We start from the raw sequence: 144,179 nt of genomic DNA, 5'->3' as shown, positions 1-144,179 counted from the left end.
GCGCTAGCCCAACAACATGAGGTTAGCATCCGCCTCATAAGTCAAAGGAATGCATTGAAGCAATCAACACCACTAAAAAGAAATGCAGCCTGACGGAGGTGTCGTTAAAATGTGGAAGAACGCTGCTGTGATGACAGAGCTCAACACAGCAGGAAACAACGGCCGATAACTCCGAAGCGGAGGTACTGTTTTAGATATGGAACTAGGAGGCTTCCGTGAATTAAAACTACAAGAAGTTATTGCAAGCAGTGGCGGCCATTTAAAGGTATCCAGGTTCTTAATTAACATAAAAATATTCGAAATTTTAGACATTTTGCAACAGCGGCTTGTGGTTGATACTATAGATGAGAGAAGTGCCCAGGGCGTGCGAACATTGGCAGAAGCCGTATCGCTGGCGTCGAGATACTTCTGTTGAAGGGTTGAAATGCGGGAAAGTTGGTACATTGTAAATAAAAAAAAGAAACAGTAACAAAAGACGAGGGACAAGAGGAGTGTACACGCCACAACGACTGGTAAAAAAGCGAATTCTTTCCCGAGTAAGCGCACCGAGGTTGTGCTAATACAATCATGGCCTGACAAACCGATATGATACGCTTCGAAGATTTCTCGCTGTTTTTTTTCCTTGTATTACCAAGAATCGTGACATTGCTGAACAAAGGATAGCAGCCACATTCATTGCAATGCCGAGGCAAGTTTGCACCGCCATCGGACCCCAGGGAGGAGTGGTGCTCACGCAACCGGTCATTGCTACACCGACCCGTTTGGCCGACGTATACTCTCTCGCATGGGAGGGGGAACTTGTACACCACCTGTGCGACACACGCCGTGGAACGGTTCTCGTGCTGCGTTGTGCAAACGTGGTTCCGTGGGAAAGGAACCACGTTTAACAAAATATTTGTTAAATTTGGCGCAGGTGATGAAGGTTATGTTGCATGCAGTAACTGAGTGTCAGTATATGCGACAAATAGTATACCAAGACAGAGCAGACCTTTTTTGTACGACTGAGGCGTTTATTTTGTCTGCGTTCATTCTGCGCCCTCTCTTGAGTCCTTATATTACTGTCGACGTTGACGGATGATCGTTTCCATCCCGCATGTCATGTTCAAATTTGCCCCTGAAAAGAAATGCAACACAATACACATGTCATATACCAGCGAATGTGTACGACTTCGATTATTCTACTTTTGTTACCTGACACAAGGATATGAAGTGTTAGAATAGTACCTTTTGTGACATCCCTGTCTTTTGCTTGTACGTCAATGGAATAAACCTTGTAAAGTTCTTTATGTAGTGAACGCCGAACCTTTTCAGAGCCGTCCTGAATACTTGTGATACTTTTACTATACTGCGCTTTTTCGTACTGCTCAGACCATATCTGCGATTGTTGCTACTCAAAATTCATAAACACGGAAACACGGCATAAGTGCCTTTTTTTCAGCAATAATGTTTTGAACTGTTATTTCCCGAAGGTAAATAACGAGCCCGAGTACTGTAATAGCAGCGAAGGTAACAGGGAATTTTCTAAAACAACTATTAAGGGCGTTTTCTTAACTCTTAAAGCGTGAGGCCCCAAACAGCTTTTGTATAAAGAGTGGAAAAGAGGCATAGACTGGAAAGGGCAATTCGAACGATGTTCTTTAGCATACATAGAAGTGTTTAGACAATTAGTGGCTTAATGAAATACTTCGCCCTATAACGAGCATAACATGTGTTATTCTCGCCTTACAAATGAAAATAATTACGGCGAAAGAAATACTTTTTCTACAGTGCTTGCTGTATCTTCTTATTATTGCCAGCAGATTACGAAGGCTATATCACTTCAGCCATGCTTGATGCATTTCAAGCTGCTTCGTTTATCTGTTATTACGCTGTCAATACCTGAAAGATGCTAAACGAAAAAAATGCGCAGTGCTGCTGTAGAATGTTATTTTGTAATTTAAGCTCTTTAAACCATGCATTGTCAGTGGCTCTCGCATGGAGATGATGATCCAGCTCTTTTCATTGCAGGCGGTGTGAACTGGAGTGCGATGAAAATGTAAAAGCTAGGTAAAGAACGGCTCATGACATAATAAAGATATACAGAAAAAAATATTTATTTTTCAGCACAAGGGAGGGACGAGAGACAAACATACTTGATAGTAATATAATTCAAATGTTGAAAAGATTTAGATTTGGATACTCTTCGATATCGGTTGACTTAATTTGCATGCTAAAATGTTGCTTCTTCTATCCAACAAGAAGCTCGCATATTCAAGCTTAGAGATAACGGGTGATTTTCTTCACAGTATTTCTCAAGATGAAGGTACCTGCGGAATACTCTGACACAAACCGCCTTTTATATAACATTTCACCTTTTCATCTCAGGTCCTTCAATAGTTAAGATGATCTTTTGTGTGAAAAAAAATTGAAGTCATTTTTGAGTCCGTTCATTGAAGATGACTACCACGCCTCTCTCACGCAAAAAGATTCGCAAGCTACACCCCATCCCATACAGTGCGTTTGATGTACTTTGGCAATCTTGAATGGAATTGCATCCTATTAATCTGCATTTTCGAACCATTCCCTGTAAATCTGTCCCCTACGCAGGCTGTTCTAATGCGACACGGTCTTGTGCGCTAGGACACAAGAATTCGTCTTCAGAGCTGTGTTCACTGCACTCTGTATGGGTGCAGTAAAGACACAAAGCAACTGTGAACAGGTATCGACCACTACGACTCTCAGCCCACAGTTCAGAATCTGCACAGAAAATGGCTATCAATCGCAGTTATAAGTGTTTGAGGTGACGTGCTCTGCGCAAAACACATGCAACTCTTCTCCCATTGCTGGTCTCAGAAAAAAAAAAAACGAAAGATAGATCTTTTTGTTATCAAACCGTATTGAGCGGCGAGTTGCTATGAGGCATCCTCTTCCAATCTGTCTTTTCTGTCGCTATGCGGCAGAGTTCGTTATGTTGTGGCGTACCTTGATGCCTTTCTGTTTATTCCTCAATCCCTTCGGCGTCTTCCTATTTGGGATGAAACTCCTCGTTTTCCGTAGTAGTACTTCGATACTTTTCTCACGCTTTGCATTATGTGCGCGCGAAAATAATAAAACTTTGGAGAACTTACAATAATCGTCTGAATGGCAAAGTTCGATGTAAACGAAGGTATATCGTAGTTGGCGCAACCAGGATCTCCTACCAACAACTCCATCTTTCCGTAGCCGGTGGTGAGGAAGAAAACATTCTGCTTCCTATAGACTCGGATGTAGTCCCAGACATCAGAACTTGGCGCAGGAATGAAGCCATAGGTGCCCGGAGCCAGCACGCCTATTCTGCGCGACGAAGAAGATAAAAGTGTAAAGCTCACTAAGGATAGCGAAAAAACACCAGTGAAGTAAAAAAAAAAATTGGGGAACAATTAATTTCTCCTTAAGTCTTTGCCCTGAAGTGGGCATAGTCAGGCCGATGATGATGAAGACCGTCGCGCGGGGGCCTCTGGCACACCCTTTCGCAGACATCGATATGCTTGCTGCCCTCGCATAGTGGATTATTATATATCATCGTCCATATTAATTGGCGACGCTGATTGGTGATCATGATTATGGAAGTGTTCCAGTAATTAGTTAGCGTACTGTGCGGTGTGAGATACTCGTACAATGCCCTCATTTATCCCGCCGAACTAACGTTCTTGAGTAGTGTAGGGGCAGCGTGTCTGGCCCCCTACCCAAACGACAGCGGTTGGACTCCACTCCACTACCTATTTTCTTTTCAGCACAATTACTCTTTTACGCCACTACTCTCCCGACCCATTAGTATTTTCCACCTAATGGGACCTTTAAAGCTATCGCTTTAAAATTGGCGCCCCTGCTTATTGTGGTCGTTGTTCTGTATTACGACAACGCCGCCATAGATATGTTGGCCACGACTATGATATTTCTATTCTGATTCATAACATGACTCCATTATTTCAGTGCTGACAGAGGCCTTGCACTGAACACTTCCATCACAGCCGGGTCTTAGAAATGTTGATGTTGTGTAACCGCAGTGCTGGCCTAATGGCATGGGTATCCGCACGGTATTCTGGACAGGCGATTCTTGATCTCCAGTGCTACCGGCTGCCCGCCGGTATTCCAATGAGTACAAGCGTTGCCCTGGCCTAGAGCTAGATTTCTTTCGTAGTTAGTTTTTTTTGCGTTTTACGCCCTAATTTTTCATCTTTGAGCTCATTTGACCCTCATATTCATTTCTACTTTGACTAAGGCCTCAGCAAGCACAGTACCCGATTAAATGGAGACAGATGGGAGAGGCCTTTCTCCTGAAGTGGACGCAGTCAGGCCGATGATGATAATGGCAACAGCCTGTCTTGACTCTATTCGATGTAGGCTTTCTTACATTTCGATGTTTGCTTTGAATTTAATTTTTCGGACGAACAAACATTTAGGGGTACACGCTTGGGAAAATGGGCCTTTTCCTAGCCACGTGCACACTTTAGCTCATTAGCCATAGCGCTCTTTGGACGAACTGTCCTTGCGCTACGAAAAATATATCTGCATTGTTTATATTTCACTTCTCCTTGCCAGTGACTGAACCAGCCACTGGCTTATAGCCAGACGGGGCATTCATACTAAAATACTGCTGGTCCTCTTGCATTTATTGTGCTGACGGTAATGCTTTCTATGCTGATGGTAATGAAGAAATCCCCACTTACTTGAATCTGAATCCCTATCACTACAGCTTCACACTGCCTTGTTTCCACATCTTAAGTAGGTCGCAGGCTGCCCTCTGGCCGAAAATACGCTACACACCCGCGTTTGTCTGGCAACACTGCTAAAACGCATGACCACGAAATAAAAAAAAAATCATGAACACCGGTGCTGCAGTTGTCGCGGTTTATTTGAATGTCAAGGCCTGATCAGGGGCCCTTAGGATGGCTGTTTTTCCTAGCTTATATATAATTTATATACCAGAGCATTCTTCGTATCTCTGCTGCAACTTTAACGGATAAATTGTTTAGCAACACTGAGTTTTGTTATTTCGCTTACACTACATTTATCTCATGCGTGATTTTAAAGAGTTCAAAAGAAACAGACCAGATTAAAGATCCAACGCCATACCTTTCTTAAATGTACATCATGTTATCAAGACTGCATCATTTCTGGCGTAAATATCTTCCCGTTGCACTGCCTCCCAGATGGCATCTATGTACCGGACCCCTCGTTGGGATGCGAAACGCAAATAAATTATTTAATATTTTATGGGGTAATATGAAACCCACTCCTAAATTTGGTAGGAACCATTTCATGCAGAATGTACACTAGGAACATGAAGCTCACGTTTCTCCAGCCTGGATAATTCCCCAGTACATCACAACAGGATCAAACCAGTCACGGGCGAAGGCGCGAATATACGGCGCCTGCAAAAAAATCATCAAAAGCTGCTACGTCCAGTGGCCGCTGCGTAGACTAATAAATTTCATTGACTAATACGTTTGAAAGGAAGGGTGAGTTGTGAAAGATACCAAAAATTAGCAGTGGTTTAGCTCTGGTTAAACCTGTAGGACTGCGAAAGCAACGAGAGGCGATGGAGGGCTCGCGGCAGCGGCGGCGGCCCCGGCCCCCCGGCACGCTAGCTATGCGCTACTACTGCGCATACGCAACTGGCGAGAGTGGCGGCGGCACCACGGAGTCACCCGCGCAGCGACGGCGGCGGCGCGCCAGCTGTACGCCGTGTGACGTCACTGCTCCTCGCGCATGCGCAGTATGGCCTTGCCTCAGCTCCGCAAAATGGCTCGGCGTCTCGCTTAGTGTTGCGAAAGCAACGCGACGCGAGAAAGGCAAAGAAAGGCTGGAATAATAGAGAGGAGTTCAAGCTCAGTTATTTTAATACCTGGAATGTCCACAGTGCGCAACTAATTGGTGCATGGATGAGTGCTTTGATGGCAGTGCCACTATTGTGTTACAGGGATGCTGGTTTCAGGTCTCCTAGTGCGAGAAGTACCAAATGATAAGTTGCGTAAGCCATCTGCAGGTGGCGCCGAGGAGGTTGTGCTTCACAATATTCGGGTAGAAGATGCCGTCACTCGTTTGGTCACACAAACTTCGTTCATTTCCGAATCTTATTTTTCCACTCCACTTGACCAGTATTGCCCAGCCTGGGAAATAGGAGCTGATAATCGCCATCTGCTTTGGGTCTACTCCAGCGACGAAACTTTCGAGAATCCGGCATCTAGCCGCCGCGGGTATTGCGTCGTACAGTTCTGCCTCCTAGGACGCTGGGCGGCAAGGACAGCATCATCCTTATCTTTTTACTTCCATAACATCTGCATACCTCTTTTTATAGATGTAACCGTATCTCTTCTTTCATTAGTAGACCCGTATAATTTGAGTACGTCAGCAACATGAGTGCGGCGTGTAATGCCTTGGCGAGTAATGCCTCCAACCCCCAAAAGCGCCGCCCACATCCCTTCCCCACCCGTAGCTAAATAAATAAAATTGCCCCAGAAGCGACGTATTTCAACAAGCTCATTCATTTATGACCATAAAAACATTAATATTTCTCCTGTGTCGTCTTACCTTCTGATCGAATATTTTTTTTAGAATAACAATAATTGCCAGTTGTCGCCTCTCCGGCCGTGACGAAAACAAGAGATTTTGGATGACACAACAAACGTGCGCCAGGCTTATAGAAATGCTTGATTTAGTGTAGGAGGTGTGGCCTGAAAACAAAAATGCCCAGCGTCTCTTCGTCTGACGATCTAGCGACTAGCGCCTAGAAATATTCTGCACCAGCTTGGGTGGCGAAACAAACGTTATTGTGCTTGGGTTGTGTGGTCAGTCAGCATCGCTGCCTGCAGTACCGCTTCTCTGTCGTCGTTATCTCCTTGCTATTATTGGAAGCGTGATATGAACGCCATTAAGGTAAAGAAAATAAAGGCATTTTTTTGCAGCTTATCAAAGGTCAATGCCTTTACAGGCGACACTCCACAATACGCCTTTACATGGACGTCCGGGAAGCACACATCGCTCGCGCTGAGAACGTCGCACATTGTGTCACAATGTCGACCATTTGGACGGGTATACGTTACTTGTTTATACCAGTTCAAGCCTTTTGAATGCCGAAGCATGGTGCTTCCTTGGTAATCAGGTGGTGCGTACGGCGGTGCGTAAAATTTCAGCCTGTCAGCCGCGCACTCCATTGACCAAAAACCCAATGTTGCCACACCAAAGCTGCCCGAACGTCCAACAACTGGGATGTGACCGCAGGCCAAGGGGCCTACACGAATACTGGCCTAATAACACTGAGATCATGTAGAACTATATATGCTCCACTACTAGACACATACACATGAAAAACGCAGACGCAAATTATTCACCGACCGACGTAGTCTGCTTGCCCACTATGTCGACGATACCACTTTAGGTACAACCCTTGTTAGGAAAGACTTATCAGCGGATCTGCCCACATTGGAACTGCTGCGGCCAACGAACACCGTCTAATTTGGGGCTGGCACTACCCTAGAAGTTTACAGCGTGCTCTCAGAAAAGCACTTTTCGAATGCTTGTATTTTTTCCTTATTTATAACCTTAATTCATTCGATTTGGGAAAATTTACAATTCTCTTAAATTTTCTCAACCCATCCCTCCCTCATGGAAGCTGGTAAGTTGCACTCAAAAAATGAATTAGCCTATATTAGAGTAAAATGAAAATAAGCTGGTCTCCAGCCCTTTTTCGTTTTAGGGGCAGGCATGCTGCCGATGTCCTGGGGTAGATTTCGATCACTAAGTATATCGAATGCTTACTCTTGGCAAAGAAGGCGTGTTTTCACTGCAAAGCATGGTCACTTGATGCAGTTAGCAATGGGAAGAGGCTTTTAAACGCGGCACCGCAGGTCTTGAGGTTAGCAAAAAGAGGAGATTGATAGTTTGGTTAAAATGTTCCTTACTGATAGACCTTTGCATGCTTTGAAGCGACAGTTAGTTTCCGTTGCCAATCTTTAATATTCCTTATTATTAGAGATGGAAATCTTCTCCAGTGCTTGGACACAATACCGTACCCCTAAAAAATCTCTGCCTCTCCCGTAAACGCGAGTGGAGTAAGCATGAAATGTTTACGGGCCTAATGTCATCTCGGTGGACACCCGAACCGCACCGTACAGGAAGGGAGGAACGCCACCACCCGTTCAGCGCGATGCCTTGCCATTTGAACGCAAGGTTTTTTGAGGAAAGGAAATGGCGCAGTAATTCTCTTCCATCTCGGTGGACACCCGAACCGCACCGTAAAGGAAGGGAGGAACGCCACCACCCGTTCGGCGCGATGCCTTGCCCTTTGAACGCAGCGCTTCTCCCCCGGGCCCCTGTGCGCCTTTGCTTCGATGCGCGAAGCCCCTAAGAGATCACGTCTGACAACGAAGTGTAACGTGGCATTTATGTGCTTTTTGCACGCGTTATTAGAAATCGGAAATTATAATTCCGTGCATTATCAAACCCACAGCTCCACTGATATCTTGATAAACATTGAGAAGGCACTGGCAGCAGTTATTTTTTGTCTCGTTTGGAGACCAACCGCCGCTTGCATGCCGGTCGCGTAGGAGGGCTTAGAGAGTCTCATTAAATCTCGTTAAGTCTCGTACGGTGCCCGGATGTTCTCGTTTCAGAGCCCGGATGACTGGAATTCAGTGCCCGGATGAGTGGATTTCAGTGCCCGGATGACTGGAATTCAGTGCCCGGATGAGTGGATTTCAGTGCCCGGATGATGGCTCTCGGTCTCGGCGTGACGTCACCACACTGCCGACAACGGGAGCTAAAAGCATTTCATGCTTAATAGAGTTCACTAGCAGCTTACTCCCTCAGTGCTACCGTATATGCTAATTAAAGCTTTAAGTGGACGGCCAGCAAGTGCCCTTCTCTTTCAACGTTAATGCAGACGTTTCACCAGCCATATTTTTATGTTGATTTAGTGTGTAGGTGTGTTGTAACTAAAATAAAAATAATACGTCCTGCTAGTTTACCAAAGCTTAGACTCGATGAAGTAAACGCAGTAGGCTAGGTTTCAATGCTTGCTCTATCAACAACACATCAAATATTAGCTTGCGAACAAAGAAAGCGAATATAATGCTTGTTTGTGAGTTCCCGACACAAGTGTGAAATGAAAAATAATACTCCCATGGGCACAGGGAATGACGGCATGTGGTCGTTATAGAGATGTAGGGATATGCGCTCGACGGTTCTGTTCATCAGGTACTCCGAGATTCGCACTCCTGGAAAAGAAGGAAATGTGTGAAATGAAGATCAAAAAGTCATTATCGCTGTTTCATCCGAGCGCCACGTAGAAGTCTTTGATCGCAACATGAAACCTTGGGTATTTTAGTGTAAACTCAGAATTAGGCGCTTTCAGAATGTCAACGAATAGAACTGATCGGTACCTTTTGTAATGACACTTTGTCTGCAGATGCGGTTAATAAAATGGTACAGAAAGCGAGAATGATGAAAGAAAAAATAGTGCGTAATATTCCTAGTGTTAATACGACTTTAATACCCCGCAGCGGGTAACACCTCCCAACTCGCAGACGGCCACAGACCAAGTAGACGCATTTTCTGCCCTCACCCATTCTTCCTGAGTGTTTCGCAAAGCGTTTATAGGTTAGCACAAGAAAGTTTATTGAAACCCAGTACATATAAAAGTGACGGTGCTTATTGTTTATGTTGTGCGTTCTCGAAACCTGCCTTGTTATGCCCGGGCAACTAAAATGAGTAGTAACAGTTCTTAAATTCCCGCATTTCGCTGCTACTGCCTCCTACATGGGACAAAGACTGAATGACTGGAAGACCTGTTGAAGCCATCAGCTGTCCAAAAATAAACGAAACGATTGAATTGATCAATCTATAAATACGATAAGCCGTCCCACGCACACTAATGTGCATAAAGTGAGTAAAACTGCGAGATTTAAGACTACCATGTTGCCGCCAGTTGTAGCCATGTACTTACCACTCCAAGAAAATGCTACCTCATTGACTACGTCATCAGCTACGAGGCACTGGGAAAAGAGAAGAGAAAGAGGAAGCAATTATGCGCATGAAATCTCGCGAAGCATTTTTACTTCGTCACACATTATCAGCAAGGGAAGAACCAATTCCAGCAGTTTCTATCTCGAAAAAGAAAGAAAAAATGGCGGCGCAGGAGGTACCCCGCCCCGTAGCGCATGGTGGCCGGAACTACATTCACTTTCAGATTCAAAGCCAGAACAGATATGGAAATTTTGAAGTGTTGCTTCGTAAATATTTGCGCAAGAATCAAGGTTACGAATCTGATAACTGTCTATTAGGAGCACGTTCATGCTAGTATCTGCGTGAACAATCCCATCGGCGCGTTTTCAAGGTAGGTCGACGTTATATCATGGCAGAGAAATGACGTCGTTTCTATTGCGTCTACAGATTTTACTTGAAGGCTTATTGCCGTCTAAACTTTATTATCGGTGTGGAAGAGTTACTTACAACAAAACAAAATATGCGCGCAGAACCACTTCCAAAACGTAATAGTTACATTAGATGACAACAGTTTTCCGGCAGCTCATAAAACACGTTTACGGGAACTAACTGATTTTACCATGGGCCAGAAGCTACTGACTGTTTCCCTTGTCTTCTTTTTTGTGCACAACTTACCTTTTACAAATTGCCAATTAAGATTGCATACGCCAAAATTTAGAGGCATTGTACACCACTTCCGAACTATCTAAAGTTGTTTGTAGCTGCTCTGCTGCTTGCTTTGTATGGGTTTACATTTGTTTATTTATTTATTTATTACATACTACCAGTCCTTTCCAGGACTCAGGTAGGAGTGGAAACATTACATTGTATAGTGACAGAAATACCAAGACAACCGGTACAAACAAACAAACCCGTAACAAAATATGCTTACTAAGTACTACACAAATGGTCATAAAGCAGAGACGAAAACTCATCACGAGATTCCACAGACACTACGTCATCAGGTAGCAGATTCCAGTCATGTGCGGTCAGCGGAAAGAAGGAATATATAAAGCAATCTTTAGCAGCACGGAATTCTTCGACATATCGAGTGTGTTTATTACGGGTTATGCGAGATGTGCACTCCTTTATATAGCATTGCTTATCAATACCAACAGTTTCATTCATAATGTTATAAAAGAGACACAGTCATTTATGTTTTCGTCGAACAGAAACTTTTGCTTCTTTAACTCGTTTCTGTCCCCACGTACCCTAATGCCCAATGTCCCGAATTCTATGCATTTAAATAAGTACATAAAATAAAGAAAGACTGAAACATCAGCGGTTCTCAATGAATAAGGGCTCTGTTGAGTTTGTTACCCCTTTTCTTCTATATCCTTTGTTCTATACCAGTGTGCAGAGTGTACTTTTGTTGCAGACGTGACGTCGGCAGTAAAGGTTTCCCGTCGGCAAAATACACTGAACCTTTATAGATTCTACTAATTGTTTTTTGAGGAAAGGAAATGGCGCTGTAACTGACTGATCTCGGTGGCACCCGAGCCGCGCCGTAAGGGAAGGAAGGAAGATGGAAGAGAAAGAAGAAATAGAGAGAAAGAGGTGCGGCAAGGGAGGGCTCTTCAGCGGCCATCTAGTACGTGCCTCCGCAACCTGCTCTCGACGCAATAAATGTTTTACAATCCAATCCAATCATTAGTTTCGACCACCTGGGCATTTTTAAAGTGAACTAAGTTCTTTTTGCCCTTGCTGATTGGCACACCCAACGCTACGACCAGATTATCATCAGGACTTTAGTGCCAGCGCTGCGGCAGATACAGACGGAAAAGAAGTAGAAAATATACTGTTGCCTAATATGCTGGCCTTGATTCTAGTAGTAAACAATCGACATTCGGCGTAGAATGTTTATTTTATGCCTACATGATGTCACTCGTGTAATGTATAGTGCAAGACAGGACTTGACTGGAACAAAGTTAAGATAAACATTTGGCGGGGTCATCCACGGATAGCACTTTCCTAGCTTTCTAATTGAAATGAATCTGAATTTTCGCTGTTATATAACATAGAAAGAACGCATTTTAACGCACTTACCTGAAATGCATCGTTACCGTCGTTATCCTTGTGTGCTCTGATCGCAAAAGAGAAGGTTTGGTCTGCTTGAAACTTTATGTCGTCTATTTTGTGAGAAGAGACAGATGTTACGTCGGTTGCCTTGGAACTGACTACGCTACGAACTTTTCCTGCGATGAGTTCCATAGAGGCAAACCCATTCGTGGTGCTAGAAATCGATATCTGGTATCTGCAAAAAGATTTGCAATTGAAGAGTTTACTTCTCTGCCGCAGCTTTCACTTCCCGTTCATCAAAAGAGATTGATAGTAATCGCTGACACACTGTAAGTATTGAGTACATGTGCATTTGTCTGGCAGTATATTAGAGTCCAGTACTTCTTTGCAGTGAATTGTATGATCAAAGTTGTCCGGCGAGTGATATGTACAGCAGTGTGTCTCTGTAGTACAGGTGAGCTTGACCCTTATTGTCATCGTATAGTCATCTCTTTTAGGGGGGAGAGGTATAGTGTGTTCATTATTGCTGCTTTTTGTGTGGGCTGCAAGGGTAGTAAGAGAGTCTCACTAGGACACCTGGCGGCTTCACAATGAAGAACTTCTGAACTACTTCCAGAGCTTAGAGGAATAGTAAACTTCACAGCTCTGAGGTAAGTGTGACCCAATGCAAAGCTTTTATAACTTTGGCCATTTCCTAGGATGAATACCTGATGCCATGATTTGCCATTGCTCCCGAGACAGCCGACGCCCGAGAACCCTACCCTCACATTACTACTTGCGGTAAGATGCCAACAGCGCTTAAACGATCGCAATGGCGGATGCATATACATAACATATTTTCATTGATTAGGTGGTTCACGGGAAGATTTTGTGTTGAAAAATACGAAGACTTCATGGTCTGCGACACCAAACACCTTTTGCACAAATATAAGTCACGTGCACTATACCGTGTCTTTTACGGCGACAACTGCCTCTGTAGTCTTAAGAATGGTGATCACGTGCGCCAGCTGGTGTGAATCAAACATATTGGTGCCAGGAAACAGGCGAGGTCATCAGAAGGAGGAGCATATGGCACAGCGTTGGATAGCGATAGTTGTATGAGGACTTACTGCAACCTAAATCGCTTACTTTCAACCAAGCCTCCAAAGAAATTGTTAAGGATGCCGGCCGCAGAATGGAGCTGACGACTACGAGCAGCTGTCGTGGGATTCGTGCGCGTGTATTTCAGATCAGGTGCTGCTTTGGAGCGGCGAGTTATGGATGTAATGAAACTATCGTAGCCTCTAAAGAAAACTGCTGTTCATGCCTTCCAAGGGCTAAAGGAAAAGAAGTGCTCTGGGCCATTTTAGTCGCGGCGGTCGTGGTGTTGGACAGTGAGTATATTCTTTCTGCTCGTATTCATTATCAACCACCAACAATGCAGTCTGAAGGAGAGGTGTTCTAAAGAAGGCGTCTAGCCATCAGATGCAAAGCAGGAATAGAATGTATTTAGTTTAACTTCTTGATGATGATGGATTTTTATGCGCAAGAACAAATGTTTGTGGCCAAGGAGTGCCATCGCACAAGGTTTTTCCGTCCGCTCAAGGCGGGGTCAGGGACCCATTTACCAAGCATTTAACCCTAAAGGAGCCGAGCACCAGGCCAGGTGAAAGGTTGTACCCATGCTATCACCCTTGGGAACGGCTGCACTGGGGATCGAACCCCGCTCCTCCCGCATGCGAGGCGGATGCTCAGACCACTAGGCCACCGCTGCGGTGCAGTTTAACGTCTTAAAGACAAAAGAACTGGAGTGTGTTTAGTGCCGTCGGGGTGGCAGAAACCCCGTTGAAAACTTTGTAACACGACGATTCATTGTGCGGGACTTGAGGTTACCGTATCCGAATTAGGAATGCGGTACGGTATTGCATGGTGCAGGAGTGAATACGCTTCGCTGACGCCCTTTTAAAGCTACTATTCTATTTAGTTTTTGTTGTTACTGCGCGACCTATACCGTTTACGGTTTATAAGTGGTCGCCTAGGGCAAACTTCAGTGAGTCTGGCGAGATTTTGGGAGAGCTCTAGACCTCAGCGGAGTTTGAGGCCTGCGATGGCAAATTGTTTATCGCTTCCACAGCGCTAGTGGTCCAATGATCCCTGCGTGCATTCTGGATACAACCATTTGAGACGGCCCCGTGACCGGGTGCGAGCGGCGTGCGTGGTCGCGAGAACGTCTCGGCGCGCACCGCATTGCCTGCCTTCTCCAGGCCATGGCCTGAAAGCGGGCAAGTGCCATATCCAAAGAGGCGCCATATTTAAGGTTCGGAAAGGGCGGCAGTCAGTCGCATTGGATCTGGTGACAGAGCCCGTAAATCGGGCCAGTTGGGCAGCCATGCCGCGCTGCTGCGGATGCTGGTGAACTACGTCCTTGCTGTGAGCGCTCTTCGCCGAAGACGGCAAGCATAAAAGAAAACAAAGCCACTGCCTGCGTTCCCGGCCTAGCTGCGGGAAACCATGAGGTGGCCGTACATGGCATTCTAACACTGTGGACCTCTCTGCGTATCAGCATCAAATTTCTGTGGTCATCGAAGCATATGGGTCCAAGAGGGTCAAGTGTGCGGATTTGTCAACATGATGCCATAATTCGTTGTGCTCGTTTAATTTTAAATGGAAGAAATAATGTGACGCCCTAGCAGACGAAGGCTATCACAAATTTATTACCGGTTGATTTATCTCTTCAAAACTCTGCGAGTGTTCTTGAACGTCCCCTACATTCTCATCGAGTGTCATACGATCCTAGAAACGAACCTTAATGGCTGACTCAAGGAAGTTTACTTTCTTAGCCCGCGTTGTGGCTTGTATTGTGTACTAGAATTAGTGTACCTAATTCTAGTACACTATAGTGGCTTGTAACCGTATGTGTTTTATAAGCTTTCTTCAGCCTTTAGTGGCAAGCCATCATAGCACCGCGTTGCAGTCGAGGACTACAGAGGTTATACAGGGGATGTAGGGTGCATAAAAGTTGCTTGCTATTTTAAATCTTTTCTTTAGCCAACTTGGTTTTCTTTCCTTTATTTTCAAATATATTCGTTACCGAATGTATCAGGAGTTGACATTTTAAAATAGACATAACTCTTGAAATGAAAGGCCCCCTACTGTACCAGTCATGACTCATCATGCTCTATACTATAGAGTATTGCGGAATTTGTTTTTGCTGTTTCCTATAAGTGGTCAAGTGGATTAGGTACGATCGCGAGAAGCCGCATTTACAGGAAAGAAAGACAGAGCGCACTACCGTCACCAAATAATGAGAAGTGCGTCTTGAAGTTAACTGCGTAAAGACCCAATATATGTCAGGCAGGCCTATTTAAACGCATACTACCTTGTCAAGGTGGTATGTCTTCGGGAATAATGAACGCGAAACAAACCTTATCGAGGATCATGGGCACGTAATTCACGAAATACCTCCTGATCAAAGACATGCGATATACCTCGAATGCGGAATATCAATAGGTGATTATGCATTAACTCGGCGAAGCTCGCAGTCCTTTAAGTGCTGCACTCATTTACTAAAATGGTTGAGCGAGTGTGTAGTACTCACGGTCCGTTGGGATCTGTGGCCTTCCCTAGTGTCCGGAACGTGAAACCGTCAAAGGCATCAAATGTGTCTGGGTACAATCGCGGCCGGTACCTTTCATGCTCAGTCTGCGAATATAAAGAAAACATGTGTTTCGAATGTCCTTAAATTCTGTCATTGCGTCGTGCACACCATTGCGCTTTAGGTGACAAAAACCTAACTAGTGTGGCTGGCAGGGTACAAATGATTGTTAAAAAACCAGTGCTATCGTTTAACAAAATATTTCAGCCATAATACAGATTTCTTGTCGTGAAAATAATTCTTTATTTGCCACTTAGCTGTCCGTTAGCTGCATGGAATACCCTCTATACACATGGATACCCGATGAGAAATATTGCGCTCATCTTGATAACTTTACAAAGCCCTTCCTTTACAAGCAGCATTGGCACCAAGGTCCAATAATTTGCCCGCCTTCTGCTAGGGGCCAATTGAGAACGGAGGTTTTAAGCTGCGCCATAATACCGTCATTTGTATGTATCATATACCGTGCTCGAAATTGGCGGAAACCAGCGACTTACACTGACATCCGATGTGTGGCTATACTGGGCTACAAATGTCCATATCAAAAGTTCAACTGACGGTCCCCATCAGTGTGCAGAAATTAGAAATTTCCCTACTTTTTGGCATCTCCTGCAGGGAGCGGGTATCAAAAGTGGCTCTGTGGAATAATGCCCTCCAAAAATAAATCGGTTAGACGGTCCAAGCAGCCGACATGGATCTAGCCAAACAGCATGACGCAGTCTATGATGCATGTTCACACACCTCCTTATCTGTCGAAAGATCAAGATAACAGCATTTCTTAAGGGTGACCACGAGGGTCAGGTACTTCGGGTACCCTCCTCTTACTGGTGCTTGATACACCGAAATGTTGACTTGAGATAGTAATCACTTTGAAGCAGTTCGTCATTGTCATAATCAGCCTGACTACGTCCCCTACAGAGCAAATGCCTCTCCCATATACCTACAACCAATTAAACACATCCTCTGCAAGCTATGGCCTCCTCGCCCCCTTGAACTCCCTAATCTCATCCGCCTGCATGACCCTTTGACGCCGCCTGCTACGCTTTCCCTGTCTTGGAACCCAATCCGTCACCCTGACGGGCCATCGGTTATCTTGATTTCGCGTTGCATGCCCTGGCCAAGCCTATTCCTTATTATTAAGTTCAACTAATATATGAATCACTTGCCTTTGTTCCCTCACCCACTCTGCCCTCTTCCTGCCTCTTAACGTTACACGTATCATTTTCCTTTCCATAGCTCGCTGCGTTGTCCTTAGTTTTTAGCTGAACCCTTTTCGTTATCCTCTATGTTTCAGCATATAGGTTGGTGCCGATACAAAAAAGGTTTTATATGGTTTCTTCTTGCCGCATATTGTTAAACTGTGCCCCATGACCTGAGAGCGCTAACGAAATGCACTCAACCCCATTTTAATTCTCATTGTAATTTCATTCTCATGGTCCGAATCGGCGCTCACTACCTTCCCTAAACAAATATTTGCTGACAACTTGCTAAATGGGTAGCCTACTGGGCATCGCCTGGTTGACCTCCCTGCTTTTCCGTCCATTTCTCTCTCTCTCTCTTTGCTGACAACTTTCAATACTTTGTCGCCTATCTTAAACTCTTGTACCCTTCCCAGACTATGGAATACTACATTATAGTTCTTCATACTAAGGTTTAAGCCTATTGTTCTGCTTTGACTGTCTTGGTCTTACATTATGATTTACATTTCGGCACCTGAGATACTGAACAGATTATAGAATACGGCCCCTGGTTCGTCTTTGTGAAATCACTTGCTAACCGCGGCAGGCTGTGCATGGGAAGAGCTCGGGAAGAGCTATCTGGGTCCCTCACAAGCACAGCGAGTGATTGCTGACCACGGCATCAACAGCTTCGAATGCATTGCCAGCACAGAACAGATATAGGTATGCCTGAGTTTTTTTTTTTTTTTTTGGGGGGGGGGGATACTGCAGAGATCAGTTTAGTATTCTTTGGCTAGATTAACCATTTTATTCTCTTGTTGTTTATTCTTCTCGTCATTCCTTGCATGTGAGCAGTACCCTTTGTTATTAATACTGATAATTCGGTCTTTTCTCTGAGGACGTACATGTGATTTTTTGTAGTAATTTCCTCTAGAACACTTTTAAGTTACTGCTCTAAAGCCATGCGATGTTGTTCATATTGTGCTTTCTTGTGTCCTTTAACTTAGGGTTATTAATAATATTTAACAGTTCTGATAAAATATGGGCTTAGGCGTTCTGATACTAAGGCGTCTTAATGAGGTCTTTTCTCTCTTGAGAGAGCTTACCAGCATAAAGTCTGGGTGCCTTGCCCTCTACTTACATCGCGCACTCCGGAATGATAACTGCCAGATTGTTATTAATCTCCATTATGATAATGTCACCGTCCTTCGTTAAAGCAGAATATCTGTTCCACAGCGAGATCCTGTACATTCCCTTCTGCCTCTAACTCAAAGATGTGCTTATTCCTAGTTTTCTTCACTTTCTCTTCAAATCTAGGGTAATTCGAGATCTCATCATCGTAAGGTCAACATATGTCAACCTGTCTTGAACCTATACATCCTGCGCTATGGCATCATGAGCACACAGTATTAAGCCTATTGCATTTTTTTTCTACCACATTTTGGGATCTTATAAGTCCACTTTTGGCTCTCTTGTTTTCAGGAAGAGGGTATTTATGATTCTTCCCTTGTATTCTTAGAAAGTCTGCTGTCGTGTCCCACTGCCTGGTCGCCTGCCTGCTTTTTGCCCACCTTGGTGTTGAAGTCTCCCATCAGGACAGTGTACTAGGTTTTGATGTACTCATTGCCGATTCCATGAATTCATCAAACTTTCGAGTATTTAGTCAGCATGACTGAATGTAGCACGTAGACTAGTAGAACCCTAAAATTGTGACTCTTATTAATCTTTTATTGCAATATCCCCCCCTCCCCCACCTCTTTGGTAACGATGTAGAATGCCTCTATTGCTACCGACATCCTTATTGATAAAGGATTCCGCATCTAGCTCTCGCCGCTCCGCTAGAACACAATCGCATAGCAATTGAATATCCTTAAACAACTGAGCATGCTTCTTCTGTCCTTACATCACTGATAACTGCAAAATCAAATTTATTACAATCTAGTCACGCGAACAGCGCCGCTAGGCTGTCCTATAAAGATGTTTTAGCGTTAAACATTGCCAAGCTGTTTGCAATTAAAGGCTGTCCGGAGCTAGAAATCCTTTAGCACTTTCCGTTCAGTCACAGGCCTGATTACTGCTTTAGGCAATTTCTGTGGAGTAGCTGGGGACTGAGCGCCGGTGGGTAATTGGTGCATTCATATGCGAGTACAGGGCGGTGGGCGAATACTACACCAGAGCGACTAATTCATGTTCTGCTGAAAGGGTACATCGGCGGTTCTGGCGCCGGGATCAGGCCGAACCACCATCCTCGTTTTACAGTTTCACCAGCACTCCGATTTCAGTTCTTTTTTTATCCGGTGGAACTTTGCGAACCGCTACGAAATTTAACCACGGTTCTATACCACGCAAGGCGAATGCCCTACGTCTGCATTATCACTCCACACATGTGAAGTGGTTACAGTGTTGCGGAGAGTTATACTTACATTGCACTCGAGGTGAAGGCCACCCCAGCTGCTCAAATTCTTTGCATTGAAGCTCATTTCACGGACGGGTTGCAGGGCGGCTCTTGGATGCATTGCCATTTTTTAGAAGTGTGCCTTTTTCTCTTCAACTAAAAACAAAGTAACTTCGGCAGTGAAATGCTTGTTCGCTGTGGATTTTAGGCTTTGTATGCAGACCTGCAAATCTGTCGAGCGAGAGCTGTTGAGCGGAGCTTCGAGTACTTTCTTTTCTATTGTTTGCGCCCGGGCTTCACTGACACTTAATGATTACCATCCAGAGCTCGTCACTCTTCTTCAAAGGCGAAGAAAGGCCTCAGGTGGAGTGCAGGTATCCTCCACTTTTGAAGGCAGGGGTTCATTGCGTTTATCGGCCACATAGGATAAACCGCGGGTGTGCGGTGTTAGCCGTGCCTCCAGCCATGATGTTTCTCAATATCACCGAAATGGAAAGCTGGCGCCACCGTCTATGCAAGTTTATTAAGGAGCACTTCTTACGTCGTGGGTATCCCGGAAGTATAGAGGCTAGAAGGTTTGACTAGTGTTGTGAGCAGGCGCCCTCGCCAGCCGCCGCGCTGAAATCTGTTTCGATGCTAGCGTAGGTGGCGCTGTTCGCGGCAGGCGAGTTAGGCGAGCCGAGAAGACCGATGCCGCCGCCGCAGCTCCCTGTGTCGCTCGTCGAGTGAAAGGGCCTCTTTCTCGTGCGTTTCTGCTTCGCTCACTTCGCCCCTGATTGCCTGGCATGTTTGTGCGCAGCGATTCAACAATGACAACGCATTTGATAAAATGCGTGTCTACTTAGCCTTCCAGCAGTTCAGTGATGAGGTTTTGAAAGGACTTTTTTTTTTTACAAGGATAAGCTAGACAAAATTTTCCGTATTTGTGAAGCCCATATGGAACGTTTGATATTTGTCATGACATCAAGGGTGCCCTCCAAAGGGCTTCGCCCAGAGTCAGCAAATGCGAGCTTTCTAGAAGAATTTCTAGCCTTTTTGAATGAATGGGAACGGCACGCCGCTCAGCACGGCGATGTATTTCTCAGTGCAGGGACTGCCCTCGTACTTCGTGTGACGCTGAAAAGCACACTGTCACTCGTGAATTATGCGACGTGTCATCACTATAAAATACAAATATCTCCTAACAGCCAATTTGAGCCAAGACAAATTGGAGAATTTATTTGGAATTGTAAGACAATCATGCTGGAATGACCACCCCTCTCCAGAGCAGTTTTTGCTTACAGTAAATAACCTTACAACAAAGTCGCCAAGGAATGGAAATTCCCCAGCTGAGGTCGTGAGTTCTCTTCTGCAGCAGGAAAGAAAAGGTGGCAGAGATAACAAGCCTCTCTTGGACGGGGTAAATCTCGCACATGCTTCAGCAGTGCTGCAAGAGCAGGACAGCATGTTTGACCATAATGGCTGCAGTGTAGAAAAGAAAAGCGACAGCCGACTCATTTTTTATATGTCGCTGGCTGCGTTGTCAGGAAATCACTGAAAATATTACTATATGCCCCGCGCATGTGCATCTGCCTTGACTATTTTGCCCCTACAGGCTGATAAAAATGAGAATGCCTCACTGACGAGGCAGGCTGACCATGGAGGTTTGTTGAACGCTTCAAAACGCATTGAAGTGTTAATAACTACACTAGAAAATGCATTCAGTGCCTTTTTCAACAGAAACGATCGAGCTGCATGCTGGTAGCATGATGTCTTTTTTACATTTTCTACAACGGCATGAACTCCAAGAAGTTGGCTGCAGCGAGCACTCCCGCACTCTTACAAGGGATGTGATTAAGTTATATGTATTGACGAGGTGGCATTTTTTACTAAGGTAATGAGCAAAGATAAGGCGTCCAATCGCGAGAAGCAAAATCTGCTCAAACTGAGGCGGTGCCAGTGAAACTGCATCAGTGAACTGTTCCTGTAAACAAACATTACGTTAATGTGTTCTGTTCCCTTATTTATGTGATTACATTATCGCATTTAGGGCTGTAACGACCATCCGCGAGTGGTGCCTTCCACACGTGAGGCCGGAATTTCGCTCGGTCGTTACACGAGACAAGCTCAATCTCTTGGATGACGAGCCTTTCTTGCTTTTGCGCATGTCGTGTTGTGCTCGTTCCTTTCCCTTCGTCGCTGTCTTCTTGCACAGTTTTTCTTTGTTCCTTTTTCCGCGAAAATGGGTCAACCAAAGCATAAAAAACCAAAAATATAACTGCTCGCGGCTTCAACACTCTGTGTCCACCTGAAGCAGTAGCTTCGAAAGTGGTTTGCTGAGAATACCGCTGCTGACCGACGCCGCATGCACCGCAGAACATATATCGACACTCGTATTATATTTTATGCTTTCGCTGGACGAATATCGCAGCCATTACAGCGAGATGCGCGCAGCGAAACGCGTTTCCCGGCATTGCTGCCGAGCGCGCGCGCAACACACCTGCTAGCGGCAGCGCCATCTGTGAGCCGTCATTTCAAACCATTTCCTCTCCGCTGGCGCGTTCACGACACTAGTCAAACCTTCTAGCCTCTATACCGGAAGACAGGGTTGCTTACTCGGCTTGGCTAGCGTTGGCTTGAGAACGTGGATTCCGCCTGTGAATTTGCAGCTGCTCTGCGATGCTCTCCTCTGCGTGTAGAGGGAATTAATTGAATAGTGCATTTTTTACTGTTTTCATGAATTAAACATAAGTATTAAGCTCATACGGAAACTTGTTAAGGCTGCATCCACATTTAAAGCCCCACAAGAGCCAAGCGAAATGCTAAACATAGTCTTTTCGACATTTCTGCGCCTCTGCATGATGGACGAAGTGCAGCACCGCCTGCTTTTCCTCTGGGTAATATTGAGAAACTGTACGCCTCCAGCAACAGGTTGATGATTTCACTTGTACTTTGCGTATACCAACGTCGTAAAGGATCATTTGTAGTAGTAATAATTTTAGCCTTTAATCTCGATGAAATCGCGAATTTATCATTCGCAAACTGCAGCGATGCTGAGGCTCGACGTGACGTCCGATGTGTCAAAAGGCTATAACGAGCCCAGCAGACAGCGGCAAATGTCATAGACGCACAACACAGGGCTCCGTTGGAATGCTTGAGAGAAGTGTATGCATATCTGTACACTACTATCGACGCTGATGCTAATGCCGCAGCCGCAGTTTCATCGAGAGATAAGAGCGCTCGTGGTGTTCGTCTCTCGTTTCTTGTGTTCTCGTCTTTTGCTGCGCTACAGTGTATTGGATCAAGTGGATCAGTCACGAGGAGTGTCGTAAAAGCAGATGCTACTTCATGCAAATGCAAATATGCACTTCACATTGAAAAGTAACTGTGCTGTGACGAAGATTTGGGAAACGGGGCCAGAAAAATTTAATCACAAATTTTAGCTTCGGACTCAACTCTGCATGCCATCCTGTGCTCTGGTTTATTTCAGATGTAGTCGACAATGTTCTCCTCCTCCATGAATCGGCTGCAGGCGGACAGGCTGCTTGCACACATTGCTGGAAATCTTTTGTACAGGTATTAGCCCTCAAGATTTGTGTCATTAGCTCCTGATTACCATCTTAGCTGCACATTCAATTTGATTGTTGATTTAAGCCAGGAGATCAGTAACTTGCATTAGTTCTTTGTCGCGCTCTGCTCTCCTCCAGTATGTTAAGTGTACCCCCTGTCGTTTTGTTTTCGATGTATCTTTGCTATCGTCGATGCAGTTTTAAACGATTGTGTTCACGACCATGTTTTTTTTGTTTGAAAAGTATGTATTTGAAGTGTCTGTACGTACACTTCAGGAAGGAGGCCAAAAGGCGTGGTGCCTGCCGAGGGCCTTCCTCCCTGGAGCCAGCAGATTGCATTCAGCATACACACACAAAAAATAAAAAAATAAACAAATACAATAAATGTAGCGGTTGCCATGACACTTGCTGGCATGTTAAAAGGAAAACAAAAACTGTACAACAATGTTAAGGTAGCTTCAAAGTTGTTCAGATACATGCTGTTGGGTTACAGGAAATTATAAAAAGGAAAAACTATATATAATCATGTTAACTGTTATCAATTTACAACATGTCCCAGGATGTACCGGTTAGTCATGTAGTCAACAGTGCAATAACTTTTCTCTTGTATATTTTTTGAGTTCTGCATTGATGGATGAGGTCATGAAAATTTCTGTTTTCATTCAAAAAGGCAGTTATTTGGTATCTGATTGTTTGGAATCGGTAATTTGTTGTTGCTTTTGGTGCTCTTATTGTCATGTGCCGAAGGGGATATGGGTTTTGTGGTAGTTCTGGTGTTGCAAAAAAGCTAGTTTCTACCTAATTGTGAGTGCCGGGCACGACGCAAGTATTGTGTACTCGCACTATTTACCCACGGACAATTCGCACAGAGACCCCGCAGAAACTCAATTCGTTGCGTACTTTATGTTAGAGACAATTTTCATCAATTTGATGCAAGGAGAAGGCGCTTCCTTCAAGTATACTCTCGCAGAAAGAGCTTGCTTACAGTATACTCTCATAAAAGCAGGATATAAAATTCATAGACCGAAACGTTTTTCTGGGTCCGGTCGGGTGTCCCCTCTTTTGTCCTCCGGGGTTGTGGTGTTGCAGTTGTGCATCTTGTCGCTGCCCGGACCAGTTTCGAAGAAACGGACCAGCGTCTTCATGAGCCGCAGGCGCCCGTACGCACCGCTCGTCGACAGGCTGGGGCACTCGTTGCTATGGTCGGTGTACTCGAGGCCGTACGCAGCCACGCCGTACATCAGCTGGATGTGCGCCTGCTTGCCCAAACAAAGCTGCAAACACGCGGCATAAGTTACACGAACTGATCACACTTAACGCTGCAAATGCAGGGGGAAAAATCCATACTACTCAGACTTCGCCCGCACGATTTAATAACAGGACTACTTTCTTTGCAACGCAAGTATCATCAAAATTTCCAGTACGACTTGCTCTGGGGGCTAATTAGCCGGAAAGGAGAGCGATATGTTTGATGAAACATTTACTGAACAGACATGTTTAAAGTCCTTCGCGCAAGCTTCTGTTTCCTTCAGAGCTTCTTCATCCTACGAAATACGAAACTGAAGTTTGAAAGCCGGCTGTTTGCGCGGCTAATTGCTAGAGGATGCGGAAGAAAAGCGTCGTTTTGGGCTGTCGCGGACCTTTCGTTACTGTATAATATTCCAATTTGTGCGCAGCGTTCAGCAGTTCGTCAGAGCGGAGAAGGTGGTGGGACTGTCACCTAGTCTTGAAATGTTTTTTCAATACCGAGTTTGTGGGGAGTTACGGAAATGGCACGACCACCCGACACTTCTTTACTTTGAGTATTTAATACCCATCATCATTATCACATTCGCAGTGGCTCCATCTGCCTGAACTCGATGAAAGACTACACCTTCGAGACAGACACGACATCTAAAGAGCATTTCACTTGCTCTCATACATGGTACACAACCTTAGGTTAGGTTCTTCTATTGAGCGCAATTGGTGGAAAGCGGTATTTTTTGTTTATCGTTATGACTGCTGTCATGATGCCATGTTTTGCCCTGAAACTGCAGAACAAAAGGTGTGCAAGTGCTTGTTTACAAAGAAACCTGTGGTCATTTATTCCCTGGAATCATAGTCGCCCAAAATACGTTTCAAAGTAGCAGAAACAAGAAAGCCTAATTGCATAAAACACTTCCCGAAAGATTTTGCACTGAGAGCCTAGAAGTGAAACAAGGCAGCATTACTTCAAATCATGGCGGTTTTTTATCAAAAGTTTTCATTCTGAATCCGTGTGGTAATCCTTCAGTCGTATTTACCTCCTTGTAAGATATTTCGAAAGGCTACATTAAATTGTTTTTAAATTTTTTTCATGTCGATGGTTAAACATTGTCTTCTGTTGGGTTTAATGACACATAAGCAGCTAAGGCTATCATGTGCCAAGCTCAAGCACTCAGTTAAACATTCAGATTCAAGATGAAAAAATCAGCAATACCTAAACCGAAGAATCCTGTATAAACAAACAACGGGATCTGTATGGCAAAAGTGCCGAAGTGACTTGTGCGAAAAAACGAAAAATCTTAACAAAGTGACTTAAACTAGTGCTTAAAATTGTTAAGAACGAAAACATAAGCTTGGTGGAAAAGATTGTAAGTTGATTTCAGGGTTTTATTTACAGATGAAGAGTCACTCACTGAGCTGCGACAGTCTTCTGGACAACATGAACCAGCTTTGTGTAAATATAATTCTCAAATAACGTAGGAACGTTTGAGTTTGCTAAGAAATTCCAAGAGTCGGCAGCTACGCCAGAATGTGATGCATTAGGTTGGACGTAAGGAGAAGAATCTCTGCCGAGACGAACGTCGACAGTGAGCTATCACAAAGGTAGCAGCATGTCGAGAGGAGATTGTAGCTATTGTTGAAATGAAACGCGCATCGCTCCTTACCATCGGCACGCAAATTTTCGTTATGCTATTTGTCCCCTTTGTTATTTGTCCCCTTTGTTATTTGTCCCCTTTGCATGTTTTGTAGAGGATTAGAGTGATTTTGAGATAATGACTCCACCCAAAGCACGAATCAGAATGATTTGGTGAAACATGTCAAAACGCAATTCGCCGGACATCGGAGTCCAAACTCCGGAGTCAGCAGCACCTTTATTCTCGAAAGTAGCTCATGATATTAGTAGTCGCGAAAGAAGAGCGTGCAAAAACCGATCGCGTTTAATTTGTTTCTTTCCCATAGTCGCCTTCAAAGACAACTCGCCCCAACTTCACTCTCAAAGAAAAAAAAAATGTGCGAAGAATCCGCAGAACACGTCGCAATAACTCGTTGTAGTCATTTCAGGAAAGAAAAGTCAGATATCTAAAATAATAAATTTTTGGTCGAATCCATCAACTCACATCATTTGATTGCAGTCTACCACTCGGGCACTATTAACTTGTTAACCACACAGCTGACCAAGAGCCTCTCGAGGGTTTCGACATTTTAACTAAACATTTAGAGAGACACTAAAGATCTAAAAAAAGAACGCAGTTTAAGACCTCACCTTTTCTGCCACGCTGTACTCAGTGTCATACACAATAGTCCACTTGTTTTTCTTGTCGAAACTCGACACGCCAAAATCGTATATGTTCGTTTTCAGATTGCGCAAGAAGATTCGTTTCTTGCAGAACTGCGAACATGAAAATGGAAGAGAGAAAAAAACATTAATGGGCTGCAATAACCAGAGAGTAAAGGACTTCAAGTTCGATTTCAGTACATTTCTGCTAGTTTTCTTTGGCATTATTCATCTCTCGCCGTCTCTTTAACGCGTCGTTTTCTTTTCTCTGTAAACATAATGACCTGGCGAAATCAACAGGCCTTAAATCTTAAGCTACCAAATGCACCGAAAAAAAAAAACAACCGCAAGCAAAAATACAAAAAGCCCGGGTTTCTATAAGGGATGCGTAATGTCGCATCCGATTCCCCGTGTGCGCGTGCCTCTTGCCGAAGGTGCTCATGCTGCAGAGTTATGCAAGAATACAAAGCCACACGACAGCTGGACACGGGATAATCGAGCAAGTCGACAAGCTCGCTTGTGTTGGAGATAATGACAAGAGTAGGCCATCGATTCAACGACAAGGTTAAAAGCGGGTATTACGTGCTGATGACGAGATTTTATGATGTGAGTGCCCATCTAAAGAGCGCCGAACATGCTTTCCCGACACCCAGTTAGCTATCACAGGAACGAGAACAGAGAACGAGAGTTCAGACAATGATTACTGAAAACTGTGAGTGACAAGCATTGTTTTTTGTTCTCTAAGCAGTTTTTCGTTTGATGCTTAACGACCAGTGTCATTTTAAACCATAATGCAGAAATAAAGCAAGTGCTTAGATGGACTTCTCTTTTTCATATCAAAGCTCACTCACATTGCATAACGATAGGTGAGCCGCGATACGACGCGTACGTCCAATCAACAGTGAGGTCTCTAGCGACGACTCAAGCAGAACTTGGGAGCCCATGACACCCCGAGTAAACACTACCAATTCCTCCCAGCTCTTTGATGTGCTTCCCGAGCGCCAACCGTACATAGCCTGGGAACGACGATGAATTTTATTCACTAAGTCACCCTTCAGCCCGAACTTCTTGCCATAAAACTCCTGCACGTTTCTCAGGATAGAGAAGCATCGGACAGTTCCATCTTAGATGGTATGCGCACGGAAGTGCATCAGTGTAGCAATGGCCTTACGTAATATGTCGAATATATCACAAAGGGATATGGTTCGATAAGAGAACACATACCGTAATTTCATTTCAATCTGTCATCTTGCATTTCAGTCCCATGTTTAAAACCACTGCCCAAAAGACGAACCTCATCAAAATCGCTTCAACATACCGTAGGTACAGTCCACAGGGGTTTGCTTTTAAGTTCTTTAGCGCGGCTATCTAGCATATCAAGCCGCGCAAAGCTTGGGAGAATTGAGGACGCGATGCCATTCCTCTTTCGAGACGTTACGGTCGCCGAGGGTGCATAGCGAGGCATGCTAGAAGATCTTTGGGCCGTATACTTTTGACGGGGGGTGTACGTGCAAGATATCCATGCTTACGTGGGTGTAATAGACCAAGTAGTCACCCTTATAAGATGTGCATTCCTTCCCGGGAAGGAATCCGCCGTATTCGGATGAGCCTTCGGGGTCCGGGTGTGCCGGCCTGTAGCGTCGACCAAAGAGCGCCACCGAGACAGCCAGCGCAGCTCTGTGGTGGTTGATCTCCTCAAGCATCGTCAGGGCGCTGAGCTGTGCCGAGAGAGCCGCCTTAATTTTAGTCACACGCAAACTGAAGGAAAAAATTACCTAAGCAAGTGGGGTTAGCTCACAAATGAGCGACGACTCCCATTGTGCTAAAAGAGCATTTATCACCCTTACGTTAAATAAGTGCGTTTCAGAGTGAGGCGTGCCAAACACCTCCCGAAAGTACAATCACTGTCTAGTACAAGTTGATGCTATAAAAGACTTCACTATGTTTAAATGAGTTTCAGATAAAAACCACACCCTGTTTGAAAGAGTCCCAGCTGAAAACTTACAAATTTTATTTGCATTGACTTGAGCGTTTGCTGTTTACTAGTTGCAGTTTACACCAGTTCATTTTGTACTATTATTCTGTTCATTCTTGCAGTTATTTTTTACCATTTGTTTGCAGCCACTCTTGTTTGTAATATAGTATAGGTATTGAAGTTGTGTGAAGCAAAAGATATGCCTGTATATGCGGTGATGCTCCAGCCATTGGGTAAATTTATATGATTTCTTGTAACACAAAGAAGGGATGGCACCGGTTTCTCTTTCAGCACTAATATAAGCGCTCATTTTAACGGTTGTAGGCATTCAGGGCGGCTACCGCTCACCGAGCCTTCGAATGGATATGAAAATTTCCATTTAAAAATAAAAATGCAATGACAACGTTATTCACTTTAGCCCTGATATCAAAGCTCGTTTCAAGCTTGGCACTATGTCTTGCTTTTTATACTAAACAAAATGACACACACACACACACACACACACACACACACACACACACACACACACACACACACACACACACACACACACACACACACACACACACACACACACACACACACACACGCGCACGCACGCACGCACACACACACACACACACACACATACGCACGCACGCACGCACGCACACACACACACAAACACACACACGCACACACACACGCACGCACGCACACGCACGCACACGCACACGCTTTCTCATGAAAACCTTTGCAGCCCAAAGCAGAGTAGTGTGTTCAGTGTTTTTAAGTGTACTAAAGAACAAACCCAGCGTTTTCCACTTTACAACACTTCGGCAATACTGTACAACTCCACTGAGTGCTGTTTCAAATTCTGCAATATGCAATGTATTATTTTAAAGCGCCGTCAAGTATTGCACAGTCACCGTTATATTTGATACTATCTCCTCTTATTAGCCGCTACGAACTGGCCTCCATGTTCTTTCTGCAGTTTGTTCTACGAAAACTTTGCACGGAATCACAAGTGGAACACCATCATGTAGAGACAACAGATGACCCGCCAGTGGCCGCTTCTTGCAGCTTTCAGTGTAGCCCCGCATGAGCCTTCTTTGGCTCAATATGGCCATGCTGCAGACAAAAGTATCAACTGGGTTTATGGGGGTTTAACGTCCCGAAGCACTCAGGCTATGAGGGACGCCGTAGTGAAGGGCTTCGGAAATTTCGACCACCTGGGGTTCTTTAGCCTTCACTGACATCGCACAGTACACGAGCCTCTAGAATTTCTCCTCCATCGAAATTCGGCCGCCGCGGTCGGGATCGAACCCGTGTCTTTCGGGTCAGCAGCCGAGCGTCGTAACCACTGAGCCACCGCGGCGGAAAAAAACTATAGGTACTACCTACAAGCGTGTGGCTATCTTCGGGAAGCCAAAGCACCTTGTAGTATAACAGTTTTTGTGAAGAAGAATCAATTAAGAAATGTTTTTAGTGTCAGACTTTGACTTATGTGGATATAAATTATCTGCATATTCTGTTTCCGAATATGATTCTAATATTTTCGGAAAAACTTTTTTTGTAGTTTTTTTAGCTCTCAAAATGTTCGTAAATTTGACACCTCTAAGCTATAAGTGAGACTTGTTAGTATTGTGTTGTATACTAATATTAGCTGTATTTAACCTTCGAGAAATGTTCCAAAGCTGAATTATTATTTCAGTGTTTTGTATTTTTGCAGGCCCCACCTGACTGCTTGTGTATTTTCCTACAGCAGAGAACGGCGTCGGGAGGACCATCCTGCAGTCTGTGCCGAACATTCGGTCGTCGAAGCCAATGTGTCCATGAGCGACGATAAGGTCCGGCGTATAAATTTCCCTGTGCAAACAGACCAGGCGAGAGACACACACTATACATACATACTCATACTATACACACTGAAGACTTGTGGTGCATAGTTAATTACGACAGGGTTTATCGTTGAGTATTAAATTATAAATGATGCCAAGAATCAGTAATGCGACTGACCTATTCTTTGGCGAATAATTGCGAAAGCTTTCGAAAGCGGATTTTGAGAAAGAATCCCCATCAAGAATATGCAAGCTCTTTTCGACAACAAGCTGACGGACAACAGGCGGAGGATCACTAGAATAAGGCTTTGCGAAGTTAACGGTACAGCGCCATGATGTTATTCACGCTCCTGGAGTGCCCAGACACTAATTCCTCTCTCCTGCGCTGCGTTGGAATTCTGAATTTTGGGCAACACACTTAAGTCGATAAATTTTCCGTACCAGAAGCTCGTCATGGCTTCACGGAGATTAGAGCCCTGTGCGTAAAAGCCAACGGCCAAATACGAAGCGTCTTCAGGTAAAGTGCGCTGCATTTGTAGCAGGGTGTGTAGACTCTGTAAAAAAAAAAAGAAACCTGTGAGGTTTGAATGTCATTTGAAGGTTTTTGATAACTTTTTGTCGTGACATGTTGTATTCGGCTTGTTGCGCTTTTTTCTTGACTGTACAGTTGAAACATGCCGTTGTTTACATTTATCCCACTTCGCTTGAAATGTAGTCTCTCTTTTTATCTATTGTCACGATACTAAAATAACTCCATGAGATTGCTCCACAAATAAATAAATAAATAAATAAATAAATAAATAAATAAAGAAATAAATAAATAAATAAATAAATAAATAAATAAATAAATAAATAAATAAATAAATAAATAAATAAATAAATAAATAAATAAATAAATAAATAAATGAATAAATAAATAAATAAATAAATAACGGTCTTCACTACACTTCATGAATCACGCATGTACAAAACGAAAAAAATCGAGCGGCTCTGCAGAAAGAACTTACGGCCAGAATCTCAAAGGCTTCGCGGAATTCCCCCGCGTCGAATCCGATGGAGTTGATGGATAAGAACCCGTAGTGGCGTAGGTTCCGCTTCCAGAGGTCCACGACTTTCGAGCGCCCCGCAGCCGTTACGAGGTGACGGGCCACTTCCCGTCTCTTGCTGAGGAGAGCAGTGAAATAATGATCGATAACTTAAAAATCGCCCTGTATGCGACTGGCAGTCAGCCGAATAGTCTATTGTTTTATGTTTTAAGTACATAACATCCACTATGTTACAAAAGAATTACTGATGAGATGTCATACTTGCATGTTTCTGATAAGTTCGAAGACTTCGCGCATTTGACATAAAGAGCGGGATAATTTTCTGCACGGCGACTCAACCGGCCTTGAAAAGATCTGGAGCTATTACATCCTGAAATACCACTTTTTCTGGTTTGCAAGGCTTCCTGTAGATCCCATTTTGTTGTGCATGAAATATCAGTTTCTTCAGTCGTTAGTTTCGTTCAGTATTTTAGCTACTTTAAAAGTTCTTATAGTATTTCCAGGCTGCTTTGCTTATGGCTTCACATCACGCGGAATACTGTTGAGGCACCAATCTTTCACGGCCTACAGCGCCATTCTTTGTGAACGCCTTCCAAAGCACGCCGCAGCAGGAGTTCATTGGGATATCGGTCACACACGCCGACGAGCCGGCCGCATGCTATATTAAACTGTGATAAAGGCCGCATGAGCTTTGATGAAATTGTTTACACCTTTGTTTTTGCGCATTCAAAAGTTGTGTATAGAGCGAATTCAAACCATATTCTATGGCATTTCACTGCTAATGAGAACGTAACCGTGTCAGAACCCGTACGGGAAATGCAAACATGCTTCGGTGTCTTGCAATTTCTTTGAACGTTATATATATTGACCCTCACAGAGACGATATTAATACAGAGGCCTCCGTTACAGCCTCTCGCAGCCCTTAAGTTGGTTCAAAACACTAAATCCGACATAGCCGGCTAAACCACACTTAAAAATTAGAAAATCGGAGAAAATGCTTCTGAAAGTTTAAACGCCTCCCAAACGAAAAACACCAGTAACCTCCTCAATCATTATTATTTTAACAGCGCAAAAAAGGGCACACACACAGGAAAGGACAGAAAGGAACGGACAGTAAGAGCGCCAACAGTTGGCGCTCTTACTGCCCGTTTCTTTCTGTCCTTTCCTGTGTGTGAGCCCTTTTTTGCGCTGTTAAATTATTGTAACATGAACAAAAAAGCTCCGCATCAAGTACATTTGAAATCAATCATCATGTCGTCTTGAACAGCAAATAGTCCCTGGAAGTGTTTTTTTTTTGGAACGCTTGTTTTCATACACCATTTACAGTCAGTCAGAGCCGCTTCAGTAACCGCACGGCAAGGGACAAATAATAAATGGTTATCAGTATTGGCTGCACACATTAGTGATAACCACAAAGATGGAGAGGATTTGAGGTAGGGAGTGATCAGTCTTCAGCATCACCGCAGCTGTGCAGCTGTAACTGTGTGATGGCTCATGGTTGGATGCGAATGAGTAATAACTACTTGAATGAAGTGCTTACCACTGGAATGCTTTCTAGTATCATTGAGTGGCAGGAGGTCAGATTTTCCTAATCTTCGTTCGCATTGTTGTGAAAACTAAAGAATGTGTTCTTATCCTTCGAGGTTCGCAAATCGTACAGGAAACACTTGCCTGAAGTCGAAGGATAGACCGTATTGTGTGGCGGAGTGTTTCAGAGCGTTATCCACGACGTGGTTCACGGCTGGCCTGAAGTTGGGGCTGGTCAACGTGTCCTTTGGATTGGCGTACAGGCCGTCGTAGAAGGTGAAGTCACATACACCATCCGCGGGCATGACCACCGACTTGTTCGTCGCAGTCCCAAAGACGCAGACCATTGGAAATCGTTTCATGGGTGGCTCTGCACGTTAGGAGTACGATATGCAACATAGAGCATGTGTACTTGGGAAACCTGATCTCTGCAAGGAATTATACTGATCCCAAAATTTGGCAGAAATCGTAAAGTGTATTTATGAGCCGTTCTCCTTGGTAAAAATCATCTACGAATGAGTTTTATTGCGAAAGCAATACTACTTGCACTTTCACGCCGTTGCGTGCCGCGGCCGGTGGCCACCATCGGGAAGCGGCGGTGACCACCACTGACCTTGATTTGACCTTGATTGCATTACATTGGATTAGATTTGGATTAGATGGGATTGGATTAGATTAGATTAGATTAGATTACATTGGATTGGATTGGATAGGATTGGAGTGGATTGGAGTGGATTGGATTGTAATGGTTGGTTGGTTGGTTGGTTTATGGGGTTAAACGTCCCAAAGCGACTAAGGCTATGAGAGACGCCGTAGTGGAGGGCTCCGGAAATTTCGACCACCTGGGGTTCTTTAACGTGCACTGACATCGCACAGTACACGGGCCTCGAATTTCTCCTCCAAAGAAATTCAACCGCTGCGGCCGGGATCGAACCCGCGTCTTTCGGGACAGCAGCCGAGCACCATAGCCACTGAGCCACCGCGGCGGCAGGATGGATTGGATTGGATTAGATTGGATTGGAGTCGATTGAATTGGATTGGAATGGATTGCATTGGATGGGATTGGATTGGATTTGATTGCATTGGATTGAATTGGATTGCATTGTATAACCGATGCATCACCACAAGTCTAACCAGAATATTATGCAAAAAAACCAGCGCGAACAAACGGGAACGAGACGAAGAAAACACAGGAACAAGCGCTGTTCAGCGCTTGTTCCTGTGTTTTCTTCGTCTCGTCCCCGTTTGTTCGCGCTGGTTTTTTTGCATAATGTATCACCAACTCGCCCGCTTAACTATCCTGTTGAATTTCATTTCTAACCAGAAGCACCACCACCAGCTACACTACCAGCTGTACCATGGCGTACGTATGGGTATTGCTTTCGCAATTACCGGGCTTAACCAAGCTAAGCCACACATTTTTTTTATTAGCAAATTGGGCAGAGTTGGTGGGTGTCCAGTGTCGGGCACCGTGCGCCGACACGAAAAGATTTACCCTCGGATCAAATAAATGGTTTATGTTCGCTAACTAACATTGACACTCCTTTGGGTGCAGTGCATTCCTTTAGGAAGACCATTGTTCGGCCCTGTAGGTACGGCATGTTACCACGCGTCCACCGCAAAGTATCACAAGGCAAGGCACGGAGGGCATACGAACACTCACGTGTATGTCACTTACGCTAGAATGATTTTTACGCCAGAGTACGTATCACATTTATTCTGGTGAAACACTCCGTAACTTTACTGCATTGCTAAAAAGGTTGGACCAATGGTAAGGTTCACATTAGTGGCCGAGCTGTTACGACGAGTCCGTCTTGGGTATCATTGATAGGGTGGCATGCTTTTCTTCCACGCTTTCTTGAACGTGGGAATATAAAATTACTTTTCTTTTAAGGCGAAAGCCTTTAATGGCTCATTTTGCTGTCCGTCCGTCCGGGTTATATCCAGCGCCTCGATGACAAGTGTCCACCGAGAGATGTGGGAGAGTTACTGCGTAATTTCCTTAGCTCAAATACAATTTTCATTTTCTTCATTACGGCCCCTCTTTTTTCAATCCCACTTCCTCCCTTTCTCTGAGGTGCGGTTCGGGTGTCCACCGAGATGACAGAACATTACTTCGCCTTTTTCCTGCCCCGCCGCGGTGGCTCAGTGGTTACGGCGCTCGGCTGCTGACCCGAAAGACGCGGGGTCGATCCCGGCCGTGGCGGCTGAATTTCAATGAAGGCAAAGTTCTAGAGGCCCGTGTGCTGTGCGATGTCAGTGCACGTTAAAGAGCCTCAGGTGGTCGACATTTCCGGAGCCCTTCACTACGGCGTCTCTCATAGCCTGAGTTGCCTTGGGACGTTAAACCCCAATAAACCGAACCAATAAACCGAGACATTTCCTTTCCTCAAAAGCGTTGCGTTCAAAGGTGTTCCCAACGGGCAAGACATCGCGCCGAATGGATGGTGGCGTTCCGTGGACTTCCTGGCAGCGCTGCAACACGCTCTCGCATTCCACTCCTAAGCGTAATTAATTAGCACTTAACTAGTATGTAGTGTTTATTCGGTAATTAGCCATTAATTAGTAATAAGTCATTACTTAGCAATTAGGCATTAATTATGTGCGACGTCATCAAATGGTGACTTCACCAGTGCCACAGAGGCAGTCAAAGTGGTGCGCAAAGAGCTTTCGCCTCTAAGCACTTTAGACAGTCAGAGTGCCCCTGATTTTTTTTTTCTAGAGTGCAGACTAAAAGGCAAATGGATGCCTGACAAAGTGTCCGCACCCTTCTTGCTCCCATTCGAGAGCACACGACATTCAGCGCATAAAATAGCCAAAAATGAAATGGAAATACAGAAAGGATTGGTTAACAGTGAACTGCAGTAATTACATATTGAACATTTATCTACAGTTGGAGAAATACTATGAGAGACAACAGAATAAAAAAAAAAAAACGAAAAGAGTGGTTATGCCTGGAGTGACAACAGATACATGGTACAGATACAGATACAGATACAATTTTTGAAAGCTTTCAATGATTTGCTTTCTTGAATAATGTTTACAGCAGGATGGTGATCGTTTAAAAAACTGGAAATTCTGTAGCTAAGTTTCTGGGCGCCGTAGTTCGTACGTATTTTTTCCTTATTATAACTTATGTGCCGTATGTTGTAGCTGTGTGGTTTCGTGAGATACTTATGACAAAAGGCGGCAGGATCAGAATGCATTTGTTGGTAAGTGGCTAACGCTATTTTTTTGTTTATAACATTCCACAGTGTAAGCAATTGGTGTTTCCTAAACAATAGGGCAGTGTGGCTAAGGTATGGTGCATTATCCATTAGTCGCAGAAATTTCTTTTGTAATAAGTATATGTTTTCTATGCTTGTTTTAGGTGCTGTGCCCCAAACAAGAAGACAATAGTGGAAACGCGAATGTACCAGTGTGTAGTATAGTTGTTTCTTTAGCCACATAGGCAAAGGGTCCTTTAATTTATACATGATACCAATGGACCTAGAGATACCTGTGCGAACTTTTTCAATGTGAGGGGATCAGTCGAGATGTTCGTGAAATATGACGCCAAGAAATTTATGAGATATTGCACGTTCAATAGATTCATCACGAAACTGAATCAGTATTTCTTGTTTAATGCACTTGTTACGTGCGCGGAATATAATGTACTTACCTTTTTTAGTGTTTAACTGCAGTTCGTTAGTGCGGAGCCATGTGGATAAATTTTGCAGCCATATATTGGTTTCTACTTGGAGGGCTTCCAGATCTTGTCCGCAGAAGAATATATTGATATCGTCAGCGTACAGTACTATTTCTGGTGTAGAGGGCACGTTAAATACATCATTTATATAAAGAAGAAATAACAGCGGCCCAAGGATTGATCCTTGAGGAACTCCATAATGTATCAGACCTAAGCTGGACTTTGCATTCGGAATGTTCGTGTACTGTTGACGATTTGAGAGGTAATTCTTTATTAATGTTAAAGTCGTTCCTCTAATGCCAAATTTATATAACTTGTACAACAATATCGGGTGCTTGATAGAATCGAATGCCTTTTTAAAGTCAAGAAAAACACCTATTGTATATATTTTCTGCTCGAAATTGTCTATTATCTTATCCTTAATTTTTATTAGCGCCATTTCAGTAGATTTTTCTTTCTGAAATCCATATTGCTGTTCTTCGATGATATCGTTTCGCTTGCAGAAGTTTAGTAGTCTGATGTTTATAACCTGTTCAACTACTTTCGAGAGGACTGGTAGTACCGAAATTGATCTATAGTTATTTATATCATTTCTATCGCCTCCCTCGTGTATGACGGAGACTTCTGCAATTTTTAATTTGTCTGGAAATATTCCGCTACTCAAAATCAGGTTGCATATATGAGTAAGTGCCTGACTAATCATATTACTAACGGATTTTATAGGTTGAACTTTAATATCATCAGCCCCACATGCACTTCTACTTTTTAAGTTTTGGATTACTGTGCAGATTTCCAATTCTGTAGTTGGAAACATGAACATTGAGCTTTCGATGTTGGATGTGAGATACGATGTAAAATCACAGTTACTTGCCTGATATTTACTTGAAGCCCCTGATATAAGAAAATGCTCATTAAGTTTGTCAGCAAGCGACGCCCCTGTGTAAGGCACACCATTTATAACGAGCTCAGAGATGCTGTCTCTTTCATTTTTGGACATTAGCTTGTTTACGGTATTCTATATCTGCTTAGGGTTGTTGCAGATATCAGTAAACTTATGTTCGTAATAACTGGTCCTGGCTTTTTAATATCAGGGCATAACTTGTTACGAACTCGTTTATACTCAGTCAGACTGTCTATATTTTTCGTTCTGATAACAGAGGCAAATAGTCTGTCACGATTTCTAATTCTTTTCAGAAGTTCAGCATTTATCTATGGTTTTCTGGCTTTTTTTACACTCTTTGAATTGCACTGTAGGAAAGGCTTGATTATAGAGCTCGGTAGCTGTTTTAATAAAAACGTAATATGCTGTAACGGGGTCAGACAGTTGAAAAACCTCTGCCCAACCTGTTTCTGCTACTAAGTTTCTAAATATTGCGGTCTTTGCTTCACTAATGATTCTATATGTAATCGGTGCACTGATTTTGGAATGACTCTGTGTTGTAAAGTATAGTTTAAATAAGATGAAAATAGGCAAATGGTCACTAAAATCAGCTATCAGTACACCTGCTTGCACATCATCCTTTTTGTAGCTTGTGGAGCACACATCTAGTAAAGTACGGCACATATCAGTCACTCTAGTTGGCATATGTATTACATTTTCACAACAAAACGAGAAAAGAAATATCAAGCATCCTTTGCTGATTAGATTCAGGCAATAAGAGATCGATATTGAAATCACCACAAATAACTACAGGCGACTTAAACTGCATGCACTGTTCTAACATATTTTCAAGAAATACTAAAAACATTGCCTGTGATCCAGAAGGCGGCCTGTATATAACGGCAAATATGGTACGAACAAATTTTAACATTACACACTCAAAGTGCTGACCTATGGCTTCAAAGGTTACACTTACCGTGTGTTTCAAAAGTTGCGCCTTTGCAGCCCGTTCTTTAAAAGCGGAGAACGAAAAGATACTGACAAGAGCGATTACTGCGGCGAGTGAGATAGAGCGGTTAGGTATAAGTTGCGTTAGCACTAATTGTGCTTCTAGGCGCCGCGGAGGCTCAGTGGTTACGGCGCTCAACGGTGGAGGTAGACAAAAAAAAAAACGCCGAAACGAACAGACTATAAAACACTAAGATACGCTTAATTAGTACGTAAACGCTCTCTAATACGTTCTATAACGTTTAAATGTTAGATAGCCTTTAAACACCGGCTCGTATTCCTCCTTTTCCACTCACTGTGCATAGGGAGCCTATTTTCAGCGCGTTCAGAAATAAATCAGCCGCCTTGCACTGTGCTGATATATTTTTACACTGACACAATATATACAGAGAAAAAACCTTTAATCAGTATATTTGTAGATTTATCCAAATGGACTAAGAGAAACAAAAAGGATACAAATGTATGAGGACTTCGTACTGAGTCCGTTGTCGCTAAGGTACGAGGTCTGTTAGAAAAGTATCCGACTTTATTTTTTTTTTTGCGAGCACCTGTTGGATATGAAACAAGCGCGCTTGCATCAGCCGCCCTTGAACCTTCGTGCGCATGCACAAATTTTTTCCCGCCTGCCGATAACGTCAGTCGCTGGGACGCAGCGTTTGAGTGAGGCAGTGCGCAGTGCTCTCGTCGGTTTTTTGTTGCAAGGAAAATGGCGGAGCGAGAGGAGCAGCGCTACTACCTCAAATTTTGCCAGAAACTTGGCGATAGCCAAGTGGAAACCATTAGAAATTTTCACACGGCTTTCGGTGACGATGCTATGAGCAGCACACAGATTAAGCAGTGGTGCAACTGGTTTAAAGACGGCCGCACATCTGTGGAGAGAGAGCCACTCTCCGGTCGGCCATCAACATGCCGAAATTACCAGGTAATTGCCGAAGTGAACGCTGTGGTGATGCGGGACTGTTGTATGACTATCCGAGAAATTGCGGAAGAGGTGGACATCAGCAATTTTTCTGCACATTCCATTATCACCGAAGATTTGGCCGTGGAGAGAGTTGCGGCGAAATTCGTGCCGAAGCTGCTGACAGTGGAGAAAAAGCAGCTTCATGTTGAAGTCTCACAGGAGATGCTGGATTCCACAAACAGTTACCATGACTTCACCGACGCCGTAATCACTAGTGACGGGTCTTGGGTGTACGGGTACGACCCGGAAACCAAATCCCAGTCGTCACAGAGGACGCATTCCACGTCACCAAGACCAAAGAAGGCCCGCCAAGTGCGCAGCAATGTCAAAGTGATGCTGACTGCTTTTTTGACTCCCTATGTGTGGCACACCACGAGTACGCACCCCACAGGATCAAAGAATGACTAAAGAGTACTAAAGGGATGTCCTCCATCGCCTACGTGGTGCTGTGCGGCGCAAGAGACCGGAATTGAGGTCAACAAGAAATTGGCGCATCCCTCGCGGCATTGCTCCTGCACATTCCTCGCATTTGATTCATACTTTTCTGGCGAAAAACCAGACTCCTGTAGTTCAACAGGCTCCTTACTCTCCTGATATGTCCCCCTACGACTTCTGGCTGTTTCCTAAAATCAAGAGGCCATTGAAAAGAGCGCGATTTCAGAAAAGAAAGGACATTATGGCTGCAACGACAGCAGAGCTAAGTTCCATTCCGAAAAGGGCCTTTTCGGAATACTTCCAACAATGGCAGCACCGCTGGGAGATGTATATGGAGTCCCAAGGAGACTACCTTGAAGGTGTTTAGGTTTCTTACGCTCCAGTTATGCCAGTTTTTTTTTCTTTGGCCAAAGGTCGGATACTTTTCTAACAGACCTCGTATACTCGCTTATTGAGCTACTATAACATTATACATCCCATAACATTTAGCTTTATTTTTATGCTGATGTTATTGAATAATTGTTCGCTATGCACTTTGCACATCATTTTTGCGCAGTAAGAGCCGCCGCGGTGGCTTAGTAGTTATGGGGCTCGGCTGCTGGTCCGAAAAATGCGGGTACGATCCCGGCCGCGGCGGTCGAATTTCTACGGAGGGGAAATTCTAGAGGCCCGTGTACTGTGCAGTGTCAGTGCATGATAAAGAAGCCCAGGTGGTCGAGATTTCCGGAGCCCTTCACTATGGCGTCCCTCATAGTCTGATTTGTTTTCGGACGTTAAAGCCACCCCCCCCCCCCTAGCATTATTTAAAAAGAATATCTGATTCCGTGGTACTTGTGTTTTCTACTTTCATTTTTGTAGTATTTATAAATGAATGTCTTTAGCGCGCTTAGTGAACTGTCATTATTTAATAACACCAAACTATAGTCTATTTGAAAACTTTTAGTTGCATAAATACCCTTGCTTTGCTACTACGCATTCCTTTTGTTACTTTTATACCTGTAAAGTGTTCCAAATCAACTTGCCGTTCTCTAGTGCCTAACTACGGTATTGTACAAGTGTGTATAGGATGTTCTTCCGGCCTTAAACTACTTGCGTTTTCGACTCAATTCTTTACCATCTCTAATGTTGAAATAAAAACCCGCCCACGCTGACATGACACTCCTTGTGACATGTGCACTAAACACTGAAACAATGTTCAGAAAGAGCGATTACACTTACGAGGTGGAAGAGGAGGGCGCGTGCTTGTAGTGGCTGGTGTTGAGGACGCTGTTGACTCTTCCGTTTCCTCTGGAACAACTGTCGTCACTGTAGTAATATCCGGCTCCGTCTCTGCAGTATAGCTGGCTGAAGTCCGCTTGGTAGTATCTGCAGGGTGAACGACAATTTGCTCGTCGCAATCCCCGGTGCATTCTCTCCTGACGTGGACACCAACCGCTGATTACAGGGTTTACATCACCGTCCAACTTACCGGATGGCACAGGAAGGCGCTTGGTTGTAGTGGCTGAGGTTGAGGGCAGCACGGGCGTCACAGTGAGCACTACCACCTCTGTCGACATTGAAGAGACATACGCCTTCGCCTCGGTAGCGTCGGTGGGTGGTGCTTCCTCTGCGGCACCTAAGGGACCAAAAGCAACGAGAGGGACGCAGTGCGCGAAATGTTATTGTTTTAATCGAATTTCAAAGCAATTCCCATATGAATAAAACGACAGGGCCTTGTCAAAAATACCACGAATATTTTATAGTTTTGTCGTAATGACATAGTCTGCGGTTTTTAACGCCAAAGTGTTAAAGGCCACGTTACCCGAAAAGTCTGGCATCAAAGTTGTCTGCGAAAAATCACAACTATGAGACTGGCAGGTGTTGCTCAGAGAGCAACCAGGAGGCAGGTGGGCCACCTAGGTCACGTGACCTTGTGGCGTCATCAGAAATTGCTGACAGGACTGTGAGAAAACTGCGCACTCTGACAGGTTGCAGTTAAAGTAATGATTGGTCGCTTGGGAAGAGCAACACGGGTCCCACATGCCCTACTGGTGGCAGTGCCTGTCATTGCAGGGAAGTGGCGCATCACTTAACCGCTGCACCACTTGGATAGGAGTGGTATGAGGAATCCTGAGACATCTATGTATGTTAAGCAAATAAATGCTGCAATCAAGGGCATTAACCGACTAAGTTATCGCGTCATGCGCTTAAGGCGGAGCTTGTGCCCTCTACACTTTGTGTCCTCTACACTCACCTGCGCCCTGATTCTGTATTGCTAGTACGACTGCTGAGGTTTGCACTTAGTTAAATGTTTTCCCGTAATTTATGAGCCCTATATATGAGGGTTCCTAATACTCTAGGTATTTTCCTATCATCCGATTGATAGTGTGAATACGGTCTCTTGTGAAGTGTTCTTTATGAAATCCTACCTCATCTTATTGATAGAAGTATAGGCTTTTCCCTACTCTATTAGCGATCACCTTAGTAAACACCTTGCAGGCAACGGACAGTAGCTGAGCAATGTGTACTTTTTTAAATCCTTGTTGTCTTCATTATTACGGATTAAGAAAATGTCAGCGTTCTGCCAAGCTTCTCGTACGCTCGAGGTCATAAGGCATTCCGTACATAGGGCGGCTATTTTTTCTAGTAAAAGTTCACCATCGTACTGGAACAGATCTGCTGTTACGTGATTCTCACCTCCTGATTTTCCACCTTGCTTGGTTCATAAGGCTTCCTTATTTCCTGTAACTAAATGCCGGGGAGTCCCATTGCTGTGCACTACTCCCTCTCTCATTAAAGTCCCGATTGCACTAGCTACTGGATACATTTGAGCAGTAGTCTTCGTCTACTTTAATACTCTTATCCATATTGCTAAATGTTTTTTTCGTTTTGCGTCTTGACGTATACATGTGATTTTGCGTCTGCCTAATTTTCTCTTCACCTCTTTTAGGCTACCTCCGCGCTGCAAGTTCGATTTTATCCATTGTAAACTTTCTTGTGTCGGTTACCATGCGCTTATTGTTTAGCTTTGATAGGGTGAATGTTTGGACGAGTTGGTTGCTCATGATGAAAAACTGTAGCGCTCGAGACGAGGACACAACGAAGACGACAATACATGCGCTAATTGTCGTCTGTATTGTCGCATGTATTGTCGTCTTCGTTGTGTCCTCGTCTCGAGCGCTACAGTTTTTCATCATGAGCTTTGATAGCTTAGCTAGTTTTATTCTCTCTGTAGGGCTAGAGGAATTTATGCTTTGGCGCTTCTTAACCAGGTCTTTCTTTCGTTTCCTGAGAGAGCTTGCCTGTCTAAACACTCTTGCGCCTCCTACTACACGCGCTTATTGACAGCTGTGAACTTTTCGCTTATTGCGTGAACATTAGGGTCGCAACCTTATGTTAAGGCCGAATATGTGTTCTACAGCGAGATCCTGAATACCTCTACTTTCTCGTTTACTGTTAATTCGTTGATGGGATTCCGTCTCACTTGTTTGTTCCTTCTTCATGTCTAGGCTAATTCAAGACCTTACCATTCTTTGGTCGCTACAAGGCACCTTTTCAAGTACTTCCACATCCTAAACTATGGCAGGTTGATCGCGTAGTATGAAGTGTGTGTCAATTTTAGTCTCACCACTGGAAATTTTCCGCGTCCACTTCCTGTTCTCTCGTTTGCGGAAGTTGTTCATAATCTGTAATTGTCTTTCTTTGCGAACTCTTCTAGGAACTCCCTCCTGCTAGTCCTAGAGCCTGTGTCGTTGACTGCCACTACCTGGAATTCAGCCTGCCTCATGCCTGCGTCGGCTTTGAAGTGGCCCAACAGTACAGTGTACTATGCTTTTACTTTGCTCCGCGCCTGCTCGTCGTCTTCATAGAAGCTCTCAACGACCTGCTCATCATGGCTGGGATTATGTATGGCGAAACGAAATTGTAGCAGCCAGCCTCTTTTCTTGAGTCCTTGGGCAGCCAATCGAGCCAACCCAACGAGTATGTGAAATGACGCGAATTTACCAATTGATTTTCTGATTCTAATGCCTGCGCTTGCTTTTGCATATTCTGAGCACAGAGAGGGGTCGGTTAGTCTAGGCATCACAGAGCGTGCATAATACTCGAAGCAATTCGTTGTGAACAAAACGGTCATGCAGGCATTAGGTAGCTTGCCTCGCTAAACTGTCTCAAACATTTCAGCTCTTCGCTCATGGAACAGCTTGCAGCTCGTGAAGTAACGTATATTTGTATGTTGCGAACTATCTCGGTCAACTGGCTCTGGTGTTGCCTCGTAAAAAACCCGTTTCTGACAGAGCGCCAGTCACGGCCGCCCACCCTTACTGGTACATCCTTGCTTGGCATCGAGCTAATTTTTCTGTCAGCCTCGCAAACTTTCTTTAAATACCAGAAATGTCCAGATCACACCGTAACTTGTGGCTGGCTCTTATATGTCCTCACTTATGGGAAGAAGACGATGATTAGTGAGCCGGCTGTCTGACACCGGTCCGTAATTTTCGGCTTTATTTTCTCACTTGAGAGGTTTTTCACTTTTTTGTGGCGTGTGTTCTCGACGTGCGACGACCTGGGGGTCCCTGGCCGCCGGCAAAAGCACGTCAAGCGGCCTCCTCGGCGCTGTGCGCCGTATCAACGCCGACACGGAACATCACCACCAGCTGAACTCCATGCTGCACTGATGGCAGCAGCGGCAGCGGCGGGTCCAGCGGCCCCTGTAGTTGCGGCTACAGAGCAGGGCCCGGCAAACAAGAGGCTGCGTGACGACCAAGCAAGCAACGAGCCTCTGACCGCTCATCCAGAGGACATGGACCAAGCATCGTTCACAGTTGTCTCGTACAAGAAAAAGAGAGCTACCGGTGTTCCTGTAGTCTTCAGGCCCACCGAGGAAGGAGGAAGCCTATGGAAAGCCAACCCCAACACTGTGGCTTCGGCGGTTGTAGAATCGGCACAAGAAAAAGTCCTCAGCCATCGCATTCACAAGGATGGAAGCCTGATGGTTACAGTATCAACGCTGCCCGCCGCCAACCGTCTGCTCACGGTAACTAAGCTGGCTGGAGTGGCCGTAGGGGCCCGAGTCCCATACTCTTACATGGCAAGCTATGGCAAAATACAAGATGTACCTGTCACCTACACAGACGAAGATCTGAAGGAATATCTACGTGACCAAGGTGTCCTTTCAGCAAGGAGGCTCACCGCCTACACTCCTGAGGATGGTGGAAAGATCAAAGAGGTACGCCGTCGCGCAGTTATACTGGAATTCGCAAAAGATGCGCCGCTACCAAAAAGAGTAACGCTTGGGTTCTGTAGTTACCCTATAACTGAATACGTCGGAGCAGCAACTCAGTGCTATAAATGTCAGAGGCATGGCCACATATCAAGACATTGTAACGGCCCCGTGCGCTGCAAAGTGTGTGCTGGCCCCCACTCGCACAAAGAATGCACTTCGAGAGCACAACCTAAATGCGCTAACTGCGGTGGCCCTCACCCTGCTTCCTACGGAGGGTGTTATAAAAAGAAAGCAGCCACAGTTGCTCGCACGGCAGAGCAAACACAAGGGAAACCCCCTAAGCGCCATGAACCACCACCTAACCCCGACGTGGTTTTCACGACTACGGCAGCTCTTTCCGAGAAGCAGTCAACACAGCGTGAGAAAGCACCTGACAAGACCTACGCTGATGCAGTAAAAAAGAAGCGTGGGAAGTCCGTTGGTTCTTCTCCTTCATCAAAGCTGCTGCAGCGCACTGCACAAGACCCGACAAACAGCGTCGCTCGCTCTGAGCCTAAGGCGCCACAACATGACAGGAAGATCAGCGACAAGCAGCAAACCGGAAACTCTGAACAAGATATCACAAGCCTACTCATTCCGATGCTGTTTGCAGCCATCAAGGCTCTTATCCGTGCAAACCCCTCGTCAGGAGGACTCCCAGAAGTAGAAGCTGTCCTTGCAATGGAGCCGTTGGTGTCGCTCTCCTACGCTCCGCAGGGGCGTAATACCACACTTCAGTAATCATGGCTTCCACAGCGAGAACTTCGCCGCAGCTGACAATCCACAACATCTTTCGTACATGCACCATTTTCCAGTGGAACGCTCGCGGGCTACGCTCTAAACTCTCAGATTTCCGACAGCTCGTGCGAGCGTACCGCTTCCCCTTCATAGTCATCTGTGAATCACGCGTCGAGGAAACTTTCCGACTCCACGGATACTATTTCCATCATTCACAACGACCAGATAACGTCAGCAGATTGCTGATAGGCTTTCGCAAGGATATCCCGGCCTCATCGGTTGATGTCCCGCCTCACAGCGACAATGAATACGTGTGCGCTGTCACAGTTATTGCCGGACAACAGTACACTCTGATTGGAGTATATCTTGAGCCAGGCACGCCATTTGATGCTATGAGACTTGATAACTTGATAGCAAGGACGCCCTCACCGCATATTATTTGCGGGGACTTCAATGCTCATAATGAAATTTGGGGCAGCTCACATACATGTGCCCGAGGTGCCAAGCTTGCAAAACTTCTCTCCAAGCATTCGGTTCAGCCATTAAATGATGGCAGCATCACCTACCTCCGAGGCCCGACGACTACCAGCAGCATCAACTTGACATTTGTCACAAGTTCATTCGCCCACAACTTTGGCTGGTGCACTGATTTGGAGACACGCGGAAGCGACCATTACCCAATCCTCATATCGGCTTTCCATGCGCAGAGGAACCCAAAGAAATTCCTTACAAAATCTACAGACTGGGACGCATACAAGGGCGCTGTAAGCAGAGGAATTACTGCGGCAACTCGCAATGCGGAATTAGCATCAACAATGGCGTATTGCCTGAGAGCGAGTACACAAATTACAACTAAAAATGATAGCCTACCTTCAAATGATGACACATTTCAAAGGCTCTGCGCTATACGCAGGCGAGCTGAAAGGAAAGCTCTGCGCACAAAAAGCCTCGATGACCTACGTGCATGCCGACGGGCACAACGTCACGTTCGACGCTATATGGATAAACTCAGTCGGCAAAAGTGGCGTGACTTTTGTTCTACGCTGGATGTGCGCCAACCAGTAACCAATATTTGGCGGATAGTTAGAGGTATGCGCACGCCACCCCAACAACTCCACCCCTTCGCTGCACTCTCCCTTCACGAACAAAAATCTATAAAAGAAGTCTCAGAAGAATACTGCAGGCTACTCTCGGCAGGGTCAGGGCATTCGACACTCTCCGCAAATGGTCAATCAGGCATCCCAAAGGCGGCAGTGCCAGCGTTAGACCTGCCTTTCACAATGGAAGAACTATCCACAGCTATCGCGGAGACAAATAGACACACGTCTCCGGGTCATGATGAAGTGACCTATGAAGCCATTGCAAAGCTACCCCACACCTCCCGTCTTCGACTCCTGGAGTATTACAATTCTTCCTGGATGACTGGTGAGGTCCCCACGGAATAGAAGCTGGCGAAAATTGTGCCTGTTTTGAAACCCTGTAAGCAGCCAACAAGCTACGCATCATTCCGGCCCATTGCCCTACTGAGCTGCGTAGGTAAGCTCATGGAGCGCATGATCTGCAAACGCATAACTTGGTTCCTAGAAAGCCGAAATGAGTTCCCCCAAGAAATGAACGGGTTCCGTCAAAACAGGTCTGCGACTGACAATATCATCTCCCTCGTCTCATCAATTGAGGAGTACCTTCATGCTGGGTACATCCCGACAGCCGTTTTCCTAGACATAGAGGCCGCCTTTGACTCTGTCTTTCACCATGCAATACTCGCCGCCTTTGCCAGTCTTGGCCTTTGAGGAAAGCTATACAAATGGATTGGGCATTATTTGAAAGAACGGCAAATTTTTATGACCACTCCAAACGGTCCAACGCGCTTTCACGCAGTAGAGAGGGGCGTACCACAGGGAGCGATGCTCAGCCCTCTCCTGTTCAATATTGCCCTTATACACATAAGAAGAAACCTTCCGCGAGGGGTCCGTATAACAATTTATGCTGATGATATCTGCATCTGGACCGCATCACGTTCGCGCTATATCACCCAGCAACGTCTACAGAGAGCGCTATTGCACATTTCGATGTACCTGGCTTCCAGAGGTCTTCGTCTCTCGCCAGAAAAGTGTTGCAATGGCGTTTACAAGAAAAACGATGACCCGATATCCGCTGCTCCTAGGCGGACGATCGCTACCATATGTACAATCTCAGCGATTCCTGGGTGTTGTAATCGACTTTAATCTGTCATGGAATCCTCAAATCAAAAAACTCCGCGAGAGGATCACTGCAGCATCGCAAGTGTTTAGGTTCATGGCGGGAACAAGGTGGGGTAGCAACTGCCGATCAATGCTTCTGCTTGAAAAAGCCTACGTTGAAGGAACCTTGCGCTACTGTCTACCAGTGTTTCAAAGATTATCTACATCAAGCAATAAGTCTCTCGTTGCCGCACGGAACAACTGCCTGCGAATATGCCTTGGCCTCCCAAAGGCTTCCTCTGCATCAGGAACAGTAGCGGAGGCAGGATGTCTCCCACTAGAGGTGATTGCCGCCCAGGAAACTATGCGTACCCATCTCCGCCATGTTCTTCAAGGGAAGAAGCACTTCCTGCACCGTGTCCACCTAACTCACAGCAACTCTAGCTTTGGCCAGGCAGTGCAGCTCCTGCCCATCCCTACTATTAATCAGCCACAGAAACTACTACCTCTGACCTTTCCTCCATGGACACTCTCTCCTCTAAAGGTGAAGAAGTTTGTTCCAGGTGTGAATGCAAAGAGCCGCATGCCACAGGCAGCTCTTCTGCAAACTACTCTCGCCTACTTATCGGAGGAATATAGGCAGCACACCCATATCTTCACCGATGGTTCAACTACTAAAGAAACCTCTTCATGTGGCCTTTATGTGCCCTCAATGGGCCATGCCCTTTCTTACCGGCTGCAGCGGAGGACATCCTCTACGACAGCTGAGCTTCACGGCATTAAGGAAGCTGTTTCTTACATCCTGCGCCGAACCGCCGACCGTTGGGTTATCTTCACCGATTCGAAAGCATCTCTTCAGATCCTGGCCAACCTGCTGAAGAAAACGAATCACCAGCCAGTTTCCCTGGACATCGGATATCTACATCATTTAGCTATTGCCGCAGGCCACTGCATAACATTTCAGTGGGTACCTGCTCACTGTGGCATTCAGGCTAATGAAAAAGCAGATGAAGCGGCCCGTAAGGGCCACCAACATCGGAGATACATTAGAACTTTTTTTTACGAAATCTGATGCGTCCCAGGTGGCCAAAAGTGTTGCTTCCGAAGAAATGTATCGGCTTTGGAGTTTGCCGACATATCAGTACCAATTTCTTCACTCAATCGACCCACATCTTAGATCAAGACTCTCACCCAGAATTCCTCGACATCTGGAAACACTTTATCATCGACTTCTTCTTAATGCTGCATATACAAACGGCTTACGATACCGTTTTAGACAAATGGACAGTCCGCACTGTGACAACTGTGCCGCGATAGAAACTGTGGAGCATATCTTGCTTGAGTGCCCTGCATATGCCAGCGAGCGTGCGTACTATGAACATTGCATGCAGAAGCTCTGCTCAGTGCCCCTTACAATGGACAAAGTTTTAGGTCCCTTAGCCTGCCTTAGGCAACAGAGACTTGCAATGACTTTTCTATTCACATATTTAAAAGACATTGGACATCTTGATAAGCTTTAAACTCACTTGCACGTCACCTTCATGCATTCTTCATGCAGTGAACTTCGTCAGCCCATTTGACGGACTATGCACTCCATCACTCCATAGGTTACGTCAATTCTCGCCATTGCATCCTTAGTACCCATTTCATGGCCGCATTTTATCTTCGTTTTTTTTACCTCTTCCACTCTGCTCTCCTTCTGTCTTTATCTCCCAAATTCCCCTCCCTATGCGCAGAGTAGCATGCCAGCGATTTTTAAGCGCCGGCTAAATTCTCTGCTCTTCATTAAAGAGTCTCTCTCTCTCTCTCTCCTCACTTATGACGAATTATAGTAGTATTTCAGACATGGACCAGCCGATCGCGGGATCATATCTCTGCCTTGACGAGAAAGGCAAAAACACCCTTATGCTGCGAAATATCAGTGGACGTTATACAGATACATGTGGGCGATATTATCAGGGTCTTCGATAACGCCGCCTCCGAAGTCCATGTGCATCAACGTGACGTAAACCCCTATATTGTACCCGTGACGTGTAGTGCGGGCGGGCCCCGTGCGATCGCCGCGGAGCATCGAATGTGACTTATCGTCTGCAAACGCTGGCTCTTGAGGGCAGTGCGCAGACGGCGGGATCCAAAACGAATAAATCACAGATACGTAGCGGTTGGGTTCCTAAACATATTAGCCGAAAATAGCCGCTGTATAGCGAGATTGGCGTGAACCGCGTTAATGTTTCCGCCATATGGCCAGGTAACCTCTTATGAGAGCACTTAATGTGAAATTTTTTGGCTTAAACATTTTTTGTACTTGTTTTCGCATGAATTGGGTTTTTATCCTTTGTACGAAACTTTGGTAACTAAACGCATTACTTGCAGGGTTCGGAGATTAGAATGATTGACAATCTCTTTCGCTAGTAGCTGCATAGCTAATTAGTTAGAATAGTCTAAGTTCACAGTGACCATGTAATGAGCGCGGTTAACGTCGCAAAGATAGCATTAAAGCTACAGGGATGAAGGCTGCTTTTGGTTGGCCATTTCATCGGTGGTGACGAAGCATACGGTTTAAGACGAGGGGCATACATAAACATCTAAGAGGAGACTGCGCACGGATGACTAATACAGAGATGGAGGGAACGGAGGATGTGTGCAGACAGCTCCAGGAAGAAAAAAATGGAAGGTGGTTCATATAATATGACCTCGCATAAAAAAAAAAAAACGGACTAGGCCCACGCAGGAAGAACGTCCTACTCGGCTGTTCACATAGCAGGAAGTGTACTAGGACGCGAACTTACTGTAGAAGAACTGCAGATTGGGCTAGTTGGTGTAGATTCATAGTGATGGTTCAACACCGCAAACACACACAGACCAAGAAGGAGACTTGTCTTGTCTCCTCCTAGGTCTGTGTGTGTTTGCGCTGTTGAACCATCATTATGAGTGAGCTTACTGGCATCTAAAAGCTTTTGTAAATACCTTCACGGCAAGGTTTTATAACCGTGCGAATGTTCACTGCCATTTCACGGTTTCATTCACACATCGAACACAGCCGTGAAACCTGCCGTAACAGGTCTCTGCAGTGGCTGCTGACTCAAGTGATTCCTTGAAGCATATCGCTATGCCTGGGGAGACGCCTGCTATATTTTCAATACCTTTCATATAACCAAAAAATGGCGAATCATTTCCTTTTTTTCCCTTATCTCTCGCGCTTCCCCAATCGCAATAACCGAATGAAACTTAAGAACAACGCGTGGTAGTGCCGTGAATCAGGATTTACCTCACGACAGTCGGTTGGCGGTCTAGATGCTCGTCGCTTCGTTGTTGTGTTACATCCGACAATAGATTTTTTTTTTCAATTTCCCGGCTAAGGATGCTCCCACGGAGTGCCAGGGGACTGACGCTATTAGCAGCTATTGCGCAGCCAGACAGGCATTATTCTAGACACTGACGCTCTCGGAGGACTCTCGACGAAGCGCATCACAGTACGAATCATCGGAGAACTATGCGTCCATACTGCTTCCATTGGAAACCGGATGATCTGACAGGAGCTCAAAGTACATTATAAGTTGTGTAGGAATAGCAAGAAGACTTGCTCACCCACATATATGATGACAACCAGCCCGGAGATGATTACCACCAGGGCCACGCAAATCCCGGCAGCCGTGAAGGCGGCGCGTAACAGCATTTCTCTGCAAAGATTGATATTTCGACCCATTGAGAACATTGGTGGCGACCGCTTGTGATGTCGCAGTACAGATGTCTGTGCACATGCACTGACAACTGTAAATTATTATAATTCAAATCCACTTTCGTGCTCGCGAAGAGATAAGGGAGAACTATTCAAGCACCTTAACCATAGGCTCAGGCAGCTTAGATTTGGTGCATAACCAAATGTATCACGCAAAACTCAAGAAGAGACAAGGATATAAAAATATGAAGGGCCTTTCATGTAGGAGAAATTTGTTTCCTACGTCACCACTCGAGGAGGATAAGGCTGTTTGAGGTAATGGTGAGATTTGTGGTAAGGGGGCCGCTATCATGCAATAAAGTTCATGTAACGCACTGGTCACATCCTTGTGCTACGTGTGTTACGCATCATATTTAGCTATCATCCTGTGACCAGTATAATTGGTTGAACAGGAAATTGTAGAACCTTGTCGCGTGATGATGGCGCAATCATGGTGTAATGATGGTCTAGGCGTAACAATCAGTGACAGCTTACAACGCACAAGGGTGCACGTCGCGTCCTTCTCTATTATTGTCTATCCTCATTTCTCGCACGTTACTTAAACACCTCTACCGATTAACAACGCCTAGCCTACAACGGTGGTGCTGCTCCAGTCGTGACTCACATATAAACTACAGTTGTTGCGTTTCTGACACTGCGTTAGGATTGGGTTCATTTTTTAAAGGTTGCACCCGGGGTTAACAAAGAAAACCGTTAGGAAGAAAAAGGAATCGTGTCTCGTACACATTGTAATAATACGAGGGGCCTGAGACCAGCAATGCTACCAAATTATGTGGACTGCTCTTCTTTATCTGCAGCAATTATACTAAGCGAGACAAAATTTTTTCTTGAATGATCATCAAAAAGAAAGCATTTTTTACGCTAGATTTCAGGGGCCTCTTCATGCGACGCTTTTTAACTGCAGCTTCACGTCTTTCTCTTAAGAGGTAAACCTATCCTTTCCAGGTATTTTAGAGCATGTTTCGTTGCACTTTTTCATCAACTAATAGAGATAGAGCTTACCTGTTTCTGTCATTTTTACCGTTGCATTATGCTCTTTCGACAGAAATAAAACTATATCACACAAACAAAAGACAAAGCTCTGACCTTTCCTCTCGAGGACGAAATTTAGCGACACTTTGGCTTTGTTTGTGTTTATAAAATGGAAACATGAGTTTAATTCCCTAATTTTGGTTCAGATCCATTTTCACATGATCATATAAAGTACACGCAAAGAATTGGTCACTTCCTCGTATCGTTTTGCAGATCATGATACCGTTGTAACAAAATCTTGCTTTGAGATACACGCCTTTAAATGAAAAAGGAACTTTATTGCGAAGTTTTTCGCTTCGACAACTTTCGCTGACCAGATTTTGCCATAAGCCCCACCATCGTAGCAACTATTCAGGTGATATTGCTCACCTAGTCAGGTGAGCAACTATTCAGGTGATAACAGTCGTTTATTTGTTTTTTTTTACTTGCTACACAGCCATAGGAGGAAACTTGATCCTAGTCAACAGTTCTCAGTAAGTGGAGAGTATAACGGCTTCAGGTTAGCCCAAAGGCCTCTAGACCCTTGGCTCTTGCTATGTTACCTGCTTTGAACGCTATGAAAGCATCCACTGTTGACATCTTTAGCGCCTCTGGTAGTAGGGTGGTGTTTTGTTTATACCATTCTCCCAAATGATTCCATTAAAAGACAAATCCTATAATGTGGCCAGGAGCTGCAAGATTGTTCCAAAATATGTTTCACTCCTACTAAATTAAGAAACATTTAGTTCCGGTCATGAAATTTTGTTTTAAACGGCTGGTCAGACATTTCCTCCACAAATAAAGGCCCGACTGTTCGCTTCCTCTTTGTTAAAGGAATTTTTTACAAGGAAATATGCGGCATAGGATGAAGAGCGATAGTGGAAAAGATGAAAGAATTGCTATCCTCTTAGAAATGAAACAGAAGTAAAAAAAATGATTTTTTTATTTCTTGCGTACCCTATTTTCTTAATTAACGTGACTATGAATGCAAATTTTTGTTCTTTTTTATATAATTGCTTAAGCAACCATCTACCGTTTAAAATTTTATTCGCCATTTACCTAATCAGTCAGTAGGTAGTGGTGCGAAGTCATTGGAGATCTCGTATATATTTATTTTATGACCATGATGCATTTCTTTAATAATTAGACGTGGACGGCATGTGAAATTAAAGCAAAGCGCCGCACGAGAAAAAGCAACAACTTTTATACGCCAAGAAAATTATAATAAGGGCCCGCTATGCAACCAGAGCAGGTCTTCTAGGGAAGAACACACAAAAAAACCTTCTAGGCAGCTTTGTGTGGAAACCTTAAACAATGGGCACCAATTAGCATGTTCTTGAAATATATAAAAATTGAAGTATTTATATCGTCATTGGCTCGGACACCATGTTTCAAAGGAAAGGAAAGAGAGCTGGGCGTTCTCCTTTGTAATTCGGTTACGAAGCGTCATAAGACACCATGATATTTTGTCGCTCATATATGATGGCGGCAAACATTTGGGGCAGAGGAAAGTTATATTCGCAATGGAGCAAAAGCGGCACGTTGCACATATTTGCACATATTTGCACATATTGCAGTCTTTGTCAGATAGGTAGATTTCACGCATATCATGTTCCTGCTGGTCTCTTAACCTCGTCAGACTATTCTATGAAGCAAACATTTAGATCCACAATGTGACAGATAAGCTTTTGTGAAAAGAATCGTGAGCGTTTTAATTTAATTGTATAGTCTGCGCTGTATCCCTGGTTCCTGAACCGCCTCAGCTTTCTATCCGAAACCGACGAATTGCTTTCACTTAAGTCGCGTCAGTAAGAGTGCCTGTTAAATGCACTGCTCGCAAACAACTGCCAGCTTGAAAAACCTTACCCTTCCGGTGGGTGCGCTGAAAAAGAAAAACGAAGAAAATGAAGCACGCGTCATTTCAGAATTCAATGTTAGGCACCGCCTTACGGGAGAGATGCAATATGCAAAAGAGACGACGCGTCGCGACAAGAACATGTCGAGAATCATAAATGCAAGCCTTTGTTTAGCAGTACTTCGATCCTGGCACATGCAAAAACTAAACTTAGGAGGAAAATAATAGAAGCCTTCCACATTACTAACACTGGTGACAAATGCATTAGCACTGCTTCTGTCGTACTACTGGACAAAGAGATAACATTCTTAGATGGCCACGTGTGAATTACTTTTCTTGTTTGCCTTACCTTAGTTTTCTTATTGGTTTTGTTGGCCTAGCTTTCGATTGGTGTCTCGTTAAATCAGCCTTTCTACACCGGTTTCACCAAGTTACTGGCCTTTCGGCTTATAGTTGTTTCTTACCTTTTGACACTGCTATTGCTACGATAAGCAAATTTTACGCATTGACCGCTTTATTGTTTTTTTGTTGTTATTCTTGTTATTTACTTTTAAACTGCTTTTGCTAAGAGATGTTTTTTGCTATGTTCATCGTTCACCTCATGCATCATCTTTCCTTTTGTCTGTGTCATGGTCTTTTTTGATTATTGTATTGAAGGTTATAAATTTTACACGTTTTGCTATATGGTGGCACACTTGGCAGAGGGATGCTGACGTGAAAAGCGTATATTTGCCTGTTAATCTTGTGATTGCCCAGCGCCCGTATAAATGTATCTGCCTTCCACGAAAATAAACTAGTTGGAAGTTGCGCTCTGCATATGTCGTGTGTGTTCCTTTGTTCTGTCCAGTCTTCTTCGCGCAAGCACGTAACCGTTCAAAAGAGACGGTGGGCTCAAACCAAGAATGAACGACCTGAAATTTTCAACCCTTATTATTTATTGACTCCTGTCAGGCTTAACTATACTTTCATTCTAACTTGCACATTAATATAGGAACCTCCGAAGATGATATGCCTTGCCTGTGGAGGTGATAATGGCAAACGTTCATTTCTATACAGGGTCACTGTTCAGGAGAAACGGGCATTGCGAGCACAGATGTGGCTGCATTAAAACAAGTTAGAGTGCAGACGGTTCATAACTTCCGGTCGACCAATTATATTGACAAAGAACTGACGGCACGGCTGAGCAAATTTAGCAAACAGCTTCGGCAGCCTCGACAACACTAAAAAGCGCGCATTCCTTTCTCGTAGTTTGACTGCCAACCCTGATATGAAGAACACACGAACGCTTTGCTTGAGGTGAACGAAGAAAACTCTCCAAATGAAGCACGTCATCCCACGCCCGAGTGTATCCATTTTTGTAGCGTCAGGAGGACTGGAACATTATGAAAATTGCAGACTTCAAACCTACTCTAAGCTAAATGAAAAACTTTTTAAAAATGAAAAAGCTTTCTAAAGAAGCCAGAAATCAACGGAAGGAGTTTACTGAGATCGAAATATTTTGCGAAAAACTTTTACTGGATGTATTCCGCTTTGCGTCTGTCACTTGCGTGAAATACCACACGTCTGCATTACGTCTCTTTCGTCAATTAATTTCAATCCGCCGTTTCGCCGCTTTTGAATAAGTAATATCTGCGAAGAAAGTGCCTTTTGTGCGCGGCAATTACCGTGCGCTTTCTTGTTTTCATCCGGCGCTAGCTCAGTGAAAAGTTTTAGCCTTGGAACTAGACCAATCAGAGGGCAGAAAACAGTTATCCTTTTCTGAGAAACCACATAAATTTGGTTCTCCTTTCACAGACCGGCTGGCAGGATGACGCTTCAGGCGGGAAGGCTTTTACAGCTTCGTGCTTTTCTATTCTAACCTTTTTTTCGTAAAAGAAGCAGTGCAATAGTACCGCAACCGACCCTTTTGTACTCTTAGGCAAAGCGTATTGACAACACCAAAACCGGAGCAGGGCAGGTGGGAGGGGGTCGGTTAGTATTTGCGAAATTTCACATGTGCAACGAACATTGTTCCGGAATATTCGATTTTAACTCTGTTGCCACAAGACAAACTAAAAACAGACGAGCTTATTTTCACGACCAGAGCCGCACAGCACCGGCGGAATAGACAGTGTCAGCCTAGATCTGCACTTCTCCACATATTACGTCAAGTCTTTCTCAGCTTTGATACATGTCAGCATGCTGAATCTCTTAATTTTGTGAGATTATGATGGGCTCTCATGAAGATCACGTGCAAAATTCTAAAGCAGTCTCCTGTCGGAACAACCGAATTCAACCCTTATAAAATGGTCTATAGACAGTCTATAGACTTATTGACTCTATTGACTTCCTGTAGATATTGCTTTTTGTCTATTCATAGTCTATAGACAAAAGTCTACTAAAAGTGTATGGTTATAAATCTATAGATTGTCTATAGAGTGTCTATGGCATTTGTATTGCCTATAAACTTTTGTCTATAGACAGCCTATAGACTTTATAGACAGAAGTCTGTAGACACACTATAGACTGTCTAAAACTTTTTGTATGGGAAGGGCTATAACTGCAATGCTGTTAAAACTAAAGTATTTGAAGTACTGTGCTTGCTGAATCCATTTCAGACCAGCGGCATGCTTTTTAGCGTGAGGCGAGTTTTTCGGGTCGTCTAACAAACATAGAATAACGACCGGAACAAGCAAGAGCTGTATTAGGTTTCACGGCCATTCCTGTACCAACTTTCTGGCTTTCGTGAGGTCAATGGTGCGAAAGCTCTACTGATGAGTAAAAGCATTCATAGGCGGTAAGGCGAAGGCGGCAAGCCAAGGATGGTTGCCCTCTTAGGGCTTTCCCGTCAAAAACTCTGAACCAATTTGATTTTCAAAAAAGTAGCTAGAGAGGAAGGCGTACTCTTTCCATGCATGTTATGAAATGAATGTGCTCACTAATGAGTACAGTGAGGGGCTTTTGATTTCGTGCTTTCTATGCTCATTTTATTCTTTTGAATAGATCCTACCCAAAAATTTGGGACAAAAGCATTTTTGGATGGGAAACAGTTTATGCACGCATTTCTTTAATATAATGTGTGATTTCACTATAACATTCAAATATCCGCAGATCATCCGATGGCAGTCTTGAATTTTTTCTATTGACGTTTTTGCTGTTGTCAAAAGCGTTCTAAATTGGTTTTCTAAGGCAGTCTTAACTGTTCGATGCGACGATAGAAACAATTTAAAAGATTTTGCTACATATCAGCAGAATGAACAAATACCTTCAATATTTCCATAACAGTGTCTTACAATTTTTACAATTTTTGTACGAGAATCTTGGAAATACATATCTGATGCTGCTTACCTAAATTCTCGTCCAATCACGCGTACTCTGAGAAAAGAAAGCACTTACCACGGCCGTCTTCTGTGAGGGCTTTGCCTGCATTAACGAAACGGACAATCTTGCGAAATTCGTACGAAACGTACATTCATGAAGACAGTAAATAAAAGAATTGAGCCTGTGGCTCACGAGGAGCTTAGCCCTTCTTACTGCAAATGGTGTCAATCAGTGACCGGCTTTAATGTGAACGCTTTTTTAATGCTTAATTGTAATGTGGCCGTTTTAGGTGCAGGAGGATGGCAACACGAGAAGAAAAATACTTGGAAACTGACTTCCTACTGAAATACGAAACCTTGTATGAACAAAGAACAAAGATAGCAATGAATAAACTCAGCCATGCGGAAGTGGTAAGGGTATTTTTTTGGTAGCCTCTAAAAACATCTGCCCTATGTGCCAATTTTGAATATGTCAAGCGCGACCAGAACTAGAACAGCACAGGGCGATTCGCTGAATTGTCTTAGCATTTGTCTTCATAATAGGCAATTAACACAATTAAGCCCTCACTACCGGCTACAACAGAACCGTTTAGCTTTGGTTCAATATATGGAAGTTAGTCTTCGGAAAGCAGACATCAACTCTTCTGTAATGGCTCGCTCATAAACATGTGCAGCCATGAACCATATGAGTGGAACGAAAGCTTTCATATAAATTTGATAGCTTTATAGTTATTTTTGCATTAAATTTGAGAAAGAAGTTGGACGTTATGCGTCAAAGAAAAACTAGTTACAAAGCAGAAAAAACATGGCTTGTCACGCATAATAGTAGAGTAATCAATACATGAATGCTGAAGATTTATTGCATCTGATATTGCTCACGACTGTACTCGATTGCTCTTGTAGTCACTGAAAGGTTTTAGTTAAAGTAACTATCAGGAAATCAGACCGACTATTACACCGTTGGTTGCTTTGAAGGTCGTGTGCTGTTTTTACAAAGATGGTTGCTATGCTGATTCTGTGCTATTGGTGGCTTTGACTAAAGCGTTAAGTCGAAATTCAACCCCCGCGGCCGGGATCGAATCCGTGTCTTTCGCGTTAGCAGCTGAACACCATAACCACTGTGCAACAGCGGTGGAATTTCGATGGAGTCGAAAATCTAGAGGCCCGCCTGCTGTGCGATGTCTATCCCAAGTGGTGGAAATTTCTGGAGCCCTTCACACGGCGTCTCTCATAGCCTAGGTCACTTTCGGACGTTAAACCCCCTTAAACAAACCAAACCAAATGAAAGCAAAGCGTTAACTCGATTATTTCTCAAAGTGCACAGCGAAAACAGTGTTAACAAGGACAGCTATCTATTTATGGACAGCTTACCTATTGTTTCTTCCAGAGGCTGTAGCGCTGACAGGGATAAAAGAAAATGTTTTTTTTTGTTGGCGCACTGTATCCTAACCGAGAGGACATGAAGCGAACTCGCGGAGCATTACCTGGCTGAAACGCAGCGGATTGCACTCCGGGTTGAGCCAGCGGATGATCGGGGTTCACTGAAGCAAAAATGTAAAAAATGTTACCCTGTTCATCAGACGTATTGTCATCCATGCATAAAGCACTTTTATTCATTACATTTTAAAGTATGGCAGCAGAAAGAAGGCCCATAATTCCGGCTGCCGATTTGTCAGCTCATAAATGTCTGCGCTATTTGATGCCATGCTCAAAGCGCCTTTTGGGTCGTACAGTTCACAACACAGTTCAGAGCGTTCTTCACAAAGACAGCCTTCAATCTGTGGACTCCTCAGTGGTAGCTGGTGCGAGTAGTTGTAGGAAAAATAACCTAAAAAGAACTTGTACGCAAATACCTGTTTAGATCAAAGTTCTTTCTACAGGGTTGGTGTCAAAGAAATCACCGTGTTCACTAGAACGAAGTTACACCTCTTAAGTATCCATGTGCAATATTATGAGGCTACTATTTGCCATAGCCACCAAGGTATATCATGATTTCCACACAGCGCCCGATACGTATGCGTCGTAGGTATTTTAATAGCCAGACCTAAGTTGAAACTTGAATGGAAACAAGAGCCCTTCCCCACTGCCTTCAAATAGTTTATTGCTGTTTTTTTTCAGTCCAGCCCCTACGCGGCATTTGACCGACTTCGGAGGCTAGAATAGCGGACATGGCGCAATAAAAGTAAAAGTACACACATACAAAGAGCTGCACCAAGTGAGATGTTAAAGAGTAGCTTGGCAGCAGCTATTTTCATTTGGGCATACTGGGGCACAGCGGCTCTGTAATAAAATGAAGCTCAGCCATACGAGCAGGGAAGAATAATCTCACTATGTGCGTTTTACCATTCCAGCGTCCAGCAACATCGCAAACGCACCATTTTGGTCTTGCAATAACATTGCTCACTACAATGCGCAGACCGGCATTGACGAGGCACCAACGTTGAGACTCAATTGTTATGTCGCACGTCGTTCAGTGAAGAACTTTGTTATAACGCTGTTCAAGTATTAGTTAAAAAATTCTTTTAAGCCCATGTGCTCACTAACACAAAGTTGGCATGACAACGACAAAAAACACAGAATATTCAGGTGCAGAATAGCTTACTCATTGCAAGGAAAGTAGCCAGGGCCTAGAATATCGCTAAACACGGAAGGAAACCTCTTCTTCTTCTTAGAAGCAAGTGTCCGCAAGCGATGCCATGGGCTAGCCACGAGCGAAGCCGCAATATTCGATTCTACAAAAAGCGCTATTTAAGATACCAGAATGAGATGCCAAATAATGACCAATAACACGAAATACCCAGATAAGCGAATGCGAAATGGCTCGCGTAATAAACTCATTCTTCTTTGAAGTACCAGCTTTTTTAAATCGAGATAACTGGCGAAGTAACAAAAAGAAAACACTGGTTTGCTGTTGTTTTCAAGCAGAATGTACACATCAGTCACGTTTATGCCCTGTGAACACCATAAGTAATTTTTTGTAGCATAAGCCCCCGCAAAAATTCGGAAGTGACAAAAAGAACTTTGCTATTTTTTGCACATTGTGACCATGGGCGCGTCGAAAGGACTACGTTAATATACATATATTGTAGCGGCGTTGGAGTTATTTGGGCTACATCCAACGGACATCGTGCACATTTTTTAAATCAGATAAATGGTTTAAAACGCTTTATTCTTGCCGGTACAGGCAACTCACTTTTAATGAGGAGCTTAACCCATTAGGGACCAAGAAAAATCTAGCAGAGGGATTTTCTTCATTTTTAGCACATAATACTCTCATATAAAGAAAAAGAGATTGCTGAAATTTCGTCACGATTGCTTTATTCCTTCCAGAGGTTACACAGGTGTACTTTTTATAGTACACTGGGTCTTCCCCATAGCTCATGTGGCTACTTCACTGCATTCCTATTGGTGGCGTGAATTTTGTTATTATGTCTGCGATTTTTACGCAGGGTGATATAACACTTCTTGCAGGCCCTCATGAATATTTTCTGGTTATACTGGCACCGCAGTTATCCTACTTTGCACGGAAAGCATTCTCCTTTTCAAAGAAGCATCAGATACTATTGAGCCAGAGTGTCTGCGAACCGCTGGTTACTGCATGTCAAGATGTAGATAATAAGGAGTAACGTTCTTACCAAAGCAAAAATAGTCAGCAGGCTCGTCTCTAGCAATTTGGTATATTGTTCAGGCTTTCACAATTGTAAAGTTGAGCTTTGGTGTCAACAACCACTATCACTTTTTGTCCCTAATGCTGACATACTGGCAGTAGACGGTTTGATGCGAAAGGTCAACACCTGCTATACCACTGTTGTAAAAGGAAAGGAGTTTTGGCTTTAAAAAAATCTGTTTTTCTTGTGCTGTAGGCAACCACCACTCTACAAAACACGTAGGCTCACTGCTGTTATAGTTGCAAGCCATAGTTACTATACTGTTGATCGTAGACTTCAATAAAGGCATGTAACCTATACTACTGAAGCAAGAATCGATGTTTCATGGCTGCTTCTATTTCATCGCTTTCTTTGGCTCTAGTGGACACTTCCTAAACCTGTTTTGGCGAACGGTTCCTCTAGCCCTAAATTCCTCCCAGTGGAGTGTTACAAGAATGTCTTGAGAGGTAAAAAAATTTAAAAAAAAAGATGAAATGGTCACTCAGGTGAAATGATCACCTCAGGTGACGACAGGACAACACGCGCTTCCAAAAGTTTAATTTCTGAACTCAAGTACTTTGTGCAGACGGTGTGAATGGCATAACAGTAACTGTCTGCTCGGCAGAACCTTCAGTTCTTATAACCAAACTTTATTACAACCAATGAAAATCATACCATCATCAAACTCAAGACCGCTAGCTGCAAGTACAGCAGCCTCCGAGGCCTTGCTGAGCAGAAAAAGTGATTTTTTCCGAAAAATTGGAAGCAACTATAAGATCTATGAACTGGAATCAATAGGCGCCGTTCTGCACACAGGAAGACCCAGTGTACTATAGAAAGTACAGCAGTATATAAATCATTACAGAGCAAAAAACGCCAGAGGTGCGGGACATTCAAAGCATCCGTTGTTTACTTTCGTCTTTCGTGCTGCTCTATACTTGAAACTAGCGTAATATGTACATGAATGCGGCCGTGAGAAAATTATAAGCAAGCAACTACCGGTGCACTTCGTGGGAAACAAACATCCTGAAGTTTCACCACGGAAAGCTAACATACTGAGCAGAGGAAGTGCGACAAATTAGTTAAGGGTGGTTGGCCAATCCCCTGTTGACAAAAGCGTGCACTACTTGAAAAGAAAATTGCAGTCTATGGTGGTGAAATTATAAAAAAATTAAGTGTACTTTTAAAAGTACGCTGGGCGCTAATGGGTTAAAGCAGATAGACTTCACAATAAGTTACTAGTGACCATTTATTTTTATTTCGAGCTGCGTAAGCTCATGACAGCAGGTTGTGATGCGTATCTTAGCCAAAATAAATAAAACTTGGGGAGATAAACTGTTACACAGCGCCGTCCGCCCTGTAAGCACACTTAATCCTTGAAGAAATTCATGGAACACTCAGGCTTTGACGCGAGAGTTAATGTGTTAATGCCCATACATGCACAACTGGCCATTCTCGAATTCGGAATCATACATCCCTGACTGTCGTCATAGCACTCTTGGCGCAGTGATATAGCAATTAAGTGATGCCCCACTGTGTGACATAGCAGGTGATGCCTCCAATGGGGTTTGAGAGACGTAGATTGCTCTTCTCGACCGACCTCTCGCGAACATCCATCACGAGCAACCATTTAACTTCCATCTGCTACGGAGGGCAATTTGCTGACAATCAATTAGGCAGGTTGCGATTACGTTACAAGGTCACGTGTCCTAGGCCGACCACCTACCACCTAGGTGGCTTCTCTAGAGATTTTCTGTGGACATTTCGCTCACGGCCAGCGACATCCACTGCAATGAGGACGGCGGCTTTTCTGCGACACGAAGCCGTTAATGCTGTCGCGTCAAAAGAATTGGCCCTGTTTAAGACGTTCCAAGACGAAAGTCACTCTTCGCAAATTTGTGATAGCGAAAACGGCTTTAAGATTTTTAATGAAATGTAACCTCAGTGACTTGGAAAACAGAAAAGTTTGAAAACGTGAGTGAATGAGGAAGCATTAGTGAGGACTAGGAATGGGAAGGAAGCAGTAGTACTGTACATGTGGAGAATAAAATTAAAACACACCACGATGTAGTCTAAATTCCTAACGCGTGATCAAAAGCACACGAGAATGTGTATTCTACTGGTGCTCCATCATTATCATTATCATGAGCCTGACTACGCCCACTGGAGGACTAAGGCCTCTCCCATACCTCTCTAATTAACCCTGTCCTGTCCCAGCCGCGGCTATGTTATCCCTTCTTAATCTCATCCACCCACATAACTTCCTGCCGCCCCCTGCTGAGCTTCTCTTCCCTTGAAATCAGGCCTGTTAGCCCTTAAGGACCATCGGTCATCTTACCTTTGCATTCCATGCCCTGTCCAGGCACATTTATTCTTTATTTCGACGAAGATGTAATCAACGCGCGTTTTTTCACTGGCGCACTCTGCTGTCGTCCTGTTCCTTAACGTTAAACCTATCATTAGACTCCTTTAGCATACTGTGTATCGTGCTGCTGTTAACGCTACCGGAGCACAGGGCTGCCGCCCACCACCAGTGCGCATGCGCAGATCGCCTAGAGGGCGCCAGATGGCGCCAGGTGCCCGGGAGCTGTACGCACGCCTGCCGCATTGGGACCAATCAGCGCGGGCTCACTGGCAGTGGGCGGGACCCCGACACTCCGGTTGCGGTAGCAGTGAAATGGCACACGGTGTGCTAAAGATTTTCTTTCGATAGCTTGCTGCGTTGTCATCAGTTTAAGTAGTACCCCTTTCATTAGCCTTCACGTTTTTGCCCCCTAGATGAGCACCGGTGGGATATAGCTGCTATACCAGATGGTTCAGAGACGGCCCCAACGGTTTTAAAAAGTGGTTTTTCATTGAAGAAGGCATCGTCTTCCGCAGAACAATACCGATGTCAATGGACGTCAGGAAAAAATTGCACACTAAAGGAACACTTAAGCTCCACCTTAAGGGCATGACACGATAGAGTTAATGGGTTAATGACCATATATTCGGTATTTGCCATTGTTGACTTTACATTCATAGACAATTAGTAGTTCCACATACCACTTCTGGCGCACTGATGCTGCAGTTAAGCGGAGCGTCACTTCCCCACTTTTTCTCCCGCGTGACCCGATTCCAATACGATCCTGGTTTGAACCTTCGTTGAGTTCTCGTGCTTGTCATTTGTCTCTCGGTCTACTGATTCGAGGAGTACACGGAGCACGGCTCGACTTATCCTACCGTCTGTGTAGTTGCGGCAGGCAGTTTGAGAGTCAGGGAGAATAGTTAGGGGGATTAGTCAACCATTCGCCACCACTAAAGAGACGGCTAGCTCCTCAGCTTCGATTACCATGCAGTTTCCGAGCGGCCCGCTGGTGATTTCCCGATGCTTCGAATCGAGCACCGCTGCATTGCCCTTTCGTTGTCGCGGCCATACGTGGCAGCATTCACGTATACTGTGCTATTCTTGCTGGCTTACGTCCTCTGTTTTGCTTCTATTCCTGCTTCCTTTCTCCCTGGTTGAAGCTCGGTGTCCGCGTTTCTCGGTATCGGTGCCACCCGGATTGTACCGCGTTGCTGGTCGGGTACGGCCTCTACTCGCGAGACTTGTCGCAGTTGTCCCTTGTAGCCAAACCTTCTGAGGAGCGTGCTTCCCGGCGTCGTTTGCGTTAGCTTGTGAATTTGCGAGTGTAGCTGGGCTTTTTTGGTGTCCCTGAAGGTGTTGTGTAGCCTCAGAGGAAGAAGCTTTTCCGCTGACGTTGTATGCGGCAGCTAGAGTGCCGCCTTGTAAGCAACTCGTATGAAGGCGTCGACTCCTTGTTATTCCGACTGGAGGGGGCTCTGGTACGGCAGACTGTAGGTGACTCTGCTCACGACCAAGTGTCCCACCAGTTTTAACGTGTCCTCCTCCCGCATCCAGTGTCTTCTGTTGGTGAGGCGATTGATCATCTGAGCGCCTTTCATCGTCGTCCCCCTTAAAATGGTAAAGATGTATGTGCTGCGTTGGTCCGGCTGTATTCATATCCCCATGAGCCTGATCCTGGTAACCTCCAGAATTCCTTTCCTTTGCAGGTAGACCCTGAGGCGGAGGTCTGGTTTGGTTGGAGCGTCGCGGGAAGTAATAATTAGGAAAGCGCTACAGCCCTGTGAAAAAGAGTGCTCGCTCCGCTTAGAACGGTGTGTGTGTTGAGACTGAGTGAAGCCAAGCGCTCCAGAAAGCAAAAGGAAGACGAAGAAAAATAACGAGCGGTAATTCCAGGGTTACATGGTTAAAGAAAGTATTTATCTGCCTTATTCTCCGGAAAATTAGGACAGGGAGCTCTGACACGCCATCCGAAGTTGCAGAGCATTACTTGGGGGAGGAGAGAGTTCTCTTCCGTGTCCAGCAAAGTGTGAGTTTGGGGTAAGATTTCATGGTTTTCTCTGATGATCTGGTACTGTCTAACTAGCTACTCTTTGTGTGTTATGGTATCTTCCACTGGCTTAGCATTTGGCCAGGGGATATAGGGCGCTGGATATAGATCTCTCGGACCCGTTGATGGACCAACTTATTTTCCTCAGTTCATGCATGACCAGATTCCAAAACAAATGTTGACTGCAGAGAAGCCCAGGTTAGCTAGAAAGGGGACAAGCGGCAACCTTCGGAACTTGTCCCTCTCCACTGCGTCGTGAGTAAAGACATAAAGAGTGGCGAAAGAAGAAGAATTTTAAGTTTCTCGCTGTGTTTCTGATTTAAAGTAGGCTCTTTGTCATGTTCTAGTTTCACTAAACCCTAGACGAGGTGAAAGGGCACAAACAGACACTCTCGTAAATCCACTTAAACTCCACCAATGGTACCCCTCACTCTACAAACCAGAGGGCCCACACTGTGGTGAAATAGCGACAGCTTTTCACATGGTGTGGGCATGCCAATTCAATCCTGCCATAGACAGACTTCCGAATCCCAGTTTGGAGCAGTGGGATGCCATTCTGCACAGCGAAGACCCCGACCAGTAACGAGGACTGGTTCGCAGGGCCCACGCTGCGGCGCAGGCCAGTGGGCTTCAAAAAGTGCGGGTCGCACAAACCAGGTTCAGGAAATGTTTCCAGCAGACGTTCGTATGCAACGCCTTCATACATCGGCTTTGACGTTCTGGCTGTGGTAAAGAGTCAATATCTTATGCGCAGGAACAAATTACACGTTTATTTGTTGTTACGTCTTCGTTGCACTCGCAGGGTGGCAAACGCGTTTTGCGCGTCTCGGCGGCTGCTTATATTCTGCATGTGTATACATCTCTAACTGCCTTATTTGTTCTTCGTTGGAATGACTCATACACATGAAAATTAATGAGGAATGGTTTCATGCTGACACTAAGGGTCGTCATTCATGCTGACAGAATTTTTATGTGAAATAAATATTAGATGAGGCAGGAAATAGAAATTTGCAAGCTTTTTTCATTATTTTGAATGAAGGTTGGAAAGATTATTGTGCCATATAAAAAGAAATAATGTGCCCATTGTGAGCAAATTTGTTATGAAAACTTTCTCATGGTACCCTCCCCTGGACATCTTACTTTAAATTTTATTACTCTTTTTCTTGTAATAACACATGCAGCTTTCCTTAGCGGAACCAATCTCTAGTCATTCTCGAATCTTTATTTTTCTCCCCCTTTTAGTGCCATTTGCCTCATGCCTTGTGTGGTTTCTTGGCGGGTGCCGCACTCTTTTGCGCTTGGTTGATTTTTGGTTCACCTCAACACACCGCAATGACTCCTTTCGTCTTTGAACATACTTGGCCCTCTAAAGATCCCCAAATCAGATGTTCTGGTAACCTTTCATAAGGACCATAACCCAAGCAACTGTGTTGCCTTCAGTATTGATTTCACAGACTTGTACTGTAGCCTTCGGCACGACAGCCTGCTGAAGCGTGTTAAAATGTGCATTGCAGAAAAGAATGATCAGACGGCCTTCCCCAATAGCGCCGGACTGTCAGTTGAAAGTTTTCTTGAGCTCTGCGTTTCTTCCTACAGTGGACACCTTCGTCGGATGGGAAGGCAAGTTGCATTCACAGAAGGTAGGTGTGTGTACAGGGTTCAGCGTTGGCCCCGTGTTGAGCGAAATTTTTCATATGTATGCTGAAACTGACCTCGTGAAGAACCTAGCAGGTTTGCATCATATCGCCGTCAGATATCTACACGAAAAGAATAAGTTTTGTGTCCTTACAATACATGTAGTCAGGCATGGCGTCGATTGGACTGGACTTGACACGTTTCGCCTTTGTGCGCTCTAAAATTTCCGGACTCGCAGTGGTGCAGTGGGCCCTTTCAGTTTCTTCTGCTTCTCTTACGGTAGGCCTTGACATAACCGGTGTTTGCGGCCCGTCTACCCTAGGCTCAAAGACGTGGTCGAAACCCAGGTGAAGCATGTTATAATATCTGGTGCGATTTGTTGGTCAGCAAAATTCAAAACTTTGGATTGCTTGAAGTCAGTTCTTTTCTTCTTGCTCGGTAGCTGGGCGCGATTGACGTTTCTAAGCAAGTCGGCGGGACGGTCAGACAAGGCAGGTCACTCATCATACGAGGCGACATAGAGGTTTCCTGCTGTCGCTAAGCCCACAGGAAATTTAGAGGGACTTGAAATGACGGGCTTGCCGCCACGACTGAAAGGGTAGGACGCGGCACAACCTTCTGCAGTCTCCTGAAGAGGGCGTTAAGAGCCCGAAGCCTGCCAAAAGTTCCGGAGGAACATATCCGAGTTTTTCTTAGCAGGAAGCGTTCTATACTCGGCAGAGACAGATGCCCGCCACACCAGGCCTAAAAAGGAAAAAAAAAACTGTTTCACAGTATTTGCATCGGGTATCCTGCAGCCTATGAAAACGGCACACTGGGGCCGCCGCCACTATCCAGACTAATTCGCCTGCAGAAGCGGAAGGAGCAGCCATCGCACTTCCTCTGGCCCACTCCACCATTGAAAAAACGAAACCGAAATTTGCACAGATTCCCAGACAGCGTACCGCCACTACCTAAAGGGCGTGGCGACGCCGGCAACACATCGTATTCTTGCCACAGTCACCTCTCTCGACCGAACGGTTACTCTGTCGTGGGTCCCTGGGCATGACTCGATCCCCGGTAATGAACGCGTTCATGCGCTGGCCCGAGAACTCTCCTTCCGGGCCCCGGATGATTAGGCACCCAACCCTGCGAAAGAGGCCCCATCGGTCCTCTCTACATATCACCAAATCACAACATTCTACAAACTCAGCCGCGTGACACTGCCACCAACCCACAGTACCTTGTCGCCCTCATCCAGCGCCACATGACGACAATTAAAGACAGGCTGTTTTATTTCCCCCCACCGTCTCTCATGCTTTCACCCCGCCTTTCCTCCTGATTGTACCACCTGTGGCGTGCCCAGATCCACACTTTTCCACTACCTTTGAGAATATCCTTCCCCAAAGGCAGTACCCCCCATCCCCAGTCCCACTCAGTCTTCCTGGGAGGCTGCTTTACGGACCGCTCAGCCCGCCGGCCAGAAATGGTTGGTGGATCGGGCTTTACGTGAAGCACATGCCTGTGGACTCCTGTACCAGTAGGGGACCACCCTGGAAGATTTGTTTTTGTTTTTTGTGTAATGCAGTTGTTTCCATCCATCCTACGTTCTAAGAGTGTAGGAAAAAGAATTAATGTTGATGTCGTACTTTCAGCACCTTCCGGAACTACAGCAATTATGCTCAGCAACTCAAAGAAAAAGACATCCTAAAGCGAAAAAAAAAAACGGTGCAGTGTCGCGCACTGTGATCCGTTCGTCAACTGCCGCACAGGCGTTTTTTACAGAATTCTCCTACTTTGTGGAGCCCGATACAGTGGGCAGACTGGTCGCTGCCTGAACAAGCGTTTCGAAGAGCATGAAAATAATCTTGCAATCAGCAATGACCAGTCTTATCTTGTCGCACACTGTCGGGGGTGCGAAGTGATGAAAAAGAAAAATGCTTTGCTCTGTCACTTACGTCACGATTAGGTGTTATACTCCCAAAATGGCCAGACCACACGGGAAGTGGCAGAAACATATTTTATCGCAACGGAGCAACACAGCTGCGTTATTACGCTTACTGTTGTTTTATCTAACAAGGAGTTCTTGTCTCTTGGCCATTTTGGAGCGGCGCCGGCTCGTTGATTTTCGTTTCATGTTTTGCCTGTAATTCACGTGTCATGCCTTTTCTTTATCCTTTGCGTACCCTAGGTTTTATGAATACAGCCTTAGTTTTAAATCAGCGCTTGTCTTGCTTCTTTCTACTGGTCTTCTGTCTTTTCTGAGCTGTTCCCTCCAATATAAGCTTACACCAACTCGCCCAGCTGAAGGTTCTACATTATTATTCTGTTTCGCCATCAACAGGAGAAGGTAAATGTAATATACCTATAAAATGACGGTCATGGAGTTCATATACTAACTTCGCCTTCCAACCCCTTTGTTAAGATCAGTGTTGCGTCCTTAACCAGCTATAGCTTTAACTCCGTAAGTCATAGCAGCATACACCATCGCCGTCGCTGGCGCTTCAGTGTTTAGTAAAATTAGTCTTTTTGTGCAAATATTCCCACTAGAAACGAATATTAGTACAAATTATTGATTTGTATTCAATTGAGGTCTATCTCCCGATTTTTGATCGATTCGAGTCTATCACCGTTCCGTTTGTATCTGATTTGATTTTGAACTGCATTATTCTTATTCGATTCGGTTTATAAGAAGTAGTATTTGCAAAGGAATAGTTTGTGTTTAAAGCGAGTCACTCTGTCACATCCCTGCTAGATTATAAAGTTGGAAGAAAGTACACATTTAGGGTTGCATGTCATAGCGCACAGCTTGTCATTGGCGACACAGCAATATAACTGTCAATACCTAACACAACGAAGATTATTTTACTACTAGCAATTTTCACATAATCATCATCATTACCAGCCTGACTACGTCCACTGCAGGGCAAAGACCTCTCCCATGTCTCTACAATCAACCTTGTCCTTTGCCAGTTGCGGCCACCGTATTCCCGCAAATTTCTTAATCTCATCCGCCCACTTAACTTTCTGCCGCTTCCCGCTACGTTTGCCTTCTCTTGGAATCGACTCCGTTACCCTTAAGGACCAGCGGTTATCTTGCCTTCGCATTACATGCCCTGCCCAAGCCCATTTCTTCCTCTTGATTTCAACTAGGATATCCTTAACGCGCGTTTGTTCCCTCACCCACTACGCCCGCTTCCGATCTCTTAACGTTACACCTATCATTTTTCTTTCCATAGCTCGCTGCGTTGTCCTTAACTTAAGCTAAGTCCTTTTTGTTAGCCTTCCAAATTTTCACATGCAGCCAATTTTCACATGCACATATATAAATGTCCGCGAGGTTCATTAACAGAATATGCCTAGTACGAAGCGCGTACAGTGTGACCTTCACAGATTTTTGAGCGTCGTTGGTATATAATGCTACGATTTTCTTCTTAAAAAGTATGCCGCCCTTATAAATTTTGCTGTCAAAGAATAGTCAATGACGTTTATCGGGAAAAAAACTGACGTAAAAGAAGCACTTTTCATGACCTTTTGACAAAACTAACGTTTGAAGAGAATGTAAAGTGATATAATCGCACAATTGTTGGTCTTTAAGTATAGTTTCGATATTTATACTAAGGTTGTTGAAATGTGAGGCATCTCTATGGCATAAAGTTTTGAGCAGTTTACCAGGAAAGGTATGCTAAATTAGTGTAACTTTCTCACTTGCTTCGGAAAAAATCGGAACTAAGAAAACCGCCGACCCGCCGTGTTGGCTCAGTGATAAGGCTCTCGGCTATCAAGCTGGAGTCCTGGATTCGAACCCGGCCGCTGCGGCCGCATTTCGATGAAGGCGAAACGCAAAAGGCGCCCATGTGTTGTGCTATCTGAGTGCACATGAAAGATCCCCAGGTGGCCGAAACTATTCTGGTGACCTCAACTATCTCACCTCTTTCTCTCTTTGTTCTTTCCCTTCCTCCTATACCCCTTCCCGTACTGAGCGGTTCAGGTGTTCATCGAAATGTGATAGAGATATACAGCTCCATTTGTTTTCCTGAAAAACCAGTTTTCAAGGAAGCCATCTCTGCGATCTGCTACCACACGGAACTTCAAACGGCGTCGTTCTTTTACCGAGTGAGGAAGTTATCAGGGAAGCCGGCACAGAAATGCAGCGCCGGCTGCTGGAGGTAATTGAGTGGCTCAGTAATTTTGTGCAATAATAGCAACGTCTATTCTCTGTCAGCGCCCAAGGAGAATAAAGAGACAAAATATACACAACAGCCGCTGACCTCAAGTACAGTGGCTGCAGCCACTGTACCTCAAGTATCATCTGAATTTTTTACGTGGTGATGATTATGAGGACAGGCAAAGGCAGGGAACTTAACCGGAAGAATAAACCGGTTTGCTACCCTGCACTTGGAGAAAGGAATGGGAGGATATAAAGGGGAAGTAGAATAGGGAGTAGCAGTAAAATGAAGTCTGTATGCGATATCAGCAAGCGTTCTCTAAAGTCACAGGCTATCATGCGCGCCAGAAGTTTTCAAGAAGCGGAGCAAAGCCCGCGAGGCCTTCACCATCGATAATCGTGGCGACCAAAGGCGGAAAATCTTAATTTCCGGTAGTGGGCGTGGAGATAGACGCACATCATGTGGAAAATATGCACAACGAGTGGTTCAAGCAAATCGCAAGTAAAGACCGTGTTGTTTTAAACAATTTTTTTTTAACCCGAGAACGTCAGTACCCCCCTGTCCGAAAGAAATGGCCTGTGCCGGCGGCGTTGGCGACCGTTTCAAACCTGTCTGGTCAATTTCCCTCTGGTTCCCTGTCTGGAACCCGCACAAACAACGCGAATTGGATCCATTCTAGGACCGTTTTTATTCCTGGTGTACATCAATGATATTACCTCAGTCACTGGCTTTACCGACATGGTTTTTATGCGGATGACACCAATGTCTTCTTCACTGGAGCAAACAAAGCAAGCTTGGAAAAAGCTGCTAATGAATACTTGCTTAAATTATCAGGATGGCTTTTAAATAACAAATTGAGTCTAAATACAAGTAAGACAAAGTACATTATATTCAAGCCCATAAATAGGAGAGACTATTCAACCATAAATGTAACCTATGATGCAACTCTGATAGAACAGGTAAAAGAACAAAACTTTTTGGGTGTTTGGTTCAGTGAAGAGCTTTCCTCGACTACGCATGTTAATAAATTAAAAGCTGATTTGGCGCTAATAACTGGGAGCATCTACACGATCAGGAATCTGATACCCACGTCTTTAAAACAGGTGTTATATTATTCTCTTTTTTACTCTAGATTAAGTTATGGAATATTGGTCTGCGGGACGACAACAGCCTATAATTATAATAAATAATTGTTGCGCAAAAGAAGGTACTACGCTTGTGTGAGAACTATAAAGGCGATAGGTGCAACTTACGGACCGGGCCGCTTTTTGTTAAGTACAACATGCTTAAAGCAAACCAGGTCTATTACTTTAAACTGCTGCAGTGGGTCCATCGAAACAAACTACATATCCATCTAGGACAATATAGCCGTACATACCCGATCCGCGAGCCTAAACGAAGAGTGCCTATGATGCGTACAAATTATGGTAGCCAAACGCTAACTTTTCAGTCTACTAAACTGTTAAACAGCTTTGGGATGCACATGGATTTCAAGAAACCTTTTACTGTTTTGAAATGTGAATGCAGACACTTCTTGGTTAATTCAGCAATGTCATACACAACTTAATGATATGTGTTTTTACTAGAGCCTCAATACGTGTTCAATACGTCAATACGTGGGCAATACGTGTTCCGCGGTTTGCACATGGAATATGGTACCTAACGCTTGCCATTGGATACGAAATTGTTTTGGTGTTCTATTTTTCTTTTCTGTTGTTCATGATGGGGAGATGGCGCGGTGGGGAGCACGAGGAACGGAAAGGGAACGGCACGTGTTCCTTCTGCGCTATCTTTTCATCATGAACGTTATCTAATTCGCCCAACTTTCGGCTTTGCGTTTCTTGTGTATTGGTTTTGATGTTTGTAGTGCCGGTTTCGCACTTGATATTTCTTATTGCCAGTTCCCTTTGTATGCAAAACCTGGATATGTTTACAGAATCCGTTTTCTTACAACTTTGGATCGTTTTACAGGACGGTAAAATTTTGCCTTTTAAAGAATTGTTTACATTTTTTCCTTGCTACTGTCCGAAGTATTATGCCTGAGTTCTGTTCGTTGCTGCAAAAATTTGTACAAGGGGGCAAGGCCTCGTCAGGCTCTTAGCCTTTAGCCTTGGCCTCCTCTTAGACACTGGCTGAGGAACAAATAAAGAAAAAAGAAAAAGAAAAAACAAAGAAAGAAAAATAACCAAGTCGAGGCAGTACAGAAGAAAGTCGTTCGCTTTATATGCCATAGGTTTGTTAGAGATTTTTCGCCTTCCACAGCACTTTCATCACTGGGCCTGCAACCACTCTCATCTCGACGAAGGACTGAGTCTTTAAAATTTCAGTATTGCATTATTAACTCTTCCTGCCGGACCTCTGCAAATGATTAACTAATCCCTGCTATACCATCTAAAACTAGAAGTCACCACAGCCTAAACATCACGCCTTATTTTGCCCGCGTGGACACTTTTAAATACAGTTTCTTTCCGCGTGTAACAGAATGTTGGAATTGTTTACCCGGTTCTACTCACTCTCTTCCTTTAGAGCTGTTGTTAACGGCTATTGAATAGGTTTTCCGTTTTTCTTGCATTTCACTCATACTGTTTCGGATGTTTGCCATTGTTGTGCTCCATGTTTCCCTACATTGTTGTTCACACCCACCCCTGCAATAGCGCAACAAGGCTGCAGTAGGTATAAATAAATAAATAAATAAATAAATAAATAAATAAATAAATAAATAAATAAATAAATAAATAAATAAATAAATAAATAAATAAATAAATAAATAAATAAATAAATAAATAGTAGAAATCGAAAGGCTCAATAACTATATATAGCACATGTAAAGTAAACTTTCTTGCCGACTATCCTGCGGAGCGTAGAGGGCAACATTGCAAATATTGGTCGTGTCTGTTGTAGAAAAAATGTGCCATCTCAAGTTCACAGCAACATGATGCCGAATGCAAATAAAACTAACAAGATGTACATTAGATCGGGTCAGCGCAATTTCCTTTACCCCTGTACGTCGCTTTGATTGAAACTTTCATCTCAACTTAGATGGATGGATGGAAAAAAGTTTATTTCTGGCAAATTTAAAGTGTTCTTGACCCTTACGGGTCACTAGGCACCATGGCCACTCCGCAGCCGCCTGCGAGTACTTGCGTGCAAATGCGGATATTTTCAGAGGCCTCCCAGACACTCCGAACGATTTGTCCAGCGGGGAATGTGTCGCGTCAACGGGCGATGACGTTCCTTGGAGTACCTAGCTGCGCTGCAGCACGCTGTCGCGTTCCTCTCTTAAAGGCGAACATGAAGTGTCCTCCAAATTTTTTCATCGGTTTATTCGTGTTCTTGCTCCTTTTTTCACATTCTTAGGCAATCACTATTGTCATCAATCTGACTGCGTCCGCTGCAGGGGGACTGCCTCTCCCATATCTATCAAATGAACGCTGCCCTTCGCCAGCTGCGGCTACTTTGTCCCCAAAACTTTCAAATATCAACCACACATTACTTTCTGCAAGCGGCCCGTTAAAATTTAATATCCTAGAATATTTTGCGTTACAAGTGCGCGCCCTCTCCTAGCCCAATTTTATGCAATGACGCTCCTGCATGCCTTCTCTTTCATCTTTTTTTTTTGCTGGTACAGTATTTTGCCTATAATTCTATTGTGGTACTATGAGTTTAATGCATATACAGCCAATAATCATTAGTTGAAATAGTGGTGCATCGAAAATTTTATTAAAGCTCGTGGAGTTTGCTGTGCATTTGATAACATGCTTTTTTCTTGTAAAGACGCAATGAGGAAAAATTATGCAGGCTGTCATAGAAAATAAGCACGAAAAAAATTTTTCTTCGCCTGTTTGAAAGAACCGGTGACGGCTATTTCTTTATACTGTTTTTGGCGTATTGTTGCTTGTTTTAAAATTTAAGTTTTCATTTTATTTGGTGTATCTTTTAAATGAAAAAGTGGCAGTCTCGTCTTTAGTGTCCTTTTAACCATGACGACTTGTTGAGCCGTGAAAGAATATTTCTGAAAAGAAAAGGTTAGCCGTGAAAGGGCAAGTTTTTAGCTTCCGTTGCACGACCTACCAGGCGCCTGCAACGTGATTTTGCCCTTCTAGGAATTCGCTGCATTGCGGTTTCTGCTCAACATGGGAATTATTCATTTCTTAAAGCTCTTGCTTTTTAGAAACATGCATCTCCCATTGTTAGGGATGTAGTAACAAGTATTATCATATTCGTACTTCTATCTCAAGAAAGGACTTGTACCAGCGGAAGTGAGTGCCCTTTTTTGGATTTGTTAAACCTTCATTAGGACACGCAAGACGAGTGAGCAAAGTGTTAAGGGCGGAAATATGGAGGCAGGTGCGATTGTTGCATGATTGGTACTTCTATACCTGGAATTCCTGGTCTGCACAACATGTCTGACGTTTTATTTTTTTCAGGTGGTATTTTCTGTTTCATGCCACAAATCTTGATGGCGCTTTAGGATGGCTATGCAGGACATATTGTACGAAAGCAGTTTTTTTGCCAGTCGACACCACCGACAAGCTGGAAGTGCGATTGAGGTGTCCCCTGACACACACACACACACACACACACACACACACACACACACACACACACACACACACACACACACACACACACACACACACACACACACACACACACACACACACACACACACACACACACACACACACACACACACACACACACAGAAAAAACTTTATTTACACAGGAATTCGGGGCACGCCCCAGGGTCCCCGCACCACCCCACTCCACTCAAGTGTTTATGTTCCTGAGGTCCATAACACTGGCAGCACGGCCGGTGGCGATGGTCTCCACGGCCGGGTCCACCGAGCGCAGCAGGGTCTCCCAGTCCTCCCAGGTCTTGAGGTTCTCTAGGTCCCGCGGGAGAGGGTCCGCCGAGCAGAGGGAAAGGATGTGGAGGGAAGAAGCGAAGGGTTCTGGGCATAGGGCACATGCGGGAGTGGGAAAGGATGGATGATAGTGGGTTAGGTTAAGGGGTGAGGGGAGAGTGTGTGTCTGTAGTCTGCGCCAGAGTGTTGCGTGTTTGTTATCTAGGGAGGGGTGGGGCGAGGGGGTAGAGCTGGCGTGAGGCTCTGTATGCCTGGGTCAGCTCACTGAATGTGTGCATGCGCTCCTTCGTGAATCCCCGATCCGAGGCCACCTGAGCCCGGTTTAAAGAACCTCGGCCTAAAAGGTTGGCGGCCTCGTTTCCGGGATTCCCGGAGTGCGCGGGCACCCATATAAGCTCCACTTGGCGGGGCGGGGGTGCATCGGGCGAGTCCAGTATGCTAAAAGCAGGGACATGGACTCGGCCTCGAGCAAAATTTAGAATCGCAGCTTTAAAATCACTTAAAATGTACCGGGCTTCCGTGCGGGTGATAGCAAGTGCAATGGCGGCTTCCTCTGCAGCCTCTGGGGACGTGTCTGGAGGGATAGGTAGTGTGAGGAGGGCAGATAAAGAGGAGTCCACCGCAGCTGCTGTCGCTTCATCACCCGTCAGGCAGCGTCCACCCATACGGCGTCCGGCTCGGGGCCGTTAGAGTTACTGTATATGCTACCAAACAGTAACTCTAGGGGCCGTACGCTCGATGGAGTGCCTTCGCACGGGCTCTGCGGCGCTGCTCACGGTGGGACGGGTAAATATATTCCTCGGGAGCGGCCTAATGAGAAGCTCCCGGTGAAGGGGTCGTGGGATGGCGAGGAGGGTTGGGTCGTTGGCCGGTATTCTGATGCCGAGGGAGTCCAGGATATACCGACCTGTGGAAGTTTGTGTGAGCCTGATGTATTGGACCTGTCGGTGGGACTCCACCAGTTCCCCGATCGTGTTGTGGAGGCCCAGGCCTAGTAATCTTTCTGTGGGTGTGTTGAGGGGAAGATGAAGTGCTACTTTGAACGCCTTGCGAATGAAAGCATCCAAAGCGTTTATGTCATGTTTGGATAGTTGTAAGTATGGGGTAGTGTACAGCACACGGCTGAGGAGAAAGGCATGAATGAGGCGACATAGGTCGCGCTCCTTCATGCCTCTATGACGTCCCGAAACCCTTCGGATGAGGTGCGATATCACGCCTATAACCTGCTTGAGTTTCTTGAGGGTAGTGGTGTTTTTTTCATTTTTCTGGATGTGCAGACCCAATACACGGAGGGTGCCAACCTCAGGTACCGGGTCACCATTCAGTTCAATGGAAATGGGGGAGCGGGGACAGCGGTGGTTCTTAGGACGGATGAGGAGCAGTTCGGACTTCTCTGGGGTGCAGACAGTCCGATGGTGCGTGCGTAATTTTGGGTGAGGGTGGCTGCTTCCTGCAAGGTGCTCTCTTTGTCGCCTTCACTGCCGTGAGTGGTCCACAGGGTGATATCGTCGGCATAAAGAGTGTGCTTCAGGTGGGGAAATGTTGCCAATTTTCGGGCAAGGGGGATGAGGGTAATGTTAAAGAGAAAGGGGGAAAGGACGGACCCTTGAGGGGTGCCGATACTCTGAAGCGTGTAGGAGGGGAAAGACAGAGGCCGGAAGTGTATCTCAGCCGTGCGGTCAGTGAGGAATGCTTGAATGTAGGCATACGTGCGCGCACCCACATTCAATGGGGATAGAGCAGTCATGATCGCCTGATGTTCAATGCGATCAAAAGTTTTGGAGAGATCCAAAGCTAAGACTGCCTTGGTGTGACCTGGAAGAAGCGGGTCGGAAATGTCGTGTGTGAGTTGCAGCATGGCGTCCTGTGCGGAAAGATGGGGGCGAAATCTCACCATGGTATGCGGGTAAAGATTGTTGTCCGCCATGTGACTTGTGAGTCTCGCTAACACAACATGCTCGAGGAGCTTCACGAGGCATGAGGTTAGCAAAATCGGGCGAAGGTTTTGAAGTGTAAGTGGTTTTTTGGGTTTAGGTATGAATGTTATCTTCGCGTGGCGCCAGGACTGCGGGAGGTTACCGTCCCTCCAGCACTGGTTGAAGTATTTCGTAATGTGGGTGATCGATTGGTCATCCAGATTACGGAGCATCGAGTTTGTGATCTGGTGTGCACCAGGTGCGGAGTTGGCGCGGAGAATCGGGAGGGCCGCTCTGACTTCCGTCTCCGTGATGTCGGTGACGAGAGTGGGATTTGCTTGTCCTGTGTAGTGGGGTAGAGGTATGGGGCCGCCTGGAGATGTGTACATGGTTTGAAGTGTGTCTAGAAGGGTGTCGGGATCGTCAATGTGTTCATGTGGGAGGCGTGTCACGTGTTGCTGATTCGGTGCGTGTGGGGTCAATCAGTTGTCTTTGTGGCTGAGAGAAGAATGAAAAGGAAAAGGAACTGGCTCCACTGACACAGGGAGCCAGTTATACGCCTTTCCGTTCCTCAAAATCAGCTGTCTACAACTTAGTCACCGCCAACGCCAGGAACCCACAGAACACTGGCGGCCTCCCGTGCCGCGCTTTTGGCACGACATTGTGAACGCAAACGGAGCAGCGCACATCTCTCACAACCTCCTGCCACGTAGCTCAAAACATAATTGAGGTGTCCACTGAACCAAGGCGCCAGTTATTTGCGTCTCCTTTCCTTTCGTCACTTTTGCACACAGATGAAAATTGATGACGATGACGGTGCGCAGTGCACATCGCAACAATATGGCAGTTTAACACGAGGCGTGATCGGCTGCAGCACCAGCATACTGCTCTGGTGCAGTCTCAGCACAGCTGATCTCATCACGCCGCGAATGGAAGGTAATGAAGACGACGATGTGCAATGCACCGTACATTGACCAATTCCCGCGCGTGGGCATGTGCCATGTTTTCTGAGGGGAGTTGGGTTGAGTTGTGTATGCTACAGGTGGAATTAGCCTTGCTTATTCTGCAGGCAATTTCTCCACCGTAGCGTCACTTATATGTTAATTATGTCCTAAAACCAGTCAGATCTGCCCCAATATGCACACAGTCGCTTACGATAGAACATAGGCCACTCCCGCAGTCACCATCTATGCACACGTCCACTCACAGCACAACATTATCCACTCCAGAAGTCACCATCTCTACACATATTCAGTCACAGTAGAACATAGTCCATGGCAGAGCCACCATCTATGCAGACACTCACTAACAGAATAACATAGACCACTCCAGAAGGCACCATCTACGCACATATTAAATCACAGAAGACCATAGACTGTCCCTGCTGCCACCATTTAGGGTCAAGAGCAGTGTCCTGCAGGATTGTTAAAAGAAGGCGTGAAGCCTCTCTTCTGCATGTCTGGTTTCCACTCGGGTAGAGAATGTCCTGAATTGTACTGTGAAGGGCTCCTGTCGTCTTGAAGGAAGCGAACATCACAGACCTTTCCGCGTTGTACTCTCGGCAGTACATAATATAATGTTCTATATCCCGCACGCACTCCATATAGAACATAGCGGAGACGATGCCATGCCCGTCTTATGCATTCAGGCAGGAGTACGAGCAGAGCCCGTTCGAAATCGATGTAATAGAGTGGCCTGGGATCTTCTCAGGCCCTTGGTCACACATGGCTTGTGGGGCGCATTCCACAGGGGACTGACATAATCGAGCACCTTTCTTCTGAAGAAACATTTTGCACCTGGAGGGACTTGTTTTGAGGAATTTTGTGACAGAGCTTTATGGGCGAGACTGTCTGCCACCTCATTTCCTCTGACTCCTATGTGAGAGGGCACCCATTGGAAATATGAGTAAAGCCTCTGTTGTGCAGGTTCTCTACCAAGCGTAGAGAGCTCATAGACAAGGTGTCAGTAGGGAAGCCGCGCTCTCACCTCTGAAGGGAAGATTTTGAATTAGTTGGGATGACATGTTAACAATAACTACAACAGAGCGCCGAAGTGCTGCAGTTTGACAAGAGGTGCGAGTGGCTGCGGCAATGACATATGGCTCTCGTGCAGTGGCCAGCGAAGGTGCTCTGTTTGCGCCGCCACCGATTCGAAACCCAGTCGAGGCAGTATTTATCTTATTTGTGCACGCACCTGAGAGGCTTTAGAGAGATATCGCCCTTTTCAGAATTGCTAGTGAAGTAGGGCTTTCGCAATAAAAAAGGGAATGGGTTCAATAGTGACACCAAGATATACCTTTATAGGAGTCCCATGGGCTGTACACTGAATGAGAAAAAGAACCCGCCGAGAATCATTCTGTGGAAATTCAAGAGAGAGCGCCCGATTCTTTGGAGACATATCAGCGGTGTTGGAATGCGTAATCTTTCTGCACCTTTCTATTCCAAGCCGGGTGCTTTTATCTCCATTCACTGTAAACGGCGTCGCTTTTGCTGCCAGGCATGTGTAAGTTTTCGACTTCTTAGGTAATCGGAATTTCGGCGTTCGGCGTAGCAACTGAGCGTGAAAATGACGACCGTAATCCGAGAGCCCTGGAACATGTTTTTAAGGCTCTCGGCGAAAAAACTTGAAGCATCATTGAAGAAGGTGTTAAGTCCGAAGTGAACTATCGGCTAAGTGTGATGCATTTACGAGTGATGCATTTGCGTCCTGGTATTCGCGCTGAACTTTGCAATATGAAATACTCAATTTACTCTGTGACTGATGAGTTTTGATAATTCGAAAGCGATGTAAGAGGTTCGAATTGAGCTTGCTGAGGGGAAAGCACAACAAAGGCCAGTGCCAGATAACGACTGAGCTGTTGCACAAAGAACTGAATGAGGCAAGAAAAGGTACCGTAGAGTTCAAGCAAGTAACTTGGAGCAAAAAGACAGTCGCGGTGGCTTAGTGGCTAAGGCGATCGTCTACGAAGACGGAGTACCGGGGTTCGAACTCGACCTCGGCGATACAGGAAGCCATTGAAGGTGTTCCTTTATAAGCAGCCGTTAGTAACCTCCAACGCTAATCACAAGCATAGTGAGGGCAATGGGGCGATTGCACGAGCTTTTGCCGCTTCGTAGCTAGCCTAAGCCCTGGAAATGTCGTGTCAGCCAGCTTGACTCAACCTCAAGCAATTATTTTTCGCGTCATGCGCACTGCAGCACCAAAATTAAAGCACACTAGAAAGAAAACAGCTGTCGTTTCCCACATGCGAATGTACAATTGTGTGATCCCACATTCAAACATGGTGACGATACTGCCGAGACCACAGACGGCGCTGTGAATGCAAGGTGTCAGCCCCCCGGTAGAATGTTGTGTATAGGTTAGGTTCGCGGGGTTTAACATCCCAAAGCGACTCAGGCTATGACAGACACCGTAGTGAAGGGCTCCGGAAATTTCGGTGAATTGGGTTCTTGTAAATGACTTCCCCCCAGCACTGAGGCATCCGTAAGCTGCAATATACGCTGATAGCACTGGGTTAGTTTTGACAGGTTGTATATTACAAGAGGTACAACCCAAGGAAACGAGGAACTTAGAGATGGTTCATAGTACTTTGCAAATAATTTTCACCCGCCTAACGGTATGAAAACGATGTGCAGCACTTTTGGAGGCGAAGAAATGACATAAGTTGAGAACACTTAACCCTAACCCTGAATGGTGCAAGGTTTTATAGTGTGCTCTAATGCAAATATATTGGTGTCCTGTGTGTATCGCATGTAAACTGTCACGGGACACCCAGATCACGTGGGGGTGTCACGTGGTGCGACACTTCTGGCGATTCAATATTCGCGCTCCAACCACGCCGACATTTGTTTGCTGTTTTGGCTCTAATTATTTAGTAGTGATCCGACTGGCACCAAATTTTTGATCGGCATCCGTACATCACCCCCTTCTATTATAGCCTCTTTTTAGAAGATATTTCTTTATAGTTCCCCGCAAGTGCTGCCGACACGTCTTGCGGACACAAACGCGTCCACGTAGCCTAGTGATGCTTTGACATTAATAAATAGTGATCTTCTAACGAAGGAATGATGACGCCATGCTTGACAGAGCACCTTGAAATGTCAGGCAAAAAGGGGCATTCTGCTTAACATAGAAACACGAGCTTTCAGGCGTCTGCAACGTGACATCGACCGTCTTGGAATTCACCTTTATTGTTGGCTCTCGTCAGCAATAGAATGATATTACTGTGTAAGCTTTTTTTTTGGTAGAACATGTCGGGCTATGAAGACAGCATTTCTGACAAATATTATTTTTCGTTCAACATTCCGATAGTCAAGTTCAGTGGCTAAATCACGAATTATATGCTCCGTTTGATTTTTTAACAGTGCTTTTTCGTTGAGGGTGCAAAAAAGGAATGTATATATATATATATATATATATATATATATATATATATATATATTAACGTCCCAAAACGACTAAGGCTATGAGAGACGCCGTAGTGAAGGGCGCCGGAAATTTCAACCACACCAGTAAAGGTTCTATATATATATTGTGAGACAGGAGACAGAGCGCAGGATGGAGCGAGCTTTAATGGCACCCGCAAGTATGGCGACCAACCCTTCGAAGAAGAAGATGAGCGATGATGATGGATATGTACAGATGAAGACGAAGGTTGCATGTTGTGCTTACACTTTCTCCCCTCGCGTACGAAAGCGACCGGCCCGGGCGCAGATTAGAGCACAGTAGGGCGACGGGCAAAGGGTTTGAGGCGGGAAACATGAACAATCTCGGCACCTCGGCAACGACGATCATTAACAGGTTGAACAGGGGCAACGCGATAGTTCACCGGGGACGTTTGTTCGAGTACAGTATACGGACCAATATAACGGCTCAAAAATATTTCACACAATCTCGGGGTACGCACTGGAGTCCACAGCAGTACCTCATCACCAGGGTGAAAAAATATGGCACGGTGGGAGAGATCATAGGTGTTTTTCCGGGAGGCTTGGGAGGCGTCGGTATTCAGGCGGGCAATGGCACGGCAGTAGGTAAGACGAGAAGTAAACTGTTCGTGAGAGAGTCTGGAAGAGGTTGAGGGGGCGGAGAAGAAAGACGCTTCGAGGGTGAAGGTAGGTTGACGTCCATACACAAGGAAGAATGGGGAGAAGTTGGTGGTTCTTTGCACGGCACTATTGTATGCAAAGGTAACGAAGGGAAGCATGGTGTCCCAGTTGGTGTGGTCGGGCTGGATGTAGGTGGCTAGCATATCGGACAGCGTGCGATGAAAGCGCTCTGTGAGCCCATTGGTCTGAGGGTGATAAGCTGAAGAGGTTTTGTGCACGGTTCTGGAGGCGTGAAGAACTTCGGCAAGGATGCTGGAGAGGAAGGACTTGCCGCGGTCACTAATAAGGACACGAGGAGCTCCATGGCGCAGAAGGATGGCGTTCAGGAAGAAGTGGGCGATCTCTGAAGCAGAGCCGGAAGGAACAGGGGCCGTTTCAGCGTATCTAGTTAAGTGGTCGATGGCAGGGACGATCCAACGGTTGCCCGTTGGTGTTAATGGTAAGGGACCGTAGAGGTCAATCCCAACGACTTCAAAAGGGGAGAAAGGACAGGGGAGAGGCTGTAGAAGGCCCGCAGGGGCAGACGTGCTCCGTTTACGACGTTGGCAAGAGATGCAAGACGCAATATATTTTCCAACAGCGGTTGAGAGGCCAGGCCAAAAGAAACGGCGCTTGATGCGGTCATAAGTTTTCTGAAAGCCTAAGTGGCCAGCCGGGGGGTCATCATGAAAGGCCTGCAAAACTTCTCGGCGAAGAGAACGGGGTACGACAGGCACCCATGAGTCACCGAAGGGGCTGTAATTGTGCCGAAGAAGGATGTTGTCGACTAGCTTGAAAGAGTTAAGTTGGCGACGTAGGCGGGCATTCGGTGGCCGCGTAGCACCGCTCAGACGGTCGATAAGAGTCCGGCAGTAAGGGTCGGCCCGCTGCGCTGAGGCGAGATCGCCAAGACTGGGAGCTGGCATCAAGTCAATGGGTGCGGCGGTCAAGGTTGAAATAACCGTCGAAGGGGTAGTTTGGCAGTTTGAGGATGCGGAGGACACCGGTTGCGGATGCGGTGGTTGGGTTTGGGCGAGGGGACAACGAGATAGCGCATCGGCGTCCTGGTGTTTCTTGCCCGATTTATAGGTGACGGTAAAGTCATATTCCTGGAGACGGAGAATCCAGCGGCCGAGGCGGCCGGACAAGTTTTTCTGCGAGGACAACCAGCACATGGCATGATGGTCAGTGACAACTGTGAACTGGCGGCCGTACAAATAAGGGCGAAATTTCTGAATGGCCCAGACAACAGCGAGGCACTCTTGCTCAGTTATCGTGTAGTTCTGCTCCGCTGCAGTCAGTGTACGACTGGCGTAGGCGATGACTTGCTCGCACGAAGAGTGCTGCCGCTGCAGAAGAACTGCACCAATGCCGTGTCCACTGGCGTCCGTGTGTAAAATCGTTGGAGCATTGTCGTCGAAATGTGCCAGTATCGGATCAGATGTGAGAGCCTTCTTTAAGGCAGTAAAAGCGACCTCACAGGTCTCAGACCAAACAAACGGCTGGTCAGCGCAGAGGAGCTTATGCAAAGGGGCCGCAATAGAGGCAAAGTTGCGTATGAAGCGCCGGAAGTATGACGCTAGCCCCAGAAAACTGCGCAGGTCTTTGACGCGCGATGGGCGAGGAAAAAGCAAAACTGCAGCCACTTTGTCGGGATCAGGCTTTACACCCTTCTGACTAACGACGTGACCGAGTACCTTGATAGAAGTGGAAGCAAAGCAACATTTCTTGGTGTTTAACTGTAGGCCGGCCTCAGAAAGTGCGCTTAATACTTCATCGAGACGAACAAGGTGTTCGGAAAAAGTCGAAGAAAAAATGACTATGTCGTCGAGGTAGCATAGGCACGTTTTCCACTTCAGGCCTCGGAGAACGGTGTCGATCATGCGCTCGAACGTGGCCGGAGCATTGCATAGGCCGAACGGCATAACGTTGAATTCGTATAATCCGTCGGGAGTGGCGAAAGCAGTTTTTTCCTTGTCGGCCTCATGCATTGGTATTTGCCAGTATCCGGATCTTAGGTCGAGACTAGCGAAAAATTGTGCACCTTGGAGACAGTCGAGGGCGTCATCAATCCGAGGCAGCGGATAAACATCTTTTCTAGTGATCTTGTTAAGGGCGCGATAGTCAACACAAAAGCGTACTGAGCCATCCTTCTTTTGAACCAGCACAACAGGCGAAGACCAAGGACTCGAAGAAGGGCGTATGATGTGGCGCTTGAGCATGTCGGCTACGTTATCTTGAATAACCTTGCGCTCACTAGAAGACACACGATACGGGCGACGGCGAATGATGCCCGAACCATCTGTGTAGATGCGATGCTTAGCTGCGGTGGTTTGGCTCAAGGTTGTTGCCTGGGTATCGAAGGAAGCGGCATGCTTGGTCAAGACGGCAAGCAATTCATCTTTTTGAGTCGGGGTGAGACCGGGGCTGATAGCAGCTGAAATAGATGCAGAGGCAGAGGCAGGGGTCGAAAGAGCGAAGCTTGATGGGGCAGAGGAAAGAACGGCCACAGGTTGAGTGGTATCCACAGAAGCGATGGCTGTGCCTTGACGCATAAGAATGGGTTCCGGCGTAGTGTTGAAGGCAGTCAGTAGTGAAGACCCATTGGTGAAGCGGAGCAGGGACGCGACGAGAAAGATGCCCCTTGAGAGAAGACGGGGGCTTGGTGTGACGAAAACGTCCCCAGCGTTGACGTGGGCAGAAGCAACAGAGAGGACATCTTCGCAGCCGGGGTAAAGTACATGATCAGCGGTGGTAACCAGATGATGAGAAGGCAGGACAGAAACGGCTGAAAGGTCGGATTCAGAAGCCTGTAGAGTAGGGGGACAGCAGGTAATTACAGCTTGCGCAGAGTGGAGGAAGTCCCAGCCGAGGATGAGGGGATAAGCACAAGAGGGAAGCACAGCAAATACTATGTAGTGCAGGATGCCGTCGATAGTGACTCGTGCCGTACACAATCCGGAAGGACGCATTGATTCATCATTGGCAGCACGGAGAGAAGGACCACTGTAAGGGGTGCGCACCTTGCGAAGACGAGAACATAAATCAGAACTAATTACAGAAATGGCGGCGCCCGTATCGATCAATGCTTCTACTACAGTGCCTTCAATGTCAACGGTTAACATGTTCGATGGCTGTGCAGGAGGAATTGAGAGGGCGGCGTGCGGTGCAGTTTTACCTCCGGAAACTGCACAATTTAGTTTTCCGTGTGGCCAGTTGTCTGGGAGGATGGTGGACGTAGAGGCGACGACGAGCGGCGGAAAGGCGATGGGGAGCGGCGGCGCGACGGCCTGTCGGTCGAGGAGCGGTCCGGAGAGGTAGAGGGACAGGAGGGACGATAATTGGTATGGTCAGCAAACGGTGGGCGGTAAGCGTACGACGAGTGCGGAGCGTCTTGGGAGAAGTCCCCGTACGATGGGCGACGAGGAGGACTGGAGGCAAACGCCGGACGGTAAGCAGGTGACGAGTACGTAGCTCCGTTGCGAAAGTCTGGGTACCACTCGCGCTCGTCGCGTTGACGCCGACGGCACACACGGGCAACATGCCCGCGAATTCCGCAGTAGTGACACACCGGCCGACGTGCAGGCGGACTCCAAACAGGACACATAGCGGGGCTCGGGGACACAGAGACCGGAGTTTGCTGGACGGGCTGTGGATGCGACGGGTAAACAGCAGCAGGAGGCGTCGCAGCAACCTGGGCATAGGTAGGCACAAAACGCGGTACAGGTGGTTCCGCAGCCAAGGGGCGAGTGACCGAAGCGAGCTCGTCTTTGATGAGGTCACGCAAAGGCGAGGACGACGGGGCTGGAGGCGGGTGGGAATCGACTGGCGGTAAGGTGGAGCCGTGCAGTTCCTCCCGGATAATGGAGCGAATGAGGGAGCGTAAGTCCACGTCGGGTGAAAGTGGGGTGTCCCAGGTGTCTTTTAACCGAAGCGACTGAAGGTCGTCAAGACGATGGCAAGTTGTTCGGATGTCTTGGACTGACGTTAGATTCTGAGCAGCAAGCGTGTTGAAGGCAAATGACCCAAGCCCTTTCAGAAGATGACGTACCCGATCGTTTTCTGACATAGCGCTGTTGACACGTCGACACAGGGCAAGCACGTCTTCAATGTAGGATGTGTAGGACTCACCGGGTAGCTGAACGCGCGTATCTAGCTTTTTTTTGTAGACAGCGGGGCTTGCACCAGATGTGCCAAAGATTTGTCGTATCTGTGCCGAGAAGTGAGCCCAGTCCGGGATGGCATCTTTGTGGTTGACGAACCAAGTCTTGGCCACGGCAGTGAGGTAGAACGACACGTTTACAAGTTTCATCGCTGAGTCCCAACGATTATAGGCACTGACCTGGTTGTATTGGTCGAGCCAGTCCTCGACATCGTCCCCACGAAGACCATCAAAAATGGGAGGCTCGCGCTGGAGTGTGGTGATGGTCCAAGTGGGGTGTCCAGATGATTGGGAAGAACCGGGTTGGCTCATCATTGCTGGCTCCAGACGGTTCGAATCGAGAGGAAGAAGAACGGGGGGCCCACCGGGAGTACGAGTGGTGTTGTCACTGACGGTATCCATCGGTGCGGATGGTACGAGCAGGTGGCGACCGGAACGTAGCTGCAGTCTGGCGGCGGAGAGGACGCAGGGATCGAGAGCACACTCCACCACTTGTGAGACGGGAGACAGAGCGCAGGATGGAGCGAGCTTTAATGGCACCCGCAAGTATGGCGACCAACCCTTCGAAGAAGAAGATGATGGATGATGATGGATATGTACAGATGAAGACGAAGGTCGCATGTTGTGCTTTGAGCGATGATGATGGATATGTACAGATGAAGACGAAGGTCGCATGTTGTGCTTACAATATATATATATATATATATATATAACAGACAAGAGAAGGGGTATAAGAGGCTAGTTATACATATGAGGGAAGCCAGGAACCACAGAAACCGAGGAACACAGGGAATCCTTTACTAAAGCGAAAGCCTTCAATGCCTCATACTGTCGTTACAGCCGTGTCGGCAGCCGTGTCGGCAGAAGTGTCCGCGTTTTGTCGGGTGTCCACCGGGATATGCGAGAAAGTTACTGTGTAATTTCCTTTCCTCAAATACAATTTTTAGTTTCTTCATTACGGCCACTCTTTCTCTTTCTTCTTTCACTCCCACTTCCTCCCTTCCTGTACGGTACAGTTTGGGTGTCCACCGAGATGACAGAGAATTACTGCGCCATTTCCTTTCCTCAAAAAGCGTAGCGTTCAAAGGGTAAGGCATCGCGCCGAACGGGTGGTGGTGTTCCGTGGACTGCCTGGCAGTGCTACAACACACTGTCACTTTGGTTTGGTTTATGGGGTTTAACGTCCCAAAGCGACTAAGGCTATGAGAGACGCCGTAGTGGAGGGCCCAAGGACCGACGTGTCCAAAACTCCCTTGTTATCAATAAAGTTTTCATCACCATCATCATCCTCCAAAGAAATTCAGCCGCCGCGGCCGGGATCGAACCCGCGTCTTTCGGGCCAGCAGCCGAGCACTATAGCCACTGAGCCACCGCGGCGGCACTGTCACTTTCCACTCCTAAAGGCGAAGCTTAAGCGTCATTAATTAGCAGTTAATTAGTATTTAGTCATTAATCAGTAATTAGCCAGTAACTAATAATTTGTCATTACTTCGTCATCAATTCTGTGTGATGTCATCGAGTGGTGGCGTCACGAGTGTCACATAGGCAAAGTGGTGTGAAAAACGCTTTCGCCTCTACGCACCTATGACAGTCAAAGTGCCCCTGAATTTTTTTATTTATTTTGTGGTGTTGATCAAAGGCGAATATTACTGAATATGTTATCGCTTAAAGATGATTGATTAGAAAAGCAAAAGAAAAAACAACCACATGCGGCCGGTGGGAACCGAACCCGCGACCTCCGAATTGCGCGTCCGGTGCTCTACCAACTTAGCTACGGCGACGGCTCTCAGATCTACTTTCGGGGGTATTTATGTTTTCAGGTGACATAACCTTGAGAGTGTTGATCTGCGCCACATAAGCGGCGGACGTAGTACGTCCTGAGTTATCGCTGGTGTGACGGGGAACGTCATTGAACGGCGAGGGTGGAAGCTGTGTGAGAACCCTCTTATGATTCCTATGGCTTCAAGGCTGCCAGAACAGAGGCCCCCGTTAAACAATTAGACAAGGGAAGAGGCATGAGGGGCTCGTTATACATATCAGAGAAGCCAACGGCCACAAAAACCAAGGAACACAAGGGATTTTTTTATTTATTTATTTTGTGCTGTTGATCAAAGGAGAATATTACTGAATATGTTATCGCTTACAGATGATTGAGTAGAAAAGCAAAAGAAAAAACAACCACTTGCCGGCGGTGGGAACCAAGCCCACGACGTCCGAATTACGCGTCCGGGGCTCTACCAACTGAGCTACGGCGACGGCTCTGAGATCTGCTTTCGGAAATATTTATGTTTACAATTGATCTAACCTTGAGAGTGCTCATCAGCGCCACTCACGTTCATAAGCGGCGGACGTAGTACGTCCTGAGTTATCGCTGGCCGGAGGTTATGGGTTCGGTTCCCGCCTGCGGCATGTGGCTGTTTTTTTTTCTGCTTTTCTGGCGCGAATTTTGCGGTCCCCTCGGATCCTTGGAAAGTAATCTATCCTCGAGCTATCCTCTCGGCCTCTTGGTTCCCTGCGAGCCCTATGTGTCCCGGTACCGCACGATTTTGTGTGTGGTCTGGTCGTTTTCTTCTTCGTGGCTTTTAAATATGTCGTTCGCTGCGAGGAATATGCGGAGCGCGTGACGCCCTATCCTGCCATTCATGTAATTTTGGCAGGCTGTTTGATATTCCGTGAGTATTGTTAGCGACTGCCCGGTTCTATAGCCCTCCGCCGGTGCTAGAGCAACGGCTACTTCCTCGGACTTTGCAGCTGTGCAGTCTCACACAGAGGCGCTCGTCATTTCGCGTAGAGACGAAGCGACCACTGCGGCCACTGCGATTTTGGTGTCTCCTCCTCTCCAGAACGCGTCTGCAGACACAGTCGTGTCTTGAGGAGCACATGTTTTCTCCATGAATTCGACCCACGCTTCCCTTCTGCCTCGGTGGAGGTCGGGTTCCATGTTCTTTGGTATTGGCGCTACCTTGAGGATCGTTTCCGTCCTCGTCATTTCTCGCATCTGCTGGCGGTATCCGAGTATCTGTAAGAGCGCTCTTCCAGTCGTCGTCTGCAACAGCCTGAGTTTTTGCGATTCATGCGTTTTTCAGTACACGTGTTGCGCGGTAGTCGCAGCGCTGCTTATAAGCTTTGCGTAGCAGGGAATCCTCTTGTTGTATTTCACTTTGGTTAAGGCACTGACAGGGTGTGAGGGGAAAAGGCCCCCAGCAGGTTCGAGCGTCCTCCGAGGTGGGGCCCCGGAGGATCCAGAAAATCGTCCCAGACCGAGCACGTCTGTAGATATAACAAAAACGGTTTTACTTAACACAGGAGAGCAGTCACTGCTGGGTAGGGAGCTGTGTGGCCGAGGGTCGAGGGTGGCTCCGGTGTGAGATTCCGATGCCCGTCGCCAGAAAGGCGCCGGGGCCAAGTACCTCCGCAGGGCTGTTCTCCCCGCGGCCGGAAGTCGGGCGCGGAGCACCAGCACCAGTGGCCCTGACGACGCACCAGAGAGGAGACGGCCGCCCAGGTCTGGACACCAGGGCATGGCCAGGAAGGCACCCTTTCACCGCAGGGGGGTCCCAGCCACGGGACGGCAGGCGCGATCCGACAGCAAGGCCGGCAGGATCTCCGGGCAGGCTGCACCTGCCTGTGCCCGGCACGGCGTCCGCTCTCCGTGGCAGCGAGAGGCAGGCAGGAGACAGGAGACAGCAGGCTCCTGGTTGCCCTGAACTGGGCAAGGACAGCTTCCCCAGGCCTGGTCACCCGGGTTCAAGAAGCCGTTCAGCCGTGACCTCGCCTGCTCCGTTGCCCAAGCTCGTCTCCTCGCGCCGCTTGCGCCGCGCCCCGCGTCTCTCTTCTTTTTCTTCTCTCGCCTGAGCGAGCGTCAGGCGGCCGCTAGTGCTGAAGGGCGCTGGTGGCGCATCACACAGGGTAATCTGTACGTACGTGATTCGGCTAACTACCAGGTTTCTGACTAGTTTTAGTGTGTCCTCTTCACGCATGCCATGTCGCCTGTTGGTGATGCGGGTGATCATGCGTGCGACTTGTAGCGCTGTTGCTTTGAGCAGGGTGAAAGTGTGAGTACTGCGCTGGTTGGTTTGAACCCATATGCCGAAGATTCTTACCGTTGTACTTTTCGGTATGGGCGTCCCTTCCAGGTATACCTTGAGTTTCGGCTCCTCGTTAGTTGGGACAGCTCACTTTTGCTTGCCTCTCCAGACTCTCAGCAGTTCCGATTTCTAGGTCGAGCATGCGAGTCCTTTTTCTGCGAGGTATTGCTGGTTGGTTGGTTGGTTGGCCTCAAGTAGAATGGCACATACCCACTACGGGGGAGTGGCCAAGACACAGGCGGTGAACTGTCTACACAAGAGGCCGCTTGCTGTAGCCTTTCTTCCTTCTCTCCGAGACAGCCCGTGTTTGTGCAGACTGTTATATCGTCAGCATACATTGCATGCCTGATGCCTTCGATCTTCTCTAGTTTTCGAGCTAGGCCTATCATAGCTATGTTGAAGAGTATGGGGGAGATAACTGACCCTTAAGAATGACTCGATACACCTATTGCCCTCTGTAGTCAGGCATGCGCAATGCGCTTATTGCGTCCGAAACACCATACACAGATGTCATCTGCAGAAAGGGAGATTTCAGCGGTCGCTGGCAAGCAAAGGGTGGGTCTTAGTATCGCTCCCTGAGGTACTCCGCGAGATATTTAATGCAGAGCTGTGTCACCTTCACTTGTTCACTTAAAAATCGATCTTTCGTGGAGATAGTCACGCAGCCAGTTATACATTCAATCAATCATTTTATTCCCTTAGAAAAGGAGGAGTACGGGACTAAAAGCTCGAACAGCTTGACGAGGTCCCGACCCCTTGTTAGTTGGCATGACAGCAGGATGACGGCCAGTCTTACACAAAAATGAAAAAATATCACAAAGCAACGGGTAATACAGAATGAAACAAGACGGCAATCAATCGGAGAGCAACAAAAGGTAATACAGATAAATCAACACACATAAGCAACATTAGTGAACAAAATTAGGCGAATAGGAAGGCATGGTTTAGTCTTGCGAATGAAGAAGTTGACAAAAACGTTTAATGCGACAGTTTCGGTTTCTGGAGGGATCAAAATTTTGTCGGTCTAGTAAGTTTAACAGCGAAGGTAATGTATAAGATACAGATTGTTCATCATAGGAGGTTCTCGGGGTGTGTACAAACCACATTTCTTTATGTCGGGTCTGACGAATATTTGTGTTTTCTTGGAGTTTTGCCAGATGAGTTATGTAATCAATGCCAAACTTTACAAAACCTTTGTAGCACAACATCAACCTGTAAATATAAAAACAAAACACAGGAAGAATTTCATATTTTGGAAAAAGTGGTTTTGTGGAGTATGTATAATGGACATCAGCTATGTAACGTACAGCTCTTTTTTGTAGCAAATGTAGTTTCTGCAAGTTTGTCACGCCAGTTGTGCCCCACACCACAATGCAATACTGCATGACAGATACCACCAGTGCATTGTACAACATTAATTTTACCTTGGTCGGGAGAATGCGACGCAGACGAGCAATGACACCAATGGCAGATGACAATTTTGATTGTAGGTGATCGACATGCTCATTCCAGGTAAGGTGCTTTGAAAAATGCACCCCAAGGATGTTAACGGAGTCCACTATCTCTAACTGCTCACTGCCCAGACACAAATTCATATTGTCAACATCTTACCTCTAGGCGTGTACAAGATTACTTTTGTTTTCTTCGGGTTGATTTTTAAACAGTTTATCGCGGACCAGCGTTCTAAGTCAGACAGCGTTTTATTAGCCTTTATTTCTAGATCTGTTTCCACGTTGCCTGTAATAAAAATGGTTGTGTCATCGGCATACGAAACGAATGTAGCATTATCTGTGCAGCTTGCAATGTCATTTATGTAAATTAAGAATAAAAGTGGGCCCAAAATGCTTCCTTGCGGCACACCAGTGGTAACTGCCTTCCGTGAAGATATTGCGTTATTGGCATCTACAAACTGTGACCTGTGGGACAGATAAGATGACAAAAGCGAGTGGGCGATTCCACGCACACCATACATTTCTAATTTGTTAAGAAGAATGGAATGGTTAATGAAATCAAAAGCCTTAGAGAAGTCTATATATATGCCTAACGCCATATGCTTACACCTGAACGTGTCTAAAATTATTTCTTTTTGGCTCAGGAGGGCTGTTTCCGTAGAGCGATGCTTTCTAAAACCATGTTGAAAGTCTGCAATCAAATGGTGGCGGTTGAAGAATGAGAGTAATCGCTCATGCATTATCTTCTCAATGCCCTTAGAAAATACTGGAACTATTGATATAGGCCGATAATTATTCAGTGCAGTTTTATCACCGCGCTTGAAGACGGGAACAACGCGGGTGATTTGCATCCTCTTAGGAAAGGTACCTGTTGATAATATTATGTTATACACATGGGCAAGAATAGGGCTTATAATATCGAGCACAAACTTTACAGGGCGAATCTGGATACCATCGGCATCTAGTGACTTGCTATTGCTTGTAGCTCTGATACATGAAAAAACTTCAAGAGAGGTAGTGGGAGCAAGGAAAAGCGATGCTCCATTCCTGTTTACTGGAAGAAACTGAGCGTAGTTAGTGAGGCTGTGTTCTAAGTCCTGTTGCGGTGCTTGAGTAAAAACGTCATTAAATGCGTCTGGTACTGCATCTCCAGAAATTTGCTGCCCATCATGTTTCAATATATCAGGAATAGCTGAGTAGGGGCTAGGCTGTAACAAAGCATTCAATTTGCGCCAAAGTACATCACTTCGCTGGTTAGCAGGGTCACTAAATATTGCTAAAAAATAAGCATCTTTGGCTGCTCTAAGTGTTTTTGTTAAACTGTTTCTGTATTTCTTAAACTTCTTAAGTAAGGCTTCATCTCTAGATTTTACAAATTTGGCATATAAAAAATGTTTTTGTTTAATCATGTCAAGAAGCTCAGGGGTCAGCCAAGGTTACCGCGCTTTTGATGGCCTTGTAATTTTTTTGCGTGGAAAGTGTGTATCATATAATGGTTTAAAAATATTAATAAAAGCGGAATATGCAGAGTCACTGTCTTGTGCGCAATAAAGGCTATCCCAAGTTTGCTGAGCAATGGCGTGGCGAAAAGCCTCCAGATTTGATGGCGTGATTGACTGAACATAAACTGGTTCCTTAGTTTTCTGAATCAAATGATTGATCTTACTTACTAGTAAAATGATGCCTAGATGGTCACTGATATCAGTGTACAGAACGTCGGCCTTTAACGAATGAATATTAATATTTGATATGAATACATCCAATAAGGAGGCACTGTCAACAGTCACGCGTGTTGCTGTAGAAATTGTATTCGAAAAACCGCAAGTTGTAATTAGAGTCTGGAAATCCTTTTGCAGCGGAGAAGATGACAGCATATTTATATTGACGTCACCTCCTAAAACTAGATTCATTTTTTCTTCTGTTGCATAACTAAAAAGCTTTTCAACGAAAGCAAGAAAGCGGGTGGCATCGCCTGATGGTGGTCTGTACACAACAGAGAACAAGTTTGTACGGTTTTGTAGTGTTAATACCTCATAATCAGAAGTTATAGCGGTGAAATCGTCGACTGGTTCAGCAACAATATCATCTTTGAGCAAAAGCGCTACACCGCCCCCTCGCTTATCATGTCGACTACAGAAGAACGACTGATAACCAGAAAGCCGGAACAATTGTGATGTAGGCGTTAACCAAGTTTCGGTTAACATTATGACTGTAATCGGTATCCTAAAGCTATGTATTAACATGGTCAGTTCATCTGTCTTATGTGCAAGCGATCGAACATTTTGATGAAAAAATGTCATTGCTGGTTTTTTATCTGATATAAAATCTTTTACCTCGGACGGCAGATAACCCATATTTTAAATAAGGAGCCACCAGAAAAGATGAACACATTTGTTGTTCCTAAGTCATTTTCTGCAAATCATCAAGATGGCAAATGGGGACAATGAGACTGCCTTCTGATTTCCGGGCGAAAATCTTGCCGTTTCGATACCAGGCATACTTCCAGCCGAGTTCTTTCTTTTTGCTGTTGACCGCTCCAAACAAGCGTTTCATGGGAGGAGATAAGTGTTCATTGATGTAAATCGGAGTACTGGGCTGCAACTCTAACTGTATATCTTCTGTTGTCAGCCGTTTTTTTCTTGCTTTCTCTAGGAAACAGTCACGCTTGGCTCTGTGTTTGAACTGCACCATAATATTAGGACTATCAGCGTTTCCACTTGTCCTAACCCGGTGGCAAATTTCAACATCAGAATCCTCTAAAGGTACATCAAGTGCATCTGCAAGTTTTCTGGCTATATCCAGGGTGTTTTCTGCTGGCTCCGTTGGTACACCTTTGATTTCTATGTTGAAACACCTGGCATGCTGTTCATTTTGCATCAACCTTACTTCTTGATCCTTAAGTTTTGCGAGCAGGGCATCTCGGTCCTTTTCCAGACCCTGCAATGCGTCTCTTAGATCAGAATTTTCGTTTTTCAGCTCACTAACAGATGTTTTCATTTCCTCATAGCTCTTGTTCGCAAATTCCAAAAATCCCTTCATTTCTCTGATTTCTTTCCTTAAGTCTCTTTCCAGGCATTCGCGCAGTTCTCTAAATTGATTCTTGAACTCACGTTTAAGGTCTTCGAAAAGTTTAGCGAGCTCTTGCTTTCCTGTCATTGCTACCACCAGAGCGTGGTGCAACACGGAGATAAGCGAAAACAAGATCGCGAGTGAAACAGTCCGCACGGGAACACACAAAAACAATGTATGTGCATGAACAGGAATATGGCAGCAGAAGCTACGGCCGAGTGTTTATCCGACTATTTAAGAGGGCATAGAAATCACCAACCTGTACAGGCGGAAAGAAACAGTTCAGAATGCGTGCTCCAGGCCGCAACCGCTGCTGCCAACTGATGCGAAGGTGCTTCTTGCAGGGCTTTTTAACCAAGGGGCTTGGTGTCCCGCGCAGGCGCGCTGTGGTAGACAGTAGGCAGTAGACACGGCCACCGCCACGATGCTTTTTCTTGGGGCGATAAGCGCTGCAGCCAGGGTAGATGAAGTTTTCTTGCCGGTAGTTCCTTGCAGCTGTGATCTGTAAAGGCGGAAAGAAACAGTTCAGAATGCGTGCTCCAGGCCGCAACCGCTGCTGCCAACTGGCATTGGCATTAGTGGACATTCGTACACTAATGCCAATTGATTGTAAAGCTGAGTGAATTGCCTCATGTGTAAGGTTATCAAATGCTCCTTTTACGTCAAGAAACACAGCAATGGTCATAGACCGGTCTGCTTTGCTGTGTTTAACACAGTTGACACGGGCAATAATTTGCGACAAAGAAAAGTATTACGGAACGCTCCTGCCCTCGTTCATTAAAACGTCTCCCGAGAGATTCTGGCGCCAAATCACGCCCAAATCTTCTTCCACGAACGAATTCATAGTAGACGGCAAATGTGTGCGTGATGAGGCTGTTGTTTGTTCTGCGTTCAACAAATTTTTTCAGTCAGTATTCACAGAGGATAATGGATGCCTGCCCAACTTTTCTGCAGCACTCCCTGCCATATCTGATGTTGTAATTTCAGAGACTGGTGTTTGTAACTTGCTTTTGAACCTTGATGTCAAAAAATCAGCAGGTCCCGATAACATACCAAACACCTTTTTGAAGCGCTATGCGGAGTGGTGCGCAAAGTACTTGACAGTAATATTCAACAGATCTTTACATGACGGATCTTTACCGGATGACTGGAGGACAGCCGCGATTAAACCTCTGCACAAAACCGGAAAAAAAGCACACATCGAGAATTACCGACCCATATCTCTAACTTCCACATCTTGTAAACTTTTAGAACATATAATTCATAAACATATATTAGGTTTCTTGGAACAGCACAAAGTACTTACCGATTTTCAGCATGGTTTCAGGCGTGGGTTTTCCACAAGTACACAGTTAGTTGAAACTGTGCATGACTTTGCTCAGTCGATTAACCAGGGAAAACAAACAGACGCAATATTCATGGATTTCCGTAAAGCATTCGATAAGGTGTCACATAACAAACTAATTCATAAATTAAGTTATTACATTAAAAACGACAGGATACTTGCATGGATTAAAGCTTATCTCTCGAACAGATGTCAGTTCGTCACTCTGAACAATATTTCTTCTAGCAGTGTCCGGGTTATGTCTGGCGTCCCCCAGGGATCTGTTTTGGGACCACTCTTATTTCTTTTGTTTATTAATGACATTGTGGCAGATCTTTCAGTTCGCGTGAGGCTGTACGCGGATGACTGCATCCTGTATCAAATGGTGTCTTCAGTTGACGACCAGGTGCGTCTGAATAATGACCTAGCGAAGGTGGTTGCGTGGTGCAACAAATGGCAGATGTGCATTAATTTTGAAAAAACCGTGTTCATGAAAATTACAAACAAGAAAATGCCTCTTCATTATGTGTACGGTACTAACAGCATATCATTATTAGAAGTGACAGAGTATAAATATTTGGGCCTATGGATTACTAACAACCTTTCATGGTCAAAACATATAGACGCTGTAGTAGCAAACTCAATGCGGAAACTATTTTTCTTGAGGCGCTCCCTAAAGTCATCCCCACCTAGTGTTCGTCTATTGGCGTACAATTCCCTTATCCGTCCGTTACTAGAATATGCCGTAATCATTTGGGACCCTTTCACGTTAACAAACATTCAGAAATTAGAGCGAATACAGCATAAAGTAGCTAGATTTGTTTTTAACTCATATGGCCGTGCATCTGTAAGTGAGCTCGTGAGGCGAAGTGGGTTACCCCCCGTCACTGAGCGCAATCGTGTTTGTCGACTAAAGTTTTTTTTCCAGCTTATAAAAGGACATTATAAAGTTGATACCTCTAATTATTTTTCTTACTCCTCAGGTTATAACACGAGACAAAGGCATGCACTAACAATCACCCCTTTAAACGCGCGAAATAACTGCTTTAAATATTCTTTTTTTCCGAGGACAATTACTGATTGGAATAAACTTAATAGCGAGACTGTTAATCAAAATTCTTTACTTCTGTTTGAAAAGTGCCTGTAAATGTTGTGAATTTGTGTGTGTTTATATGCTTGTATTTTGTTTTGTCCCACCCTGCTATGATCTGTACAAGATCGCAGTATCTATAAATAAATAAATAAAAATAAATAACGTTGTCAATGGTGCTGCGTCCTGGAAGAAAGAGGTACAGTAGTGGTAGCCTTCGGAATAATTTGGACCACCTGGGGATCCTTAACCTTCACTGATGTCGCACAGCACACGGGCGCCTTTGCATTTCGCCTCATCGAAGCGCATTCACCGTGGTTGGTTCGAACCCGGGTACCTCGGCCCCCAGGGTGGGTACCCGCTGTATCCATGCACGATTCTGATCTGAGCCACAGCAGGTGGTGGACGAGAGCTAAGAATCTAGTAATTGCTGCTAGGAACTCCTAGTAGGCTATTTAGGACAACTGAACAAGCATGAAGGACACGTGGACTTATTAAAAAGTTTCGTTGAACCACAATTTGTCGTAAATATGGATATGCTTTGCTTTCAAGGAAGGGTAACGTTTATTTCTGTGTAATTCTTATATTAGTCAGCATAGGTTGCCTCAAAGTTTCAGGCTGGGAGGGTCCAATATCAGTGCATTTATTCTTATCTGTTCAGGCCCCCGACCTCGTTTAAAAGCAATACCATAAAATTACAGCTCATTTACAATGGTATATTTTAAACTTTTCCAAAATCAGAGACACAGCTCGACCCTTTCACTCTCACTGCAACTTTTATTTTTGTTCGTTAGGGGCAAAGGAAGAGCGCTACAGCAGTAACGTTAACTAACTACAGAAGGTCACCTGACGTACCAAAGGTGACATTTAAAAGCGCATACGAAAGGCCTATAGCGTCAAATTATCCATCAGGACAGTAAACTCCTATATGGTTTAGGAATGCTGATATGACATTAAAATGAAAAATAAAAATCAAGTACTTAAAACCCTGACGGCAGACGAGCATTTCATTCTGATAGCTGCAAGGAGAACCCTGTGGAAGACGCAAATAAATGCGCAGGCTGAGTCTTCCATTCCAGCAGAAATAACCAACTTCGCCTTCTGATACGGTTGATCTGAAGGTACCGTGAGTACATTTTCGTATTACTCCTAGCAAACTTAAAGATATATTTTGAAAGAATATTCGCATCTGGCGGAATAAGAGCCTATTAAGATGTTTGCAGTGCTAGATACAAATCTGTTGTGGCAGCCAATTCAAAGTACTTTGAGCCTTTAAGAGGGAGCAAATATGGTGTTCCACTTCACAGCCTCAAAAATTGGTCACTTGATAGCTGCTGTTGTTTATACCGCAACTGGTGCGAATGGTATTTCTGTGGTTTGTGTAGCGGACAGGCAAGTGGAGGAACTATAATATTCACCTCTTGCTCCACTCCTCTGCGGTATACACTGTTTTGTCGAACGTTTTTTTGTTCTGGCAACACTGCGATTTAACCACAGGACGCTTCCGTTTTTAACGAAAGCTTGAGCATCACTTGCACCGGCGCCTTACCAAACACTGCGCGGGCTGCTTCGCTTGCCGCAATGTCTTATGAAAATCAGCGCGACACGCGTCGTCTGCACCATCACAAACCTTTTCAAACGCAGTACCTGTGATACTGGATGCACTTTGGGGCTAGTATCAACATCAGCAGCCTGCAAGGGTGGAAGAGCGGGCTAGTTGGTAGTTCATCTTGTGGGAAAAACACAGCGGACTCCTAAGACATGGACAAAGAAAGGCAAGACGATACAGCGCTGCGCCATCCTTGTTTAAAAAAGTTAAAAACCGAATTCATTTTTTTCGCACAGTTTATGAAGTTTTTTTTTCTGAATAAAACGGATATTGGTTTTTGAGGAAATGGAAATGGCGCAGTATCCGTCTCACATAACTAGGTAGACACCTGAACCGCGCCGTAATGGAAGGGAGGAAGGTGGGAGTGAGAGAAGAAAGGAAGGATGTTGTGGTGGTGAAGACGTTTATTGCCAATGATATAAATAGTGGGGGCGAAGTCCCCTACATGGCACTTGGATGCCTCCTGAATGTGAGCAGGAGGCACCCTTACAACGCGAAGGATAGCCCCTGGAGCGCAATCCTTCTGTGAGCGCTGGAGATGATTCGGCGCTGGTCTTAAGTGGTCAGAAGAAACTCCCAGTAAGAGTCCGCCACGGTTGGTGATGGGGAATAAGAGAAGGTGGGGCATGTGAGAATGGTGTGTAAGAAGTCTCCGGGTTTGCCGCAAAGTTTGCATGATGACAGGAATTGGTGTGGGTATCGGGCATGCAGCAGTATTGGGTATGGAGCAGTACGGGTTTGTATTTATCGCCAATGTGCAGCCTGTGCTATGGTGAGGGATGGAGCTGGGGGTGCGTATTTCCTTCGTTTGTCAATATCACGGAAGGAGAACAGGTGCTCCGAGGCCCTGGAGAGGGGGCTGGAATCCTCCTGCCCGGAATGTGAGACCTCAGGCTAGGGAATGAGCCTCCTCTTTGCCAGGGAGGCCAGCATGTGCTTTCGTCCAGATGAGGGTTATGAGGCACCGGGGTTGCCAGAAACGTAGTAAGCGAGGAGCGGTGCTGGATGTGTAGCCCTTGGCATAATTTTAAATGGCAAATTTGGATGAGAGATAATTTTTGTGGCACATGCAGACATGAGAGCAAGCGCAATGGCTGTCTCTTCAGCCTCTGTGGTTGAATTGCTAATGATTGAGCTGGAGGCGCAAGCTTTGCATTATTGTCGGCTACCGCGAGGGCCATGCGCGAGCCTTTCGTGTATTCCGCTGCGTCCACGTAGACTACCTCACGGTCCTCGCTATACTGTTTGGGGAGGGCCGAGACCTTGCTGCTACGCTTTCCCTGTCTCGCTCAGGGTGCACGTTCTTGGAGATGGGGGTTACGTTAAGGAATGCAGAAAGTTGGGCGAGTTGGTAATACATGTTGAACTTAGCAAAGCGCAATAAAAAGACAGGGACAATAAGAAGCACGCAGGACAAACGCTTGACAGCAACTCGTTCTTTACTCGGGAAAAACACATATATACAGATACATAGAGGGCGGAAACAAATTATAAACCAAGCAAAGAATCGGCTTTATCACATGTGTGCTTAGCGTGAACAGGCATCAAGGTAAGCAACTTCCTTGCGTGATAAGGTCAGGGAAGGAGTGCTGATACAATTTTCAGCTTTTTTTACAATGCGATAAGCCTCTATAATTTCTCTGTCAAGCCTCTTTTTTCCTTTACCGCACGTGTGTGTGGCATTGAACTGCGGCTCATTTGCCTTACATTTTTTACATGACTTGCAGTGTTCTGCTAGGTGCCCATCCGTTGCTACAGCTTGCACAGCACGATGGTGTTCCCTCAACCTATCGTTCAGGCACCTGCCTGTCTGGCCAATGTACGACTTCTTGCACGAGAGCGTTACAGGGGTGGTCTACGAGATTCCGCTCTCGTGCAAGAAGTCGTGCATTGGCCAGACAGGCCTGAACGATAGGTTGAGGGAACACCGTCGTGCTGTGCAAGCTGTAGCAACGGATGGGCACCTAGCAGAACACTGCAAGTCATGTAAAAAATGTAAGGCAAATGAGCCGCAGTTCAATGCCACACACACGTGCGGTAAAGGAAAAAAGAGGCTTGACAGAGAAATTATAGAGGCTTATCGCATTGAAAATAAAGCTGAAAATTGCATCAGCACTCCTTCCCTCACCTTATCACGCAAGGAAATTGCTCACCTTGATGCCTGTTCACGCTAAACACACATGTGATAAAGCCGATTCTTTGCTTGGTTTATAATTGGTTTCCGCCCTCTATGTATCTGTATATATGTGTTTTTTCCCGAGTAAATAACTAGTTGATGTCAAGCGTTTGTCCTGCGTGCGTCTTCTTCTTGTCCCTGTCTTTTTATTGCGCTTTGCTAAGTTCAACTTGGGTTACGTTAGGTTAGAGCGGAGGGTAGCAGAAAAGGGGGAGCGCCTCTATAGGCTCTATAACTGGTGTCAGGCTTAACTGGTACAATGAACTACGACCAGCCTCTGTGTTGGATAAACGGGATATTTGTGCTGTGAAGACAGTTTCTGTGAGCTCCTCAAAAGGTGTTTTGTACGTTGAGTGTGAGGAGTCGGTCGTTGGATGTGCTGGGGGAAGGCTCAGAGCCGTTCTTGTGCAGCTACGTAGGAGCGCATTTACCCGGTCCTCTCCTTCTGGTTGAGGGGTAGGTATGGAAGGGTATATGTGGTGCGGCTTATGATGTAAGCCTGGGTGAGGCATATTTCGCTCGTGAAGGCCAGCCCTGCCCGTTCGCTACGCGGCGAATCAGTCGAGTGGTCTATTGAGCGTGCTTTTGAAGTGTCTTTATGACTTCTCTGTGCGCACCGTAGGAGTGGAGAACTAGGCCAAGCAGATTTTTTGTACTGGTGGGATGTAATGGGTACCCAGAGTGAGGGAGATGAGTGCATTGACTGTCTCTTGTTGCTTGGGCCGGTAGAGAAAGAGCTCTGATTTTGAAGGGGAGCAAGTCAGGCCACGCTCCCATACATGTACGTCAGTGGTTGTTAGCGCCAGTTGTAGGTGTTCTATTTTGGCATCACTGCCACGGTTGGCCCAGACAGTGATGTCGTCCGCGTAGAGGCTGGATAGATGTCGGGAATTTAAGCTAGCTGTTGAGGTAAGTGAAGAAGTGCTATGTTGAATAAAATAAGGGAGAGGACGGCTCTCTGGCGCGTTCCTCGTGCTCCCTGCGTGATACTTGGCAGGCGGTGGTCGCCGAAGGTAAGCGTGGCTGTGCGTTGGCTGAGGAAGTCCCGGATGTAGCTGTACATCCTGGCGCCAACTCCCAGGGTCGTAAAGTTTTCTAGCATATTTGAGTGAGCAACGTTATCAAATGCCTTACTGAGATCCACCGCTAGGATAGCTTTGGTGTCGGAGGTTTGTGAGTCAGGAATGTTATGTTTTAGCTGTACGATGACGTCCTGTGTGGAAAGCTCTGGTCAAAATGAAAACATGCTAGTGGGCATGAGATTGTTGCTTTCTAGGTATTGGCAAAGCCTGCTCTGGCGTACATGCTCCATGAGTTTTCCAACAGAAGATGTGAGGGAGATGGGTCTGAGGTTAGAGGTGAGCAGAGGTTTGCCAGGTTTGGGTATGAAGATGATTTTGGCCTCTTTCCATTGCGGTGGGAGGGTGCCCAGCTGCCAGCACTCATTAATATATTCTGTATGTGCAGCAGTGAATATTGCGTTCAGATTCCTGAGAGCGTTGTTATGTGTCCCATCTGGGCCGGGGGCTGTGGACATGTTAAGTCTCTGGAGTTCATCCTGGACCTCTGCTTCTGTAATGGGTAGCTCAATCTGGTCTTTAGGTGGCCTGCATATTCAGGTTGGGTTGCAGGAGGGCCCGTGGGGAAGTATTGATTTCGAAGTTCTTGGATGAGGTCTGGTGGAGGCATATTGGAAGTATGCATGACTAGGATGAGGGTTGTTTCTGGGTAGTCTTAATCTGAGTGGAGTCTATTGAGTGCCTAGGGAGGTTGCAGTTCTGAGGCAGACTCATACTGCCATCAAGCTTGTTGCAGATCGATTCCCTGTTTTGACGTGAAAGATTCGCTGCCTGTTAAGGCGGGCTAGGCGACGCTTAAGTGTCCGGTTCCTTCGCTGCCATTGCCAGTGTCGCTCCAGGCCTGTTTCAGGCTCCCATATGGTTAAGAAGTGGGAGTCAGTTGTGTCGCTGGGTCAGTCCTCTGGCAGGGGATGAGTTACGGATCGGACATCGCTTTGTAGCTGCTCAGGCCATTCGGTGATGTCCGTGATGGGGGCGAAAGTAGGGGCTACTCTACATGAGCGGAAAGAGTCCCACTTTGTGAGTGGAGCCTTTGGGAGTTTTGCGGTGTAGTTGAATGTGTTAGAGAATCTCAATGATGAAATGGTCACTACCTAGATTCTATTGTGTTGCACCATGTGGCGTGAGGGAGGCGATGTGCGAACGTGAGGTCTGGCATAGTGTCTTTACAGAGACTGTTTCCCATGCGTGTAGGAAAGGTAGGGTCGGTAAGCAGAAAGAGATCGGCTTGTTGCGCTGCTAACCATACCCAACGTCCTTTCGGTGTGTCGTATGGGTAACCCCGGGCTGTATGCGGGGCGTTAAAGTCTCCCACGACGGGTAAGGGCGCTTGTTGGCTATGCGCTTCGCGAGTGTAAAGAGGCGTTCGAAGTTACCTTGAAGGCACTTAGGGTGGCTCCATACATTTAGGATAAAGAGACTGTTCGCTCGAGCGTATTGCGGCACAAGCTCAATAAGAAGGTGATCAATGTCTTCTATCACTATGGAATGGGAGATGGTGGTGATTCAACGAAGAACCAGAATTGCTACCCGAGGGGTGTGGGGGATGTGGCAGAACAGGTGCACAGCCGGGGAAGGTTAGTGGGTTTGAGGGTTCCTGCAGGACAAGGGTGTCGGGTCCTGTAGTGCAGGACAGCATTTGATGGATCACGTGACGCGTCGGGCCAAATCACAGGTGGTTCCACTGCCAGACTGTAAGATTATGCATTGGAACTGTCATCATGACAGTCTATAGAGGAGGGAGCCGTAACGGGGTGTCGGGAGCCCTTAACTATGGCAGGGATAGGGTTAGCCTGTCCCTCCGGTGCTTTGGGCTTCTTGCCTCTTTTTGATGCGGGGTCAAGCTAAGAAACGAAGGAGGAGGTGCCCTAGTGGAGGCTTCGGGAATAATTTCGACCACCACCGGGGATCTTTAACGGGTACTGACATCGCACAGCTACGGGCGCCTTTTGCGCTTCGTCTCCTTCGAAACGCGGCTACGGCAAATAAATAAATAAATAAATAAATAAATAAATAAATAAATAAATAAATAAATAAATAAATAAATAAATAAATAAATAAATAAATAAATAAATAAATAAATAAATAAATAAATAAATAAATAAATAAATAAATAAATAAATAAATCAGTCAGTCAGTCAGTCAGTCAGTCAGTCGGTCGGTCGGTCATACCGAGAAGAAAAGCCCTTATATATGAACGGGATTCAAACTACCACCGGTGAAAACAAACCAGTTTCGTTTGGCTATGCTTCACACAATTTGACCACCTTCGAAACATCCGCTTGTCACCAGGAGGTGCGGTGAAGTAGGCGAAACAGAAACAAATCGCAATTTTCTTGTTCCGACAGGGGCATGATAACAGAATCGTACTGACAGGAACTGCCGGAAAACACAACCTCCTCTAAGTATCTCATAATAGCACCTACGATGCCTACTGTGGTGCAAATTTTAATTTCAATCTCCATAAGTAGGAGGGTGCGAGAACCAATTACCTTCCTTGCCATCCCCCAGGTTGCCTGAACTGCGAGCGAGACCGATTTCATCTGCTAAGCACCACTGGCTTCTATGAACTCTTAAACCGTTATAACAAACACAGTTCTTAGTACAATTCGATAATTTATATTCCAATAATTTATTGTAGAATTCGCCAAACGTTGAAAATCTTCATGTAATTTATGCAACACTGAACCAAACAAAATTTGGCAAGTTGTAAATGATTAGTTCATAACCAGTTTTTAGCGCAAATATCAAAGGTAATCTACTTTTACAACTCTGCATGACAGAAATTAAATTTGTATATAATTCAACGCGAGCACATACTATTATTTATTATCGCCTCATGTTCACGAGGTGCCCGATCACAACGCATTTCCACTCCAGCATATACAAAAATAATGTACGCGTATACGTGCTCTGAGTGCTTTCATCATTCCTTTTATCGCTCTTTTTTGCAGGAATATCAAGAGGACTCAAGCAAAGATGGCCAAGATATTTTTAGTAATGTTGGCGGCAGTTTTTCTTTGCGCCAGTGTCGCACACCGCACGCGAAAGAGAAGTAAGCGATGTCTTCTATATGAAAACTTATGAATATAAAAACTTTGTTATGTATTGTGGCTGCGCGAATAGGAATTTTTTAATGACGGGAGCAAATGCGAATCATGTTGACTTCGCGTTGATTATAAGTGGTGTGCGAATACTTTTATTGAGCACTGAATCGAATACAAATAGCGTAGCTAAGAGCTTGATGAACGACGAATTCAATTTGTTTATGAATATTCAGAGTATGTTCGACTATTGCTGCAAACAACCTTCACTGCGAATGCTGAAACAGAAGTTTATTTTTCTCTTTTTATTCTCTTTGTTGTGCTCGCTGCCAGAAAGTCGGTACCGTTGTTTGGTGCTTTTGTGCTACAATGTGGCGAGTGGTAAGAATTGAACGGCTATATCTTTGCTGCCAAAACTCAATGCATGGCAGTAGCGAAGGTTAGATCTCAGAACCTCCCCGCCTGTGCGTTGCAGTGGAAGTATGTACCATCGGCGACAGCGCGGCGCATATGTGCGAGTAGCAGCAATGGGTTAATTGCCTGCAGCCTATGATGCTGCAGCTGCTTTTTAAAAATTTGAGTGTAAGCGAATTTTTCTTTCTTTCGAAAAGCGCAGCATTTAACAACGTAGACCCTAGCCTTTGTTCTATTTGCAGACACCAGAAAAAAAAAAGGATATCGGAAGAGTGAATTCCTTAAAGGTCCTGATCTTCTACCACTTAGAGAGCGGTGAATTTTCTTCGTCTTTTAGCCGCCCATTGTTTGAACTTTTAATGGTTTAGTAAAAGCGTTAGGCGACGCAGTGACATGCCACTGTCTTCCACATGTGCGGGGGAGAAGCGGCGAGATATATCGGGTGGAATAAAATAGCCCCATGTCTGCAATAAAATATAACTTCTCCCATTGGAGCGTTTTAGGCCTCTAGCTATAACGATGGCAACTAGGAGCTGTCAGAATTGCTGATAAATTTGCGAAGTTACCACGACTATCTTGTTAGGTTATAACCATGGAGGAAAAAAAACTGAGGAGGGAGCGTCCGGCGACAACCTTGAAGCCTAGTCTTAACAAGTAAAGATATAGCAAAAAAAAAGAAAGTGTGTCCCCCCGTGATCACACCACGTGATAGCGTGCGGTAAAGTCTAGTCCCGCTGCGCGCGCGCATGCGCCGATTAGCGCGGCAGACTAACTGTAGATCAACTTCCTTGGTGTAGACGCCCGCGCCGCATGTCGCGCATACGCGCGCACTAAAACATACCGGAATCAAAACATAAAGGACCGGCTCGGAGAGCGAAAAACTGAGGGAGAAAACGACTTCAAAACACTCGGCTTGCGAACGCTGGCCGCGTGACGTCATGCTCCCTCCTTAGTTTTTTTTCCTCCATGGTTATAACCTTTACCCAGTACCCAGCAAGCGTCAAGCAGCTTGTTTTTCGCAAAGTTTTGTGGGGACATTCTTTTTTGCTTGGCACGTACTTTTGGGAACAGAAGTATCCAGGAGAGCAAGAAACGGCAAAAAAAGTTGCGTAAAAAAAATGATTGTGCTTCAGTCCTACGCCTTGACACGAGAAGCTACGCTTCGCCAGACAGCAGTAGCGAGCTGCAGGTAAAATCCAGAAAGAAATGTAGCTTCATGGCTCCTTATCAGAGAGCCGGCATATGCCAATGAGCTCACCAATATTTCAACTCACGTTGAGAGATCGGTTAATCACAAGGGAGGCAGAGCAAATACTTCAAGACGAGCAGCCAGGGGCGCGCAAAATGGAACGTCATTCTCGGACCATTAGGTGACCCTTTTTATTGCAGGGACCCATCTGAGTCAACAGCGACGCGTCATGGCCTCTTATTTTCCCAATTGTACAGAGGAATAATCTTTCTAGCGAACTGGACTGCCACAGATGTAATTTTTTTTTGACATGCAATTCGCCAGGCACCTTGCGCGTAACAAGTTTCATGAAGTAGTTACAGAAGTCAAGTGATAATATTCGGATGCTGAATGAAAAAGGGACAGGAAGCTGAGAAATATGTTGTTCCAAGCAGCACGCAATTTACGCCTGTGTGGGTAGGATGCCAGAGGAGTCACGGTGTATGCAAGGAAATGGACTGTGACAGGTGTTCTTTTTGTTTTCTGCAATGTTATTCCATATAGAAAGTAGGTCTTAGTAAAGGTTCGCGGTTTCTCGAAACAGGAACCTGCACTGACACCTCCATTAGACTTAGCTCGTTTTCCCTAGTGAATATATTGTTTCGAAGCAAACTTTCCTTGATAGTAACCACAAGAGCTTCCTTAAGCATTTTGTCTAAAAGCTACACGATCGTCAAATGGAAGGATGGAGCTAATTCTGATTTCTTTACAGAGTATTGTCATCATGAAGCATCGAATAAAACTATCCCGTATGGAAAGTTGGTCTATATGAAAAAGCCTTGCGAAGCTGTGTACTGCAAAAATGGAACGCTCGTTATTACAAAGTGAGGTTTTGATCTTATATTGCGTAATAACTTCTTCGACAGACAATTTGCGGTGCTTGAGTAATGTTGCGCATGAAAAGGCGCCGAGTTTTGGCAATACTCGTTGATATTACGTTACCATTTTTCTCCACGAAAATTTGGGCTTCTTGCAGCGCTGCTCGGTTGAGTGAAGACCAATACAACAAAGGCGGCAAAATGTGCAGGTTTTTTCTTGATACTTCCACTTTTACATGTGTACGAAAAAGTGAAGACACCACGTGAGCGGTGCCTTAACTGCATACCAGTTCTCCATGAGGTCGAGCGCGTGCCGTCGGGATAGGCTCAACGCATCCGCCATAAATGCTAGCAAACTCGCTGGTTAAGTTCGTTCAAGCATGGCTGTTTCAAGCGAAAAACAGCCACCGCCATCACTCGCGGCGTCCCTGGTTTTGCGCGGGCCTGAATCTCTCTATTACAGTCTGTATCCGACTGGCACAAAGCTGACATCTGACGAGATAGCGTAGGGATGATGGAGAGAGAGAGCGAAAATGCATGGGCTTGGAGGGATATGTCCACACATGGACAGCTGTGACAGGTGGCATGGTATGGGTAGTTGGGCTGATCTGGATAAACTAGAACATAACTGAGAACTAAGGCAGAATGAAATACCAGGGAGCGAAGAAAAAAGATGGTTGCAGAGAAAGAGAAAAAGGATGGGGAGAGGGAGTGTGGAAGCGATGTTTCCTGCGAAATGGTAGGAGCAGGTGGTGGTGGTGAAAACATTTATTAAGAATGAACAGGAGGTATGTTTGGATCAGCCCGTAAGGGACCGATCCTTGCAAACACTAGGGGGAGGTCCCTAGTATGGGACCCCAGTGGCGGTGGCCGCCGCCCGGGCGCGCCCGACTAAGTCTTGTTGGGCCTGTAAGTCGTGGCAGCCGAGCAGGGTCGCCTCCCAGTCCTCCCGGGTTGGATTGGGGATGGGGGATATGGCGGAGTTGGAGGGGCAGGCCCACACCATGTGATAGGTGTCAGAAGACACTGCACTACAGTGTGGGCAGCTGCCGCTAAAGGAGGAGTCAAAATGTTTTAGCGCTGCCGGGTACTGCAATGTATTGGTGAGAAGGCGGAGAAGGAGCCCCTCATCCACCTTCTTCAGGCCTTTACATGGGCTAGGGTAAAGGCGATGACAATTTTGATAATATGTTGTAAAATCTTTGAATGTATAGACCGGATTAAAATCGGGTTCCTGATCGGATGGGGAGGAGAAAACAGCCCGGTGAGAGAGCACGCGGGCGGCTGCGTCTGCTGCCTCGTTTCCTGCCAACCCCAGATGATCAGGGGCCCATATAAGGTAACGGTGAGCGGGGTCCGTATCCCGTTTGCAATTTTGGTAGATTTGATAGGCTAGGAAGGGAGTGCAGCCTTGTTCGACGTTCCGACAGGCCCCTCGCGAGTCGGTGATTATGTATTTTGAATCAGAATGTGAGGCCGCGAGAGCAATCGCGACCTCTTCTGCTTGTGTTGCACTGCTGGCTCGGAAGGTGAGGCCGTTAACTGTGTTGCTGATGCGAACAACCGCGACCGTGTACCATGCCCCGTGGTGAGGACCGGAGGCGTCCACGTAGTATACACCTGTTTTGTTGCCATAATATCGGGCTAGCGCTTCCGCTCGTGCCAGGCGCCGACCATTATGGTCTTCGTGTGACATAGTTGCTGGAAAAGGCCGCACGTGGAGGGCACGTCTGCACAGTTCTGGGATGCGAAACCTGTCTTCTATTGGAGGGGTGTGGGTGTGTTGGATATGGAGTCGAACAAGAAGGCGGCGACACGACTCCGTTAGCGACAAGCCCGTGTACTGGTTTGTAAGGTGCGCCTCCCGGAGCTCCCGGAAAGTATTCAGCTCCCTAGAGCCCTAAGCCGGCTGTTTGAAGTAGTGATGGGGAGGCCAAGGGCACGCTTAATAATTTTGTGAAAGATGACCTCAAGCGCATCCTCCTCTTGTTTCCGTAGGTGGAGATAAGGAGTCGAATAGATAATTCGACTGGTTACAAAGGCGTTTGCCACCCGCAAGGAATCCTTATTTCGTAACCCCCCGCGTTTGTTGGAAACCCGGCGGATCATGCGGCCCACCTGGTCCCCCACCTTACGGAGTTTGGCCAATGTACTGTCTGGCCGCCTGTGTTTGTGGATGTAGAGTCCTAGTACTTCAATCTGGCTATGATGCACCGGCCGGCACAGCTGGACGGTGTTGCCGGCGTGCAGCACGCCCTGTACGCCGATGACATCACTCTGTGGGCCACGCAGGGCAGCACAGGAGACATTGAAACAAGCCTGCAAACAGCGGCGACGATAGTAGACCGCTACGCCCGCCGCTGCGGTCTTCAATGTTCCCCTCAAAAATCCGAATTTGTGCACCTCCGCCCCTCACAGAAGTGCACAACTAAAATCTCTCTTTCTCTTGAGAGTGGTCCCATACGCGAAAGTGACGAGATACGGGGGCAGGTGCGGCAGAGCTTAAGATGAAAGTAGGTGAGAACAAAATAAAATAAAAGAAATGGCAGAAAACTGTTGTTTTTGTGAAAAGGAATGTGCATGGGCCTGCCGCTGCCGCTTGCAGATAGAGGAGAACTAAAAGATAAGAGGATAGAGTGCAAGAAGAGAGGTACAGGTTTAACTTGGTTACACCTTTTCGTTTAGCTTTTCTTGCTCCTCGCGGTTACGTGCAATTGTTTAGCTTTGGTTTCTCCTCCCGTGTTACGACTAACTGTAGCTACATTAAAGACGGCGGGCCTTCACGTCGCCCTCCATTGCCGCATCGTATTCCAGCGAGGCCAGGGCACGCCGCTCCACGTACCGACGTCCTCTCTTGCCCAGGCGTTCCTCCCTCTGCTCCGGCGTCTCAGCCTCGCGCTTGGCCTTGCGCCGTCCGTTCGTTCCTGTTCTCGGCGGCCAGCTGCCAGGCCGACACCTCGAGGTCGGACGAGTTCAGATTCTCCAGCCTTCAGCGCCACTCGGCAGCGGCCCGACCCTCCTTCTCTGTGACAAGCGGCTATACCCCGCGGCTGTATCACCCTGCATTTATACGGCGACGCAGCCTCCTTGAGCATGCGCACAGCTGGTGAGGCGGCGGCGCGCGTAGTGACGTCACTTGACTCCTCGCGCATGCGCACAGCTGGCGAAGCGGAGCCGTCGGAGCGGCGGCAAGGCGAGCGGCAAAGCGTGCTCCGGCTGCGCGCTGTGACGTCACTCGGCTCCTCGCGCATGCGCAGAACTGCGCCTGTTGGATGTACGCGAAACGGCGAAACTGTGGCCAATGTAGCTTTCGTTACAAAAGAAAAAAGAGGATTAGAAGAGGAAGGGTAGGGAGGGGTGTAGGGTCAATTGTCAGCGCACGCACAGCGTTCATTTAAAAGCCAATAATTTCTTGCTGGGCATGGTGCAGTATCTAAAAGACGTCAAAATTATACACCACGCTGAGATTCATCAAGACCCCTAGGCGCACCTGGCCAGCTATGTATCGAAATTTCAGAGGCGTCTCCGTAATGGCAGACTACCTGAAATGTGCAATAAGTGGACCTACATGCTCTGCCGCTCAAATCCAGCGCTGAATAGCAGACCAGTCACAACAGCGACAACTCGAAGGAACGCTCGCGAACCCGCACTGCTAGACCGGTGGCACTTTAAAACAGATGGAGCTTGACAACCTCCGGGTCCTCCACGAATCTTCACTCCGGAGACCTGCTACACTTGCACACAGACGGAGGTCGTGAATCCAACACTAGCGGTACAGCACGTAGGAATACAACAGTCAGCAGACAGCCATAGCTTCACGTGCGCGGAAGCTTCACGTACGCAGAGCTTTTACGGGTGACCAGTCCGCATGCGCAGAACGCAAAGGGTCTGCGTGAGTCACGGACTCCACTAACACCTCTTTTCGGGCTAGTTGGTGCATTCTTGAATTAGAGAAGAAATAGTGGAAACCATGCACACCACGAGAAAGGAACGAGGACGAGACACAAGCGCTTGTGTCTCGTCCTCGTTCCTTTCTCGTGGTGTGCGTGGTTTGCGCTATTTTTTTTCTCTAATTCGAGCCTTACGCGCGTATGTGAGATTCCGATTTTTACATTGCTTTCTTTGCGTTGCTTGCAGACATAGTGTCGGACATGGCTGCGTCCTGCCCACCCGCTTCAGAGCGATAAAAGCATCGTCGCTAATCCCTCGGCGTGATTGTGTCGAGGGATTGTTGAATTCGCGTTAAATGTACCCTTTCGTACCCTCGCATAAAGTTTCGAGTGCAAAATATCTGTTATTTTTCACATAGAAGGGCGATTTTTCGGCTGCTCAGCCTGAGAAATTAGCCTTGTCGACGTCATAACAATGTTCCTACACAGTTCGACTGGCTTGATTTTCACTCGTCTTTTATTGGAGTGGCTGCAGCAATGTCTGTATTTGTTAGTAGCTGTCTCTGCAGGGACAACGCGCGGTATTCTTCGCATACATGTAACTAGAAAGGTTTCAGACGACATGCGCGTAGGCTACGAGTACTTCTGACATTTGCAAACACGATGTTCGTACGTACGTGAAATTGAAACTGCCTACTAAATCACACCGCACTCCCTTCTCAGACACACCTACGTGTTTGAAGCCCCTAAAGACGTAACACACAGCAGGAGTTTTGTTGCGAAAGCAATACTACGCTCATGAACGGCCTTTCGCGTAGCAGCGGCCGGTAGCCACGTTTGACCTTTAGAATGACCTCTGAGATCATACCAGGGTGAGAGATGGGCTACCATATCGAGTCGTCGAGCACCGTCGGCCGGTATCCACGCGTGACATTTAGAATGACCTGTGACATCATGCAATTCCTAGTGACGTCTTAGCGTGATGTCATACAAGGGTGAGAGATGGGCTACGAAGTTGAGTCGTTGCGCAGCGGCGGCCGGTAGCCACGCGTGACATTTAGAATCACCTCTGACGTCACGCCATGCCTAATGACGTCATAGCATGACGTCATACAAGGGTGAGAGATGGGCTACCAAGTCGAGTCGTCGCGCAGCGGCGGCCAATAGCCACGCGTGACCTGTAGACGCGGCGCACTGCATTCCGTCTTTAGACGCGGCGCGCCGCGTTCCTTCCGTTAGAGGCGCTGCGCTCGCTTTCGCAACCTACCAGGCTTAACCAAAGCTAAGCCCCCGCCAGTTTTTTTTTCTTCTTATTGGAGAAATGTACCACGAGGTTCGAGTTTGGAAAAGAGGAACTGAATGCAGGAGATGTAAAATTAAATGAAAGAGTGAAGACCAGTTTCGATGAGGTAGTAGCAGAGCTTGCCGGGAGGTACACACGGAACAAGCATAACTGACTGAAAACTGGCAGCACTAACCCTACTGAGCCCACAAGACGAGAATTCCTGGTTGCCAGAAACTAAGCACAAAACAAACCGACTGCATATTCCACTTACAGACTTACAAATTGTACTTGCAGCACACAGCAATACCGAGATTACTAAAATTTATGTCAGGTGCTCCCTTAGTGCGCTTGTACTGATGCTTACTCGATGGCAAAAGGTTTCAGATTTCTCATCACTGCCATTCAGAGCTATTTTAAAACAACGTTGTAGAACACTGAGTTCTTTTAAAAACCGACTCTGTAATATAGTACTAAAAGCCGACGAAAGACAGGCACTGGCAGATTTTGTGGCGAGGAAGAAACGTAAGCTTCACGATAAACAGCAACGTAAACGAAGCTGAGATCCCACTCGAAAAAAAGAGGCAACTAGACAGCTAAACAACCACCTTAAATGTTGACAGAGCCAGGAGAAACGCTGTTGACACTGCAGGACGATGACAGCCATGTAGCAAATATTTCGCAATGCCTAAATTATAGTGACAAAAAGATTGTGAAGAGTGGATTGCCATTTTGTCCAACTAAATATAATTTCAACGTGCGCCATCATCATTGAGATCACACGGAACTTTCGCGAAGGATACGTTTTGAGGAGTATTTCACCAAAGAACAAAAACGAAAAAAAAAAGCTCCTTCTTCACCTACAGCCTCTAAAACGTTGGCACGTTGGCACCGGGCACAGAACAGAGTCCCGAACTAGACGTATATTGAGTCTGTCTCCAAGGAAATTATGGAAAAAAACAAAGGAAGCTACAAGGTGAAGAAACCCTTTTTGGGCAGAATAGGCTACTTTAAACCAGTTAGCTTCTATAACAGATATGGTCATTAAGCCAGCAGACAAAGGTAGCGCCTTCCAACCGAAAAATACAAAACAGAGACCGCAAGGCAATTGAGCAACCTTTTGCATTACAAGAAATTAGCTTGTGATCCCACTTTAGGACTCTGCCAAGTAATTGTGAGCAGACTGGCAGACGTATTATCCACGGAATATAAAGCAATGAGACTACAACTTCTTCAAATCCGTCAAGCAAGCAGGACGCTTTTACTGTCGTCCTAAAATCTTAACGGTTCCCGTAAAAGACTTATATAAAGCAGATATCAAAGGCAAGCCTATCGTTTCGAAAAATAAGATGCCTAGAGAGAACCTCCTAACTTTCCTAACACAGCCTTTCAGGCACCACAGCCCTGATTCCTTCCTTAGTCCAGTGCATAACGCACTATCTTCGAATATTAGGATAAATTAATGACGCAGCCATTATCTGAGAGGATAGCATACTGGTCATACTTGATATCGCCGCTTTGTACACAAATATTACTATAAATGAAGTGATCGACTCAGTTTCGAAATCTCTAACTCAAAATCTATACCTGCCCTAAATGGAAGGGCATCTATCACTAATTCAGCTCGTACTGACGCACAAATGTACCAAATTAGATTCTTCGTAACTTCAAGAAACTGAAACAAGGTAGGGCACAGGCTTCCCAACGACCTACTCAAACATTTTCCTGGGTTCATTGGAGTGTAAACTCAATTAATTAAAATAAACCGCTCATATATCTGCGCTACATAGATAAGATTTTCATGATATTAAAATATTGGTACCCGGCCCTAAAAACTTTCGTTATCATCATCAGCCTCATTACGCTCACTGCAGGGCAAAGGCCTCTCCCATGTCTATCCAAATTGCGCCGTCCGTTTCCAGTTTCGGCCACCGTATCCCCGCAAACTTCTTAATCTCATCCGCCCACCTAACTTTCTGCCGCTCCCTGCTACGCTTGCCTTCTCTTGGAATCCACTCCGTGACCCTTAAGGACCAGCGGTTATCTTGCCTTCGCATTACATGCCCTGCCCAAGCCCACTTCTTCCTCTTGATTTCGTCTAGGATGTCATTAACCCGCGTTTGTTCCCACACCCACTTGGCGCGCTTCCGATTTCTTAAGGTTACACCTCTAATTTCTATTTCCATAGCTCGCTGCGTTGTCCTTCAATTCAGCTGACCATTTTTAGTTAGCCTTCACGTTTCTACCCCAGAGGCCAGTACCGGTATAATGCAGCTATTGTATACCTTTTCTTTGAGAGATATTGGTAAACTGGTAAGCCTGCCTGATCCTTTGCATGATTAAACTACAAGGTTACCGCGACACTATTAGCGATTACTGTAGTAAACACCTTGTATGCAGCCGACAGTAACCTGATCGGTCTGTAATTTTTTAAGTCCTTGATGTCTCCTTGTGAATTAAGATAATGATTGTGGTCATCCATGCTTCTGGTACGCTTTCTCCTGGCACCATAATTCATTCCACTCTCGCATTAAATTTACTTTCCACTACGGACACAAGTCAATTTTTTACACCACTGTTTGTTGATAATATTTCCAGCGTATAATCGCCCTCTTCAGAAAGCCTACAGACTGACCGACACTATTAATTAATCCCTCTAGCCGTTATCGAAGACCTTTTAAGAGGGCATATTTGCAGGAAGGACAATGCGCCTTAGAAGAAAACGTGCTGACGACGACGACTTTTTGAAACACCACCACTCAGTAAAAAACATCCCTATGCAGAACTCGCTTAATAATGCTTTCCGACGAGCAGTCAGTCTTAATCGAGGCAATTTACTTGAAAAGCGGCCAAAAGCTGAGAGTGAGCGGGCCCCCTGCACTTATGCGAAATATTCGAACATCCTTCTCAACATAAACAAAGTTAAACGTGATATACAAACGCAACACAAACGTTAGAAATATCCTAGCGCACGCTAGCTAGGTTAGATGAGAAACCCACGCTGGCTGTAAGCTCATGGTCTAGACCATGATGGAAGGCAGGCAAGTATTTTTAAAGCGACACTCTTTTAGAGCCACAGGAAGCCACTTTATCTTCGATATAAAGACTACCTATACCTGCACGTCGTGTAATGTTATGTACTATCGGGGAAAAATGTGGTATACTCTACGCGGCGGGAGCCGGAGCGACGGAAAGCTGCGTTGCAACGCCCTGTACAGGCGGCATCTGGAATCGAGACAACCAGTGCGTGACCTTTATTGGTTCGCTAAAATGCCGGAGTTTTCTGTTGCTCCGGCTTCCGCCACGTGGACCATAACACTTTTGTCCCCGATAGTACATGCTGCAATGCCGTTCGTGTCAGAAACAATATATCGGAGAAACCAGACAATCAGTGAGCTTTAGACTAAATGGCCATCATGCATTCAAAGGAAATATCCCAGCAAAGCAGTGCCAGAACATTTTATTCAATGTGGCCACAACTTCGATGAACTTATATTATTAATTTTTTAATAAGGCGTTAAAACTGTGAGGGATGAAAAATACTGAGAGTCAATGGTAATCGACAAATTTAGCAGCTTACAACCGGTAGGGATGAACTTTCCAAAAGAAACTTAGAATCTGTGTCGTACATTCCGGCACCGACGCAATTCCTTGAAAATTCTTGAACGTGGTATGAGTAAAAACAACAAAACCAACACCGCCTTTTTCAGTGCAGCATATGGCCTCCTTATCGCTTTTTTTCACTGTACTCTCCTCCCAAACCCTTCGCTCTTCCTATTAATGCCTCATACTGTCGTTAGCAGACGCGTCGGCAGCCGTGTCGACAGACGCGTCGGCAGGAGTGTCGACAGACGCGTCGGCAGGAGTGTCGACAGACGCGTCGGCAGCCGTGTCGACAGACGCGTCGGCAAGAGTGTCGACAGACGCGTCGGCAGAAGTGTCGACAGACGCGTCGGCAGCCGTATCGACAGACGCGTCGGCAGGAGTGTCGACAGATGCGTCGGCAGCCGTGTCGACAGACGCGTCGGCAGAAGTGTCGACAGACGCGTCAGCCGGAGTCTCGACAGACGCGTCGGCAGCCGTGTCGACAGACACGTCGGCAGGAGTGTCGACCGACGCGTCGGCAGCCGTGTGGACAGACGCGTCGGCAGATTCGTCCGCCTTTCGGCGTCACTGCTTAAAAGGCTCAAGGTCCCAGTATGAATAAAGGCGCATCTAGTGAATGCACGGGCTTCATAAATAAAATAAAAGGAGTAAAGTGAAGAAAAGGAAAATAAAAGTAAAAATAAGACAATAAACAAAAATAAAAACAAAATAATAAGAAATGAAAATAAAAATAAAAACAATAAAAATAAGAAAAAGAGGAAAAGAAAACAAAATATGAAAAATAATAAATAAATAAAAATGAACAGTGCGCCAGGAGGCGCTTTCGCCTTGCAGCACTTTAGAGAGGCAAAGTGCCCCCTGAATTTTTTCCTTTCTTATATTTTTTTATTCTCACCTACTCATTGCCTTAAGCTCTGCGCCACTTGGTACCACTTCTCAGGAAACATTTGTTTGAAAGTCCCTCCCTCCTTTCGGCCTTTCTTTGCACCCCATAGTTGTCTTTTCTTCGCTTCCTGGTATTTCGTCCCTCCTTAGTTCCAAGTTATGTTCTGGTTTATCGAGCTCAGCCCAACTAACAAGGGTGTTCCAATTAACAAGGGCGTTCCACAGGGCTCAATTCTTGGCCCTGTATTGTTCTTACTCTACATTAATGATTTACCATCCTGTTTAAAGAATTGCAATAGTATACTATACGCAGATGACTCTACCATGCTATCATCGCACCAGGACATTAATCAGCTGATTCTTAACCTACAGAATGATCTTAATTCTCTTGAGCGTTGGTGCCACATTAACCGCCTGTCCGTGAACGTCACTAAAACTTGTTTTCAGATTTTCCATCCCCCTTAGAAGTCATTGCCCATCACACCACTTCTATACCTCAATTCTACTGCTATTTCACCGCAAGATCGCGTTTCTTTTCTTGGTGTTATCATTGACCCTCACTTAAAATTCCATCATCATGTAGCTGAAACGTGCAAGAAAATTTCTTATGGGTTACGCGCACTAATTAAAGCCCGAAGCTATTTTCCAGTCCAAACTTTATTATCTCTTTACTACGCATTCATCCACAGCCACTTAAACTACGATATCTCATCTTGGGGTAACGCCTATCATATTCATCTCTGGCCTTTAATAAAACTGCAAAAGCAAGCCATGCGCATCATAACCAATACCCCTCGAATGTCACCCTCCCGCATTTTGTTCATAGATTTAAACGTTCTACCTATCTCGGCCCTTTATTTTTACAACCTTGGTATCCTATTCTTTAAGATTCTTCATCATTATCTCCCGCTAAGCATATTTTCTCTCGGCACGATCATGAGCAACATCGTCACACGTTTTGCGCTGCGTAATAACTTTTTACTACCTAAGGTCAGAACTAACTACGGCAAACAATGCCTTCATTTTTCATCCGTATCATTTTGGAATTCTTTGAACATAGACGTCAAACAAACTAATACGCTTTCTTTATTCAAGGTCAAACTAAAGCTTTTCCTTCTTAATTTGTGATTTTTTTGTTATGTTATTGATTCTATGTATCGCGGCATCTGTGTTTTATTTTACATTATCGTGCATTACATTGTTTGTATTTAAATATTTCAGTAACTAATATTACATTATGTGCCCATATTTATTCTGTTTCGTCGCTAATTAATGTGTTGTGTATTTTATATTATGTTGCATATTGAAATTTATTTTCATGGGAGGTCCCGCCCGCGGTCTTGTACCATGGGACCTCTCGCTGTATACAATTGTAACATTTATTGTATTACTCAATAAACTTTCAACTTTCAACTTTCAACTACTCATACCATGCACCCTGTCGCAGCAGCCCATATACGGACACACGCTTTGCACAGATGAGCCCAAGTCCTCTTGCCGAAACGTTGGCAAGCTCCTTGGGGCTTCCGCCTTTCTTGTTCACTGTGTGTTTACGCGAGAACAGAACATTTATGTTTAGTTCCCCCAACTTGTGCTCTTTCCTTTATCGTCTCTACCCACCGATCGCTTACGATTAATGTCTTGAAATTCTTGCTGCTTTCAATTATAAATGAGAGCCTAAAGATTCGGACACGTACTTGTGACATTCCGAAACGGCAATTTGCAGTCGGTGATGAGTCCGCATAGAAATAGGCTCAATCGAGGAAGGCTTTAGTGTGCAGCAACGGACGGCAAAGGACTCTTTCTGCTGACCATATATTGCTTGTAGGTTTGAGAATAACGAATGTGTAATTATATTATTCTCACAGCTGCACAGAATGGCATGAGGAAGGCCGTTGCTGGCACCGGTACAGTGGAAGGTTCCCCAGTTGTTGCCACTGGTTCTGGCTTTGCTAACGAAGAGGATGTGCTGTTCAGCGAACGCCACGAGTGCACGTTTGTGTTCTGGATGATACCCTGAGTTTTTGTCGTCATTGCACCGCGAAACTGATGTTGGCATTGCTTGTTTTGTTTTCATTCTTTTTGTTTGGGAGTAGGATCCTGGCAGCACTGCTGTCTGCATCTCCAAGATACAATAAATTTTTTGAAAACACAAAAGCGTTTTTTTCTTGTGGGAACGGAAAGTCTTAAGTGGCGTTTCGTGAACGGCTTTGGCACACAAGGCTGCTGTAAGCTTTTATTTGCAATAAAATATTCTTGATCCAGTTATGTGCTGGAGCAAACGCTGTTGCCTCAGCTCAACAACAAGAATATTGTTTATGTGCACAAAATAAACAGAACGCCACTTTATTTCGTTTTTACCGAGCCGATGCGCTTAACGGCCTCGCCTTACGCTACTAATCATTGGAAGTTGTGAAGCAACGTGTATCATGCAAAGCCGGCTGTGCTGCTTCATCGTGCACCTACTGCAGATCCTTCGGCGGTACACGCCACGGAGGGAAGAATGAATTTGTAGAAAGCGCCTTATCGCTCTATGGTGTAGATATCACACCCGGTATTGCTCGGTTCAAAGCTGCAATTGCCGTATGGTAAAGAGAACGGCACACTGTCCCTCCATTGCTCAAGATGCTGAGCTCCAATCAATAAAGCTGGAGAGGACACTGAAGCTTTGCCGGAAGGGTATGGCGCGGTAGCGTAGTGGGTTGGTCTTTCCATTCTTAGCCTGCAACGTTGTCAACGCAAGTGCCAATGAGCCAAATGAACACCGGCGGCCTGTTGCTAAAAAATTGGTTTTGAGGAAAGGAAATGACGCAGTAACTGTCACATATCTCAAAGGACACCCGAACCGCGCCATAAAGGAAAGGATAAATGAGGGAATGAAAGAAGAAAGAAAGAGGTGCCGTAGTGGAGGCCTCCTGAATAATTTCGACCGCTTGGGGATCTTAACGTGCGCTGACACCGCACAGAACACGGGCGCCTTTGCGTGCCGCCTCCATCGAAACGCGGCCGCCGCGGTCGGGTTCGAACCCGGGAACAACGGCTCATAGACGAACGCCTTAATCCTTGATCCATCGTGGCGGGCCGCATCATGGTAATTTGTGGTTTTGGGAACGTAAAGGCGCATAATAGGCTTCCTGGGTTAGTTTTTGGGTTGGAGAGGGAGAGAGAGAGAAAGAGATGTGCGCTGCATGCGTTGGCGCCGCTTGTGGAATGTGTCTCCTCTTATTTACACCTGGAATGTACTGATTTATATTGAGAGCTGAGAGTGGCCAGGGTGGAGTATTTGCAGCCTGGAATATTTTTGGCTTAGTAATATTATTGAGGTTGAGCAGTTGCGGAGTTCGGCCGAAGCCAGAGGTTCTGTGCGTTATGCGAACCATGTGCAGGAAGCGCTTTTTTTCCTTGGAGCACATGCCGAGGATGTGCTTGCATAGTTTCCTGAGCGACGATGATGTAGAGCGGAAGGCATCCTGCTCTCGCCACTGTTACCAACCAAACCCTCTGGAAGGCCAAGACAGATCCGTAGACAATTCTTCCGCGCGGCCTCAAGAGATCTTTTACTTGTTGAGGGTAGTCTCCGTAGAACTTGCAAGAAATAAGGAAATATGCCTTAACATAGGCTTTTTAAGACGCCCTGAAGCTGCATTTACAGCCCCATCGTGCTCCCGCCATGAATCGAAAAATTCGGGATTCTGTGGCGAAATTCTGACGGTCAATTTTAATACGGTGGGTCTAAGTAAGATTCCTGTCTATAACAATGCCAAGCAATCGTTGGTACCGCACTTATGGTAATGCCCGTCCACCTAGCACAAGCGAGTACCTGGCTATTTTTTTTCTTGTGAAAGCCGTGACAACTTTTTTCTGGCGAGAGTTCCAGGCATCGAGGAGCCAACTACATTGGGCGTATTTAACGTGATCCAGATGCAGATGTTATCGGCATCAACTGTAATGTGTACACTGCGGGATTGGTTTCTTGTTATATGCATCAGGGTGATGTTGAAAAGGAAGGGGCTGAGTACCACCGCCTGAGGTACGCCCATCTCTACTGCTTGAGACGAGATTGTAGCGTTTGCAGTACTTATAAAAAGTTTGTCGCTCTTTTAAGTAGCTTTTAATACACCTGTATGATTTCTCTCGGCCACCAACACTGGCCAAGGCTGCGAGTATGGAATCAAGAAAAACAGAGTCATAAGTCAATTTGATGATCAGGAATACAGCTTCCAGGATGCGCCCAGCATGACGGTCCTCTTTAAGTGACGAAACGCGGAAGATGGCATTATCATACACCGAGCCACTTTGGCAGAACCCGTTAATTTCTTATGATTACCGTTGACGCTTTCAAGGAACTATTGTCTCCATAATACCTACGCAACTACGTAGGGCGATGGGCTGGAAAGATGCGCAGCTTGTTGGCTGCTTTTCAGATTTAAAGACAGGCACATTTTTGCCGACTTTCATTCCGTAGACACCTCATCAGTCATTCAAGAAGCACTGTAATATTCGAAGATGCGAAGGAAAAAGTCGCACGGTAGTTTTGTCATAGCTTCATCGCTCACTTTGTCGTGGCCTGGAGACGTGCGCATGTTCGACTCGGTGATAGCGGTAGTCGGTTCTTCTATCCGGAAGGGTAGGTCGAGCGCAAGCCTCGCCACCTGTGCGGCTCCAAGTTGGCCATCTGCAGAGTATGTTGATGGCCGCGATCATGTTCAGAGTAGTCGGAAATATTCAAAGAAAACTGTTTTTATACCTTTTCTATCTTGCATAGAGAGTGCGGCGAAGGAGTTCACGTGTTCGTGCGGCTTGCGCATGACTCTAACGGTTCGCTAAATTTTGGCAGTGGGTTAGGACACTTTCAACGTTGTTCAAAGTATCAGCATCTTCGTCGACTAAGCTTATCCACATCTGTCGCTCTTATCGCGTCGGCAAGCGCGAAGGTCTTCAAGACTTTTTGTGCGGAAAGCTTTCCTGTCTGCTGTACTGCGAACAGCACACAGAAATTCAAACGCCTCGTCATTTGGTTGTAAGTTGCCATATTTAGCTTAGATTCGCGTCCTTGTTTTCAGGGGTGAGCTATTGTCAGGACTGAATCCTCATTCCGGGTAGCAGCAGTGATTTCCCTGCTTGCAGCCTCGTTGTATGCGCCCCAGTCCGTAGATTTTACAAGGGATTTCTTTGGTGGCATCTGCGCACGGATAGCTGATAAAGGTATTGGGCAATGATCACTTACACGTGCTTCTAAGTAAGTGCACCATGCAACATTTTGTGCAACTGAGCGTGTTAGAAAGATGAAATCGATGCAACCGATAGTTGTCGGGCCTCGGGGTAGATACCGCTGCCATCATTCAGAGGTTCAGTTCAATGTTTTGAAAGGTGCTCAGCAAGTTTTGCATATCATGCACATCTGTTCATGCTGCCCAAAGTTCATTATGAGGATTGAAGTCTCAAAAAAACCATATGCGGTGAAGGCGTCGACGGTATCAAGTTCTCAGTCCTTTAACTGTCGAATGGCCTGCCTGGTTCTAGATATACTCCAGTGAGAGTGTACTCTTGCCTGCCACTGATGCGGAATATCCTTGCGGAAGGCTATCAGTAATTTTCTGGCGTAATATAGTCATTGTGAATGATCAATATATTACCCTTGGAATTGAATATGTTCCTCGACACGCGGTTCAGAGAGGACGATGAAAGGGAAGCTGTATGCTCACATGAGCTGCCGTAAATCTGAAAGTTTCCAGCGGAAACCGCGAGCGTTGTACTGAAATATGGTGCATGTATAAAAGATGTTGTAAATGCTTTATTTTGTTCAGGCTGTCTTTGCAGAAGCCATATTTAGTGCTGAGATGCGTGGTGCCCATGCGGAGCCTAATATGATGACAACAACGGTGCCATTGCTAGGGTAGCTTCTACTTCCGGGATATTTCTTGACGGAGTCTTGCGCGCACAAGAGCTTTGTTGGCTGCAAACAGCATACCGATCAGTAATCCTGAGATGTTTTGTTGCGTATTGCCGCTTTGCCGCCTTTAGAAGGACGTCCTATAGCGTTGACGCGCCTTAGTCTGTGGGCGGGACTGCCCATTTGTCGGGATTGTTGTCGAATATTCAGTAGCAAGAATTAGCCGGTGTACCAGTAGGCTTGCCAATTTTCCGCCACGCTTGCCACGGTGCGTTTTGCAGAAGCACGCTGTGTCGTCATAACTACGGTCTGAGAGGGAGAGAGAAACGTTTATTTGGCGACAAATTAAGCGCCTAAGAAGTCTCCAGCCTGTTGTACCAGAGCTTATTGATTGGCCAGTTCTGGTGACTCTATTCAGGCACGCCAACTAGGGGGTGAGAGGTGGGTGATATAGTAGGATTGCAGTCCGATGTGGTATTGCAAGAGGCAGTGCTTTAGATTGGCGGTTGGGTGGGTGCGAATTTTTAAGGAAGGATGTGAGTCTGAGCAGTGGAAATAATCGGGTCAGGACACGGATTCAAGGAAATGAGAGTAGTGATGCGTGATTTGCTTCTTGTAGAGGAGGGCTTCATTACCAAAGGATAGATTTGAAGAGGGGATTGCAGTTGTGCGCTGCAGAATATCGCGTGTGAGGTGATGTACCTGCCTACTACTCGTAATTCTAGCGGGGCCAGGTATACACTGGACTGTTACTACAGTGAGTCTGACGGAGATGAGGTCGTCGGAGAGTTCACTGAGGTGGTATTCGGGAAGAGTGTGAGACTGAAGAGCATGGACTGCGTCCATAGCGTCTATGTATATCGTGTAAAAGCCGAAGAAGGGAAGTTTGGTGAAAGAGATGATTGCATTAGCGACGGATAGAAGCTCAAGGACGGTGGTTGACGAAGGGGTAGTATACGGCCCGACCGTGTGGGTAGTGGAAGACGGGAAGTGGGGTTTCTAAATGCAAAAAGGGGCTGCTCCGATAATGTCCCTTGAGGACAGGGTGGCGCCCGTGGATGCAGTGGTGCGGGAGAAAAGAGCGGCAGGATGGCGTAAGGCGTGGGGCTGTCGGTGGCCCTCGTGTAGGGTAGGGGATTTGTTTCATAGGATTAGGATGAGACGGAGATTCGATCAGAGAGGGGTTTTGGAATATATTCAGGAACCTCGATATGAAGAATCCTAGCCCACTGCAGGAGCCAGCGGCCCTGCTGCATGCCTGAGATCCAAAAAATCTGGCTGTCTTTATGGTGTTCGAAGGCCTTAAAGAGGAGGGAACATACCCCTGGCTTACAGACTTTGAGTGTAGGTATACACACGTAGGTGGAGAACAGCTTTGTAGATGCTGTGGATGGTGCAAGAATGATTGGTGTATTGAACCTGGGCGAGGGGAAGTAAGGTAGGGAACAGAGTAATCGACTGAGTGCCAGGGCATGTGTGGGTTGAAATGCCTGCTTCTCGTGCAGGGCCGCATGTCTCTTGAGTACTCGCAGAACCGGGTGGGTGATTGAGTGGCATACGGAGATGGTAGAATTGACTGCTTTTTGATGGAAGCGTTCTTGGAGGATGATGCGAAAGATTTTGAGTCTAGGGAAGCGAGGAATGGGGATGTTATCTAGGTGGATGGAGACGAGATGACTGACTCAGCGTTGGTAGAGTCTATGGAAGAAAAGGAGGCGCTCACTTTTTTCCGGGGTTGGTTAAGTCAGGCTGTCGATGAAAAGAAAGAGTTAAAGTCGAGGGAGCATTCCCTAGCTGCCTCTGCCTCTCTTGATGATTTCAAGAATGCAAGGCACACATTTAAGCTATGTTTCCAATATAAGATTTTCGCCTAAATTTTCACCTTCACAAAGCGAGGTGTCCGCACACAGCCATATGAGTAATGTCTGCAGTAAACATTAAACGGTAAAAAATTTAGTTATTACCACCATTCAGTTCTGTGCTCAGAATTCATTCAATGTGGTTTCCAGAATAGGTGGGTGTCGCGGTTAGTTCAAAATTCTCTCTACTTTGCCGTGTTAACCGGGGCTATAGCTGCAAGACAGTAAGGTAACGCGGTAGGATTTTTTACTTTGCACCGCTGTACAATAATTGATTCTAAGCTTATATTATGCTTGCTTTTTCTGTTGCGTCAATGTTCATTTTCGTTTTTTTTGCGTTAGTTTCTAACATATTTATAATTAAATTCAAAGGCGCCAAACCATACGCACACACACACACAGGAGAAGAAAGACGAGACAGAGCGCCACTCACAACTAATTTAATGTGCAGAAAACCACGTACATATATGTCACTGTCGGCGCATGCGCAAGGAAGACATTCAGCTTCATGAAGATAAGCAGCGATCAAAAAACGCTTTTTCAGCCTTATACAGGTTTATCGATGTTTCGCTGACGCACAAGTTGCCCCTCTTTTCGATATGGAATGCTTCTATCAGTTCCCTGGCTTTTGTCACACTACTCTTTGCCAAAATCCGCACATCAGAAAAGCATGGTTCACAAGTACGCGACGGGCAGGTTCTGATGTGCATGGGTAAATGGGGGCCATCTTTATTCTGTTCTACATTTCTTTGGTGTTCTCTGATTCGCTCATTGACACATCGCCCGGTTTGTCCGATGTAGGAACTGCCGCAGGCATATTTGCGCGGTAATATTAAGCTTTGAGTTCTCTCCTTTATGGACAATACCTATAACTGGTATGGTTCATTTACCAAGGACACAAAGACATCAGCAACAGCATGCGCTAGGCCGATCAGTTATTAAATGACGCAATTTCAATCTCTTAAACTTGGTGTCCACTTGGTTGGCCGCTAAGAGTTCGATATGAACCGAAATATTGAGTTTGGTGGCTATCGTTGCAGAGAGTCTAAAAAATTGTCAGGTAGGTGTGAGAGCAGCCCCGCAGTCAGGAAGACAGAGAAAAGTGCTTCAAAAAAAAAAAGTGTCCATTGGCCTGACTCGAGCCCACAAGGGACCGAATGACTCAGCAGCTGCGATAGCCTTTAGCATGCTCGGCGGACCTCGAAGTGAATCCATGCTGTTTTTGGCGGCGTTGAATTTCAAGATGGCCAATAATTTCAAGATAAGTACTCAAAAGTAACTACAGCAATCAGCAAAAATGTAGCCGTGATCTGTCGAGATAAGTCTGCCGCACCACGACTCACAAACCAATAAAGCCGCGTGGCGGCGTTTTCGAGTGTGAACGACAAACAGTATAAAAAACTATGGGGGCGCTCTGGCAGCTTAAAGTGCACTAGGCGAAAGCCTTTGTTGCGCTACTTCGACTGTCAATTACGGCTGCACCACTTGGGAGCCATCCTCCTCCACAAGCTGCCTGACACCGACTGACGACGGAGCAGCGCTCGACGCCGCCGCGCCGACAGCTACACCTGTCGACGAAGATGACGTCACCTTCTGCCAGCTGCGCTCGTCGATGAGTCACCCCAGGCGCTGGATGTAACGCCAGATGGACGGACGGGAGGGTGAGCCATTAAAGGATTTCGCCTTAAAAGATTCGGGGCATATGTATCAAGCATTATTTTGAATCTGCGAAATGCTCTCCGGACTACAAAGATTTAAGCAATGTGCTCTACTTAAAAATAAGTTCCTTCGCCATATGGCCTTCATTTATGACCGGTGGCGAGCTTAAGATGTATACCCTGGTGGTTCGTGCGTAGGAATATGCGAGGAGACAGGAAGTCTCCGAATGCGGAGTCGTAAGGGTATTTAAGAAAGTAAAAAGAGGACATGGTAGTAGCAGTTATTGGTTGAAGACGCACGACTTATACTCCCGGCCGTAATTGTCTTTGGAAACATGCTTCAGCCCTTAAACTATTGGCAAGATTTACCTGGCAATACATTTGGTGGTTCTTTACAGACATCTCAGCACATGTTACTGGTGGGCCGCCATATGAACGCAAAAATCATATATCCTCTACGGAAGCCATAAATTTTCAAGCACCGAAGCATGCTCCGCAATACATTTGCCATACGTGTAACATCGGTGAAGTTGGCACGTGCTCCGCCTGAGTTCTATTCGCTGAACTATGTGAATACATTTATCCATGTTCCTAAAAGGCCAGCGTCCGCAAAGACTGAGTATTACCCTTGCTATGACGCCCCTGGTAATCTGTAAGGCTGCAGGAAACACAACGCAAATGTCGTCTCTCTTTGTCCACCTGCTTAGGTTGCGCAGAAGTGCCGACGGCGAACAGCGAGAAGATCACCGCCACCGGTGTGAGCGTTGTACGTCAACCTAAGAAAGTGCTCCAGCACAAGACTAGCTGATCGAACGGATGCTGAATGATCCATAAGGCCTCCTAGATTATAACGGAGGATTTTCGTTGTGTGAGCAGGCTTTTGAGTGCTTCAGACAAAATGCAACTAAAATCTGTGAGACAGACTCTGCCAAGAAAGGAAAAATGAAAGTGTCTGCTTCTCTCTTTTTGCTTTACTCACACCATGCTCTAAGGAGTAGTATATACAGGTTGTTTAAAACCAAGCCTTACATTTTTCTTAGAATGAGGCAACCAATTGTGCGGGAGAACCAGCTCTGCAGATATATTATGCAGCCAAAGGGAACCAAACTGAGATGATAATTGCCATTGTAGAGCACAAAATGAACTGAAATATATTAATGAGTATTTCAGCCACTACGGCTAGAGTGAATTTTCATTCTGAAAACACATAGGAGGTCGCATTTCCACGCAGTGCTTTTTGATAAAATGCTTCTAGAGCACTCACGCTTCCACATATTTGCCACCTATGTTTCGACTTATTTCTTGTAATTACACGTGCAAGGCGGTGAAAGTCGACGTGAAACCCGTCATTAGTGTGATGCAGTTTTTGCGTCGGATGTTTCTTCCGTTATACAGAGCCGAAAGTCAAAGGAACGCCGCATGAGTTTCATCGGTCGGGCTACGGTGTTGGCAGACGAAAGGCGGTGTCACGCAGGTAACAGTTTCGCGCCGATCCTGAAGCCGTGCATGCGCAGTTACTTGGATCAGGCTGAATGTATGGACGCGAATATTTCACACGCCTACTAGTAGAATTCTAAAAAAATATTATTGCCTACTAATACATGGACCTATAACTTTCCAGTATAAACGTGCACTCCTAATGGAGTGACTGAATAGTTCATTAATCGATTTCAATTAATTAGGAGGCTGACAATAGACATACATTATTATTTCCTGCCTTCGAAGCCGCATACAGATGTGCAGAGGTTGATTTCACGCTCTGCTCAGTTACTAAGTTTAAGAAATCCGCAAAGCGTTATTTCGAACACCTCGAAAATACTTTCCCAGAACTCAACATTGAATTGATGTTTTAGTATTTGTGCTGTCTTATCTTTTTTGATGCCACGGCATGAAATGCCTCATGAGGAGAAAATATGTCGTGGGTTATAAAAAATTCGATTTCTGGTTGGAGGGAACTGACGTCCCCATACCGGATAACTCCCATTGGAGAGTGAAGTGACATTGTCAGACTGGATAATTCGCATTTCTTTGATGAACGTAACATCATTACACCAGAAGTTACGTCAGCTGAGAGAAAGTCTTCTGGTAAAGACATGAACAGCTTGTAATGCTGCCACAACTCCAGCACATCATGTACTTAGGTGTCTTTTTGAACTTTTACGGTACATGTCTGAAGTGTTAGTAAACTTAACCAACAGCCAGCTCTTGTTTTTTTTTTCTTGGTCGGGTTGTATATCACCTACAACCACCTATCCCAAGCGCTGATATCACGTATCTCTACTGATCTTTTGCAGCCTTGTCCGCGTTAAAGCGGCATCGGTACGCAACCGATAAAACAAAGTCTCGTTGGTTGTTGATCCCGCAAGATACAAGGGAGGTAGCCACCCGAAGCCAAGTTTTGTACCAACGGCTGCTTTTAAAAACTATCTACATGGGAACTATTACTGGTGTTAGGCTTAAAAGAACCAATGCACTCGTACATTACCAGTGAGTCCAGCGAAAGAAAAGTCTCGTTTTTGGACATTGCCAACCATTTAGGCTTGGGTTTTTCTTTACACAAGGACAAGCCTGAACCTCTCCAAAGATGTCCTGCTTTGAACACACTGTAGCGCTGACTCAATGCTACGAACATGACACTCCAATATTCCGAAGATATGGTAATATAAATAAATTGCAATGATCAGAGATTTCGCGACCATGGCGAACACTACCCCGGATGTATAATCATCATCATCATCGTCATCATCCTGACTACGCCCACTGCAAGGCAAAGGCCTCTCCCATGTCTCTCCAATTAACCCTGTCCTTTGCTGTTGCAGCCCCAGTATCACCCCAAACTTCTTAATCTGATCCCTTCATTGATGGCGTGAATATGATCTATTGTCGAGAATCCTTTACGAAAGCCTGCATGATCATTTGTTTGATTGAAGCCTATGGTTGTCCTGAGTATATTAGCGATTTTGTTAGTAAATACCGCATAGATAACGGAGAGTAAGGTGATCGGAGTGTAATTCTTGAAGCCTTTGACGTCTCCTTTCTTATGAATTAAAATAATGTTAGCATTTGTCCAAGCTCCTGGTACGCGCTCGAGGTCACAAGGCGTTGCCTATAGAGGGTGGCTAGTTTTTCTAGCAAAAATCTCTCCTCCGTCCTTCAACAAATATGCTGTTACCTGATCCTCACCAGCTGCTTTCCTCCTTTGCATTGCTGCTAAGAATTTCTTTACTTCCTCTTTCATTACTGGCGGGATGTCACATTGCTGTGCTCTACTGCATCTCTCAGTACGTTCTGATTACATTCACTACTGTAGAGATATGTGTAGAACTCTTCGGCTACTTTAACTATATTATCCATATTGCTAATGACATTGCCTTCTTTGTCTCACAGCGCACAGATCTTATTTTGATCTATCGCTAGTTTTCTCTTCATTGCTTTTAGGCTACCTCCGTAATTTAGAGCATCCTCGATTTTCTCCATGTAAACTTCCTCATGTCAGCTACCTTGCGCTTAATCATTAACTTCGATAGCCCGGATAGTTCTATTCTACCTGTGGAGTTAGACGTCCTCATGCTTTGGCGTTTCTTAATCAGATCTTTAGTCTGTTGAGATAACTTGCCGGCACCCTGTCGAACCATCCGGCCACGTACTTCTGCAGCGCACTTCGTAACGATAGCTGTGTGATTATTGTTCATTGTTTCCACATTACGGTCGTCGTCTTCAGTTCAAGCGGGAAATCTGTTCTGCCGCGAAATCCTGAATTCCTCTACTTTGCCTCTTAATGCTAGCTCGTTAATAGCCTTCCGCTTTACCAGTTTCCTCCGTTCCCTCTTCAAATCTAAGCTAATACGAGACCTTACCATTCTGTGGTTGCTAGTCACAGTACGTGCCCGCCCTTTACTACTGTATGCGCCTCGTCTGTCCTCCTGACCCCGGTAAGCCCTATGACATCCTATTTAATGTCCGCTAATTTTTCCAACAGCACTGCTAGGCTAACCTCACTGGATAAGGTTCTAGCATCAAATGTTGCCAGGTGCAGTTTCCAATGGCGGCCTGCCCGGTGCCAGTGATTCTTAGCACACTCCGCTGCGTCACAGGACTGACCGCCGCCGAGGTCAGTTGGTCCACAGCTGCCCGGGACTGAGGGCCGAGGTTTAATTGGTTTGTTCATAGAAGGTTGCGGTCATGTGCTGCACCAGGGTGGTTAAATCATGTTCTGGTAAGGAAGTGCGGTGTCGGTTCTGGTCATCGAGATCAGGCCGCACTCCAGGCCTGGTTATGCAATTCCATCTACACGAGTAGTTTTTTCCTTTAAAAAAAAAAAACTCGGTGGAGAATTACGTGGCACCGATGTTCGAACCACCGGTCCTCTTGCACGCTAGGCGGATGCTCTTCGTCTACGCCATCGCTGTCCTTTTATTTTTCTGGATACTCTGGACTTGTCAAACTGCTTCTGCCTCTTTTTCCTCAAACCTCACTGTTTTCAAATGTATATAGCTAAAACAAAAATAGAACGCTTCACTTACTTGCTTAAATACTCACTTACTTTACTTACATTATTACTTACTTGACTTGCTTTAATTACTTTACTTACTGTGGGATACACTGGTATCCTTCATCGTTCCCGCGCCAGTGGCAAACGCGCCGGAGGCTGGAGAAGAGCGTTCGCGCCGCCAGGAATGTGGAGAGAAGGCACTGCGGCTACTCTCGTCGTTCCCAACAATGACGTGACGTCAGGACAACCCATTGGCTCTTTAGGTAAGGAGCGTATGCCCGAGCTCGCGGGCAAACGGTTGGCCCTAGCGAGAAATGCCCGATGGGTTAAAAAGAGGAGCTCGCGGCGGGAACGACTCTCTTGCCGCTGACCTCCTGTCGAACTGCCCTGACGGGCCCCTTCCGGCCCGCCGACCCCCAGACGACCCCACGCCGGTCGACGACGACTTTGTGAGCTGCTGAACTTCTACTTTATCGGATAGAACATTCTTCCGCAGTGTGCTGTAGATCGCGTTAGGAAAATAAACTATTCCCTAGCGTGCTGTGCCATTGCTTATTTCGACCGAACCTGCCGTGGCTGCAACTCGGCGCCACGGGTGTGGGAAACGTGTCGCGTACGAGAAACGCCTGCGTGTAGCCGGCACGGAAGCTTGCCTTCCCGGCCGGCTACATCAGCATGTTGTCAAGACAGTCACCAAATATAAAAAAGGGAATTACGAAAGGGTTAAAGTAATACGAAACTGACCGGCTGCCGCGAAAGGCGCGCAATGCAATATGCGCTTAACATTAAGTGAGGAGCGATTTTGCTTCTTATCGTGGAGAAACGCGCGTGGCTGTTCAAAACAGGCATCAGATTTCCCCCAATATTTAATGTTATTTGCGGCAGGATGGAATACGGCGTTGGTGTAGGTCATGCTTTTGGAACAGGCGTTGAAAAAATGCACCGCAGGACTTATTGGACTGTGTCGAAATTATACGAAACGTGTTCGAAGGTTTGAGCTTATATTAAATTAGTGTAGAATGTTGTGCACGCGGCATTTAATTCGCAAAAAATCTTAAAAGGAAATATTCGACTGGCTATTAAAAATTTGGAAATATTGGCGCTTCCGTACCCTAAGGGCATTTACGTGTGAAAAAAACATCTCGTGCTTGGTTGCAAATGCACACCAAAATAGTTTATACCATATTGCTGAGTCCTAGCAGAGAAAAGCATCCAGGAGTCCTAAAGGCAACGAGCAGCAACAGGCGATATAACAGACATATTTGTATTTCTGCTGCAGGAGTACCTCTTAAGTTTTAAATTAAATCTTGAAATGGCACTAACTTTCATGAAAGCATCGACCTATAAATCGACTAAAATCCCAGTTAACGGGGCGCTGTTCTGTATCTTCCACCTCCTACACCAAGAAACCTCTAGATACCTTGGTGGCTCTGCCACCTAAAAAAAATTGTGTTTTTCTGCAGCTCGTCTGGAAATAATACAAAAGTGGCAGAATTGTGCCAACTATCCAATGTAGACAATGTACCTTTTTTACTCAGAGTTACTTACTTCTCCCGAAGGAACGAAAGGGCCACAGGAGTGGTGGCCAACTGGTTTAGCATCCGCCTCGCATGCAGCAAGTGCGGGCTTCGATCACCAGTGCCAATATTGATACAATGGTTTCAAGCTTTCTCCTGACCTGGTGCTCGGCTTGTCTGGGGTAAAATGCTTGGAAAATGGGTCTTTGACTACACCTAGAGTAGAAGAAAACAACTTGTGCCATGGCGCTCTTTGGTCACAGAAGCCCTTGCGCCATAAAAATCCATCATCATTATCACCTGTTTCTCTCGTAACCTAAAGCTGTTTATATCGGAGACAAAATACAGCTGTGGAGTACCGAGCCAAGTCTCGGTCCCAGAAGTGTTCAGCGCTGTAATAAACTAAAGGCGCCGGTTCTGCGCAAGTTAAAAATAGCAGTGCTGCACTTTAGATAGAATCTTGTCATTATTTAAAGGTGAAGTTTTTCGAAAGGTAAGTTCTCAGATTCTTGTCCCTCCCAGCAACCTTCAGCATTTTAGCACCTGCTTCAAGCCCAGTGCTTACTCTCAACGCATGGGAGGATTATACACATCCATGAAGGCTATCAGAGCCTCTCTTGTAACATTATTAAGAAAGCTTGAAAAATACGCAAGGATCATGCCAATACCGGCCGTAATTATGCGCAGCCTGGTACACAAACTGTAGTACGCGGAGAGCTTGCAAGACGGCGCTAAAATATATCATTGCCTTAAGAGTGAATCTGTTGAAAAGGAACCGATTACTTTTAGTCCAGTTTATTCCCTCCAGATCGGTTGTTGCGCAGCAGTTACTTAGAGATGGCTTCCGCATCACGCGCATTAGGAGCGGTGCATGAATACCGGTGCCGCCTAAACTCTCCACCGAAGAAAAAAATACGAATATCGATTGAATTACCAAAGTGGGACTAGCATACTGCCTGATCCAGGCGTCCAGAGCCTTCAACGCACTTTCTCACGACGAAAAAGTTTAGCCAAGATGGTGTAGAACTTGTGCATAACGTCCTTCATGAACAAGTCAGTTAACCACCAGCGCTTGGACCCCAAACCTTTCGGAATAATAGACAAATACGGATATGCGAACGAAATGCACCCACAAGAGGAAAATGGTTGTTTTCACAGTGTCTCAGGACGAGCGGCATAGGAAAAGGCCGACTGTGGTACATACGTCAACGTCTGCCCGTTTGCTGAACAATTTCATTTCATTCTTTGGCACCCGTCCCGACGCCGCCGCGTCGTTGCGAAATGCACCATGATCTGGACTCGCCTTCTCACGCCAAAAGTCCTCTATGCTGACATTTTTGTTGGTATTTACGTACCCTTTATATTTTCAATTTTTGTCTTCCTGTACGCCTCAGCGTAAAAACGAGCAGCAAGTGTTGTAAATTGTAATGGAAAGTGGGTCTTTTGTAGGGTATTCAAATGTAACTGCTGAGATCAGTGTTTCTGATGTGCTTGCGGGTTACCTTTTTTGGCTCGTACTTCGATGTTTATTCGTTCAGAGGTTATTTTCTGCGCTTGGTAGTCGATGCAGTTACTGTTGTGGCCGGACATACTCATAATAAGGGTGTTTTAAAATAACGCTGGTTCTACTACCGGAGTCTGCAGAAGGCATTAGCCCTGTGCCAGCTGCGACTCGAATGCTGTGTATGAGTCTGATAGCTCCCCATTTAACGACGTCAAGGCCCCTTCGTGGGTGGGAGATGATTTTGATGTCCTGTGGGGAAAGTGATGGCTCTAAAGGAAGGCGTTTTCCTTGGGTGACGAGCATGGGCGACCTTTATCGTGGCAGGACTCGATGCCACAGAAGGTGGCTTGATTTGACGGTAGACATGGATTCTGAACCCGCGCCTTGGGATTCGGCCGGGTCGATGGATTCGCCGGCTACCTAGACCTCTATGCCCGTCGAGCCGAGCGCGCAGCTTCATCTGGTCCGAGGCGTCAGCAGCATCCGTCACCTCCATCACGTCAGCGTTACATAAGCCAGGCTCATCTTCGCTTCCAGTTTTCAGAGTTGTCTCGAACGGGTAGAATGGAGTCACGGTGGTGGTGAGCGGTATCCATCGAGTCTTCTCGTAAAGCGGCATTCGATGATATAGTAGCAGTGCGATGGCTAGCCGAGATTTGAGCTCAGAGGTTGAGATAGCCGGAGCTCTTGCGAAGGCCCCAGCCTGCTGAGCGAGGTGACTTAACGGCCTTTAGTACTCTTTCTTGCAAAATCGTGCCAAAGGAACAGCGAGGCAGCTAGGATGGGCTTATCGATTTAACAATTGGCACAGGTATAAAACTGTATTTAAAAGTGCACGCATTGTTTTTAACCTTTTTAATAAGAACAAAAGTGTACTCTTCATCGCAAGGGCGAAAAATTGGGCCTAATAGCTTCTAGTCCGTTTCAAAAAGGTGGGTTTCTCCCTGCTGAAAGAAAACTACTTTGGGATGTTAGGTTTCGGACGCAAGTGTTCAAACATGCCGAGAACCGAGCGGCGTCTTTTTTCCTTACAATAGACGCCCTGGAATAGCCATCACAGTCGCAGCAATTGATTATACAGCGAGAAGATGTGATGTTTTGTAGTATAAAAGTATCTAAGGGAATATATGGCTGGCGACAGCTTCTGCACTGAACTATTCGCTAGTTATACATCCAGCTTTGATGTGGGAAGATAACGCCTTCAGAAATGCACCTTGTGCTGCCTGATCATTTGTTGTAGATAATGCTATGCGGTCGGGATGGAAAAAGAACATTATAGGGGGGCATGCTGCGGGGCTTATTGGTGCGGCATCATGTAAAGAAGTTATCGCGAAAACTGGACGAAAGATAGGAGAAATGAAGCTGGTGGATGCCTTATGTGTCTTCTTATCTCTACCTCGTCTAGGTTTCGCTCTGGCTTCTTCATAAAATGTCATTTATAAACGAATATGTGAGTAGTCCGCGAAGAAGGCCAAAAATGGGTTGTTTTGTCACCCGTAGAAGGCACCACAAGCCGGGGGCCGCAGAAAACAGGATGACACTTGAACTTCCAGGCTATATTTCTTGACAGTGTCCTGTGAGCAGGTGTGCAACAGTAAGAGAGCAAAATAAACCGAGGTAAACATTTCTATGGAATAAATTCAAGGCCGATCAATGAAACTGAGGTAGAGGGGAACGCTTTAGCATCTGTGCTCAGATTTCATAAGCGCTGTCGCTTGTGGCGCCTTCTTTGCACAGTGGCGAAAACTGGCGCGTGTGTCATGTATTTGCGACGCCCTCTGTACGCAGCTGCGCAAACTCTGGTGAAGTGTTTGGTCGAGTCACACGTGTTCGATCTTTGGCTCGCCTGTCCAAGTGGCCGCGTGCTCTTGCGTTTGGACTATCGAACGTGGGTGAAACTTGATTAAGACAATAATTTCCAATGCACAATGCACGATTGTGGCACTTTAACATGCAGGATATAAGCTGCGGCGATGGCTACATGGCGTAAGTAGGAGGAAGCGAAACTGACTTATTCGTGGCGTCGCTGGTTGTAATTCCACTGTATAGCGTTAGCAAGTATTTTTTTTTTGTTGCGAAAGCAACGCAACTGGAGCCCAGCTCGGCTCGTCACATATGCTCGTTGTGGTGTGGCAACCAAACGACCTTGAGTCGCCGTTGCAAAGTAACCGCTTCAGCTGCGCTTCAACCCGAGTTATTACTCCAGCTTACCCGGGTAAGCTCGCTTAAGTTCGGTCAAGTTCGGAGCAGCGTCGCGCCAGTTGAGCGCGAGGTTGCTAGGGGAGGGCAACATGGGTCGCACAATCCGACACCGGTGGCTGTGATAAAAACAGCCACCTGCCAATGCAGTGGCGCATCGCTTAACCGCTGCGCCACTGCGCCACGAGGGGTATGAGGACTCGCAGGGATTTGTGAATGCAAACTATAGAACGACCTTCTGCATAAATGGGAATTAACCTATTACGCTATCGCGTCATACGCTTAAGGCGAAGCTTAAGTGCCCCCTCCAATTGAAGAATGAACACCTGCGTTCGCACGTCTCCTCGGTTTAACCACGTTTAACTCCCAACAATGTTTGCCTTCACGTAGGCTGTGACTGATTGACGCATATTTGGTTTTCTTCTCGTGGGCCTTCTAATGTTAACGCATTGAAACGCGCGTGGGTTTTCTTCCTGCGTCGCATTCCACAGTTCATACTTTTATCTCTAAGCCGGTGTATTTCGAAAGAAAACGAACTGATGTGCTTTACCACTTCATGTTTCTCGCAGAGTACATGAGTAAATAATTTAAATAAAAACAGCTGAAAAGACGAAAAAAGCGTCTCCGGAAGGCAATACAATGGCGCCTTCAGCTGCGTATGTTTATTTGTGAGCCCTTCCCTGTGTTTTCTCCTCCCGCAGTAGAAGTGTACGAGAAAAGAAGTTTCAAGAAAAAGTTGGTGAAATGTTTAGTGGAATCCCGCATTGTTGAGTAGATTTAAAAAGGGAGTAAAACGCTTTGAACTGTAAAACGAAGGGTAAAACGAAGTGTAAAACACTTCGGGCCATTGCCATCTTTCAGACAAACATTTCATCTCTTTCCACCCGTCGTCACGAAGATTGGCACGTTCCACGGCCACGTACGAACTACGGTCTACAGATACTTCGAAACAGCCTGCCAAGTCCACTAAACTAATATAAGGTTTGGTTTGGTTTATGGTGTTTAACGTCCCAAAGCGGCTGAGGCTATGAGACACGCCGTAGTGAAGAGCTCCGGAAATTTCGACCACCTGGAGTTCTTTAACGAACACTGATATCGCACAGTACACGGGGCTCTAGAATTTCTCCTTCATAGAAATTCAACCGCCACGGCCGGGATCGAGCCCGCGTCTTTTTAAACAAAGATAAGCTAACGGAAGATCAGCTGTGCGTTTTAACGAAGACAAATCTTTTTGACAATTTAAGTGAATTTTATTTTATTATCTGACTGTAATTCAACAAATGAGCTCTGCATTGGTTGTCGTTGCAATTGTCATAGTGTATATAATTTTGGTAAGGCAAAATGATTGCTCCTTCTTGTCCTTCCCACCACATGTGTACAGTTCTTCGAAAGCTGTTGTGCCTGCTACTTTGTTGTGTAAGCAGACGGGGCCAGTCAATCTGCCCTTGATCCCGCCTCACCTGGTATGTGCCCTCTACCTGGGAGGAATAAACTGAACTGAACTTGAGAATCGCGATGTTGAAGAGCAGGGGTGATACGATAGAGCCCTGCTGTGTGCCTTTGTGGGGCATTTCTCGAGCCTCGGAGCGTGTTTGGCCTCTTCGTATTGTCGCTGTGCGTCCCGTGAGGAATGCTGGTGCATAGGAAAAGACCTTTTCGCTGCAGTTAAGGTGAATGATACTTTGAAGGATTGCTTCGTGCGAGATGTTATCGAAGGCATCCTTTAGATATGAGAGTCAAAATGAGGTTTTCTTGACCTTTGGAGATATTTGTGAGAACCTCTTTTCTTAACGACTCCTGAGGAAAGCGTCTTGAGCCGAGAGGCCGGGCCGAAATCCGATCATGGTCGGGAGAAACTGCTCGTTTCCCTCGGTGTAATTTTGAGGACGGGTGTAGACGACCCATTCGAAAAGTTTGCCTAGGCAAGGTGTTCAGAAAAATGGCGTTTTGTGTTCAATGTAGGCTTCTTGCCTGGCTTGGGAATGGTGATAATGCCAGCGTGTCGCCAGTCCTAGGGAACTCTCCCCATGATCTCTGCCACTGTAATAGGGGCGTCTTGCGTAGGGTTCAGGTGGCCGGTGTATAACGAAGTGCACAGGGAGGGATGAGAGTCTCGCCTATGTAGCGCGTCCAGGCAACTTCTGTCAGCGGCTAATCCGTGCCAGGGCACTGATTTACAATTGTTTTAAGTGTTCGATTTGTCACCTTTTTGGTTTTATCGGATTTAATCATTCTGCATAGGATTGTTCATACCTGGGCGGTGCTGAGGGTGTGCCTAAGGGATGAACAGAACTGGCTTGAATTTTGTCTTGCCAATTGCATCGAGTATTGTTGGGCTTCCTACGTGACGAGGCTATGCGAAGCTTGAGTCATTTGTGAAGACGTTGAGGTTTCCATCATTTGATGAGTTTTTCTCTCTCCTGCCATAACTGGACGAGATGGCGATCTGTATCTTGTACTGAGGCTGTACGCTGTGTGGATCACTTTATTGCGGGTTGCGTGTGCTTCCTTAAAGTGTTGTGCCCATTTTCTGATGTTGACGATCCCTTATTCGGGGGAGGGGGGGGGGGGGGGGTTGGCGAGGTTGTCAGCAGAAGCTTGTCACCAGAGATGTCACGCTTTCAAGGCGAAAGCCTTTAATGCCTCATCGTTGTCGACAGAAGGTTGTCGACAGAAGGTGGTCAGCAGAAGCTTGTTAGCAGGGGTGTCAAACTGTTGACGGGTGTCCATCGAAATATGTGGGACAGTTACTGTGTAATTTTCTTTCCTGAAATAAAAATTGATAAATTGCTTTTAGAGGACAGGAAATAGCGCAGTACTTGTCTCACATATCTCGGCGGACACCTGAACCGCGCCGTAAGGGAAGGAAGAAAGGTGGGAGTGAAAGAAGAAAGGGAGAAAGAGGTGCCATAGTGGAGGTCTCCAGAATAATTTCGACTACCTGGGGATCTTTAATGTGCACTGACATCGCAGAGCACACGGGCACCTACTGCGTTTCGCCTCCATCACCCACGAGGCGCCCGTGTGCTGTGCGATGTCAGTACACGTTAAAGAGCCCCAGGTGGTCGAAATTATTCTGGAGACTTCCTTAAATACAATTTTCATTTTATTGATTACGGCCCCTCCTTCTCTTTCTTCTTTCAGTCCCACTTCCTCCCTTCCTGTACGGTACGGTTCAGGTGTCCACCGAGATGACAGAGAGAAGCTAGAAGGGCTGGAAGCGAAATGTTGGCACAGGCTAATCAAGTAGCCGCGGCACAAGGACGAAAACCAAGCTCGAGCTAACATAAACCCTTGAGTGCAGTGGGATCGTGCGTGGACCCTGGGGCGTGCCCCGAATTCCTTGTACAATAAAGTTTTTTTTCCTCTCTCTCTCTCTCGAGCTATAGTGCCTAAAATATTCTAGGCGCTATACTTGAGCTCTCGACGCGCGCGGCCGCCGGTATCTGAGGCCGCACAAATCACTTCGTCGGCGTTAGTGCTGACGCACTGTCTTCTTAATTGCGACTGCCCCGGCGAAAAGAGGGAGCCATCCTGGCGACTCAAGGCGAGCAGATAACGATGGGGTCGTAGTACGGTTTTTCGCCGGCTCACGTGAAAAAACTCGCGGCCGCGATGGTGGTGCTCCCAGGAGGGCGTTACCGGTTCGACTGTAGTTCACGGGTGAGGTGCGCTGCACGACAGGGTAGGGACCGAGGTACTTAGCTGCAAACTTGGATGCAGCCAGCACAGACAGCCAGACGAGCGAGTCAGTCGGAAAGTCATGGGCGGGCTTGCCGTGGTCAGTCTCATATTTGCGGGGGCCTTGTGTGGTGGTGGTGGTGGTGGAAACTTTTATTGCCAATGATGTAAATCGTGGGGGCGATGCCCCCTACATGGCACTTGGATGCCTCCTTAATGTGAGAATGTGAGGAGGAGGCACCCTTACAACGCCAAGGATAGCCCCTGGAGCGCAATCCTACTGTGAGCGCTGGAGATGATCCGGCGCTGGTCTTGAGCGGACGAGCTGGTCAGAAGAGACTCCCAGTAAGACTCCGCCGTGGTTGGTGATGGGGGATGAGGGAAGGTGGGGCATGTGAGGAGGGTGTTTAAGAAGTCCCCTGGTTTGCCGCAAAGCTTGCATGATGACGGGAATTGGTCTGGGTATCGGGCATGCAGCGGTATTGGGTATGGAGCAGTTCGGGTTTGTAGTTGTCGCCAATGTGCAGCCTGCGGTATGGTGAGGGCTGTAGCTGGGGGTGCGTATTCCCTTCGTTTGTCTCGGTAGTACGAGAGAATATCACGGATGGAGAGCAGGCGCTCCGAGGCTCGTAGACGGGGCTCGACTCCTGCCCGGAATGTGAGACCTCGGGCTAGGGAATGAGCCTCCTCGTTGCCAGGGAGGCCAGCATGTGCTGGCGTCCAGATGAGGGTGATGAGGCGCCGGGGCTGCCAGAAACGTAGTAAACGAGCAGCGGTGCTGGATATGTAGCCGTTCGCATAATTTAAAATTGCAGATTTGGAATCGGAGATAATTTTTGTGGCAGATGTAGAAATGAGAGCAAGCGCGATGGCTGCCTCTTCTGCCTCTGTGGTCGAATTGGTAATGATTGAGCTGGAGGTTAGAAGCTTTGCATTATTGTCGGCTACCGCCAGGGCCATACGGGAGCCTGTCGTATATTCCGCTGCGTCCACGTAGACCACCTCATAGTCCTCGCTATACTGTTTGTGAAGGGCCCGAGCCCTTGCTACTCTGCGTTCCCTGTCTCGCTCAGGGTGCATGTTCTTGGGGATGGGGGTTACGTTGAGGTTAGAGCGGAGGGTAGCAGAAAGGGGGACCCCCTCGGTAGGCTCTGTAATTGGGGTCAGGCTCAACTGGGACAAGCTGGATAGACGGGATAGTTGTGCCATAAAGGTAGCTTCTTTTAGCTCCTCAAAGGTGTTGTGTACACCTAGTTTGAGAAGTCGGTCGTTGGATGTGCTGGGGGGGAATAAGTAGAGCCGTTCTCGTGCAACTACGTAGGAGCGCATTAACCCGGTCTCTCTCCTTCTTTTTGCGGGGTAAGTATGGAAGGGCATATGTTGTGCGGCTTATGATGTAAGCCTGGGTGAGGCGAGTCGTGTTTCGCTCGCGTAGGCCAGCCCTGCGGTTCGCTATGCGGCGAATCAGTCGAGTGGTGTGTTGAGCGTGTGTTTGAAGTGTCTTTATGACTTCTCCGTGCGCACCGTGGGAGTAGAGAACCAGTCCTAGCACGCGGATTTTGTGTACTAGTGGGATGGGATGGGTACCTAGGGCGAGGGAGATGGGTGCATTGACTGAATCGTGTTGCTTGGGCCGGTAGAGGAAAAGCTCCGATTTTGAAGGGGAGCAGGTCAGGCCACGCTCCCGTACATATGCGTCGATGGTGGTTAGTGCCAATTGTAGGTGTTCTTCTATTTCGGCATCGCTGCCATGGTTTGCCCAGACAGTGATGTCGTCGGCGTAGAGGCTGAAATGGATGTCGGGAATTTGAGCTAGCTGTTGTGGTAAGTGAAGAAGTGCTATGTTGAATAAAATAGGCGAGAGCTTCTGTAATGGGTCGGTCAAGCTGGTCGTTAGGGGGGCCTGCATAATCAGGGTGGTGTGCAGGAGGGTATGTGGGGAAGTATTGGCGGGCGTCAACGAGGGAGCCTGCTGGCGGCACTGCTCGGCATGACGGGCAGCGTCGGAGAAGAAGGTGCATTCAGAGCTGTCGGGGTTGTAAGGAAGGATAGTGTCGAGAAGACAGGAAGGTTCACGGCCGTATAAAAGAAAGGAAGGAGAAAAAACGGTGGTAGTCTTTGAAGCAGTATTGTATGCATACGTCACTAATGGTAGGAATTGATCCCAATTAATGGCGTCAGAGGAAATATACATGGCGAGCTTGTCACCAAGAGTCCGGTTGAATCTTTCAGTGAGGCTGTTAGTTTGGGGATGATAAGCGGTGGTGGTTTGATGAAATGTGTCACACGCATCCAGCAGCTCGTGATCAACTTCGAATAAGAAGACACGGCCGCCATCGCTGAGTAGTTCCCGAGGGGCGCCGTGACGTAGGGCGAAGTGACGAAGGAAAAAGGATGCGACATAGCGAGCAGTCGCCGAGGAAAGGGGGCGGTCTCCGCGCATCTTGTGAGGTGGTCTACGGCTACTACAATCCAACGACTCCCGGCAGGCGTACACGGAAGTGAACCATACAGGTCTATGCCCATGCGATCGAAGGGACGAGCTGGGCAAGACAATGGCTGTAATGGGCCGGTGGTGGGACGAGGAGGTGGTGGTGGTGGTGAAAACATTTATTCAGAAGGGACAGGAGGTGTTTGGATCAGCCCGTAAGGAACCGATCCTTACAAACACTAGGTGGACTGGAGTAGCCGCCGCCCGGGCGGGCCCGAGTAAGGCTTGTTGGGCCTGTAAGTCGTGGCAGCCGAGCAGGGTCGCCTCGTAGTCCTCCC

General features: G+C 46.0%; 1 protein-coding gene across 1 annotated transcript; it reads right to left on the bottom strand.

Annotated features, from left to right (window-relative positions):
- Window positions 1-23,637: 23,637 nt before the first annotated feature.
- LOC149346629 (uncharacterized) lies at window positions 23,638-96,537 on the bottom strand. Its single transcript, XM_089541402.1, has 11 exons — window positions 96,422-96,537; window positions 51,385-51,476; window positions 41,105-41,251; window positions 40,855-41,001; window positions 32,809-33,034; window positions 31,099-31,255; window positions 30,533-30,645; window positions 29,990-30,119; window positions 27,826-28,014; window positions 26,285-26,410; window positions 23,638-24,050 (listed from the first exon to the last, which is right to left on the bottom strand). The coding sequence occupies exons 2-11, from the start codon at window positions 51,470-51,472 to the stop codon at window positions 23,793-23,795; spliced, it is 1,581 nt and encodes a 526-aa protein (XP_089397528.1). The 5' UTR covers window positions 51,473-51,476; window positions 96,422-96,537; the 3' UTR covers window positions 23,638-23,792.
- Between the last annotated feature and the right edge of the window lie 47,642 nt (window positions 96,538-144,179).

This window comes from Amblyomma mixtum, chromosome 4 (genome assembly GCF_055824585.1).
Source record: "Amblyomma mixtum isolate Tamu chromosome 4, ASM5582458v1, whole genome shotgun sequence".
Classification (NCBI taxonomy): domain Eukaryota; kingdom Metazoa; phylum Arthropoda; class Arachnida; order Ixodida; family Ixodidae; genus Amblyomma; species Amblyomma mixtum.
This window is presented reverse-complemented; position numbering and strand designations above follow the sequence as displayed.

Excerpts from the sequence above, each read along its gene's own strand:
- LOC149346629 (XM_089541402.1), bottom strand. The coding sequence starts at position 51,472 with ATGCTGTTACGCGCCGCCTTCACGGCTGCCGGGATTTGCGTGGCCCTG. Across the intron at positions 33,035-40,854 it reads GCGCCCTCCTCTTCCACCTC|AGCCACCCATGAAACGATTT; the intron begins GTAAGTGTAATC and ends CCTAACGTGCAG. Across the intron at positions 28,015-29,989 it reads GAAAATACACAAGCAGTCAG|CTCAGCGCCCTGACGATGCT; the intron begins GTGGGGCCTGCA and ends CTCTCGGCACAG.